Genomic DNA, 144,179 nt, shown 5'->3' with positions numbered 1-144,179 from the left:
TGGACAAGGTCATAGTCAAAGTGGAAGTTCTCTCCTCCCTTCAGAGAAAGGTACCTCCTTCTTTGATGGCCCCGTTCTTTCCACTGGGATCTCACTTGCAGAGATCTTTCATTTAGGTCTTTTTTTTTTTCCCCAGAGTGTCTTGGCTTTCCATGCCTAAAATATTCTCATGGGCTCTTCAGCCAGATCCGAATGCCTTAAGGGCTGATTCTGAGGCCAGAGTGTTGTTTAGGACATCTGCCATTCCATGAGGCTGCTATGTGTCCCGCTTCCCATGTTGGATCGTTTTTTCCCTTTATGATTCTATCAGTTAGTATTAGCAGACACTTGTCTTGTTTGTGTGATCCCTTTGACTCTTAGACCTATCAGTGTGAACTGAAACTTATCACTTTGACTAGTGTGATGGCATTGGTACATGCCACCTGGATGGGATTGAATTGGAATCCCGGGCATTCTTAATTTTCATCTTACTGTAACTCTCAATAATATAAGACACTTTTCAATTCTTGCTTTTTCTTAATACTTTTTAATTATTTATTTGAGAGGTAGAGTTACAGACAGTGAGAGGGAGAGACAGAGAGAAAGGTCTTCTATCTGCTTTTCACTCCCCAGATGACCACAAAGGCCATAACTGTGATGATCTGAAGACAGGAACCAAGAGCTTCTTCTGGGTCTCCCATATGTGTGAAGGGGTCCAAGGACTTGTGCCATCTTCCACTGCTTTCCCAGGCCATAGCAGAGAGCTGGATGGGAAGAGGAGCAGCCAAGACTAGAACCAATGCCCAAGTGGGATGCTGGTGCCACAGGTGGAGGATTAACCTACTGTGCCACAGTGCCAGTCCCTCAATACTTGCTTTTTTATGAGGGATTTTTTTCCCTTAGCTTCAGGTATCCAAATTTTATCTTTGGTTATTCCTTCTGGATCTCTTGTTCAAGATGATATTCTTCCTGCAAAACATTAACTATGTGATTTCCTTAGTGCTAATTCTTTTAAATTCCCTTTCATTGCTCCTATGGCTTCAACTCTCTACATCAAAGATTTCCAAATTTGTATATTCAATCCTGCTGTCTATTCAGGTACTTCATTTCAATTTGATGCATGAGTACTTTTCAGGCAGGAGTTCTGAAGAAATTAAGCTAGAATTTCAAATTTTTCACACAAAAATAATTTTTTAAATTTTATTTTTGATGAACTTGTATTTAAGGTATCTGAAACTTGAAATGTGTGAACTTTACTCAAAATATTTTATCCATGCTCACTAATGAGTTCTCATTGACTTGCTTCCAAAGGGAGAACCCTTAAATTTACACTTAGGACCTATCTCTCCATAAAAATTTCATACCTAAAGCAACAACATCCCATTTGTTTTATCTGTTAAGTGTCTGGAAATTTGTCCTGAGATTTGGGTTATATTGTGATGCTTTCTAATCACCTCTAGTTTTCTTCATTTCAAATAAATTATCCATTAGTGTCTCCAAAGGCAGTGTTCTTCCTTTATTTGTAGTCTTCACTAATCCTCCCCTCTCTGTATAAAATATGTCCTTCCCTTTGTTGTAATAAACTTGTTCTGCTTAGTAGAATTTCATTACTTAGAAAAATATATTTCCTGATCCATCACCTTGCTGAAATTTCCTTTTATTAGATGTTCCTATAAAAACCTACAACTTTCCATCAGAGAACATTTTATAACATATTGAACAGTGAATTCATAACTGTCATCATTATGATAGTGTTAACTCTAAGGATTACTTAGAATCATCCTTTTTAAGCATTTAAGATGACATATACTTTCATTACCATAGAATATAATACGTATATAGTGTTTAGCAAGTGAATACTCAATTAACTAAGTTACCAATTTTACTTTGTTTATAAATAAATCATGTTAGTGGCAGTAATTCGGATTACAATGTAAATCCAAACCAAAAGATTCATTCTTGAGAATTTGATGGTGTTATCTGTATATAATTGCTTTTGAAGTACTACTGTGAATCTATTCATATAGTCCAAATGTCAGCTGGGATGAATTTTTGCCATACCAGTTCATTTGTACTTTGTGTATACTTGTTGTTACACTGACAAAACAGAGTTGATAAGTTGTAACAGAAGTCTCATGACCCACAAAACTGATAATATTTGACTTCTTATTAAAAAAAATTGCCTACTCCTGCTTTAGTTCATGAATACATTAAAATGTGAACGGGTACAAGTGAATCTATTATGTTGTAATCCACAGTAACCATTAATATAGTGAAAACTCTCATTACTAATTTTGTGAGCTGCTGAATTGGACATAGGAAAAGCAGAAGCCATCCTAGTGTGCAAGCATAGCACCAAACATACCCATTTTGCCCCTATTATGTAGCAATACCTATCATAATATCAGAGGTTGGAAATATATGGCCAATGGGCCCTATAAGGCCCATGAAACTGTTTGATTTGCCCTACCAAGACAAGCACAGACAAGACTGAAAATGCAATAAATCTATAGCAGGATTATTGTTAGAGATTTTTTTTATTTATTTAAAATTCGGAGATAGAGATGGAGATAGAGTTAGAGATAGGAATAACTTTCATGCACTGGTACCCTCCTCAGATGGCTGCAATGGCCAAGGTTTGGCCTGGTCAAAGCCAGGAGCCAGGAGCTTATTCCAGGCCTTCCATGTGGATAGCAGGGGCCTAAGTACTTGGGCCATCTTCTGTTGCTTTTCCTAGACCATTAGTGGGGAGCTGTATAAGAAGTGGAGCATCCAGGACATGAACCAGCACCCTTATGAGATGCTGTCATTACAGGCAGAGGTTTTACCACTGTGCCACAATACTGGCCCCAGCAAGCTAATTTTTAAGTTGATAAATTACTATGGTTTGTAATGATGTTATAAATATACAAAAGATCCTTGACAGGAAAAATTTTCTCAACCATTAGTTGCCTAAATTCATTGAATGTTGAGAGGATAGTCTTTTTTACTTGCCACTATGTCTTTTGAGACAACATGGAGCTCAAAGACACTTGGCAACAGCCATACATTGAACTTCATTAGACTCTTAAATTCTTGCATATATAAGAATCCCTGCTTTATGACTGATAGCATCTAGACTGCTGAACTGAAATTCTGGAGATGTTGATAACAAAAATGTCAAGTAGGAGTGATGACATGCAGAAGTACTCCATCCATTCTTATTCTTGGATTGGACCCATACCTTCCATATAGTAAGTTGTCAGTACCATCTAAGGCCATTAATTTCATATACATAGAGTAAACTACACAATGATGCCATCTCTCAGTCTCACAGCATCATATCATCTGAATTTATTTTACTGCCTTATCAGGATGACAAATTCTAGGTGGTATTTTGTATGATAGAAATAGTGGATGTCATTATTTAGACATCTGCCTCATTTAATTTGCAGTAAAATGAGTTTCTTATTTTTAGGAAATTATATATACAATGTCATGTCTGGAAATCAATACTGTAATTGGTCAAAAAGTAGACTGAGAACCTGCAGATATGAGACAAACATATTCAGAATGTATATAGATTCCAATCTGATTAGTCAATTTTATATCAGGTGTCTTGATGGTCACCTCAGAGAGTCAGTGTTCAAAGAGAAGTGGCATCACCTAGATCAGCTTTATTAAGTGGTAGCCCATGCTAATGGATCTATGTTTAATGAGCCTATGATCACTTTCCATTCCTGCCACCATGGTTACTGTATTTGTGTATTTGCTGTGTACTGAATGAGACTGGGCAGTGACAGAGACCTGTTGAAGTCAATTGCCCAAGTAATTCTACCTACTTGATTGCTTACTGCCTCTGCCTGCATAGTTTCTATCTGGTCACTGTTAGTAAGCAATAAAAAGATCACATCATAGCCACTCCAATAGACATATTTCGTGTCTCTACTAAAAACTCCATGTTAAAAATCTTCCACTTTCAGTCTTCTGATCAACCAGGGAAAATATTACACCCTGCCTGTGAAACTATAATGATCTGTTTTTGGTCATTTTCTTTCTGCATGAAGTAGATTGCATGTAATACCCAGAGTTTTGCTCTTACTACAACCTTACATGTCCCTTAATGGAATATTAGTATATTATGGCCCGAGAAGGCAGTGGAGGATGGCCCAAGTCCTTGGGCCCAGCACCCACATGGGATTCCAGGAGAAGCACCTGGCTCCTGGCTTCGGATCAGCACGATGCGCCGGCCGCAGTGGCCATTGGAGGGTGAACCAATGGCAAAAAGGAAGACCTTTCTCTCTGTCTCTCTCTCACTATCCACTCTGCCTGTCAAAAAAAATTAAAAAAAAATAGAATATTAGTATTACCCACCTACTTTCAAGTCATATTAATGTACTTAGACAACCATCTATGAACAAGACTCAATTGTTTTTCTTTCTCTGAAAGTCTATGGTAGGCTCCATGTAACCACTGATTACTAAGATGGAGATGAGGCCCACTGTTTGGTAGTGTACTTGTGCCTTCTAATCCTGCTGAGCTTTGATATACCTTTCCATTTATTATTATTTATTCCATCTATTATTCTGATAGAGCTGCTCTTCTTTAGAACTTTGTAGATTTAACAGAATGCATTCTTGATCTCATAGTCACTTGATACAGCAAAGTCAAACACTCGGTCCTTACTAGAACCCAGTAGGACACTAACAGTTTTCAAATGGTATATATTTAATTGCTGTAGATAATATGTTCTTTCCTGAGAACACCTAGGGCTTCTGTGTTATAATCCCATCACAAATAGCCATCAAGTCCAAGATTGTCTTCCTCACCAGAAATATTTCACTAACAGAATATCTTCCTGGTTTTATAACCTAAGAATCAGGATTGCTGAAAAAATTCTTTCCCTGTTTGAGACCATTTTAAAACTGGTAGATCTTCTTGCATGTAAAATAGGTTTTAGGAGTGCAAAATATGCTGCATTTTGAATTTGGCCATGCTTTGCAAAAATAAGCCTTCTTTCTTGGTAGCAACTGGGGTACAGTTCAATAAAGTCTTTTATTATAAGAATCTGTGGGCCGGCGCCTCGGCTCACTAGGCTAATCCTCCGCCTAGCGGCGCCGGCACACCGGGTTCTAGTCCCGGTTGGGGCACCAATCCTGTCCCGGTTGCCCCTCTTCCAGGCCAGCTCTCTGCTGTGGCCAGGGAGTGCAGTGGAGGATGGCCTAAGTGCTTGGGCCCTTCACCCCATGGGAGACCAGGAGAAGCAGCTGGCTCCTGCCATCGGATCAGCGCGGTGCGCCGGCCGCAGCGCGCTACCGCGGCGGCCATTGGAGGGTGAACCAACGGCAAAAGGAAGACCTTTCTCTCTGTCTCTCACTGTCCACTCTGCCTGTCGAAAATAAAAAAAAAATTAAAAAAAAAAAAAAAGAATATGTGGGGCCTGTGCTCTGGTGCAGTGGGGTAAAGCCCCAGGCTGCAGCGCCAACATCTCATATGGGTGCCAGTTCAAGTCCGGGCTGTCTACTTCTGATCCAGCTCCCTGCTAATGTGCCTGGGAAAGGAGCAGAGGATGGCCCAAGTCTTTGAGCCCATACACTCACATGGGAAATGTGGAAGAAGCTCCTGGCTCCTGGCATCAGATCAGCTCAGCCCCAGCCATTGTAGCCATTTGGGGAATGAACCAACAGATGGAAGACTTCTCTCTTTCTGTTTCTACCTCTCTCTATAACTCTGTCTTTCAAATAAACAAAATAAATATTTTAAAAAATAAGTGAATAAATTAAAACAGAATCTGTATCAACACACCTCAGCTCATGGAATCCCAACATATTGATTAATATGAAAGTATTGAACCTTGATGGTTTACCTATAAAATTCTTAGATAAGTTTTAATAAGGTTTGCAATATTATTTAGGTCTTGCGCATCTGGTGTAACTCACATGGTGGCATCAATTGAGGGGAATGATATGTTTGGTATAAAAACTGGAAATAATGGTTAGGGTATCCTGATTAGATAAAAGAAAATGACCAGCAGAAGTGGCTGCTGAGACAAAAGGAATATGGACTGGGCAGTGAAAAAAGATAGTTACAAATATTATTGCAACTCTGATTATTATGATTACACCTTCATTATTTTATTATGAACATGTTTATACATATTTTGTGCTTCAAATACTATTTTCTTTTGCCATCTTATCACATAAAATAGTTTGCATCATAGTATTTAAGTATTTTTATTTTAAATCCTAAAATTTGTAGTAAAGGTGTATCAAGAAGAGTGACTATAACATGAGGAGTGTGCATTCTCCTCTAGGGAATTTGTGCATTTTTGCTTCTAAAGATAGTTGTATCATTTTATATGGAAGTAGGACTCTTATTTATTTGGAGACGCTGTTTAGTTTAAGGAAATGTTATGGATTTAGTACTGATAAGGAGCCTATTGTAATTATTAACTCAAGCTGTCAATTTAGTTTAGCTATTGTAATGAGTTGTTTGGCCAAACACTGTTATTGATGTTGCTCTGTAGATATTTTGTAGATATGAATAAAATCTACCATCAACTAAGTAAAGGAAATTATACATGTGAATGCAAATTCCTCTCTAAAGAACCCAGACTAATACAATAAACAAATACAGGCAAGAAAACATAAAATTAATTTTTTTTATTTTTTTCAACTTTTATTTAATAAATATAAATTTCCAAAGTACAACTTTTGGATTACAGTGGATTTTCCCCCCATAATCTCCCTCCCACCTGCAACCATCCCATCTCCCACTCCCTCTCCCATCCCATTCTTCATCAAGATTCATTTTCAATTATCTTTATATACAGAAGATCAACTCAGTATATACTAAGAAAAGATTTCAACTGACTGCACCCACACAGACACACAAAGTATAGAGTACTGTTTTAGTAATAGTTTTACCATTAATTTACATAGTACAAAACATCAAAGACAGAGGTCCTACATGGGGAGTAGGTGCACAGTGACTCCAGTTGTTAATTTAGCAATTGACACTCTTATTTATGATTTCAGTAATCACCCAAGGTTCTTGTCATGAGCTGCCAAGGCCATGGAAGCCTCTTGAGTTCACAAACTCCGATATTATTTAGATAAGGCCATAGTCAAAGTGGAAGTTCTCTCCTACATTCTAAATGTACCTCCTTCTTTGATGGCCCATTCTTTCCGCTGGGATCTGACACACAGAGATCTTTCATTTAGGTCATTTTTCTTGCCACAGTGTCTTGGCTTTCCATGCCTGAGAAACTCTCATGGGCTTTTTAGCCAGATCCGAATGTCTTAAAGGCTGTGAATCTTCAATTCTCAGAGAAGTAGTTCTTGATATTGGTTCTAAGAAGTGAGACAATATTTTTTCAACTAGGTTTTGTGGAATATTGATAATTTATTTTCTTCTTTTAATGTAAGTTGAATGGCCTAGTGTTGTACAATTTCCTTTTCCCTGTTTGTCACAATAGTATTCCTATCAAATTATTCATTTTTTCTCATAGGAAACATAATGTATTTTATTGCAATTTATTTCATTACATATGTACCCTTTTAATTTACATTTTTCCTTTTAATTAATACTGTCACCTGTTTATATGTCTAATATTCTAATTTATGCTAATCTTCTCACTAGGAATCTGTGATCATTTTGCTTGGGTTTTTCATTGTGAAATCATCATTTACCTCAAAACTGCAAGTTTTCCTGGAGATATTCATTTGCACAATTCTTCCAGCCATTTTAGGTACCACCAATAATTCACCCTTTCTAGATAACAATTTTTAAAAACTTTCCTCCGTTATTGTGGGACTCTGAATTTTCCTGTGATTTTTAAAATACTCAATGAATTAGTTCTACATAATATTAGTTCTACATATTATATTATTTTATTTTAAATAAAATATTTATTTTAAAGACAAGGTTAGAGAGAGAGAGAGAGAGAGAGAGAGATCTTCAAGATCTTCCTTCTTTTCACTCCCCAAGTGACTGCATTGGTTATGGGCTAGGCCAAAATCAGGAGCTTCATCAGGTGCAGTGAAACAAGGATATGGAGCAAATGGGACTCAAATCAGAGCCCACATGGGATGCCGGTGCTGCAGGCAGAGATCCAATCTGCTGTACCATAGTACCATTCTCCCCTTTTTAAAGATTATTTACTTATTTGAAAGGCAGATATCACAGATGAGCCAATGACTATGAGGCAACTGAAGGGCAGAGCAATGGGCACTGAAAGAATTAAAGGAAATGCAAAGTAAAGAGATGAAAAGCAGAGATCAGCGTACTCTCACATGATAGCACAAGAATGCCACTTCTCCCTTGCTCCTCACTTTATTGAGATGTGCAGGGTTAATCAATAATTGTCATTGTGTTTGGGGTTACAATACAGTAAAAATACAGATAGTGAATATATTCTATTAATCTACACAAATATGTCAGTACAGAATGTATGCTCAAAAACAAAGTAATTAACAAGGAACATAATTAACAAGCTTGTAACCCATCATCTGAATACCCAGGTGCCAGACAGTCTGGTAAAAGTCATCAGACAGCTTTAAATCCATATATCACTTGCATGGAACAAAGATCTCAGACATTGTTTGGCCAGACATCCTGTGTGACTATGGTATGCCTACAAGTCACAGGCTTTATTTCAAAAGGCATATTTATGAAGAAAATCCCTAGAGTATGCTAAAGTATTCCCAGATACCAGTACAAGCAATCAGTGACAAGTATAGTTTATAAGAACAAGCATGGTTCAGCACAAGGAAAGGTAAATTTAACAAGACTTCAGCAAAAGTTCAACAAAGATAAAATGAAAGAGAATAAAAAACTCCCCACAGGAAGGGCTAGAGAGAGAGAGAGAGAGAGAAAGAGAGAGACTTCCCATATGGCCACAACAGCCACAGCTGAACCAGGTAGAAGTCAGAAGGCAATTGAGTCTGCCACATAAGTGGCAGTCACCCAAACACTTGGAGCCATACCCCACTGATTTTCCCAGGACATTTATAGGGAGTTGGATTGAGAGTAAAACAACTAAGACTTCAACTGGTGCCCAAATGTGATTCTAGCATCACAGGTGGCATCTTGACCCATTAAACCACGATGCTGGCCCCAATTGTTGCTTTTTTTAAAAATCACTTATTTTTCTCACAATAATCACAATTTGCATTTCATAAAATTTGCATCCCTTATCATTTTGGGTTTCTGCCTTTGACATTGTAACTACCACCTTTTTGTGCTATTAGTATCTAATGTAAGCTAATCCTGGTACTTTGAAGCCACAGCTGTTCATGTGATTTCCATTGTGATTCCATCAACTCCCTGAAATTGTAACTCTCCCTCGCAACCTTTATGTACACAAGTTTTCAGAGAAAATTAAGGCATGACTTGACTATTGATCCTTTCTAAGTAACATTTTGCATATTTTGTGGATGTTTATGAAAATCTAAATTTACTTTTTATTTTTGAAGGTGTGTGGCATACATCTAGATAGTCAAATCCTTATTCAAAAAATCATTTTAAAGGCAGAGTGGAAATGATAGATGGTGGGGATCCCATCTATTTGTTCACCCTCCAAATTGCTACAGCACCTGGGCCTGAGCCAGTCCTAAACCATGAGCCAGAAACTCCATCTGGATAGCAGGAAACTATGTAGGCCATCATCTGCTGCCTCAAAGATGCATTAGCATGAAGCTAGATTAGTAGTACAGAATAGGTGGTACTCTAATCCAACACTTCATATGGGATAGGGATGTGCCCAGTGGTTGCTTAATCAAATACACCACAACACCTTCCCCCTAGCATTGACATGTTTATTTTAACTTTGTAATAATATGGTCTTTATTATAGCTTTGTTGAAAAAATTAATATTTATTTTTAATTCAGTTGTAATGATATGTGCTTCAATCACTTTGTATATATTCATTCATCTTTCCATTATCTCCCCTACAAAGTTATTCATTTTTTTCTTACACTGATTATAATGTTTTTCACAATTACATGGCTTTTTAAATGTTTTTTTTTAAATTATAGCTATTATCAGTGCATATTTTGAATATTTTAGTCTGAGCTAGCCCTAATACTATAAGCTTGTGGCAAGCTTGGTTAGCATTTTGTGAAGTCATCAACTCATCCAAATTTCTATAAGTTTCCTGACAATGGTCATACACACAGTTTCTCAAAAACATGCTAGGCCATATGTTTTTTATTCTTTCTGCATGTTTATGAAACTCTAAATTTGCCTTTGATTTTTGAAACTTCTATGTAGTTCTATATATGTGAATCCATTATTTCATGTATTATAGAACATAATATGATTGTGTGTTCTGTATTTCTGGGATTTTTTTCATATTTTCCAATATTGATATATTTGCAATGAATTGCTTATCAGAAAATTTTATATGTCTGCATTTTATACCGTTATTACACCTTTCAAATTACACTTTTCTTCTCACAGTAATCACACATTTTATAACATGTGCAACCATTTTTATTTTTGTTTTTTCAGTAATCACAACATGTTTTTATAACATCACCATTCCTCTTTTTTTTTTTTTGGTCTGTTAATCTATTACTATGACTTTTGTGTATCTCTAACATTCTACTAAGCTAGTGGTGATAAGATGAACTTGTGCCAATCTTGGTTTGAGTTTTCATTGTGAGATCATTAGCTTGCTCAAAGGTCTGTAAAATCTCTTGGCAAATTTCATGTATATAGTTCAGAGTTTTAGGCCAGTTGTCTTTATTCTCCCTTTTCAGGTAACATATTTTACCTTTTCTGGATTTTTACCAGTGGTATATGAAATTTTCCATCATGTATTTCTAGACCTTGCTATATTTGTGTGAAGTGCAAAGATCTCTTCAAAATTTAAGCTATTCAATTAAAAAAGTGATTTTAAACTTTGTTTTAATGGACTCTTTTTTATCAAATATCTCTGGATACTAGGATGATTTCTTTAAGTTTATTTTCTCAAGCAACTTGGTCATTCCTAGATTCATGGTATTGGGAGATTCTTTAGTTTTTTAATGTAGTGGAATGTTTCTCTGTAGGCAGCCTTTGGACAAGTTAAGGCCAATCTTGGCTTGTGGAATTCCTGGGATAAGAAAGTCACATACTCCCATCCTGAAGGAGGATGACATCCTGAAGGAGGATGACAATCAAGAATGCTCTGTTAAAATTATCTGTGCCACTAGAGGCCCCGATAAGTTGGTTACGTATGTTGTTATCTTTTGTGCTTCTTTGTTCTGCAGCTGGTTATGTATAAATACCACTGGGACTTTAGAATAAACAAGGCTTGATCAGCCTTGTTGTCTTAGCTCCATTCTCTGCGCCCTTGTCCCTCTTTTCATTCCCACTCCCTCCTTCAGGTTCCGTTTGACTGGTGCGACAGGCCCACACATTTCTCCACCAAGTACTCTTTTATCTGCTTCTCACTATGTTATTGCTCATATCACATTACTCAGTTTTGCTCCAATAATCTACTTTCTGTGTATTAGATAAAACATCTATATCATCCATTTTATTTTGGGGATTTTTTCTTTAGATCTGGAAAGAGACTACCAGTCAATTTATTCTAATTGATTTCACTCTTTTTTGGAAATGCAACATTTTATAAAAATTTATTAATGGTATATAAATTGCATGTATTTCTTATATACAGATTCAGGAACATAGTGATATTTTTCACCTACTGTCCCTCCTGCCCATGCTTCCACCCCTCTTCCTCTTCCCTCTCCTATTCCTATTCTTAAATTTTTTCAAAAAAAATTATTTGAGAGATACTTACACACACACACACACACATAGAAAGAGGAAGAGAAGTCTTCTATCCATGGATTCACTCCCCAAATGGCTGCAATGGCTGGATTGGGCCAATCTGAAACCAAGAGCCAAGAGCTTGTTCCAGATCTCCCACATGGGTGCAGGGACCCTAGCACTTGGGCCATTTTCTACTGCTTCCCCAGGTCATAGCAGAGAACTGGATCAGAAGAAGAACAATCAGTACATAAACCGCTGACCATATCGGGTGCTAGCACCTCAAGCAGAGGCTTAGCCTACTACACTACAGTGCCAGACCCTCCAATTATTAATTTTTACACAGACTTATTTTCAGTTAACTTTATACACATAAGATTAACCCTACACTAAGAGCTCAGCAAATAATATGAAGAAAAAGCATTGCTCCTCAACAGTTGAGACTAGGGCTGTAAACCATCATTAAAATTCAGAATGTCAATTTCACTCTTATAGGTTACATTTTAGATACTCTATTAGTTATTACAGATCAGAGAAAGCATAGTATTTGGCAAATTTCACTATGTATAATGGTTTCCAGTTTATTTCATTTTGTTGAAAATGACAGCTTTTTTTTTAACCACTGTGTAATTTTCCATAGTGTATTTATACAATAATTTCTTTATCCAGACTTCAGGTGATAAATATTTAGGTTTATTCAATATTTTACTTATTGTGAATTGAGCTGAAATAGACATGAGGGTACAAATCATTCTTTCATATGCTGATTTCATTTTGTTTGGTTAAAAATCCAGGAGTGAGATGGTTGAGTCACATGGTAAGTCTATATTCATATTTCTGAGGTACCTCCGTATTGTGTTCCACTGTGGCTGTTCCAGTTTACATTCCCAACAAACATGGAGTGGGTACCATTTTCTCCACATCCTCACCGGTATTTGTTGTTTTTTGGTTTCTAACTGGTTCAAGAAGAAACCTCATGGTGATTTTGATTTGCACGTCCCTGATGAGTAGTGATTCTAAGCATTGTTTTCATGTGTCCGTTAGCCTTTCGAATTTCCTCTTTTGAAAAAATGTCTAAGTCCTTTGCCCATTTCTTAACTAGATTATTTATTTTTGTGTTACTGAGTTTCTTGAGCTCTTTATAAATTCTGGACATTAATCCTTTATCAGTCATATAGTTTGCAAATATCTTCTCCCATTCAGTTGGTAGTCTCTTACTTTGCTGAGTGTTTATTTTGTAGAGAACCTTCTCAGCTTGATGTAATCCCATTTGTCAAATTTGGTTTGGTTACCTGTGCTTCTGAGGCCTTTTCCAAGAAATCTTTGAGGCCAGCACAGTGGTGTAGTAGGCTAAGCCTCTGCCTGTTATGCCAGCAACCCATTTGGGTGCCAGTTCATTTCCTGGCTGCTGCCCTTCTGATTCAGCTTTCTACAAATGAATGTCCATTGTCACTCTGGAGTGACTGTGGGAGTCCAAAACATGGCATAATGTTCTTAAGCAAGGCTATGGATACCCCCTATACCTTTTCTGTTCTAGTTAGAAAGGCTTCTATCCATACTTTGAAAGTATTTATTACCTGGGTAAGATCTACTATAGCTTAACCTACCTTTCTAATCCCTTCCTTCATGTAGCTACTTTCATCAATAAACCACTGACATCTGGAATATCATTAAGAGCCCAGAGGCCTTTAACCATTTTGTATCCTCTATTTGACTGTTTTTTTTTTTCTTTTCTTTTCTTTTTGACAGGCAGAGTAGATAGTGAAAGAGAGAGACAGAGAGAAAGTCTTCCTTGCCATTGGTTCACCCTCCAATGGCCACTGCGGCCGGCGCATAGCGCTGATCCGAAGCCAGGAGCCAGGTGCTTCTCCTGGTCTCCCATGCGGGTGCAGGGCCCAAGCATTTGGGCCATCCTCCACTGCACTCCCGGGCCATAGCAGAGAGCTGGCCTGGAAGAGGGGCAACCGGGACAGAATCCGGCGCCCCAACCGGGACTAGAACCCGGTGTGCCGGCGCCCCAAGGCGCAGGATTAGCCTGTTAAGCCATGGCGCCATCCCCTCTATTTGACTTGAAAACATACAAGATAGGTGTATTACATAGAGACATGGATACAAGAGACCATGTTTGAGAAACTTAATTAACTTTAATGAAGCACCTAAAGATTATAACAATCTCTTACAAACAAAAGGACTGGGCACTTCAACATAATTAAATCTTATGAGACATAAGCATACCCTCTACTTAACACACTAAGACAAAGTAAATCTTTTAGGGCATATTTACCGTTAACTCTAATAATATAATTCTTTGAGGATAGAGATCCTTCATGGGAAGTTAGTACACAATGGCTCCTGTTAATTTAACAATTAACACTCTAATGTATGACATCAGTGATCACCCAAAGCTCTTGACATGAAATCCTTAGGGTGGAAGCCTCTTGAATCCATGAACCCCATCAGGTTTTAGACAAGGCAGTCCAGAGACCAGAGGCTGCAAGTTAGAGCATGCTCGGGAGAGAGCACAGGTGAGAGGACAGGCAAGAGAGAGAGATGGGCCCACCACTCTCTAGACTACTTACTAACTTCCAAAAGGCAAGTGGTTAAATAGCCTGATTAACAAGTGGATGGATACAGGCGAGATTACATGGAGACAAAGAGGTTATGGCCTCCAGCTCATGAAACTAGTCTATCTCATTGACCAGTCCCATATCACCATATGGGCTCCAATTTGTGTCCTGGCTGCTCCTCTTCCCATTCAGCTCTCTGCTGGTGGCCTGGGGAAGCAGTGGAGGATGGTCCAAGCTCTTGGGCCCCTGTACCCATGTAGGAAACCCAGAAGAATCTCCCAGCTACTGGCTTCAGATCAGCACAGCTTTGGCCATTGTGGCCACTTGGGGAGTGGACCAGCAGGTAGAAGACCTCTCTTTTTTTAAAGATTTATTTATTTATTTATTTGAAAGTCAGAGTTACACAGAGAGAGAAGAGGCAGAGAGAGAGAGAGAGAGAGGTCTTCCATCCGATGGTTCACTCCCCAATTGACCACAATGGCTGGAGCTGTGCCAATCTGAAGACAGGAGCCAGGAGCTTTTTCTGGGTCTCTCATGTGGATGCAGGGGCCCAAGGACTTGGGCCATCTTGAACTGCTTTCCCAGGCCATAGCAGAGAGCTGGATTGGAAGTAGAGCAGTTGGGTCTTGAGCTGGCACCCATATGGGATGCTGGCACTTCAGGCCAAGGCAGTAACCTGCTGCACCACAGTGCTGGCCCCTGGAAGACCTCTCTCTCTGTCTTTGCATTTCTCTGCCTATAACTCTGCTCCTCAAATAAATAAATTAATCTTTAAAAATGCAGGATAAAGCATTATAAGTATATTATGATTGTGCTTGTATAAATAATATCTGGATAGGAAAATGGTTCAAACTATAATATGATTTTATCAAGCTACAAAATCTTTTTTGGAAAGAGAAGAAATTCTGTAAGCAATTAGTTTAAAAACCCTGTAATTCCATCATCCAGGAAACCCACTGTCCACTCTGAAGTAGGTTCTGCTTTGTGACTGGTCTTTCTCCACTTAGCTTATTCTTTAGGCAACTTTTAACAGTCATATAGTATTGATATACCACAATCTATATGCATATAGTCATATTTGATATTATAAATTGTTTGCAATATTTCATTGGAAAAAACAGTGTAGAGTCAGGTCATTACTCTAAACTACTGAAATAGCTCTTATGGAAATGACCATCAGAGTTTAAAGGAAACTGGTTAGAAACAGGGCTGGGAGTAGGGGGTGGGACTAGAGATCAGGTGGGGGTGCCTGCAGTGGAAAATGCAAGGAATGCAGTCAATACCTGTGTGGTTATCTAGGGGAATCTGCTCTGCAGGGGTTTACAGATGTAAAATATCAATGTTTTGAACTTAAACATGGTGAAATCTACATCTGAAATAGACTGTAGAATCCCTGAGCTCTAAGCTCTGTCCTAAGCAAATGAAATTTGTCTCAAGTCTTTGTCTTGCACAAGAGACTTCACCTTGAGCCAGAGGCATGGCAAGGCCTGGAAGGGCATCCTCCCTTATATCACTCTTGCAATCTGAGCTGTGGGTTGAAGCTGACCATGCAAAGTAATAGGGTAGGAAGCAGAGAATTGCTGGGTGGATATTTAGAAAGGCATGGGTGGTTGGGGCCAGTGCTGTGGCACAGTGGGTTAAAGCCCCAGCCTGCAGTGCCGGCAGCCCAAATGGGCAACAGTTCATATCCCGGCTTCTCCTCTGTTGATCCAGCCCTCTGCTATGGACTGGGAAAGCAGTAGATGGCCCAAGTGCTAGGGCCCCTTCACCCATGTGGGAGACCCAGAAGAAGCTGCTGGCTCCTGGTTATTGCAGTCATTTGGAGAGTGAATCAGTGGAATGGAAGACCTCTCTCTGGCTCTACCTCTCTCTGTAACTCTGTCTTTCAAATAAATAAAATAATTCTTTAAAAAAAAGAAAGGCACGGGTGGGTCCAAGAAATCTGCAGATGGCAAAGAGGAAAAACAGTGACAGCCAGGAGCAGGGATGAGGCAGGGTTTCTGAGTGCAGAGGGGGCAATAAGGGATCCCAAGTGTGCCTGGGTTGCAAACGATACATGATGGGTGGCTGGCTGGTGCATCAGGGGTAGAGCTAAGGTCAGGAAAGTGGAGTGTGGGTTGTTGGGAGAACAGCAAGATCTTATACCTCTGGATGGCACTTCATTCTATGCTTCCATTCAGATGCCCCCAAATTACGTGTTAGTCTGTGGCTGCTAGGCTAGGGTTCTGTGTTAGTAAGATGGCAGTCTTATCTATGGAGTAATCTATATCCCAGACACCATCCTAGGCTCTAGCCCCCACTGCCATGGCTGGAAGCCAGGTGACCACATGGCCCAGTCACCAGTGTCAGCTCCAACCCCACCCTAATGGGATTCGCTGCTCCTACTTCCCTGACCACCCTGGCAAAGTATTAAGAGGACCTGCTCCTGAACACGTGGCTCTGTCTCTCAACCTCTCTTACTCTCTGTCTCTTGATCTCCCTCACTCTCTCTCTCTTGATCTTATTCTTACACTCTCCTTCTCCTTCTTTTCCTTTTTTGTCCCTTCCCTCCCATCTGTCGGGTTTCCCCCAATAAGCCCTTTACCTTACTTTGGTATTTGATGTGTTTTGTGGTAGCCTTACATTCTGGGATGTGGGGGTAAACAGGCAAGAGAAGAGGGGGCTGATGGCTTGAATCAAACTGGAGGCAGGTCCCACCATCACAATCTACCCTGGCTGGGGTAAAATTATAACAGGATCAGTAACTGACAACATGAAAGTCTGGAGGCCCAGATACTTAAGTGTGTAGGTGCCCTTCTCATGGGCCTGGTAGGGATGACCCTGTCAGATCCATCCACGCTGTTTGCCATGGGAATGCTGGCTGCCAACTGGCAGTGAGGAACATGAGGCTAGGCTACCTCAGGCCTAGTTTGCCAGGGCCCTGCAGTGGAGATAGGAAGGGGGCACTGTAGCCACTTCTGGGTGGCCACCACCTGTCGGAGATGGAGGTTGGAGCCTACTTGCTGCCAGGATGAGGGGTCTGTCATTCTCTCTGGTCTTTACCTCTCCTCAATGTGATAGGCTGCTTCTTTATGCTGTCCTCATCTCCACAGACCCTCTCCTTTTCGATCATGATCACAGTCCCCATGATTCTTGAGGCCCCACTTGCTCTGCATTGCCCACCCTTAACCTCCTTTCAGCAGACCCCACACCTGGTTCCTGGCTCTATTCTCTGCACAGGCTCAACCTTTCCCTGTCCCAGCCTTCCCTCTGTCCTTACCCTCTTCTTTTGTCTTGCTGTCCCTCTGATTCATTGGCTCTTGTATCTGGAAGCCACATCAATGCTACTATCTCTGAGAATGACCAACTCTTAGCCAACATCGCCCCAGAGGTGATATCTGGCCAGCCACTTGTCCATCCTTGACCATGCCAAGGGCTGTGACTTCCTAAGGCTCTTGTGCTTGTTGCTCATCCGGGGGGCACTGGGTCAGCCTGCCCATGTGAGTATTGACTTCATGGGTAGTGTGAGAAGTTATACCAGAATATAATGATGGAGTGAGGAAAGAGGCAAAGCTGTTGAAAATGTGGATACTGAAGGGGAGATCTAACTGGGGGCAGCCTAAGATAAAACCCAGAATGCACACCAGTATCCCTAGCTCACACTTTCTAACCTTTCTTGGCACCTTCTGAAATATTTCTTTAAGAACAATCTGTGGCCAGTGCCATGGCTCACTTGGCTAATCCTCCACCGGTACCTCAGGTTCTAGTCCCGGTTGGGGCGTCAGATTCTGTCCCGGTTACTCCTCTTCCAGTCCAGCTCTCTGCTGTGGCCCAGGAAGGCAGTGGAGGATGGCCCAAGTCCTTGGGCCCTGCAATCGCATGAGTGACCTGGAGGAAGCACCTGGTTCCTGGCTTTGGATTGGCTCAGTGCGCCAGCCGTAGCAGCCATTTGGGGGGTGAACCAATGGAAAAGGAAGACCTTTCTCTCTCTCTCTCTCTCTCTCTCTCTCTCTCTCTCTCTCTCACTGTCTAACTCTGCCTGTCAAAAAAAAAGAACAATCTATGGGAGCTAGAGGTATAATAGATACATGGGGGACTGCTTAGGAGGGGCCAGGTGGATGTGGGGAGGTTCAGGACTCAGGACTTCTCACATCCTCCCAGAAAGCCAAGAAGTGCTCTAAAAGTTATTCCACAAGCCAGCCTCATGCCACCTGTTTGAATAAGAAGCATTCCCCACACTGGATTTGTTCTCATTCCTTTCTCAAGCTTTGGCACCTATGGTGTGAATTACAGTACACTGACCCTGAGCCTTACCTTTGAGCCAGATCCTATGCTGACTGCTTGACACTGTATTATATCATTTAACCCCCAAGATTTAGAAGCCAGATACTTTTATTCAGACCAGGTCCCAGTCTGACTTCAGGATTTGGTTGAGTCTTTTGGAGAAGATGAGCCATGGGTGAGCATAGTGGCAGCACCCTACAGGAGAAACCTGAGGTGCTTTCTCTTCCCCACTGCAGATAGCATAGATCTACCATCATAAGCTTCCCCTGGCTCATGCTGAAGGAAGACAGCAGCGTTCCCTCCCATAATGGATGTGGCATACAACTACGGTAACGTTAAAAATAATTCAAGGATTTGAACAAAATCATTAAGAATTTAACACTTTGTGATTGATATAAATACTGATCTATGGTATTCAGTTCAGTATAATATTTCTGATTTCTGTCAGTGTCAGCATACTCTTTAATTAAATATTATCTTTAGTTACAAAAGGATGCAAAAATGAAATTTTGATATAATCATTTTATAGCATTGTTCCATGCATTCATAAAATTTTTGATTATAAGTGGATCAAATTCAAGCATTTGAGAAGAACTATTAATGATTCTATGATCCCTACTGCTATTCAATATAGTTCTGGAAGTTTTAGCCAGAGCCATTAGACAAGAAAAGAAATTGAAGGGATACAAATGGGGAAGGAAGAAGTCAAACTATCCCTCTTTGCAGATGATATGTTTATTTAAGGGATCAAGAGAACTCTACTCAGAGACTATTGGAACTCATAGAAGACTTTGGCAAAGTAGCAGGATATAAAATCAATGCACAAAAATCAACAGCCTTTGCATACATAGGCAATGTCATGGCTGAGAAAGAACTTCTAAGATCAATCCCATTCACAATAGCTACAAAAACAATCAAATACCTTGGAATAAACTTAATCAATGATGTTAAAGATCTCTACAATGAGAATTACAAAATCTTCAAGAATAAATAGAAGAGGATACCAAAAAATGGGAAAATCTTCCATGCTCATGGATTGGGAGAATCAATATCATCAAAATGTCCATTCTCCCAAAAGCAATTTATACATTCAATGCAATACCAATGAAAATACCAAAGACATCCTTCTCAGATCTGGAAAAAATGATGCTGATATTCATATGGAGACACAGGAGACCTTGAATAGCTACAGCAATCTTATACAACAGAAATAAAGCCAGAGGCATCACAATACCAAAATTCAGGACAAACTACAGTGAAGTTGTAATCAAAACAGCATGGTACTGGTACAAAAACAGATGGATAGACCAAAGGAACAGAATAGAAACACCAGAAATCAATCCAAACATCTACAGCCAACTTATATTTGATCAAGGATCTAAAACCAATTCCTGAAGTAAAGACAGTCTATTTAATAAATGGTGCTGGGAAAACTGGATTTCGATGTGCAGAAGCATGAGCAAGACTCCTACCTTACACCTTACATAAAAATCCACTCAACATGGATTAAAGACCTAAATCTATGACCCGACACCATCAAATTATTAGAGAACATTGGAGAAACCCTGCAAGATATTGGCACAGGCAAATATTCTTGGAAAAGACCCCAGAAATACAGGCAGTCAAAGCCAAAATTAACATTTGGGATTGCATCAAATTGAGAAGTTTCTGTACTGCAAAAGAAACAGTCAGGAAAGTGAAGAGGCAAATGACAAAATGGGAAAAATATTTGTGAATTATGCAACAGATAAAGGGTTAATAACCAGAATCTACAAAGAGATCAAATAACTCCAAAACAACAAACCAACCCACTTAATAGATGGGCCAACGACCTCAATAGACATTTTTCCAAAGAGAAAATCCAAATGGCCAACAGACACATGAAAAAATGTTCAAGATCACTAGCAATCAGAGAAATGCAAATGAAAAACTCAATGAGGTTTCACCTCACCCCGGTGAGAATGGCTCACATACAGAAATCTACCAACAACAGATGCTGGCAAGGATGTGGGGAAAAAGGGACACTAACCCACTGTTGGTGGGAATGCAAACTGGTTAAGCCACTATGGAAGTCAGTCTGGAGATTCCTCAGAAACCTGAATATAACCCTACCATTCAACCCAGCCATCCCACTCCTTGGAATTTACCCAAAGAAATTAAATTGGCAAACAAAAAATCTGTCTGCACCTTAATATTTATTGCAGCTCAATTCACAAATGCTAAGACCTGGAATCAACCTAAATGCCCATCAACAGAAGACTGGATAAAGAAATTATGGGACATGTAATCTATAGAACACTATACAGCAGTAAAAAACAATGAAACCCGGTCATTTGCAACAAGATGGAGGAATCTGGAAAACATCATGCTGAATGAAATAAGCCAGTCCCAAAGGGACAAATATCATATGTTCTCCCTGATTGGTGACAACTAACTGAGCACCAAAAAGGAAACCTGTTAAAGTGAAATGGACACTACGAGAAATGGTGACTTGATCAGTCCTTGCGCTGACTGTTGATGAACAATTTAATACTTTATCCCTTTTATTATTTTTTTTCCTTCTACTTAATACTATTGGTTCAACTCTGTAATTAACACACAATTATTCTTGGGTGTTGAAATTTAACTGAAAAGTGACCCCTGTTAAATATAAGAGTGGGAATAAGAGAGGGAGGAGATGTACAACTGGGGACATACCCAATCAGACTTGCCGCAAATGGTGGAGTTAGAAATGTGCCAGGGGATTCCAATACAATCCCATCAAGGTGCCATGTACCAATGCCATCTCACTAGTCCAAGTGATCAGTTTCAGTTCACAGTTGATCACACTGATAGGTCTAAGAATCAAAGGGATCACACAAGCAAGACTAGTGTCTGCTAATACTAACTGATAGAATCAAAAAGGGAGAGAAGGATCCAACGTGGGAAGTAGGATACATAGCAGCCTCATGGAATGGCAGATGTCCTAAACATCACTCTGGCTTCAGAATCAGCCCTTAAGGCATTCGGATCTGGCTAAAAAGCCCATGAGAGTTCTCAGGCATGGAAAGCCAAGAAACTCTGGGAAAAAAAAAAAAAGAAGACCTAAATGAAAGATCTCTGCGAGTGAGATCCCAGTGGAAAGAATGGGGCCATCAATGAAGGAGGTACCTTTCTCTGAAGGGAGGAGAGAACTTCCACTTTGACTATGACCTTGTCTAAATAAGATTGGAGTTAGTGAACTCAAAAGGCTTCCATAGCCTTGGCAACTCATGACAAGAGCCTGGAGTGATTACTGACTCGATAAACGAGAGTGTCAATGTGTTAAGTCAACAACAGGAGTCACTGTTCACTTACTCCTCATTTAGGATCTTTGTCCTTAATGTGTTGTACAATGTGAATTAATGCTAAAACTGGTACTCAAACAGTATTTTACATTTTTTTGTTTCTGTGTGGGTGCAAACTGCTGAAATCTTTACTTAATATATGCTAAATTGATCTTCTGTATATAAAGAGAATTGAAAACGAATCTTGATGTGAATGAGATGGGAGAGGGAGCGGGAGATGGGAGAGTTGGGGGTGGAAGGGAAGTTATGGGGGGGAAAAACCATTGTAATCCATAAGCTGTACTTTGGAAATTTATATTTGTTAAGTAAAAGTTAAAAATAAATAAATAAACAAATAAATAAAGGATCTGTGATCCCAGAAGTAAAAATCAGCAACTGAAATTATTATAGCTTAACTGTGAATTTTCTCACATGATATCTCAATGTATTAGAGGTTAACATCAGAAAACTTCTTGCCATGATGTTCCTATGCAAGGAACTCTAATTCATGTTAGAACCTTAAAAATAAAGCACAAATTACATTACTTAGTATAAAATGTTTATTCTTTCTTTTTAAAAAATATTTATTTATTTATTTGAGAGACAGAGTTACAGAAAGAGAAGGAGAAAGAGAGAGATCTTCCAGGTGCATTAACAGGGAGTTAGATCAGAAGTGAAGCAGCTGGGACTTGAACCAACACACATATGGGACACCTAGAAATTGCTTTTTCAAGTTGCCCATCTTACAAATAAGGCATTCAGTATCAAAGTCAACATTACCTAACCAAATGTAAGGCATGTCACCTGATTCTTTCCTCAGCCCAAATTAGGCACACTATTTTTTGCAAAAGGAAAGTTACTTGTGTGGCCAGCATAGGAGGTAAGGGTTACTGCTGCAAATTACCACTCTCCCTGTACCTCAGAGAAGGGCTTACCATAGGCACAGAAACAGAAGCTCAGAGACATTCAAAAGAGGGCTTGGGCTTTGGGGAATGGCCTTGGTGCATCTTTGTTCTTGCTGTGCACCTGTGTTTCCCAGGTCTTGTGATGATCAATATCATGTATCTTTCTATTGTGAGACTTGTATGCATCTGTCCTGAGGAGTTATTTTTTGAAAGAAACAGCAACTTTCCTCCCAAAAAACAATTTTCACGTAGTTGATGATTTTAAAAGAGTTGAAGAAATCGGTTTCCTTTTGCTGGCAGAACAAGGGAAAGGGCCCTTAAGGAAGGAACTGAGACTTTTGTATTTCTAGGGCCCCGCTAGCATATTACTTTAAATATTATTTACTTTTAAAATTTTTTAAAAATATTTTATTTATCTATTTAAAAGTCAGAGAGTTACACAGAGAGGCAAAGAAAGAGAGAGGTCTTCCATCTGATGGTCCACTCCCCAATTGGCTGCAATGGCCGGAGCTGCGCCAATCGGAAGCCAGCAGCCAGGAGATTCTTCCGGGTCTCCCACGTAGATGAAGGGGCCCAAGGATTTAGGCCATCTTCCACTGCTTTCTCAGGCCATAGGAGAGAGATGGATCAGAAGAGGAGCAGCTGGGACAAGAACCAGCGCCCATATGGGATGCCGTCACTTCAGGCCAGGGCGTTAACTCACTACACCACTGCACCGGCCTCTAAATATTATTTATTTGTTAGTTCATTGATTCAGTACATCTCTACATAGTACTTTTCCTGTGCCAGACCTTTTGAGGCCTGTGGAGCTAAACCAGAAAAAGATAGACCTTTAATCAATCTGTGAGAGGCATCTGTACAAATAGGTAATTAAAGAGGAAAGTATTGCTGGTGCCCTGGCTCACTAGTTAATCCTCCACCTGTGGCACCAGCACCCCGGGTTCTAGTCCCAGTTGGGGCACCGGATTCTGTCGCGGTTACTCCTCTTCCAGTCCAGCTCTCTACTGTGGCCCAGGAAGGCAGTGGAGGATGGCCCGAGTTCTTGGGCCCTGCACTCGAATGGGAGACCAGGAGGAAGCACCTGGCTCCTGGCTTCAGATCGGTGCAGAGCCCCGGCTATAGCAACCATCTGGGGAGTGAACCAATGGAAGGAAGACCTTTCTCTCTCTCTCTCTCTCTCTCTCTCTCTCACTGTCTAACTCTGCCTCTCAAAAAAAAAAAAAATAAGCACTGCAGATTATTGAATGAGGGCAAAAGTAACAGAGTAGGGGGCTGGCACTGCGGTGCAGTAGGTTAATCCTCCACCTGTGGCACCGGCATCCCATATGGGGGCCAGTTCCAGTCCTGGATGCTCCTCTTCTGAACTATCTATCTGCTATGTCCTGAAAAAACAGTTAAAGATGGCCCAAGTGCTGGGGTCCCCACACCCACGTGGGAGACCCAGAAGAAGCTCCTGGCTTCAGAGAGGCTCAGTTCCAGCTGTTGCAGCTATCTGGGGAGTGAACCAGCAGTTGGAAGACCTCTTATCTCTCTGTCTCCCCCCTTACAGTCTGTAACTCTACCTCTACTCTCAAATAAATAAATAAAATCTTTAAAAAAAGTAATGGAGTAACCGGATGGCTATTTTATATTAACACAGTGGGAAAACACTGGCTAAGGAAGTGACTTTTAGCAGCCACTTCTGTAAACTGAACTGAAATGTTGCCATTTATGCAGATGGGTAGATATGTAAGCTATAGAGTGCCAGAAAGCACTGAATATGGGGAAGTTCTTCCCACCACATAGGCCTTTTACAGTGTAAGTTCGATTGTAATGTACTGCTCAAATATTGAGTCCCATTTCTGGCCATCATTTCCGGTCCTTTGATGAACCTTGCAGAGAGGCTATGCTACAGAGAAAGATCATCTTCTAGGTCAATGGGAAGTATCCAAAGGCCTTCAACTGCGGAAGGATGCAGCCCAGTATACTCTCTCCAGCATGACACTAACCCTTTCTAGAATTCTTTCTCAGAGATACTTCTTAATATCTCAAGGGTGACATCTTAAAATATTTACTTTTTTATTTGCTAGGCAGAGTAAGAGAGGGAAAGAGAGGAGAGAAATCTCTATCTGCTGATACACTCCCTAAGTGGCCAAAACCTCAGTGTCTGGGCCATGCAGAAGCCAGGAACCTGTAACTTCATCTGGTTCTAACACATGCATGGCAGAGACACAGTCATCTGAGGTATTTTCCACTGCTTCCTAGCCACATTGACTGGGACCTGTATTGTATCCAGGACTTGATTGACACTGCAATATGAAATGCATGTGTCTCAAGTAGCACTTTAGTCTGCTGCATCATGATGATTGCCCTCTGGGGCAAATTTTTAAAAATTTATTTACTTATTTGAGAGGCAGAGTTGCAGAGAGGGAGAGAAAGAGAGAGAGAGAGTCTTCTACCCACTGGTTCACTCCCCAGATGGCCAAAACAACTGAAGCTGTGCTGATCTGAAACCAGGAGCCAGGAGTTTCTTCTGGGTCTCCCACACAGGTGCAGAGACATAAGGCCTTGGGGTCATCTTCTACTGCTTTCCCAGGCCATAGCAGAGAGCTGGTTCAGAAATGGAGCAGCTGGGTCTCAAGCCAGTGCCCATATGGGATGCTGGCACTGTAAGTGATGGCGTTAACTGCTACACCACAGTGCTGGCCCCAGGAGCAACTTTTAATAGGTACCCAGATATGGAAATGTTTTTCCAAAATAAAAGTATAATTCTTGTTGGTCATCCCAGGCACTGAAATTTAAAATTAAGACTCTTGAGTGTTTGTATTTGGCTCTGTTTCCATGAACTCTCAAAGATTAAAATAAGCAGTCAGCTCTGGCATGGAACAACTCAGGTCAACAGTTTCCCTGTGATTTTGCCTTAATGAAGAGAGAAGGCAGGACATTGCTAATTCCTCATAGGGTTTAGGAGAAGTTTTTTTTTTTTTTCTGAATCCACATTGCAGAAACACAACAAACCAGATACACAAAATGCAATTAATACATTGAGCAATTACAGTCAGAGAAAAGGGGTTGAGGGCAAAGGTTTAGAGCCAGATTATAAGAAAATGAAAGTTTATCATGGCCATCAGCTTGTACTGGCAAAGAAACACTGGGAAAGTATTTGACCTTTCCTTAGCGCTAGCCTTATCAAATGAAAAAGGAGAAGAAAAAAGTTCCAGGCATCCCTGACAATTTCCTAAATCACAGATGGTTATAAGAATTGCAGTGCCTTTGGAGAGATTCAAACCCTTGCATTGTTATGGGCATAATCTACCAAGAGGACTCTAACCTGTTTGTGTAGCCCACATCAGATTGGCTAGTCAAACCTTCTGCTAGAGCATTGCTTTATCTAGTTGGTGGGGGTCTTCAGAAGATAGCATTACATTTACATCTCTAGACCACTGTGAGATATAACTAATAGCCATATAATAAGGGTCAGTGGCACTTACCTCTGCTGAGATTTCTTGGAAACAAAAATTATCAATGTAGTCCCTGGGTATCTTGAGGGACAGGGATGGTTGACCAGTGGCAACAGCACCAAGGCAAGAGCCTTATCAGTGAGGTCTGAACTCCAACTCTCACTAGAATGAATGAGATAAGCTAGGCTCTCTAACATTGTCCTCTGTTCTGATCATGAGAAATTAAGGAGTTAGAAGACAAGGACCTCTGATGGGTGAGTTCCATCTAGCCCACCAAATACTACTCAGTGAAAATGTTGTTGCCAATTTGCAATGTAATCTAAGGACTGCACCAAAAGTTATGATGCAAAATAATGTGTTGTGGGTTTTTCAAATGAAGAGAGGAAACACAGGAACCTCCATCAGAAGGGCATGGCTCCAGATAGCTCTTGACCAGCACTTTTTATTAGAGGGTACAAGAAATTCCACAAACAAGCAAGCATGTAGGCACAGCAATACATTAACCAAAGCCCACCATATGAACAGAAAAAACCAAACCCTATGTTCCAGGATGAGGGACAGCAAGCTGATCCCTACCATGTAGTGTGAGGATCCAGAATCTTATTCACATTCTTGAGCTCCCAAAGCCAGTATTCACCATTAGTTACCAATTACCCATCATGCTGCCTTCTGCTGCTGCATTCCATTGGGAGGGTGTGCCCTCAGCCAGACTTCATAGATAGAGACAGAATTGCAACCATGCACACTCCCCAGAGAACATTTAATAAAACAACCATGGTAAATAATTTCTGAAGCCATTATTCAAAGTGCAGGATATATTAAAATGTTTTAGGTCGAAATGAATATGTAAGAATGGACATTGTAGTCATCACAGTTACGAGTGTGTGCAAGTTCAGTTCAGCAATATGACCCAGCATAGACTGCATGTTAGAACAGAAAAGCAGAAGCTCTTCCTGGAATCTCAGTTTTAACCTGAAATAAAATGACCTTTGAATACTTTTTGACCCATCTGCTCAGAATTTTCTTTTTCAGTAGGATCTGAACCATTGCAAGGTAGATGCTGATTTCATGTCTTCCTGCAACATGACTGAAAAGCTGAAGACAAGTTAGAAAATGGTTGCCTTTAAGGTCTAAATATTGAAAGGAGTCAAAGAAAAACTTTTGATCTGCCCAGGGCAGTAGCTAATGAAAGTGGTGCCCTGATGCCATCTGCCTTTCAAGCTTGCAGGGGAACCTAAAATCTCAGAATTAGTGAAAAGTTTATTCAGGATAGAGTCTGAACTTGACCCAAGGTATTGCAAGGTAAAATCTCGAAGATGTTCAGTAGATGGATTCTGATGCTGGTGGAAATAAATATAAATAAGCGAATATCTAATTAAGAATGCTGTACTTTTAGCTGGACCTGGTCAAATGGTGAGGCTCTAGAGGTTTCTGGCAGAAGGAGGAAGCAGGAAATGGCCCCTCTGGAAGATTTTTGCCCTGCTGGCTGGTGCTATGGAGCAGGAGACAGTAAATCCCATAATGGAAGTACCAAGTGATTATGAGAGTTCAGGTGGGCATGAGTTACATGCAATAACTATGTGTGCAACTGTAGTCTCATGACCCATTAAAGCTTACTTGGTCACTGTAAGAGAAATAATATGCTGTTTTAATATTATAGATACTTTATTCCCAAACTGGAAGAACTTACTTCATCAAATTTCTAATTTACCAACCAGACACACCCATTATGGCAAAGAAATTAGCAGTTTGAAAAAGTAGAGATGACTGTACAGCACAGGAAGGAGGAAGAAGCAGAAAAAATATGGCATGGGCAACTCCCAAATGGTATTCCCTTTCACCCATAGTTTCCTCCTTCAGGACTTCTCCTTATCCATATCCTGCCTTCCAAGGCCTTAGAAGTCCTGATTCCAGTGCCCCAGTAGTAAACCACTTCTTTTATGGAGAATAGGAAAGAGAAGAAGGGGAAAAATAAAGTGGTTGTGGTGTCCACTATAGGTAAAATAAGCTACTTTTTTATGGGTCTACTGATGTGGAACTGATCCTTTTATGTCATCTGAACTCTCCCTGGTATATATTTTCTGTTTCCTATTTTGTTTTAATTTTTAAAAATTGAGACAGAGAGAGAGAAGTCTTCCATCCACTGGTTCACTTCCTAGATGGCTGTAATGACCAGAACTGGGCTGATCTGATACCAGGAGCCAGGAGCCAATTTTGGGTCTCCTACAGGGTTTCAGGGGCCAAGGTGCTTGGACTATTCCAGGAACATCAGAGAGCTGGATGGGAAGTGGAGCAGAAAGATCATGAACTTGCTCCCGTATGAGATGTTGATTCCACATGTGGCAGCTTTACCAGCTACACCACTTTCTAAAGACAGACCTCAGAAAGATCAACCACTAGAAATGATCCCAAGGTCTGACATTGAGCCTCAATGGGGTGGGACATAGCCCGCAGTGCCAGCATTTCATATGGGTACTAGTTTATGTCCTAATTACTCTGCTTCTTTTTTTAAGATTTCTTTATTTATTTATTTCAAAGTCAGTGTTATACTGAGAGAGGAGAGGCAGAGAGAGAGAGAGAGAGAGAGAGAGAGAGAGAGAATCTTCCATTCAACGGTTCACCCCCAATTGGCCACAACGGCTGGAGCTGCACCAATCTGGAGCCAGGAGCCAGGAGCTTCTTCCAGGTCTTCCATGTGGGTGCAGGGGCCCAAGGACTTGGGCCATCTTGTACTGTTTTCCCAGGCCATAGCAGAGATCTGGATCAGAAGTGGAGCAGCTAGGTCTTGAACCAGCACCCATATGGGATGCCAGCGCTTCAGGCCAGGCCATTAACCTGCTGTGCCACAGTGCCGGCCCCACCCTACTTCTGATCTAGCTCCCTAATAATGTACTTAGGAAGGCAATGGAAGATGGCCCAAATATTTGAGCTCCTGCCATCCATGTGGGAAACCTGGATGGAGTGACTAGCTCTTCACTTTGACATGGCCCAATCCCAGCTATTGGTCTTTTGGGGAGTGAACCAGTGGGTGAAAGATTCTCTCTCTCTCTCTCTTTCTCTTTCTCTTCCTCCTTCCCTCTCTCATTTTTCTCTCTATAACTGTCTTTTCAACAAATAAGTACAAATAAAAAAGAAAGCTTTAAAAAATATGGGCCCATTTGTCTTGAAAAGGTTCCTATTCCTCCTTGTCTCCTAAGTGCCCAATGCAGAGGTTCTCTTCTTCCCCTTCTGCTTACTATAGAAGCAGCTCCCACAGCAAAATGTTTTTGAAGCCCAATGGTGTAGCCCTACAAGACAGTCATAGTTCTAAAGCCAGGAACAACCAAGACACCCAGAATATAATAACTGCTGTAGGTGCCCTCAAAGCAAACACCAAGCACTTCAGGATCATAATGTACATGCCTCTATGCTGCTACTCCACACTTCTAGGAGAACAACTGTATGAGATAAAAAGGTCTTTGAGCACAGTTAGTTATAAAAGACAATAAGCAAGCCAAGAATTTTTCTTTTCCAACAACCAAAAATGTGCTTAGTTAGGTTATCTAATGTTGCTTTCAAGAAATTATCCCGGGGCCGGTGCTGTGGCACAGTAGGTTAATCCTCTGCCTCCCATATGGGTGCTGGTTCTAGTCCTAGTTGCTCCACTTCACATCCAGCTCTCTGCTGTGGCCTGGGAGAGCATTAGAAGATGGCCCAAGTCCTTGGGCCCCTGTACCCACATGGGAGACCAGGAAGAAGTGCTTGGCTCCTGGCTCCAGATCAGCACAATTCCGGTCATTGCAGCCATATGGAGAGTGAACCAACAGAAGGAAGACCTCTCTCTCTGTCTCTCCTTCTGTCTGTAACTCTACTTCTCAAATAAAATAAATAAAATCTTAAAAAAAGAAATTATCCCAACTCTGGCTTTAAAAAATCATTAGATCATTAGTTGTTATTGTTCACAGATCCTGTGAGTTGGGAATGTGGAAAATGATTGAGTAGCTGTGCAGTGCAAGGTCTTTCCTGAGGCTGAAGTTAGACAGCTACTGGAGCTGCAGTCATCTGAGTGCTTGACTGAGGCTGATGGACTCACTTAAAGCTCATTCACATGATTAACAAGCCATCATTGGATTTTGGCTATACCCCATTTCTACATACATGGGCCTCTCCATAAGGTTTCCTGGGTATCCTAGCAGTATGAGAATTTCCCTCAGAGGAAATGATCCAAGGCAGATTGGAATGGTCTTTATAACAGCCTCAAAAGTCACATGTCATCTCGTCCATGACATACAACCATTTCTACAGGGCTGTCTCAGATTCAGTGAGTGTGCAAAGGGTGTGAATACTGATAAAGATCATTGGGGCTTATCTTGGAGAATGACTGCAATAGCACTTAAAAGAATAAGAAGTATATCAGAAAGTAGATAGGAGGGAAAGAGAGAGAGGATGGAAGAGAAGAATATGTTTCAATTCATAAAAGCAGAGAAAAAAATGTACCAGTTCTTCCTTGAGACCTCTGAGGCCCACTGTGATGTCTATTTACCCTAGAATACTGGAAGCAGGTCTAGCTTCTAAAGTAGACTCCAGATAAGTCACAAAAAGCCAGGATGCTATGAGAAAGCTCCTCTGAGTCTCAGGAATTACAACTGCCCTACCCCCAGCCCCTTTTTGCCTACCTCAACTTTATAGAAGCTATGATGTGACAGCTGCCTGAGGATGAATTTGTGGCTTGATACACATGCATGGTCTCAAAATCTAAAAAGTGGTATTGCCTCTGAGGAGGGGATGATGCTATTGTCACCATGGATGCATCAATGCAATGGCCATCAGCATTCTAGTGAATATGGAGCACAAATCTAGAAGAGAACAGGGAGAAAATAAATGGAAACTTAGCACTTTCCTTGCTCTTGAAAGTAAATACAAGGAAATAGAGTTGCTATATTCTGTAAATATGGTAGAATTTAAAACAGAGATGCATCTAAAACTTAAGGAAGGAAAGTAAAGATAAAAAAGCCTTGCTATCCCCCCAGTACTGTGTCTGTCATGGCCGTGTCCTAACTAGTCTTCAGTAATGCCCTTGCAACACTTCCATCTGCCATATCTCTGCCCACCTCTTCTAAATGAGAGTACTTATTACTGAAAGTTCAAAACCTTCATTCCAGTACCTGATGCATTAGTACAGCTCTGAGTCTCCCAAATCATTTTCAAAACAGCATGCAACACTGGCCTTCACTTGTAGATGGAGTGCTAAAGCTCAAAAGAGAGAAGGTTGAAAAATCTGTGAACACTATTTGAGTGGCAATTGTTCACATTAAAGCTCAGGGGAACAGACCAAGGCTTTCTACTCAGCCTTATTACTAATCATTTGCCCCTGGTTTTCCTGTCTCAGTTTCCACATCTCTGCACAGCCTCTTCCCTTCTCCCAGTGTGAAAACAATGTCCACCACAGGGGAGGTTTTTTTTTTTTTTTTCAGGACATTCTGGCAGTTTCCCAACCCCCTACACCAGGAGGTGGCACCCTGGGGGACGGAATAAGGCCTGGAGAGCACAGGTGACTACAGCCTTAGGCTTTTTCATTTGCTGCCTTCAGTCAGACTCACTCTCCCCAGAGGCCCTGAATGACCACAGGACTTTTTTAACTATGGAAAGAAAGAAAACACAAATGCAGTAGTAATGGGAACATTGCTAAAAGTCTCAAAAATTTTTCTAAACATGTGTAAAAACTATTTTCTCTTGACATTTTTTCTTTAAAATTTGCAAGATGTCTGATCTTCAGAAGCCTAACTAAATATAAAAATCAAAGCTTAAAGTTTACTTACAGGGGCCAGCGCTGTGGTGCAGCAGGTTAATGCCCTGGCCTGAAAAGCCTTTATCCCATAGAGGCACCAGTTCGAATCCCAGCTGCTCCACTTCTGATCCAGCTCTCTGCTATGGCCTGGGAAAGCAGTAGAAGATAGCCCAAGTCCTTGGTCCCCTGCACCCACATGGGAGACCTGGAAGAAGCTGTTGGCTCCTGGCTTTGGATCAGTGCAGTGTTCATGAAGTGACATTAATGTGAATGCTGCTGGTGGTACCAAGACACAGCATGGTTCTGGACAGTCTGTGCAAACTGGGCAGTCAGGTGCAGATGCCCTGAATCCACGTCCCTAGGCTTCCCTAGGCCAGGTGAGAGCAAAGCTTTCAGCACCACTTACTGGCATGGGAAATGCCAAGATGGATTCAAGAGGATGAAGCTTAACGAAAATGGTCTCCCAGTCACAGCATGGTAGCCAGTCGTGTCTCCTGGAAGAGTTCTAACCACAACAGCCCTCTCCACTGTAAGCTCTGGTGTTCAAAGAGTCCTGCTCGGCCAGCGCCGTGGCTTAACAGGCTAATCCTCCGCCTTGCGGCGCCAGCACACCGGGTTCTAGTCCCGGTTGGGGTGCTGGATTCTATCCCGGTTGCCCCTCTTCCAGGCCAGCTCTCTGCTATGGCCCGGGAGTGCAGTGGAGGATGGCCCAAATGCTTGGGCCCTGCACCCGCATGGGAGATCAGGAGAAGCACCTGGCTCCTGGCTTCGGATCAGCGAGATGCGCCGGCCGCAACGGCCATTGGAGGGTGAACCAACGGCAAAAAGGAAGACCTTTCTCTCTGTCTCTCTCTCTCACTATCCACTCTGCCTGTCAAAAAAAAAAAAAAAAAGTCCTGCTCAATTTGGCCCCAGTGCAGAAAAGAAGCAGGATACCAAGCAGCCAAGATTGTAGCAGAGAGGCTAGTCCATCAAGGCTCTCAGTTGCCCAGATTAGTCATATTCCTCGACCAAGTGTGAGTCAGGAATGCAGCTGGAAAGCAAGTTGGGAGAGCAGCTGGACACAAGTCCTGTTCACTCTTTTCAACCCCTGGGTCCGGGTATGGGATCAGCCAATCAATCTGACTGTCACCTTCTGTTAGTGCCATGTGAGTTCTGAACACAGGTTTCAGCATGAAAGAGGCAGTAGCAGATGCCCTGAAAAAATCTGCTCAAAGATGTGAATCATATGGAATGTATTCAGATGATGATGCCAACAGCGATATGTCTAGTGCTTGTTCAGAAGGCTCATATAGTAATCGAAATGATAGTATTCCTACATATATGAGGCAAACGGAAGATGTTGCAAAAGTCCTTATTAGATGTGCTAGTTCCAATTGGTCAGAAAGGAAGGAAGGACTCCTGGGTCTGCAAAACTTATTAAAAAATCAGAGAATCTTAAGCCTAGTTGAACTGAAAAGATTATGTGAGATTTCCACAAGAATATTTGCTGATACTCATGGCAGGCTGTTCAATATGTTTTTGGAGAGTCTAGTGGATTTGATACAGGTCCATAAGGGTGATCCTCAAGATTGGTTATTTGTGCTGCTGACACAACTACTGAAAAAAAAATGGGTGCTGACTAGCTTGGATATGTTCAGGCAAAAGTTCAGAAAGCCCCTGATGTCACCAGAGAATCTTTTCCAAATGATCTTCAGTTTAATATTCTAATGAGATTTACAGTTGATTAGACCCAAACACTAAGCTTAAAGGTGAAGGTTGTTATCCTTAAATGCATAGAAACTGTAGCCAAACAGATGGACCTGGATTTTATAAATTCCAGTGAAACTTGACTGGCAATGTCTCAAGTCATCACTTGGACAACAGAACCCAAAAGTTCTGATGTTCAGAAGGCAGTGCAATCAGTGCCCATCTCTTTATTTGAACTCAATACTTATTAAGGGCTTTACAAAATCTTTTCAGGATGGTTCTACCAAGCTTCTTCATATTCACCTTCGAAGCAGCAGCAGCAGAATGCAGAATTCCATGGGAGTCCTTTGATGAGACCAACACCACACTCACCAGCGAACTAGTTCAGTCCTCTTCTCCTACCAATATGTCACAGAATACTTCATCTCCAAGAACATTTGATTATGACACGGAAAATGTGTCATAAGGCATTTATAGCTCTCTTTGAGGTGTCACTGAAGCAATACAGAATTTCAGCTTCCATGGTCAAGAAGATATGAATGAGCCATTGAAAAGGGATTCTAAGAAAGATGATAGTGATTCAGTGTGTGATGGTCTTGCTGACCCAAGAGCAGGAGGTGATGCAACTGACTCAAGCCAAACTGCTTTTGATAATAAAACTTCATTGCTCCATTTGACTCCTGCTCACTACTAGCCACGGTCTCAAGACTAATCCATACAATTATTCAGATAGCATCAGTCCCTTCAACAAGTCTGCCCTCAAGGAACACAGGTTTGATGATGATGCTGGCCATTTCCTGATAATATTTCCCTAGACCATTCTGACCTAGTTGCAGAACTATTGAAGGAGCTGTCTAATCACAAGGTATGGAAGAAAGAAAAATCACCCTCTGTGAACTCACAAAAGTGACACAGGAAGAATCTTTCAGTATTTGGGATGAACACTTCAAAACAATATTGCTTTTGCCTAGCACCGCAGCTCACTTGGCTAATCCTCTGCCTGCAGCGCCAGCACCCCAGATTCTAGTCCCAGCTGGAGCACCGGATTCTGTCCCGGTTGCTCCTCTTCCAGTCCAGCTCTCTGCTGTGGCCCGGGAAGGCAGTGGAGGATGGCCCAAATGCTTGAGCCCTGCACCCGCATGGGAGACCAGGAGAAGCACCTGGCTCCTGGCTTCAGATTGGCGCAGCACGCCAGCAGCAATGCGCCGGCCGTAATGGTCATTTGGAAGGTGAACCAATGGAAAAAAGGAAAAAAGAAAGACCTTTCTCTCTGTCTCTGTCTCTCTCACTGTCTAACTATGCCTCTCAAAAAAAAAATATTACTTTTACTGCTTGAAACCCTTGGGAATAAAGAGCCAAAAATCAGGGCTTTGGCATTAAAGGTTGCGAGAGAACCTAAGGCATCAACCAGCAAGATTTTTTTTTGGTCAGGCAGAGTGGACAGTGAGAGAGAGAGAGAGAGAGAGAGAGAGAGAGAGAAAGGTCTTCCTTTGCCGTTGGTTCACTCTCCAATGGCCACCGCGGCCAGCGCGTTGCGCTGATCCGAAGCCAGGAGCTAGGTGCTTCTCCTGGTCTCCCATGGGGTGCAGGGCCCAAGGACTTGGGCCATCCTCTACCGCACTCCCGGTCCATCGCAGAGAGCTGGCCTGGAAGAGGGCAACCGGGACAGAATCCGGCGCCCCGACCAGGACTAGAACCCGGTGTGCTGGCGCCGCAGGTGGAGGATTAGCCTAGTGAGCCGCAGCACCGGCCAACCAGCAAGATTTAAAAACAATGCAGAACTGACTATAAGGAAAACATAGGAAGCACATAAAGATCCTCATAAGTAGGTGGTGAGATCTGCTGAGGAAGTTGCATCAATATTAGCAACTTCCATTAGTCCAGAGCAATGCATCAAAGTGCTTTGTCCTATCATCCAAACTGCTGATTACCCAATTAACCTGTCTGCAATCAAAATGCAAACAAAAATGATACAGTCCAAGGAAACCCTTAACCTACTTTTGCCAGAAATTATGCCAGGCCTAATGTAGGGTTACGATAACTCAGAGAGCTGTGTTCAGGAAGCTGATGTCTTCTGTCTGGTGGCTGTTCATGCAGTGATTGGTGATTAACTAAAACCACATTTTAGTCAACTCACCAGCAATTAAATGAAGCTACTAAATGTTTACATCAAAAATTCACATCAGGTTCTGGAGGAATTGATCCCACTACTGATATTCCTGGACAAAGTTAGTGAAGCTCATCAAAGTGATCCAGGTCTCTCCCAAAAAGGACAGACTACCCTCATTAGTGAAAAGGAATTCTCAAATACATCTTTTGGAACTTAACCATTGTTCCCTAGTTTCAGTTTTTTTGTTTGTTTCATTTTGTACTTTCTGTAACAGAGGACTGTCCTCAGTGTGCATGTAACTTTTACAATAGTTATTCCAGATTTTTGAAGAAGCAATATTAACATCAATTGATCAGTACAAAGTAATTTTTAACCTAATTCATAATTTCACATGTTTGTACTTATTTGTCTTCCCATTAACCTTTGCCAATGTTACGGCTATATAATTTTTTAAAATGATGGTTAAACAGGAATGCTTAAAACTTTAAAAGTTAATACTCTTCGCGCCTACCGCGGCGGCCATTGGAGGGTGAACCAACGGCAAGGGGGAAGACCTTTCTCTCTGTCTCTCTCTCTCACTATCCACTCTGCCTGTCAAAAAATAAAAAAATAAAAAATAAAATAAAAAGTTAATACTCTTAAACATTTTTTGCCTTTATTCCACAGCAGAATAATATTTTTATGACTACTTTGAGTTTTGTTCTGTATCATGTGCTATGCTAGAAATACTTAAATGTGTGAAACAATGCAGGACTAAGCTGGACTTCAGCTGACCTCTGTCAGTGTGATGGTGATAAATGTCATTAGCTGGCACCTCTTAGGGGGTGATCTGTAGTTTGAAAACTAAGATCTCAAAGAGAAATGTTACAGAACCATCCAGTTCAGTAAAACTGATATTGTTTTTTGGTTATTGATCTTGCCATTTTTATTTAAAACCATATCCTTCTATGGTCCCTTAAGAAAGCTGCACCAAATTATCTCCCTGTTGTTTTCTTTTTTTTTTAAGATTTACTTATTTATTTGAAAGTTATAGTTACACAGAGAGAGGAGAGGCAGAGAGAGAGAGAGGTCTTCCGTCCAATAGTTCACTCCTCAGATGGTCACAACGGCTGGAGCTGTGTCAATCCAAAGCCAGGAATCAGGAGCTTCTTCCAGGTCTCCCATGTGGGTGCAGGGGCCCAAGGACTTGGGCCATCCTCCACTGCCTTCCCAGGCCATAGCAGAGAGCTGGATTGGAAGAAGAGCGGCTGGGACTCGAACCGGTGCCCATATGGGATGCCAGCACTTCAGGCCAGGGCGTTAACCCACTGCACCACAGTGCTGGCCCCTGTTTTCTTAATACTTATGAAATTAGAAGGTTTTATTGCAGGGGTTTTGTGTCGGGGCTAGTGGCCCTGGCCCGACATGAGATGCAGCAGGCTGAGGCTGTCCCTTATCTAATCCTGTCTCCTGTGCTTATTGTTCTGAAGGCACAAGACTCATTCCTGCAGGCAGGATGTGACTTCTGATAAAGGTTTATGATGTTCTTTGCTCTATCAGCAAAGCTTGTACCATGATCTTTGCTACCTTGTAAACTTGCTTTGTTCCTGTGCTATGCATAATTGCACACAATGAATGTTATCTGTATGGGGCCTGGGGTATATATCCTTGTTCTTCTTGGTGCTCGCGGCTGGAGGCTGAAGAGTTTCCCCAGGGAGACGGCCTCCAGTCCCTCATCGCTGGGCCCCCTACTTTGGCCTGGAACGCGAGGAGGCAATAAACGTGGTGATGAATTGACTGAGTGCTACGTCTCCATGTGGTTTGTCGGGTGGCCTCCGACAGTTTTGGTTTGTATCTTTGTTGTGAATGATGCTTTTTTGTATTTATTAATATCAAATTCACTTACGAATAAACTTGATAATGAAAACAGACGAAAATGAATCAAAGTGCATATGTGTCCTTGACCATATTGTGTTTCTTATGTAATAGACTAATTATTGAGACATTGGAGTCAATCAGCACCTTTTCGTTTGATTATGGAACCTGGTTTCCTGTTACCATAAAATCGTCTTACTTGAAAATGTTGATCTTAATCAGAGAGAAGATGATGCCAAGATTGTCTTCAGATAATGCTCTCAAATTCTCTACCTCTTCAGAGCTGATATATATATATATATATATATATATATATATATATATATATATATAATTTATTTGACAGGTAGAGTTATAGACAGTGAGAGAGAGAGAGACAGAGAGAAAGGCCTTCCTTCTGTTGGTTCACTCCCCAAATGACAACTATGGCCGGTGCTGCGCCGATCCAAAGCCAGGAGCCAGGTGCTTCCTCCTGGTCTCCCATGTGGGTTCAGGGGCTCAAGCACTTGAGCCATACTCCACTGCCCTCCCAGGCCACAGCAGAGAGCTGAACTGGAAGAGAGCAACCAGGACTAGAACCCGGCACCCACATGGGACGCTGGCACCGCAGGCAGAAGATTAATCAAGTGAGCCATGGCGCCGACCCCAGGGCTGATATTTCTAACTGAACTGCTGCCTACGGTGTCTTTTGGAAAGCTATTTCAAGGGTGATTTTCTGTTAATTTTTAAGAACATTTAAAATCATGATGTGCTACATCTGTTCTTTTCATGTGCAGCAAAACTTCAATAATTACCAGTTTTGGTGAAATAGATCATTTGGAACCAGGATGCTAATGGTTTCTCATCTTGACTTTTATTATTATTTTTTTAAATTTATTTGACAGAGTTATAAACAGTGAGAGAGAGAGACAGAGAGAAAGGCCTTCCTTCCATTGATTCACCCCCAAATGGCCGCCACGGCCGGCGCTGCACCAATCCAAAGCCAGGAGCCAGGTGCTTATTCCTGGTCTCCCATGTGGGCGCAGGGACCCAAGCACCTGGGCCATCCTCCACTGACTTCCCGGGCCACAGCAGAGAGCTGCACTGGAAGAGGAGTAGCTGGAACTAGAACCCAGCACCCATATGGAATGCCGGTGCCTCAGGTGGAGGATTAACCAAGTGAGTCACAGAGCTGGCCCCTATTTTTTTAATCCTAACATAATGTGAATTTGACTAGAAAGGCAAATAGCTATTATGGAAGCAATTTGTTATTGTTACTGAATTATCTGCACTTTCTTTGTTTAATTGAAAAAATTTAGAAATATATGTAAAGAATTTAAGACAAGCATACTGAATGGATGACTCATCCTAGGCTTTTCTCTCCCTCTGTTTCTCTTTTAGCAGCAGGAAAATAGTTTCTCTACGCCCTCTCTGTGTTACTTGTAACAGTTTTATTTTCTAATGTTAATGACATTGTATATTTATAGTTCTAAGCTTACTGTTGCACATATGTTGGCAATAAAATTGTACATAACATTACTTGGAAAAATTAATAATGTGTATCAACTGCTTTTCTGTCTTACTGTGTAATATTTTTAGAAGAAGGTCTTGTAGCAGTGGTGTTCCCATAAATTTTGTAGGTGCATCTGGAGAGAAAAGATTCACCAGGAGCACAATTACAATCCAGTATATATAGATGGTCATATACATATGTAATATTACACCTTATCTTTAAGAAGAAAAGGCATTTTAAACATTGAAACATTATAAACATTTAAATGCAAAATTGCTTTATGTACCATGATCTTTGGTGTGTTTTACATTCATTTTAAATCAAAATATTGGTTTAATTTTAACCTCTGTTTTAGGATTCTGCTTTAACTACTGTTGACAGTTCTCAGTAGAATGACTTAAGCTGAATGATAATTCTGCCACTGGATCAAGCACCTGGCATTGAAAAGCAAGCACTCAAGAAGTGGGTGAACTACGTAATAGAAAAGTATGGTTTAAAGTGTCTAAGTGGGGGCCAGTGCTGTGGCATAGTGGGTAAAACTGCTGCCTGCGGTGCTGGCATCCCATATGGGTGCCGGTTTGAGTCCCAGCTGCTCCACTTCTGATTCATCTCTCTGCTATGGCCTGAGAAAGCAGGACAAGATGGCCCAAGTCCTTGGACCCCTGCACCCACATGGGAGAACCAGAAGAAGCTCCTGGCTCCTGGCTTCAGATTGGTACAGCTCCGGCCATTGAGGCCATCTGAGGAGTGAACCATCGGAAGGAAGATTTGCAGCCAATTGGGGAGTGAACCAACAGACGGAAGACCTCTCTCTCTCTCTGTGACTCTCCTTCTCTCTGTGTAACTCTGACTTTCAAATAAGTAAATAAATATTTAAAAAAAGAAGAAACCTTGCAAATCATTTAAAAAATAAAGTATCTAAGTTAAAGGTAATTTATATAAGCAATAAAAATAATGTTTAAAGTTCTCTATTTTCAGCTGATAAGACTATAATGAAGTTATTGCTTTTTCAATTCATCATAGGCAATATCCCCTTACCTTTTTTATTCTAGAAACATACTTCAATGTCAACTATAAAAAAAATTATAGCAAAAAACTGTTCTTTAAACTTTTTCCTCTCACTTTTCTCTGCCGAACTAATTCATTGTCAGTCATTTACTGCATTGCTCAAAATTAATTAAAAGCATGTCATTCCAGGTTATAAAAAAGAAAGAAAGAAAGAAATAGCCTCATTGCAACAATCCCAAAGGCTTATCTCTAAATGGAAGCAAGTGGGCATCTGGCTGCTTCCACCCGGAGTAGAGGGAACAGTATCCAGTTAAGTCCATAGCATGTTCATAGGCAAATAGCTCACTACTACCTGCAGGGAATACACAATGCCAAGTATCATTTCTCTCCCCAGCTCTCTCCTGCCACACTGGACTAGCCACACCCACTTGCGTATTGACTATGTGTTTCGTGCTAATGTTTCCTCTAGTGAAAGCTCATGGGGATTCAGTGGTGCTAAGGCCAAAAATTATGTTAAATTATTCCTAGGTCCTACCAAGCACAGCATTTGTTTTCTCCATTGCTTTACAGTCTCTCCAAAAGTTCAGTCAAAAAGCCCTCTGGCTGGGAAGACAAAGGCTGCCTTGTATTTCACTATGGAATCTCTAGGAGAGGCAAATGGCCAACATCCCTTTGAAAGACAGAATGCAGTATAACTCTGTACATCACCCTCTCCTGAAAGTTGGCTGATATGGGAGACACCGGGATTCTTAGAATTCTCATCCAAGGTGGGGTAAGAAGTCCCTTGGCCCTCAAATTCTTCTCTAGCTCCATCAATTTAGGTCATGTATAATGACTTTTGAAAGTCTTAACCTTCTCCATTGTGCAGAGAGAATACAGAGTATGTACAATCAGCCAGACTCTGACACATACAACTAAAACTAAGCATCATCATTAAGAAATCCTTCCAGGTTTGAATGTTGGCTTTGCCACTTCTTTTTTTTTTTAACTTTTATTTTATTTTTAAAAATTTTTTTATTTCATGAATCTGAATTTACAAAGTGCAACTTTTTTTTAACTTTTATTTAATGAATATAAATTTCCAAAGTACAGCTTATGGATTACAATGGCTTCCCCCCCATAACCTCCCTCCCACCCGCAACCCTCCCCTTTCCCACTACCTCTCCGCTTCCATTCACATCAAGATTCATTTTCAATTCTCTTTATATACAGAAGATCAATTTAGTATATACTAAGATTTCAACAGTTTGCACCCACATAGAAACACAAAGTGAAACATACTGTTTGAGTACTAGTTATAGCATTAAATCACAATGTATAGCACATTAAGGACAGAGGTCCCACATGAGGAGCAAGTGCACAGTGACTCCTGTTGTTGACCCAACAAATTGACACTCCAGTATATGGCACCAGTAACCACACTAGGCTCCCGTCATGAGTTGCCAAGGCTATGGAAGCCTTTTGAGTTCGCCGACTCTGATCATATTTAGACAAGGTCATAGTCAAAGTTGAAGTTCTCTCCTCCCTTCAGAGAAAGGCACCTCCCTCTTTTTTTTTTTAAGGGAAAGGGTTTATTGGGGAACACCCAACAGACCAGAAAGCTGATTCCAGCCAAGACTGGGAGAAAAGTCACTCATCTTTTATAGGTAAAGGGGTTTATCTGTAGAGAAATTCTGAACAATTATATAGCATTAAGTGGGGAAGAGGACCATCAGTACACACAGGTTGGAAGTAGAGCCATTGGTGGTAGAGTAGAGGTTATGATTACAAAGAAATGAGGCCCAAGTGCGCTAGATAGGGTCTAGAACAAAGGACAGAGTCATTATTAGAGGAGCTAAGAAAGTTGCTGTCTAAGCTACAAGTAATTTTTCTGATTGAGAGGCAAATAGAACCTGATAGAAGGGGCTTGATAATAATCTGGTGGGCTTTAGGCCTTGTAAGTTAAGAGGCCCAGACCTATCTATCTCTTCACGTGGGGTACATCCTAAGGGAGGTGTGAACCTTCTAGGGGAAGGCACTCTGTTGACTTTCATTACTTAGCTGGCCTGGGAGGAGAGCTGGCCAGGTAAAGGCAGGTGGCATCTCTAACAAGAAATTTATAGTTCTGCCTGCAATGATGCTGACCCTACTTGGCCGTCCCCTCAGCTGCAGTGGTCACTTTGGAGGCTGGGCTGAGTGAAGGGCTTTTCAGCTTAGAGCCAATAAGATCTGTGGCTCTGACCTGGGCATCCTTGGACTCCAGGGCAGGTCCATTTCCAGTGATCCAACTCTTGGCAGAGCTGCCAGGGCTCTTCCCAAGCTGACTTCTGCTGAAGCCCAGGCTTACCACATTGAAAGCCACTGCAGTGGACTGGCCTGTTGGGTCTCCTTGAGGGCAGATCACTGTACAGATCAGCCATTAATAGGCCTGCCACCCATTGCTTCTGATGCCTAGCTTTCTTTTCCTCCTGGTTTGTGTTAAAGCAGACCAGAGGATGCAAGTCAAGGGAGTGTCCAAGTCCCATCTCTAATCTTCGGTGGCCTGAACTACAAGTCTATAGTCACAGGCATGTTCTGTAGTAGTTTTTCTAAGGTAGACAATGCCCATGAGGAAAATTATATTCTCACTTTAAAACTTTCTTTCCCTTTGGTCTGAAAGGGAGGTTTTTTGCTACTTACTGTTTACTTTGCTGATGGCGAAGTGAATCTAGCTATGAGATTATAGTTTAAGCTCTTATTTTGGCTATGCTATTACAGAAAAATGTTAGCCATTTCTTTCATAAGGTCTAAAGATTAAATTGTGCATCCTACAGATTCCTTCATAATAGAATTAGTTACCTACCTTGAAGAGAATAGAGAAATGAAAGAACAAATTGGGCTTAGAATAGAGAAATGAGGGAGCAATTCCTAGATCGCTTGCTGACAATAGCAATATTACATGAATACTTAGCAAACCGTTTCAACCATTAGAAAACAACTTAAGGAAACATTTACCAGAAGGTCCAATGCCTACTACAAATTTTAAGAATCATGTATTTGGAAACACCTCTTAAATATGTAACATGGTGTAGTTTGTTTGGCCAGTAAACTTAAGCACAACCATATAAAATGTTTTTAGTTTCTTTCTACCAAAAAGTTTAAAACATATGATGCAGAGATTCAGGTCACACGAATTAAAACATATCTTTGATTAATTTTAGCAGCTTAAATTTATGGACAATCTTATCTATAAGCCAATTAAAATAAAATTCTTAATAAAATTTTCCCATGTGGACATACAATATGTACACACATATAACATAACATAATAGACCAATACAGCAATTTTAATAATAGCTTTTAAAGTCTTTAAACTCTTTTTATAAATTGCCAATTGATTTGAATTGCTTTTTGTTTTTAGTAACCTCAGTTAACCATACTTTCTCTCAGTTGGTACTGTTCATACATTATTGGCTTCATCTGTTTACAGAGCCATCCCAAAGTACTGAATACAATAGAAGTGGCTGGAAAAAGTCCATAGGAACCTATAGGAGGACAAAACACAGAACCAACAACGCTTTAGTTTTATGAGCAGCAAATCATATATAACTGTGGATGACAAAAGACTTTAAGTCGCCATGTTTAAAATTATAAACTCATCAACCAACAAGAGGCACTTGCTTACTTCACAGTATTTTTGAAAGCACCTGTAGGATTTTACAAGCATTTAACCCTTTAGGCCTCTGGGGCTTTCTCATTAAGATAACTATCATGTCTAGTAACACAATTGGGATAACATTTTAAATAAGGTAACACAAATTTTAGCCTGAGCTTTTTCATTTCTGTTGGCATGGTATATCTTTTTCCAGCCTTTCACTTTCAGTCTGTATGCATCTTTGTTGGAAAGATGTGTTTCTTGTAAACAGCAAATAGATGGGTTTTGTTCCTTAACTCAATCAGCCAATCTGTATATTTTAACTGGACAGTTCAGGCCATTAATGTTCAGTGTGGCTATTGATAAGTAGTAACTTTGCCCTGCCATTTGACAAAGATATTTTCTAATATATACTTTGAGCTTCCTGTGATCTTTTGTTGTGAGGTTTCCTTCCTTTACCTTCTTTCATATTGATGACCGTGTTTCTGTGTTTCTGTGTGTAGCATATCTTTAAGCATCTTTTGCAGGGCTGGATGTGTGCTGACAAATTCTTCCAATTTCTGTTTGCTATGAAAGGTCTTTATTTCACCTTCATTCACAAATAAGAGCTTTGAAGGATATAATATTCTGGGCTGGCAGTTTTTCTCTCTTAGTACCTGGGCTATGTCTCGCCATTCCCTTCTAGCTTGTAGAGTTTCTGATGAGAAGTCAGCTGTGAGTCTAATTGGAAATCCTCTGAGAGTAATCTGACGTTTCTCTCTTGAACATTTTAGGATCTTTTCTTTATGTTTCACTGTGGTGAGTTTGATTACTACGTGTCATGGTGAGGATCTCTTTTGGTCATGTTTACTAGGGGCTCTATGAGCTTCCTGTACTAGGATGTCTCTGTCCTTCTCCAAACCCGGAAAGTTCTCTGCAAGTATCTCACTAAAAAGGCCTTCTAACCCTTTCTCTCTCTCCATGCCTTCAGGAACTCCTAGAACCCAGATGTTGGGTTTTTTAATAGTATCCTGTAGATTCCTGACAGTATTTTTTAGATTTCTAATTTCCTCTTCTTTTCTTTGGTTTGACTGTTTCCTTTCCTGTTCTCTGTCTTCTAAGTCTGATATTCTCTCTTCTGTTTCACTTACTGTTTTTAAGGCTCTCTAATGTGTTTGTCATTTGAGCTATTGAGTTCTTCATTTCATTTTGATTTCTCTTCACTATCACACTTTCCTGTTCTACTACTTTCTGTATTTCATTTTGATTCCTCCTTAAGATTTGATTTTCTTGAAGGAGATTTTCTATCCTGTCCAGTAAGGAATTCTGTAGCTCAAGCATTTGTTTTTGAACACTTCTAATTGTTCTTATCATAATTTTTTTGAAATCCGTATCTTGCATTTCTTCCATCTAATCATCTTCATAATCTTGGCTTGGGGTGTCTTGTTCATTTGGGGGTGTCATAATGTCATCCTTGTTCTTGTTTTCTTGGTTTTTACATTTGTTGCTTGGCATTGTAGAGATATTCTTTGGATTTTCTTCCCTCACTGTGGTGTTTTTTCTTGTTATACTATGACTGTATTAAGTGGACTGTCTGCTTTCGATGGAGCCTTAAAGGCTTGAGATGGGTGTGGCCTGAGAGTTCTGTTTGGTTCTTGAAGGTTAAGGGTGTGCCAAAGGTGACACTCCCAGGTTAGGCATGGTAAATATCTCTCTCTTTCTTTTTTTGATTCAAAAGGGAAGTAATTCTGCACAGCTGAGCAGAATTGGAGGTCGTTAGCAGGCAAATGATATACCCACAGGAGCCAGAGATCAGAAGCTCTTTCCCAAGGACCACACAGGGAATCTGTGCTGCCCTCAGTGTGGGCTCAAATTCTCCCACTGGGTTGCCAAGGTTACCAAATTGTAGCATCTCTGGAGAGTACTCATATGAATTCCGTGAGTTCTCTCCCCCACCGTCTCTTTTTTCACAGTCTCAGTTCATTAGCACCACACATTCACTAGGTCCTAATCTCCTGTTATTTCACCCCCCCCCCGAGTCAGGTTTTTCTGCTTGGCTGAGGGCCGATGCAGTCCTGACTGAGGTCACCCCTCTTATGACATATGTCCAAAATGGTGCCTGCTCTTTGTCTTGCTCGCCTTTGAGAGGTTAGCCGAGAGAAAGAAACTTGTGTCCGTATCAGTCACCTTTTTTTTTTTATTCTCTCTTCTAGTTAGCCAGGTGAACTTTTCCCCATGGGGTTTCAAGCCTCGTTCCCTCTATTCTCCTCTTTGCTCTTGCCTGCTGGTGTCTCGGGCTATTGAGGTTCGGCTCACCTCGCGTTCTAGTGCTGGTGTGTTGATTCTGCCACTGGTGTCCTGAACTGTTGGCTCCCACGCTCACCACGCAGGTCCACTGTGAATCACTAGTTCTGGAAGAGTTTCCTCTGCTGTTTCTTCCCCTACTCTTCCTTGAACCTGCAGTATCTCCACTTTTATTAAATTGTCTCTTCCTGGACTATCAGTGAGCTCCCTTCCTAATCCGCCATCTTGCTGCTCTCCTATTTTTTTTTTAAAGATTTATTTATTTATTTGAAAGAGTTACACAGAGAGAGGAGAGGCAGAGAGAGAGAGAGGTCTCTCACCTCCAATTGGCTGCAAAAGCTGGAGCTGTGCTGATCAGAAGCCAGGAGCCAGGAGCTTCTTCTAGGTCTCCCATGAGGGTGCAGGGGCCCAAGGGCTTGGACCATCTTGTACTGCTTTCCCTGGCCATAGCAGAGAGCTGGATGGGAAGTGGAAACAACAGGGACTCGAACCAGTGCCCATATGGGATGCCGGCACTTCAGGCCAGTGCATTAACCTACTGCACCACAGGGCCAGCCCAGCTTTGGCACTTCTTAACAATAGCATCTTGTGCAATCTCTGTTCTTCACCTGTGAAATTATGACAATAATGATGCCTACAGCTTAAGCAAGAATGGAATGGGGCAATACATTTAAAATGCTAAGAGCCATATCTGGCATGTAATTACTCAGTACTAGCTTGCCATTATTACTACTGTTGTCCCATCAAGCTAAGTCCAATGGGTTACACTTGAGTTCCCATACTCTGAGCCCATAAGCCCAATCAACACATGATACAGCCTCAGACATAATAATGTCTCCTGTATCCCAAGTGATCTAGACCTCACATAGTGTAAACTATACCCAAAAGAATTTTTTAAAGTTCATAGGAGAAATGGAGTGAAAAAGTAAGATAATGTTGGTACAATATTTAAAAATCAGTATCTAGTTTTTCCCTGATACACATTTTTAATTGAATTCTTGAAGACTCCTCTTGCACCCTAGTCTCTAATATGGACAACATATTGATGGCCAGAGTCCTCTTGCTTGTACATTATCCTTTCTCATCTGATTTCACTCACATAGCAAAGCTGTAGGAAATCATGGGAGTAGCCATTAGGAGGTCAGGCCTCCCAATATCAACATTCCCTGGATTCCACACTCCTCTTACTTCTCACAACTAAATTCTGCTATGTAAAGGAAAAAAGGGTAGTTCTTTGTCTTCTCTTCCTGAAAACTTCACTCTTAAAACATTAAATGAAGTCCTCTTTAGAAATTTCAAATTGGAGAAAGAACACTTAGCAAAGGTCTATGACCTAGATAGCTGATTATTTTCAGCATCTTTGAGTAGGAATTGTTAATGAGCTTTTAATCTGAAGAGCTTAAATCACCAAAGTGTTAAAAGCTTTAGTGAAACACCCAGAATTCATAAAGGACACCTCATCAATCTCTCCCCAGCAACTCCCTTCCTGACACCCACCTCCCAATAAAAGTAGCCAAGAGGGTTTCTAAGATCACAACACTCCAAGTCCTTGTTTATAAATTGGCTTTTAAATTGTAGGAGATTGAGGTAGTATACTTAAATCTCCAAACACAAGTCCACAAAACAAGAGATGCTGTGTGTTAGAAAGAGGAGAAAACATAAAGCCACAGTCAGATCAGTTTTATTTGGAAGAATAAAACCTGGGAGGAGCTCTCTACCAGGTAAACACATGGGAGAGAGTTGCCAGTGAACACATAGCAGAGAGAGAACACCCTCCCTTACAGACTAGTGGTTTATATAATACAAAGGGGCTAGAAGGGACTTGGAGGTTTGAGCTAAAGCTGGGCTGCTGAGACAGAGGGAGGGTTTGGGCTAGTTTTAAAGGTCCTTTGAGATAACAGTGTGAGATATGAGGGGTTTAGACTGAGGCTGGACTGTGAAGCTGAGCTTCTGAGAAGGGGGAGACAGCTTGAGAGGAGTTGGAGAGCTCTCAGACTGATATAGTCTTCAGATAGTGCTGTGTCCAATAGTCCAGGTAGGGCAGGGCTAGTCAATGTAGGGTGGAGATATATTAGCAAGGTAGAGAAACAAGGGACTATTTGTTATGTGAGAGGTTAACATGGATTTAAGGCTTTTTGTCCTTACTCCATCACTGTGCATGAAAAAGAATAAAGCAGACTTTGATGAAGGCAATTTCTGGTAGAAACTTTATAGTGAAAATTTAGCCAGTCACAATCTATTGCAGTTCAGCTAGATTTCAGTATTTAGCTAAAGAGATTCATGTTTGCTGCTTTTCAGCTGGGAATCTGAGGAAATGACTAGCAAAGGTAAATGCAATAAGAGTGGTCAAAGACTCTAATAAAGACAGTTTTGTGCACCACTAGAGGCAAAATTCAGCCCAAATGATGAAACTATAAATCCCCAATGAGGATCCACACATATAACATCTTTCAAGTCTGCAAGGAGTACTTATACTTTGAAAGAACTCTCAGTAAAACCTCACACTATGTGCATGCCTATTTTGTTTTAAGGAAATATTGTTTGCTGGACCTTTTGCAGGAAAGACAGCAGAATGTTAGCCACATTTAGTCCTTCATTCACAACTTCAAACATTACTACTACTACCAATTCAGACTTAAGAAGTCAGCTGCTAACCTTGGGTGTGCATCTTGGGGAAGGGGCAAATGGGATGTACTAACTGCTACCTCTTTGCTCTGTGTCTAGTCTGCAAACCTCTCCACCCTTCTCTAGTAGTCCTAAGTAAGAAGTCAGCCTGTTCACTCACTCACCAGTCTGTCTTGCAAACCCCATGCCCTATTCTGTCTGTGTCAGACCCTCACTCAGATCATGCATGTGGGTGAGCACATTGGTCAACACCCAATGTTGCACATACTCTTTGCACTGTGACTCACAACCTGCATACATTAACCAGAATCTCATCTGGTGGCCTCTCAGCATTACCCACCAAGTTGTTGGGCTCAACCCAGGCTAAGCTAAGTTTAGAGGAGCATAAGAAGAAGGACATAGGATCAGAAGACCAGCCCACCTTCCCAGGGCTGCCCCTGCCACATCACCCCCTGAAAATGCTGTTGCTATGGCAACTCTCCAACCTTGTTGTGGCAGTGCTTCAGACTTCTCTGACTTTAGGTCTCCATGTATTTGATGGCCTCAGCAGGCACTCCAGGTGCAGGCTTGGTCCATGTATACTGTGGTGCTGGCCAGACAGAGGCAGGGATAGCTTAAACTGCTGCCTACCACTCATTCCTAGTGTATCAGCAGCTGCAGTCAGCATCGCAAGGCCACAATCCACACCTTCATGCCTTCTGAGCTCTGCCTCCCCATGGGCAAATGTGTGATGAGGCCAGCCTCTGAGGCTTCTGCTGGATCCTTTGACCAATGGATTCTAGTGGGTTTAGCTCTGAAAGGTATTTTTTTCTTTCTTTCTTTCTTTTTTGTTCTTTTTTAAGGTGGACTGTAAGGTTGAGCATGACCAAAATCCCCTCAGTTTCATCATCTTGAAGTATACCATAAGGTGAGTTTTGACTCATAAAATGAGTCTTCTATTTAGATTATACCTCAGTATTCTGTTCACTCAAGTCATTATCATCTGCCCTCTGATGTGGACCTGTGGAGATCTGGTGGTAGGAGAGGTTTATGCTAAGAAGAAAATGCTAGAAAAGAGCCTTCTTACTAAAGAGAAAACCTCAGGGTAAAAAGATTCTTGCCTCAAATATAGGGAGCTCCCACAGTCCCTCTAGTCAGCCAAAGACAGACATGAGTTTCTCTTTCTTGGTAATGCCTCTCTTCTCTGCAAAGACATGGGCACCAGGATAGAAACTTGGAGAGCTCAGACTTGTCCAGGTTAATGATAGGTTTGACAGCCTCCCAGTTAGGATCCATGTTCTGGCCCAGCTTAAGTTACCAAGCCTCTAGCTACCATATGTCTATCTTCATTTCAGATAATGGTATCATTTCTGGGCTCTGCCACCTCTGAAATCTGACCTTAACCCAATGTTTCCTGCCTGTCATGAGGATAGCATCCACAAATGATGTGATTCTATTGTGTACCTATAGCTTTTTTCACATTCTTTTGTAATTGTTTATGTCCTTGTCATCTGTCCCCCAGGAGTGTAGTTGCCTTTATATTAAGCATTATATACACATCATTCATGTCGTATCAATTATACTCAGGGAAGTACCAAACATAATGCAGAAAAGTCACCCCTGTCTTCCTCCTGTCTTACCTCCACAGAGGTAGGGGCTCTTGCTCATTTTCTCCTCCACCATCCCTTCCTCTGCACAACTAGCACTACCATGAGACACCTACACACCATGTTCCTGGCCCCATGTGCTCTCCTGCTCCAATGGCTCCAAACAGAATGATAGAATGACATAGCAAGTGAGTGAGGCTTACTTGTATCCATGAAGCCAAGTGACTGTGTTCCATTAACATTAAGTGAATTTTGGATGCTGGCCTTGAATGCTCTGATTGTGCTCAGTTCTTATGGTTCCATGACAAGTGAAAGCATGGCAGTCTCCTAGAAATTAAAAAAAAAAAGATTGCCTGCATATTACATTAGTTAAGGCCCATGGAGCTCTGCAGCACTGTTGTTGGAGTCCTTTTCACTTACTGTTCACAGCTGTTGCTGTGAACATCCACTCCCACCAGAGTAGCCAAGACACAGTGAATTTACTTAGGAGTCATGATGTTGACCCAGTGGCATGACACCTCACTTGGACTTTATAATGCATATTTTGGCTATTCTGGGAAAATTTTTACTTATTTTCTGCTTCATTGACATTGAGTACCTGAGTTTGGTGGATACATGAACTGTGAATTAGTGAGGTATGCCAAATTCAGCTTTGAGTGATTATAATTTTGTGGGTTTTTTAATTTAACTTTTTTATTTAGATTGTTCTTATAGATTCTAAGTAACTGCATCATAATAAGGACTATTGCATATGGTAGCAGTTAAAAATGATTGGTTTGATGATTGACATTGCATCAACCTATGGGATTGTGGCCTGGTTTTATGGGAACTCTATAATTTGATTGGAGGTAGATATTTATTATTGATGAACATTATGCACTGAGAGCTCCTTGTACTTTAAATAATAAATTCTAATTTAAGATTTACACAGGAGTTTCCTTCTGCCATCATCTACCATATTCGAGCATTGAAATACTGTTGATTCTACCTTTTAGATCTCACTGTAATGTGTTGCCTCTTCTTCATTCACACTTGGTGCAGGTCCTACTAAATTACCCGTTGATAGCTTTGGGATCTGCAGGAGAAAAGGTTCACACTTCTGGGAATGGAGAGTCCCTACCCACACTTCTGGCAACAAAAAGTCCTTGTCAAGGTCCCTGTGGGTGCCTAAAGGTCAACCAATGAGGATCAGACCTGCCTAAACCTTTAACCCCCACACCCTGTATCTACAAAAGGAGCCCTCCCAACTTCTGACAAGTGACTCCCCCCCCCCCCCCCCGCTCTGTTGGGACTGGTGAACCTTGCCTGCGAGTGGAATTCCAATAAAAGCTTGTAAATTAATTGATTCATCTGGCTGGGAAGCTTTGTTATGCACCAGACAACTTGCACCTGTAATAGACTCTTTTTTTTTTTTGACAGGTAGTTATAGACAGTGATAGAGAGAGTGAGAGAAAGGTCTTCCTTCCATTGGTTCACTCCCCAAATGGCTGCTACAGCCAGTGCTGCTCTGATCCGAAGCCAGGAGCTTGGTGCTTCTTCCTTGTCTCCCACGTGGGTGCAGGGGCCCAAGCACTTGGACCATCCTCCACTGCCCTCCCAGGCCAAAGCAGAGAGCTGGACTGGAAGAGGTGTAAATGGGACTAGAATCAGGTGCCCACATGGGATGCCAGTGCCGCAGGTGGAGGATTAACCAAGTGAGCCTTGGGCTCTGGCCCCTGTAATAGACTCTTTAATTGACTTCCTTGCCTTTTGTCTTTTTACTTTTGTGTTCAAAACCTTTTGTGATTCAGCCCACTCTTTCTGCCTATATCTGGTTGCTCAGTGTTTCTTACTCTAATTTCTAAGGAAATCAGGTGTCTGGTAGTTCTATCAACACACCACACAAAAGATTGCTCAATAAAGGCTTATTAAATAAATAAATAGAAAGCCTTACATAGCTAGGATGAACATTTATCCTGTGTGGCCCTGGATGGTCTCTGTTTATACACTTCGACCCTGTGTAGTGATTTATATGCTCCTTTTATGATCAAATTTGTATCAAAACAACAAATTTTATATCCACCTAATTCTGGCAGTCATCAAATAGAATTTTAGTTTCTTGAATCCTCTACTAGACAATTCTTGGAGGTCAGAAATCTCATTTGTTTATTTTTTATATTTTCAACTATTCATGCAGCTAAGAGACTGTCAAGATGCTGAGTTACAATATCAGTGCAAGCATGTTTCTTGTCCTCAAGAAATTTTCAATTTGGCAAGAAAGAGGAATCTACTGAAAGAATATTGCCTGATGTAATAAATACTAGTGTGAAGTAAATGGATAAAAATTTAAGCATTCCTAATCTAGCAACAACCTAACCCCATGAACTATAATTGACAAAAGTAATCATAAACATAGAACTCAATGTCATCCAGTTATCCACTTATATTTTTACTTAAAAACTAAAAAAAGCACACATATACTTAAGAATACTTAATATTTACATGCTTTCTTGATATTAAACCTAAAAAACCATGGAATAATAGCAAATTTGAATCTCCTTCCTTTTTTAGACAAATTATAAGTTATAATTGTTGGTGGTTCTCCACAGTGTAGATTATTTTTGTAGGTACTTTTCCTCTTTCTCAGTGTTTTTCCAGATGAGAAATCTAGGGTTTTAGAAACTGAGCCCCAAGACAAAAGAAAGATTTCCTAAACCAGTATTAGATTTTGGTTGACCTTTAACCCAGACCTTTTAGTGACATCACTTTGCACCTCAATTTCTTCTTTGTAAACTCCTGATGTTACTGTCTCCAGAATTAATCTAAGGTATAAATGATATGATGTAAGGTATTTAGTTCCTTAACCTGGCTCCTATAAGACACTCAACAATGTTAGTTCTGCATCCAGTTCTGCTGGTTGTTTCTGTGCTTGGTGAATTAAAAGATGGTGAAAAATAATTTGAAAAGAACTATAGAGGCTGGCACTGTGGCATAGCAGGTAAAACCACTGTCTGCAGTGCCAGCACCCCATATGGGCACTGGTTTGAGTCCGGGCTGCTCCAGTTCCTATCAATTTCTCTGCTATGGCCTGGCAAAGCAGAGGAAGATGGCCTAATACTTGGGCCCCTGCACCCATGTGGGAGACCTGGAAGATACTCCTGCTTCAGATAGGCTCAGCTCCAGCCACTGCAGCCATTTGGGGAGTGAATAAGTGGAAGGAAGACCCGTCTTTCCGGCTCTGCCTCTCAATAACTCTGCCTTTCAAACAAATAAGTAAAAATCTTTAAAAAAGAAATATAAACATCAATAAAACACAAATAAAAATTGTATTTTCAAATTTGGATGCTAAACTATGCCTTCTACACCTCTGCTAAAAGTTGTATTGTATTCATTGTTATTTATTACCTGAGAGAAATTTCCAGGGACAAAGCAGCAAATAAGACTTTCTCAGAAGAATAGAGTTTATAAAGGAGCAAAAGTTTGGGTATCAGTTAGCAGCAGCGGGTATCACTCTTTAAGATTTTTGTTCAGGAAAGGAAGAACACCAACTGATCCTTGAGATTTTGAGGTGAGAAGAAAGAGGAGGAATGTAAACAAAAGCAAAATCCTTCTGAAGCTTTTGGGGAGAGCCGGATGCCCCATGCTGGACTCCATTTCCCAGAGTCCTCAGGTGTCCTGACGTATTGCGTATCTGAGCCTGCCAATAAGAAAGAATCTGCGCGTGCGCATTTCTGTCCATGAGCCTCTGAGGAACAGAGGAAGCTCATTCACTGACCAGAGTGAGTACCAAGAGGCTGCTCTGATCTTTTCCACTTTGCCTCTCGGTCCGCACTGCAGTCCCAGGCAGTTTGCGAGCACACACCCAGAGCCTGCCGCACGCTGTGGCTGTGCCTCTTCATTTGCCGTCTGTGGGTTCCACGTGCTGAGGACTTTTTCTGCCCCACACTCTTAATTTTCCCCTCGTGTGCCCTGAAGAAAAAGGACGTGCTCCCAGGACTTTCTATGGCAAGTATAGAGAATAGGAAGGTACTCGATGCGTGTGTGGGGGAGGGGGTGGGTGCTAGGGCGGCTGGCGGCTCCCAGATGTGGCTCACTTGCTTCTCTAATCTGGCAGCTTTCCCCTGGGAAGTCAGGGCTGGAATCCGGGCTGTAGGGCCTCCCACTGCCGCTTGCAGCCTCCCAGCGCACGAACAGTGGCATGCTACCTCGCCCAAACTTTCCTTAATGTGCTTTATTTAGTGGTTACAAGAGAAAGATTATCGGATGGGGGGACTGCACAAGCGGGACAGGTAAGAGCACAACGAAGAAGACAGCGAGACTCCTGTTCTCTATATTTACCTAAGGCCGGTTCTTACTTTGAGTAGATCAGAGAATGCCTTATGGTCGAGCCTCCCGTCGTATCCAGAGGCCATTCCAGCAGGGCGGGGCTTGATGGCCTTCAGCAGGGAGCTGAGGGGGCAGGAGGTTGGAGAAGGAGAATCAGACTAGAATCTGCTCCCCCATCCTGCACCTCCTCGGCCCTATGAGGACCCTAAATGTTCAGCTGACTTTTTCCAAGCGGGAGCAACATGAAGGATGTGCTGTAGCTTTGTGGATTTTTCAATCTGGAATTTGAAGCCATGGAATCATAGCTGTTGATTTATTTTGCTGTTTTTTGATGTCTGTATTCAGCCCTTCTTCTCCTGTTAGCAAGGATGTCAACTATTACTGTTAGGAAAAGAGTTGCAGATTGGTGCCTTCTCACACTGGGCACCAAAATGTCAGGAAAAGAGGTGCAGAATAGAGAGGAGGCAGTATATGAATTTACAGCCAGACTGAACTTATTCAGAGGAAATAAATTCATAGAGGTGGGTGAACCTGTGGCAGAAGGCCTCGACCCCCACGGGCTGGGCCTTTGATAATTTAGGAGGGATGGGGGTGGGGATGGGGGCAGCAGCTAGAGGGGAATTCCAGGAACTGGGCGGGGTCTTGGGAACCTGGAAAAGAATGCAGGATCCGGGTATGAAGGCAATGGGGTGTGAGACTCAATTGAAATTCAAGAGCAAGGAATAATGTTTAGCAAGGATGGCTAAAGCTTATATCCTTGTTCCATCAATTACTTGCCACTGATCCCTTTGCAAAGTTAGCTGAAGTTAACACAGTCTACTCTGTGGGTCAACTGGAGCTATTTTTTTTTTTTTTATAAAGTAGAATTTTTTTATTTTTATTTTTTATTTATTTGACAGAGTTAGTGAGAGAGACAGAGAGAAAGGTCTTCCTTCCATTGGTTCACCTCCCAAGTGACCACCACGGCCGGAGCTACACCGATCTGAAGCCAGGAGCCAGGTGCTTCTTCCTGGTCTCTGATGTGGGTGCAGGTGCCCAAGCACTTGGGCCATCCTCCACTGCCTTTCCGGGCCCCAGCAGAGAGCTGGACTGGAAGAGAAGCAACCAGGACAAGAACCGGTGCCCATATGGGATGCCGGTGCTGCAGGTGGAGGATTAACCAAGTGAGTCATGGCACCAACCCCTACTGGAGCTATTTTTATCTGGATTTGCATAAGTTGGAGGACTATAAAAACATAAATACAGAAAAGTAACACTTATTCTCTGTCTAGTTCTTTAGTCACCCAATGATCCACCAAGCTGATTATCTTAACAGTCTTTATGGTTTTAATTAAGAGGGCCCATTATTTGTCTTATTTTGGGTTCTGTGTTTAAGCCTATGACATTTTTGACATGGGAGGATATTATATATTTTCATAATGACTATGTTCTGTGGAGGCATCTATACAAGTTGTTAATGTGAGGAAGGGTAAGGAAAAGAGAGAAGACAAAAAAGTGCCTCTCTCCCCACACAGAGGTGCCCACCTAGTGGAGTAAAAGAGGTGGCCTTGAAAACTATTTCTGAGTTTTAGTATAATTAAGTTTTCGCATGCATAACTGTGTTTCAGTGATTCATGTGCTGTGGTTTTATCACAGATTACTAATTGTTGAGCATAATGAGACCATCTAGGAAGTAAAAATAGAAAGTGAATCCTGGATAGTGTCCTTTGATAGCTCAGTTGGAAAGTGAATCCTGGACAGAGCCTGGAACTCCTTTTGGGACTCCCATATGGGTGGCAGGGACCCAAGTTGTTAGGTTTGGAATAGCTCAGGATTCTAGCCTTTTGTATCCTCTGGAGATGGGAAAAGGAGACAGATAAAACTCAACAGAGAAGGTTGCTTTATTGGAGACAAAGAGGGCTGCAGGCAGGTGAGTCAGGACTCAAAGTTTTTAATCCAGTTAGGAAGGGTGCATTGCAAGGAGAAAGAAGGGTCACTCTGGCACCTAGGATATCCACAAAAGTGAGGAAGTGGGGCATGGGGGGAGGAAGAAAAGGAGGAAGGGAAGGGTGGGACAAGTCCTTTATAAGTGTTGAACCATCTTCTGCTGCTTTTCCCAGGCCTATTAGTACAGAACTAGATTGTAAGTAGAGCAGCTGAGACTTGAACTGGTGCACATATAGAATATTGGCATTGCAGGAGGTACCTTAAACCTGTGTGCCACAAAACTAGGCCATCGATAGACAACTTGAAGTAGAATTAGTGGCTATGAAAATGTACTCTAAAGTTACAAGGGAAATGGGAAAAAGTTTCTTCTAACTCCAGTAGGTTCTAAGGGCCTTTATTGGACATCGGCTCTGACTTGGCCAATAAGCAAAGTGAAAGAAGTCAGAACTTTAGTTAACATTTTACTCCAAATCAGAGGTGGGGAACAGCCAATTTGTGGGCCATGTAGGGTCCATGAAATCATCTGTTCTGGCCCTGCCAAGGCAACTGCATGTGGTACTGGATAATCAATCTATAGCATATTAATTTTTAATTTGATAATTTTGTGTGATCCATGAATGATGTTATAAATATCCAAATGACCTTGGCAGGAAAAAAAATACATTCCCACCCCTGTCAAATGTTAATGGCAAATCCAAGGCCATTCACAAATCTGCCTAAGAGTGAATGAATGGCTGCAATTACCAATCCTGTGGAAGACAGACAGTTCTAGACAACATATTCCAAAGACATCAATTAAGTTTCTACATACTGTCAAAGGATGTCAATCATGTGGTTGAAATGGTTCTGTTACTTCTCAGAAAGAGAAATACGAATCCTGTGTGATGAGAGAGGTGTGTGCATCAAAAATAATGTTGCTACTGGTGGCTCACAGAGAACCTATTTCTGTGAACAGTCTTAAATGGCATGTGGAGATGCATGTTTATGGCTAGTGTTCATGAGATATCCATGTGCACAATTTGTACCAACTCATGTACAGATGTTCTTTTCTAGATGTGCATGATGTAGAGACTCTTCAGTGTCTGGTCTTTCTTGGGAGAGATAAAGAGAGGATGCATATGTGGGGGAATTGTAAAACTCAAAACTGATCTCTGAATATCAGGCCTACCATGAATGGCACTTCTTTAAAATATAGATTCCCCCATCTACTCTATTGGGTGACTTGGCTTTGCAAAATTCATTTCCCATGGAATATTGTATTCAAAGGTTTTTTAAGTCTTTTTCTTTACTTGATTCAGGTGCATTTATTTCACCTGGAATGTGTACAGGCCAAAATCAGCTATGTATAGACAACAGGAAACCATTGATTTTTCTGAGTGACCATGATGTGCCGCTGCCTCCCAGTGGCTTCTAAAGCCTGTGGTGGCTCTTGGCTGAGCATCTGTAAGCCAGGAAGATGGAGTCTACAAATTGAGGTTTCCATTTTTCTCTTCCCTAACTTTCTTCTCCACTTTTTCTCTTTCCTTTTTCTGCTGGTCTGCTAAGGGGATGATTGCCCAGCAATACTCACTGCCTTGATCCAAGATGCCACTTGGCCTCTGTCCCTGGGAAGACTGCTTCTTGTGTGACACTGGCCATTGAGAAACTCTGATGGACTGACATTGGGCACCTTCAAGTAGACAATTTGTCCTACCTTCCAACGTTTTGGCAGTGGAATGAATGCCACTACATTAGCAAGTATAGTTTCCTATGGAATTTGATGGAGGAAAAGGGCTGAGGAAACTCATCCATCCCTCATTTTGTTGCTTTTCTCATTATGCTTCTCTGGTCTTGACATTATTTTTGAGCTTTTCCACTAATTCACATCTAGCAGACTGCATGTAATTCTGTTTTCATAACTGTCAGCCCTTGTCCACATCAGGCTATTTTTCAGAGAAGGACAAATATGTTTTTAGTCAGCATAAAATATTTCAAGTAACTGTGTTTTCCTTGTAACTGCAAAACTAAAAAGCTGACTTCTCTTCGGACCTAGCAGGTTTGCTGAGTGATTATTCTGAGGCTCACATTGAGCACTAGACATAGATGTTCTGTGTGATTGGTTTATATTTCATGTTTCATCTTCTGGAAAAGCCTTGCTCATATTCTCTGAGTGCCTGGTTGGGTTATACCTGCCCATAGTGGGAACTAAGCCATTGTTTGGCTCACATGGGCAGTTTTCCTGGATCCTGGTGAGAACTGATGAATTGATAATTTTTTTCAACCCACATTCTGTTCTGAAATTTACTTCATTTTATTTTCTTAAGAAAACTATATCTGAACTTTGCTTCTACCTCTTCTGAAATTGGTGTGCTTCCATCCTCTTTATAAGCACAGACATGCATACCTTTTTTCCTTCTGTTTATGATGTTGAGAAGAGTAATGGAGACATTTCAGCTCTCTCTACTATCAGTACATCTTCTTCAGGTTGTTTCCTTGAATTAGGCACTGAGTTTAACTTGGTTGCACTAAAAGGGATCTGCCTATTGTTAGTGTAACTTTACAATAAAAGTCATCATAAAATCAACCTGCCTTGAAAACCTCTCCTCTGTTATTTTGAAGTATGTTGTAAGTGTGTCTTTTATGTCGATGTCTGTAAGCTGGAGACTTCCAACTTAAGGCAGAAGGCTGCCGAGGAATAGCACAACTGTAGCTTTGCTCTATTGTTTATATGTGGCTCCTCTTTTATCTTTTTCCTTTTTTTTTGTAAGAATTAAGCATTTTATTTTAAAGGCAGGTTTACAGAGGAAGAGGGAGACACAGAAGGATGAGGATCTTCAATTTGCTGGTTCATTGCCACAATGAACAGGATTGAGCCAGTTGAAAGCCTGGAGCCTGGAACTCCATCCAAGTCTCCCATGTGGGAGCAGGGGCCCAAATACTTGGATCACCTTCTGCTTCTTCTCCAAGTGCATTAACAGACAGATCAGAAGTGGAGCAGATGTTACTTAAACTGGAACTCACAGGGCCAGCATTTTGGCACCATGGGCTAAAACCACTGCCCGCAATTCTGGCATCCTTAATAGGTTATGGTTCATATCCCAGTTGCTTCACTTATGATCCAGCTCCCTGATAATGGTCTGGGAAAATAGTGGAGGATGGTTCAAGTGTTTGGGTTCCTGCTACCCATGTGGGACATCCAGATGAAGCTCCTGGCTCCTGATTTCCACCTGACTCAGCCCTGGCTGTTGTGCCCATCTGGGGAGAAAACTAGCAGATGGAAGGTCTCTCTTTCTCTCTCTTTCTTTTAGGATATATTTATTTGTTTGAAAGGCAGAGTTACAGAGAGAAACAGAGAGAGAGGGATCTTCCCTCTACTGGGTCACTCCCCAGATGGTTTTAGTAGTGGGGGCTGGACCAGGCCCTGGCTAGGCCCACACCAGGAGCCAGGAGCTTCATCCATGTCTCCCACATGGATGGCAAGAGCCCAAGTACTTGGACCATCTTCTGCTGTCTCCAGCCCATTTGCAGGTAGCTGGATCAGAAGTGGAGCAGCTGGGACATGAACTGGTGCTGATATGGGATGCCAGCATTGCAGGTGGTGGCTTTACATGCTACACCACATTGACATCCTCTCTCTGTGTGTGTGTGTGTGTATAACTTCAACTTTCAAATAAGTAAATAAATGGCATTCACGTGAGATGCCATCATTTGAGGCTATGGTGGCTTAACCCACCAATTCCCCCCATTCACCCCACCATTTCCCTTCTGTTTACTTGTGTGTCAAGATCTTGGAGAAGCCTGTTGAACAGGTGTCAGCATTGTGTCAGTCTGTTCTTTTAGTTCTTTAGGCTAGTTGTTATGTGATCAGTGGCTAAAAATGCTATGTGTTAGGATGGAACTGGCTCAATCTTTTTATTTCCTCAAATATAAGTAGAAAATGAAATCCTCTCAAAGCTAATATGCTACAAAGTAACTACTAGAGACCAGTATTCCTTTCTTCTCACCTAAGAGATGCAGCTGGTTTTTGTGTTTCTATCTTTTTAGTTCAAATCTGTATCAGACTCCTAGAGCAGAGGGAAACTTTTTAGTTCAGTCAGAACTCATAGATGTTATCCATTCCTCTCAGAGCATCAAAGCCATAGCTCTGCTATTAGCCTGGCTTGCATTGTGTGGTGGTGCCATGCCCACATGGAGATGGTTTCTTCATACAGGAATACACCTGAGTAGAGAAAAATTCAGGTAGTCTGTTTCTTGAACTGGAATGGAATTTTGATCAGGGCATTCTTGAGATTGTGGTCAGCAGGGTAGAAAAATTTTCTTTAACATGTTTCTGCCTTGTGGAGTGCTCTGTGTTCTCCTTCCACTGTACACACAGAGAGCCTATGGCAATGTCTGTGATTGATTGAAAGTGTTTGTGCAGTTCTGCAGTATCTGAAGTTACCTTTGTGACCGTCTCTAATTAGAAACCAAGGTGCAAAGTAAGGAGGATGCTGTCACCCTGAAACCATCCTGGATTTGTGCCCCTTGATCCTTTTCTTTTCCTTCAATACTGAAGCAACCTTAAACAGAGTTATACTGGATAGCATTGGTACTTTTGGTATTTGAGTGCTTGGAAAGCAAGATAAATGATTTTTCTGTAGGAAAGCATTAGGAGGCACTAGACAAAGTAAGCAGTAGCTTTCTTGGATCCATCATATGTCAACTTGAGTCATAATATTTATGACTAGTTGTTTTCTTATTTTATAAATCTTTTTTTTAAATCAGAAAGGCAGAATGACAGGAATTTTTTTGTGTTTGTTTATTTTTCTTTTTCTCTAGGAGAGAGATTTCTATCTTCTGGTTCACTCCCCAAATAGTCATAACAGCGTGGGCTGGGCTAGGCTAAGCCTGGAACCAAAAGCCAGATCCCTGATGTGGTTGCAGGGGCCCAAGAAGTTGGGCCATCCTCTGCTGCTTTCCTAGACCATTAGCAGGGAGCTGGATGGGAATTGGAGCCACCAGGAAATGAACTGGTACCTTAAGGGATGGTGGCTTTGCAGGTTATGGTTTTAACTAGCTGGACCACAGTGTGGACCCTTTTTTGAAACACTTTAAAAAAAAAAAAAAAATATATATATATATATATATATATATATATATATATATATATATATTTGAAAGGCAGAGTTAGAAAGAGGGAAAGACATCCACACCCCCATCACACACAAGAGATAGAGAGAGAGAGAGAGAGAGAAAGAGAGAGAGAGAGAGAGATGAATCTTCCGTCTACTGATTCATTCCCTCGGTGGTCACAACAGCCAAGGCTGGGCTGGGTCAAAGCAGGAGCCAAAAGATTCATCCAAGTCTCCTATGAAAGAGCAGGGACACAAACACTTGGGCTATCCTCTGCTACATTACCTGGAAGCTGGATTAGAAGGGTAGCTGGGATGTGAACCACAGCCCATGTGGGATGCCAGTGTCATATGTAGTGGCTTTACTTAATATGCCACATTGCTGGCCCCACATATGCTGGAAATATAGTTAAGGGATATTAGAAGGTCTGCTTATTGCTATTAGATGCCATTCAGGCATGCACTAGAGAATCATTTTGAAGTAATATTTCTCCCATGATTGAATTGCAGTCTACAAGACTGTTCCAAAGGGAGAGAGTTTCAGGAACATGTGGGACAGTGATGCAGAAAGGGGGTGAGGGATGAGTGAGGAGAGGAAAGCCAGGGGAGAGGTCAGGAAGTATTCAAAAGTACAAATAGAACACAGGTTATTTGTGTAGATTACCAAAATTAACCTTTTATCTTTTAGAGTTTTTTTTAATATTTATTTGTTTTTTTTTGTTTTTTTTTTTGTTGTTTTTTTTTTTTTTTTGAAAGAGTTACACAGAGAAGGAGAGGCAGAGAGAGAGGTCTTCCTTCCACTAGTTCAATCCCAGATGGCCGCAAAGCTGGAGTTGTGCCAATCCGAAGCCAGGAGCCAGAAGCTTCCTCTGGGTCTCCCACATGGGTACAGGGGCCCAAGGACTTAGGCCATCTTCCACTGCTTTCCCAGGCCATAGCAGAGAACTAGATTGGAAGTAGAGCAGCCAGGACTTGAACCAGTGCCCATATGGGATGCCGGCACTGCAAGTGGTGTCTTTACCCACTCCTCCACAGCACTGGCTCCAGGGTTTTTTATTTTTTTAATTTAGAATTAATTTTTAAAAATTTTTTTGGTATAGTTGACTCATTTTTTAGTTTTTTATGTAGATATTTTTATAATTAGTATAGAACTGCTGTAATTAAATGCAAAATGACACTCCTAAATAAGCAGTTCACAAGAGAGTTTTCATAGAGGGGTGAATATGGCTGTGTGTGTGTGTGTGTGTATGTGTCCCTTGCTAAAAGCAGAAGTTTTATGACTGAATTTGAGGTCATTAAAATCAGTTTTATAATGGAAATGCTGACCACTTCTACTGCTGTGGTTACTTTCAGCCCACACTCTTTTTTCCTATGCAGATAGACCACATGTGAGTAGAAGGAAAAGGGGTGCAGACCTGGAATAATGCACATGTGCCCTTTGCTTAAACCAGGGGACTGGAGTTCTTTGTTTCAGGTTGCATTTTTCTGTAGAATGAAATAGTTGTTGGGCTATATGGAAAAAAAGAAGCCTCTTTAGGGATGAATTATTTTCCCTGAAAAAATAATACAAATAATAACAATAAAATGATGAAAATCATGAGTTATTGATTCCAAGACAGTAATCCTATCCAGTATAGAATATAGAAAAAAAGATTCTATTGTTTTTAAATGAAAAATAAGAGAAGTGGTTGTAAGAAGAGCTTCATGTAGGATGCAAAATTCCCTAGGAAGGGGTCTGAAGTAATTCCCTTTAGTTGTTCCTCCCTGAGGTAGTTCCTGATGCTCATTGTTCAAGGAAATAATAATAATAATATAATGATAATAATAATAATAATAGACCAATTGCAAATGGCCCATGTGTGTCTTACATATCAATTGTCTACAGATATGTTCCCCAAGGCCTTTAAAAAAACTTTACAACAGAAAAGAAGGTTGGCACTGTCTGCTGTCTTGAGCTAGAATCTGTGCATTTATTACCCACTTACCACCCTCGATCCTGTTGTACATCCCTTGATGGTTCTTTTTAGGTCACTCTTGTATCCAGATTCCTGAATAGGTGACACTTTTTTTTTTTAAGATTTATTTATTTGACAGGTAGAGACAGAGAGGCATCTTCAATCTGCTGGTTCAATCCCAAATGGCTGCAATAGCTAGAGCTGGGCTGATCTGAAGCCAGGAATCAGGAGTCTCCTCCAGGCCTCCAATACATGTGCAGGGGCCCAAGGACTTGGGCTGTCTTCTGCTTTCTCAGGCCATAACAGAGTTGGATCAGAAGTAGAGTAGCCAGGGCTTGAACTTGTGCCATATGGGATACCGGTATGGCAGGTGGTGGTTTTAACCACTTCACCATAGTGCCAGCCCCTTCACACAATCTTTGATCAGCCTGCTTGTCTGTTCACTCATCCTAAATTGGAGTTGGCTAGTTTTTGCACCCATTCCAGGGTTAAGGGGGCCCAGAACTGCCCATGACTGGCTCTTCCTCTGCTCACAGGTCCCAAGTAGCTTTGCTTGGTCCTCTTTCCTTGATTTCCCTAGTGACCAGGTTGATTCTCAGGTAGGCAAGGAAACCTGTTAGCTCACGGCAGCCTCTGGATTAATGTTTTGCTCTCATCTGTGATGCAGTTAAAGTTTTCTCTTAGATCCCGAAAACCTTCAGTAGGGGGTGTTATTTTATACTGAGGGTCTCTTTATAAAGGCAGATATCACTGATCAGCTGATCTCACCCAGGCCTGGACGGATTTACAGCATCCTGGCTTCAGCCTGGCATATTCCTAGCTGTGTTTTTGGGCATTTGGGGAGGTACCAGCAAATGGAAGAGATCTCTGTTCTCCCTCTTCCCCTGCCTTTTAAAGGAAATGAAAAAATAGTTAAAAAATTGGAAAAAAAATATTTTGCCTTATGTCCTAAGGAAAAGAAAATTACTGTTGCTGTATATAGTACTCATTTGTACACTTTGCAAATACTCATAAATCTCAACTTAAAGGCTGATTGATCATTGTTCTCTGGGCTGCCTACTTGAGCTCTCATTCTGTGATCCATCCCTTTCCATCATCTGCAGTTCACTGTGAGTGCTCATAAATCACCAAACTGCCTCCCAACTTTATATCCTTGTGTTCTTTATACATAGCTTGGCCATAATCTCACTTTCTTTAGTGGCCTGCTTATTTCTCAGATGCTTCATAGGCAAAGAGATAGTGAAGTGACTGATTTTCTCTGAGCCTTCCCCCTAAGTGGTTTATTTTATGAAGCTGATTCTGGGTGATTGGTCAGAAGTTGGGGTTCAGAGGTTGCTGTTAGAGGAATAGGGCTGTCACTGCCCATTCCACTCTGCCTCAACCCTGCAACCCATGCTTGCCTTTGGATTCTGTTTTTAGAGGCAGTAGTGATTCAATAAAAGAAAAACAAAGCTTTTAATTTTTAAACATATTTATATTTATTAATATAAAGAGAACAGATTTCATGTATTTAATGGATATAATTCTAAAAACATAACCATACTTCTTTGCCTATATCCTCTTCCTTTCTTCATTTCTGTTTTTAAGGATTTAAAAAGTAGGCTTTATTTCTTAACCTTATTTTTATTCCCTCTTTTCCTGTCTTCCTGTACAATCTGGTACTTTTAGGTTTTTATTTTTTCCCATTCTTTCTTCTACTTTTTTGCCATTCCCCACCCCAGTTCCAAAGAAGGAATAATGAATAAAAATCATGAGCTATTGATTCAAAGACAGGAATTCTATCTAGTATGGAATATTAGAAAAAAAAGATTCCATTGTTTTTAAAGTTACATATTTTTTTTTCTTTTTATAAGGTTTATTTACTTGAAAGGCAAGAGTTACAGAGAGGGAGAGACAAAGGCAGAGAGAGAGAGAGGGAGAGAGAGAGAGATCTTCTATCTGCTAGTTCATTCCCCCAATGACAATGGCCAAAGTGGGGCTAGACTGAAGCCAGGAGCCAGGAGCTTCATTTAGGTCTCCCAGGAGGGAGCAGGGGCCCGAGCACCTGGGTCATCATCTACTTTCTCAGGCTCATTAGCAGGAAGCTGGATCAGAAATGGAACAGCCCGGACTCAAATTGGCACCCTTATAGGATGCCAGCAGTACAAGCAGGAGCTTTACTATGGCTATGCCACAGCACCAGCCCCAGATTCCATTTTAACAAAAGACAATACAGAATCCTTCTAGATGCCTTTTTCCTGTGGCTACACCAATAGGAATTTTTATTTCTTCTTAAAATGTGACCCAGATTATTTCTATGTTTCCTGATTAACATTCTCTATTGGTTCAGGAGGCTGGCAGGTTCACAGAGCATCTGTTTTCTGTTTAGTTGTGCTGAGCTCCTTGGAAGCTATCCAAGAAATTTGTGAGCAGGAAAAATGAGGTTGGAAGCATGAGAGGAGGCAATGAAGAGGGTATGCATAGAGAAATAAGTGCAAGATCATATTCACAGAGAAGTTTGGTACAAAATCTAAGTGTTATCAGAGAGCTAAATAGAAGAAAAGAAAGCCTGAAGATAGAGATCAAAAGAGATGGTAAATTGGAAGCATCTGAGGGAATTCTGACTGATCACGCATACATTTATTGAAGTTGTGAGAAAACAGGTTCTTGAACTCATATTGGTGTGAGTGTAATGCAGTAGAGTCTCTTTGGAGGAAAAATATGACAGATCTCTATAAAATACTTTAAATGCAAGTGTTTTCTGGTATGATTCAACTGCAGGAATTTATCTTACATATATTCAAATACATAAAGCCGTGTAAGTTCTTGGTAATATTGTTCATGATAGGAATAAAACAGAAACAACCTAAATGTATATTGATAGAGAATTGATAAAATACATTATGGTATATCTGTACAATGAAATACTAAATATATAATGAACTGAAAAATGATTTAGGGACAGAGTGCTTGTAAGTAAAACAAGGTACAGGAAAAAAATGCCGCTTTGCATAGAAAAAAAAGGCACATATTATATGTCTTTTAAAAATTTTATTTACTTATTTTAATTTTATTCATAAGATAGAGAGACAGGAAGGGAGGGATTTTTCATCTGCTGAATCACTCCCCAAATGGGTACAATGGCTGGAGCTGGGCCAGGCTGAAGCAAGGAGTTCCAACTGGGTCTTCCACGTGAGTGCCAAAAGCCAAGGACTTTGGCCATCCTTTGCTGCTGTCCCAGACACATTCACAGAGAGTTCAATCAAAAGTGGAGCAGCCAGGACACAAACTAGTGCCCATAAGGGATGCCAGCCATTACACCACAATGCTAGCTCCATGCATATATGTCTTTATGAAGGCACTTCAAAAGGTTAATGAAGTTAAAAGCTGACATTATTTTAGTGCAAAAATTGAAATTCATTCATTTTTTTTTCATAATACACCCAAATGGTTTTGAAACCTTCTTATATGCATGGGCTTACAAATTTATTACAGTAAAATAGACAATAATTTAATTCCATTTCTTTTGTGATGCTTTAAAGTACCCTTCCATATATGCATATGGAAGTCTCAGAAGGAAATGTAAGAATCCTTTAAGAGTAGTTTGTTCTGGGAAGTATTATTAGTACTCCCTAGAAGGAAGGGAATAATGCTTATATTTTATGTTCTTCTGCAGTATTTAATAGCTAATATGCACATTATTGTTAAAGATGTATTTTTTTAAAGGTAGAGACTGAGAAAATGAGAGGGAGAGAGAGAGAGATCTTCCATTACTGGTTCACTCCCCAAATGGCTACAATAACTAGGGTAGGTCAAGATTAAGTCAAGAACCAGGAACCCCATCTGGGTCTCCCACATAGTTAATACAAGCACTTGGACCATCTTTCTCTGCCTTCCCAAGTGCATTACCAGGAAGCTGGATTACCGGAAAGCTGGAACAGAAGAGCAGCCAGGACTCATATCAGGCTTGCTATTATAGGATGCTGGCATTCCAAGCAGCAACAGCTTAACCTGCAGAATCACAATACTGCCCCATATATTATTTTTATAATTAAAAGATCCAGATTGTGATTTTCAAATAATACTTTGGAGTTACGGGAACAGAAAAAGGATATTATATAATATGTAAGGAAATGAAAATATAGACTTTAGTTAATGATATGTCAATATTAGGTTCAGTGTTGTGGCACAGTGGGTTAGGCCATCAACTACAGTGCAAGCAGTCACACCTCAGTGTTTGTTGAAGTGCCAGCTGTTCCACTTCCAATTCATCTAACGGCTAATGCACCTGGGAAAGTAACAGAATATAGCCCAAGTGCTTGGGGCCCCTACTACACATGTGGGAATGCAGATGGAGTTCTGGGCTCTTTTTGGCTTTGGCTGATGATGGAAAAAGGACATACGCCTTAGTCATTTTAAGTTCTTTTTACCCCTGCCTTCTTTAAAGAGGCAGTCTCACATCCTGTATTGTTTCTCACCCCAACCTTACATTCTTCTTCAGGTTTAAAAGCTCATAGAAAACTTGAAAAACCTGTATGGAGAAGCTCACCTCTACCTACTGTCCCCTACCCCACCCCAGCCCACTTAAGATATAAAAAAAGTTCCAGACTGCTGGAGTCTGGGCCCTCTGCCACATGATCAGTCAGTGTGCACACTGGCAGTTGGTCAATCTGAATAAAGAAAGCAGAAATATTTGGAAATAGTCTTAATCTCCAACTTTGAGGTATTAATTACAGCACCCGTTTTTAATAGTTCTTTGCTTAATTCATGACTGTCAATTTTCTAACCAGCTTCAATAAGCTCTCTCTTCAATAAGCTTCTCTTTTCTTTCCCATTTCTGACTCTTAAAATTATTCCAAGTTAGGAGATAATTCCATGTGCTAATTATGACAGATCAAAGAGACATCAATTTTGTATCATTGCAGTAATCTTTCTCTGTCTCCTTAAGTTCTGATTATTTAAAAACAATTGCTTTTTTTTAATTAAAAAACTTACGACTTGTTTGAATATATACTCATTCTAAAGCATTTGAGTGATCACTTTATAACAGTGATCAAGTCTCGTCTACATTATATCATTATGTTGAGGGCTCCTATTTCTTTCAGATATCTTAAGCCTTCTTGGCATTTTTGACAGGCAAAGTTCCAAATTCTTTGGACTTTGATATTTCCAGGAGTGAGCTAGGCAGCAGGAGCAATGTAAGGATAGGTGGCAGGCCAATTAACAGCTGCTTTATATGGTGGTTTGCCATCAGGAAGACCCAACAAGGCTGGTCCATTCCCAATTGGCACTGGGCAAGCAGCTATTGTCACAGAAACTGGCTCCTGAAGAGCCCTGCCTGTTCTGCTAAGAGCAAGGCCGCTGAAAATAACTGCTCTGGGGGTTGAAGGACTCCTGGGTCAGAGCTCCAGGCCCTATTTGCCCTCCCTAAACCAAAAAAGCCCTCTGCCTAGCTTCCAAACTAACCACCACTGTTGGGGTGATGACCTAGGGTAACATTTCAGGCTCTAATTTCCTTTTAGAGATACCACCAATTCAAAACAAACATATTCAGTCCAACTCTTCTCCTAAGGCAGCTAGGTTGTGGAAGTCAACAGGGTGTCTTCCCTAAAGAGATTCACATCTCCCTTATGATGTCTCTCTTTTTTAAAGATTTATTTATTTATTTATTTGAAAGTCAGAATTACACACAGAGAGAAGGAGAGGCAGAGAGAGAAAGAGAGGTCTTCCATCCACTGGTTCACTCCCCAATTGGCCACAACGGCCAGAGCTGTGCCGATACAAGGCCAGGAGCCAAAAGCTTCTTCTGAGTCTCCCACATGGGTGCAAGGGCCCAAGGACTTGGGCCATGCTCCACTGCTTTCCCAGGCCATAGCAGAGAGCTTGATGAGAGGTGGAGCAGCTGGGACTCAAACCAGCACCAATATGGGATGCTGGCACTGGAAGCAGCAGCCTTGACTGCTACACCACAGTGCTGGCCCCCTTTTAATGTCTCTTCTAGTACCCCATATGAAGAGGTCTGGGTCTCATATACCTGGCTAGGCCTTAATGTCCACTTGGTTATTATCAAGCCCCTCTTGTCAGATTTTGCTTGCTTCTCAGTAGGAAAACTCCCTCCTGGTTTGGATAGCAGAAGACTAAAGACTCTGTCCTTAGTTTTAGACCCTATGCATCTAATCTGCATGTTAGATTTGTTTCCTCCAGACATGAAGCAATGAAATTCTAGATGGCCATGCACATGAAACCTCAAATGGAGACAGTTTATGTGAGCTGATGTTGCAGCCCCTTGAGAAGCCACCTTCTGCCAAAACCCTGTCTTAACCACAAGTCTCTATATCAATCTGATTCAGCTTTAAGAAGTAAGAGCTGTGCTCACCTTAACCTCTGACAGCATCCAGGGTTTCCATAAGCAGAGGGAGGAAATGCAGGAGTCCAGGACTAGAAGCAGACCAGACTAACTCCATCCTACAGCTCCTTGCCAGAACATACACACTAAATAAAACAAGAGTGTTCAGACATATACCTATGGACAGGGCTCTTGTTTTCCTATATCCCCCTTTGTCCTCATCATTTTGGCCATATTTTCCATCATGGTCAATGTTTCTAATTTCTCCTTTTAGACTCATAGTCATAGGGCTCCTATTTCTACCATGTATAATTTACATGCTTCAAAGATCATTACAGGAGTGTATTACTGATATATTCCAAGCCATCATTCAGGAACAACACAAGACTGGCACCCCATCTCCTTATCTCTACTCAGAGTCAGGACATATGCCTCAGTCATTTTAGGTTCTTGCTACCCCTGCCTTCTTTCAAGAGACCAGTTCAGTCTCACATCTCGTATTGTTTCCCACCCCAACCCCTGCATTTTTCTTCAGGTTTGAAAGCCTACAAATGAACTTGAAAAACCTTTGTGGAAAAACTCACCTCCACCTACTGTTCTCCACCCCCACCCATAGCCCACCTAATTTATAAAAAGGCCCAGCTTCCTGGGGTCTTTGCTCTCTGCCATGTGTTCAGTCTGTATGCACACTGGTAATTGATCAACCTCTGCAACTTTATTTTCTTTGAATAAATGTGGTCTAGTTGTCTCCTCTCTGTTTCTGCCCCATTTTCCTTACAGCTTGTCCCAACCCCAGTCATTGTGGCAACTTGGGGAGTGAAATAATGGATGGGAGACCTCTCCCTCTCTCTGTCTGTAAATCTGCCTTTCAAATGATAATAAATATTTAAAAAATAAGATAGTATATAAGTAGTACCACATTGGTTGTGGTAAGTGTACCATGTTAAAATGAGAACTGTGGGAACTGAGGTGTGGGATATCTGTAAACACTTTTGTCTTTGCAATTTTTTCTGTAAATCTGAAAAATATTTTTAAATAACATTTATTTTGAAAAAATAACTTTGAAATCTATATGGGAAAGGACCATAACTTGGCATTTAAAAGTTGAAAATTGAAGTGATGAATTAATACAGAAAAATTCCTCTGGATCTAGAAGAAATTAATTGATTATGCTTCCTCTGAATGATGAAGTGAATGGGAGTATAGTCATAGTTGTTGGAAAAATATTTGATTTTGTTTACAAAATTAATTTGATGAATAAGGTTTTTAAAAATTAAGTGATGGTTATTTAAATCTCATAATCCAAAAATCACAGACTCATTGCAAGCTACATGGTGAAGAGAGTTTAAAAATGAAAGCCTTGGGGTGGGTGTTATGTTTCATTGAGTTAAGCTGCCACTTGGGATGTCTTCAACCTATTATAGAGTATATGGAATCTTGTCTTGTCACCACTCCAGTCTAGCTTCTTGTTAATGCTGAAGAATGTGAAGCAACATATGATGGTCTAAGTACTTAGCTTCTGTCTAGCAATATGAGAGAACCTGTCTTCATTCCACCTGCCACTTTCCTTGTCCCACCTTCCTTATATCTGCTGTCTCCTACACAAATAGTGTTGAAATAATTATTTAACATGGCTCCCATTCTTGCTGTCAACTTCAATCTATTCCCCAATAAAAAAGTAAAATGCAATAGATGTCACCTTATTTTACTTTCATACCTCAGCTAAGCCACATAATTCTTCCTCATCTCACTTCTGCCTATATCTCTATCTTCATCTTTGTTGGTGGCTGCTGACCCCAACTCTGCTTTTAATCACTTGTAACTGCACAGTTTCTGGCCTATGTTCATGAACACTGCAGACTGCATAAATGAATGAATATTTTGCAGGTCATGATTCTGTGAAAGAATTTTGTCGGAGGCCACCCGACAAACCACATGGAGACACGCAGCACTCAGTCAATTCATCACCACGTTTATTGCCTCATCGCGTTCCAAGCCAAAGTAGGGGGCCCCGCGATGAGGGACTGGAGGCAGTCTCCCTAGGGAAACCCTTCAGTCTCCAGCCACGAGCACCAAGAAACACAAGGATATATACCCCAGGCCCCATACAGATAACATTCATTGTGTGTAATCATGCATAGCACAAGAACGAAACAAGGTAGCAAAGATCAGGGTACAAGCTCTGCTGATAGAGCAAAGAACATCATACACCTTCATCAGAAGTCACATCCTGCCTGCAGGAGTGTGGGATGAAAAATCTTGTGCCTTCAGCCTTCAGGACAATAAGCACAGGAAACAGGATTAGATAAGGGACAGCCTCAGCCTGCTGCATCTCATGTCGGGCCAGGGCCACTGGCCCCGACAGAATTTAATAAAAGACAAGAAATAAAAAAGGAAAAAAGTATCCTCAGTATATAAAGGCATTCTACTTTTGCAAGCCACAGAGAAGAGATTAAATAGGAGTTTAGCAGAAGTAAGTACTGACATTGAAAAGTTCGTGACAAGGCTAATAGGCATTGGTCAAGATTCTAACAAATTCTTTAGGAAAAGAATAAGATTTTCTTTGCTTCTATACAGACTCTGCTCTTCAAAGGTGAACAGGGTCCTCTAAACCCATTTTCTGCACAGACAAAAATGCAAGCATTGCATTCTCTCACAGGTGTTGGAGCCTGATATTATGTTTTGATTTACATTTACCTAATGGCTAGGGACACTGAACGTATTCATATGTTTTGATCATTTGTGTTTCTTCTGAGGAACATCTATTCAGATCCTTGCCTTTCTTAACTGCATTTTTTTGTTAATTGTTTTGGAATTTTTCCAGTTCTGTATATGTTCAGGGTATCAGTCTTTTGTCACATTCAGAGTTTTCAATGTCTTCTGCCATTCTTTTCTTTATATATTCACTCTGATGATTACTTTGTTGTGAAGAAGTATCTTAGTTTGATATAATCAAATTTGTCTATTTTTATTTTTGGAATCTTACCCAAAATCTATTGTCTATTTTTAGTTTTTTACTATGTTTACTTAGTTTTTTGTCTTTAGATTTTTTTTTTTTTAACAGGAAGAGTTAGACAGTGAGAGAGAGAGACAGAGAGAAAGGTCTTTCTTCTGTTGGTTCACCCCCCAAATGACCTCTACGGCCGGCGCGCTGCGCCAATCCGAAGCCTGGAGCCAGTTGCTCAAGCACTTGGGCCATCCTCCACTGCCTTCCCAGGCCACAGCAGAAAGCTGGACTGGAAGAGGAGCAACCGTGACAGAATCCAGCGCCCCAACTTGGACTAGAACCTGGAGTATCGGCGCCGCAGGCAGAGGATTAGCCTAGTGAGCCACAGCACCACCCTAGATTTTTTAAAAAATATTTTATTTGAGAGAGAATTACAGACAGATAGAAAAATCTTCTATCTGCTGGTTCACTCCCCAAATGGCTGCAACAGTTAGAGCTGTGGAGATCCAAAGCCAGGTGCCAGGAGCTTCTTCTAGGTCTCCCACGTGGGTGCAGGGGTCCAAGTATCTGGGCCATCTTCTGCTTTCCCAGGCCACAGCAGAGAGCTGCATCAGGAGAGTTGCAGGACTAGAACCGGTGTCCATGTGGGATGCCGGCACTGCAGGTGGAGGATTAACTTACTGTGCCACAGTGTCAGCCCCTGGTCTTTAGATTTTTAATTCACTGTGAGTTTATTTTTGTATAGTTTAAGAGATATATTTTCAGTCTTCTACATATGGATGATCAGTTTCCTCTGGGCCATTTGCTAATGAGATTCCTCTTACTCCAGTGCATTTTGGATTCTTTGTTAAGGATGAGTTGCCTGTGGAAATGTAGGTTTATTTTCGGGCTGTCTATTCTGTCCTGCTGAATTATGTATCTGTTTTTATGCCAGTTCTTATACTGCTTCTGTAATATGTCTTTTTTTTTAGAGAGAAATTTATTTATTTATTTGAAAGAGTTACACAGAGAGAAGGAGAGGCAGAGAGAGAGAGAAAGAGAGAGTCTTCCATCCACTGGTTCACTCCCCAATTGGCTGCAATGGCTGGAGCTGTGTTGATCCAAAGTCAGGAGCCAGAAGCTTCCTCCAGGTTTCCCATGTGGGTGTGGGGGCCCAAGGACTTGACTTGGGCCATCTTCTGCTGTCCTCTCAGGCCATAGCAGAGAGCTGGATTGGAAGCAGAGCAGCCGGGACTAGAAATGGTGTCCATATGGAATGCTGGCACTGCATGCAGCAGCTTTACCCTCTATGCCACAGCACCGGCCCCCTGTAATATGTCTTGAATTCAGATACTGTGATTCAGATTTATTATGTTCAAGATTGCTTTGACTATTTCATGGTTTTCTGTTTTCAAATCAATTTTAGGTTTGTTTTTTCTAGTTCTGTGAGGAAATTTTCTTTATGAAAGATTTATTTATTTGAAAGACATAGAGAGAGAAAGAGAGAGAGAGAGTTCTTCCATCTTCTTGTTCACTTCCTAAATGGCAACAATGGCTGGGGCTGAGACAGGTCAAATCCAGAGTCTGGAAGTCCATCTAGATCTCCCACATTGGTAGCAGGGACCTAGAAACTGGGTCATCTGCAGCTTTCCCAAGCACATTAGCAGGGCTTTATATCAAAATTAGAGCTGTCAGGACTAGAACAATTCTTCTGATATGGGATGCTGGCTTTGCAGGTGACAACATAACCCAGCATATCCCATTGTACCACAGTGCTATCCCCACTGAAGAATTTCATTGGTGTTTTGATGCAAACTGCATCAAATGTGCACATTACCTTGGACAGCATTAAAATTTAATTGATAAAAATTGTTTCAATCTAGGAACATAAGACACCTTTTCAATTTTTATATATCTAATATTTTCATCAGCATCAGGTTTTTTATATACCAGGTTAAAGTTATTGCAAGGTATTTTTTTTGTCATAATTGTAAATATTTCTTATATTTTTCTCAATGAGTTCATTATTATGTATAAAAGTGCTACTGATTTTGTTTATATATTGTATTGTCAATATTACTGAATTCATTGATCAATTCCAGAATATTCTTGATGATATTCTTAGATTTCTGTCCATATAGAACCATGCTATCTACAAATGGAAATATAAATTTGAATTATCACTTTCTTCTTTGAATGGATATTGTTTCTTCTCTTTTTTTTTTTTGACAGGCAGAGTGGACAGTGAGAGAGACACAGAGAGAAAGGTCTTCCTTTTGCCGTTGGTTCACCCTTGTTGGTTCACCCTCCAATGGCCGCCGTGGTAGGCGCGCTGTGGCCGGCGCACCGCGCTGATCTGAGCCAGGTGCTTCTCCTGGTCTCCCATAGGGTGCAGGGCCCAAGGACTTGGGCCATCCTCCACTGCACTCCTGGGCCACAGCAGAGAGCTGGCCTGGAAGAGGGGCAACCAGGACAGGACCGGTGCCCCGACCGGGACTAGATCCTGGTGTGCCGGCGCCACAAGGTGGAGGATTAGCCTAGTGAGCCGCGGCGCCAGCTTCTTCTCTTTTTTTAAATTTCATTCACTTGAATTATTTCCTGTTTTTCTTAGTTTAGCTAGAGAACCAGCTCTTCATTTTATTAATTTTAATATTGCTTAAGTTTCTTCCTTCTTTCTTTTTTTAAAGATTTCTTTTGGGGCCGGTGCTGTGGTATAGTGGGTAAAGCTGCTGCCTGCAGTGCTGGCATCCCATATGGGCCCCAGTTTGAGTCCCAGTTGCTTCACTAATCCAGCTCTCTGCTATAGCCTGGGAAAGTAGTAGAAGATGGCCCAAGTCCTTGAGCACCTGCACCCACATGGGAGACCTGGAGGAAGCTTCTGGCTCCTGGCTTTGGATTGATGCAGCTCTGGCCATTGCAGACAACTGGGAAGTGAACCAGTTGATGGAAGACCTTTCTCTCTGCTCTCTCCTTCTCTCTGTAACTCTTTCAAATAAATAAAATAAATCTTTTTTTAAAAGGTTTATTTTATTTTATTTATTTTTTTTAACTTTTATTTAATGAATATAAATTTCCAGTGTACAGCTTATGGATTACAATGGCTTCCCCCTCCCATAACTTCCCTCCCACCCACAACCCTTCCCTCTCCCGCTCCCTCTCCCCTTCCATTCACATCAAGATTCATTTTCAATTCTCTTTATATACAGAAGATCAATTTAGTATAAAGATTTCAACAGTTTGCACCCACATAGAAACACAAAGTGAAACATACTGTTTGAGTACTAGTTATAGCATTAAATCACAATGTACAGCACATTAAGGACAGAGATCCCACATGAGGAGCAAGTGCACAGTGGCTCTTGTTGTTGACCCAACAAATTGACACTCTAGCTTATGGCACCAGTAACCACCCTAGGCTGTCGTCATGAGTTGCCAAGGCTATGGAAGCCTTCCAAGTTTGCCGACTCTGATCATATTTAGACAAGGTCATAAAAGACAGAGTGAGGATAGTAACCAATGATCCTAAGAGTGGCATTTACAAGGTTTGAACAATTCTACAGCATTAAGTGAGGAAGAGGACCATCAGTACACACAGGTTGGGAGTAGAGCCATTGGTGGTAGAGTAGAGGTTATGATTACAAAGGAATGAGGCCCAAGTGCACTAGACAGGGCCTAGAACAAAGGACAGAGTCATTATTAGAGGAGCTAAGAAAGGTGCTGTCTAAGCTACAAGTAATTTTTCTGATTGAGAGGCAAATAGAACCTGATAGAAGGGGCTTGATAATAATCTGTTGGGCTTTAGGCCTTGTAAGTTAAGAGGCCCAGACCTATCTATCTCATCACATGGGTTATATCCTAAGGGAGGTGTGAACCTCCTAGGGGAAGGCACTCTGTTGACTTTCATTACTTGGCTGGCCTGGGAGGAGAGCTGGCCAGGTCAAGGCAGGGGGCATCTCTAACAAGAAATTCACAGTTCTGCCTGCAATGTTGCTGACCCTACTTGACCATCCCCTCAGCTGCAGTGGTCACTTTGGAGGCTGGGCTGAGTGAAGGGCTTTTCAGCTTAGAGCCAATAAGATCTGTGGCTCTGACCTGGGCATCCTTGGACTCCAGGGCAGGTCCATTTCCAGTGATCCAACTCTTGGCAGAGCTGCCAGGGCTCTTCCCAAGCTGACTTCTGCTGAAGCCCAGGCTTACCACATTGAAAGCCACTGCAGTGGACTGGCCTGTTGGGTCTCCTTGAGGGCAGATCACTGTACAGATCAGCCATTAATAGGCCTGCCACCCATTGCTTCTGATGCCTAGCTTTCTTTTCCTCCTGGTTTGTGTTAAAGCAGACCAGAGGATGCAAGTCAAGGGAGTGTCCAAGTCCCATCTCTAATCTTCGGTGGCCTGAACTACAAGTCTATAGTCACAGGCATGTTCTGTAGTAGTTTTTCTAAGGTAGACAATGCCCATGAGGAAAATTATATTCTCACTTTAAAACTTTCTTTCCCTTTGGTCTGAAAGGGAGGTTTTTTCTACTTACTGTATACTTCGCTGATGGCGAAGTGAATCTAGCTATGAGATTATAGTTTAAGCTCTTATTTTGGCTATGCTATTACAGAAAAATGTTAGCCATCTCTTTCATAAGGTCTAAAGATTAAATTGTGCATCCTACAGATTCCTTCATAATAGAATTAGTTTCCTACCTTGAAGAGAATAGAGAAATGAAAGAATAAGTTGGGCTTAGAATAGAGAAATGAGGGAGCAAGTCCTAGATCGCTTGCTGACAATAGCAATATTACATGAGTACTTAGCAAACCATTTCAACCATTAGATAACAACTTAAGAAAACATTTACCAGAAGGTCCAATGCCTTCTATAAATTTTAAGAATCATGTATTTGAAAACACCTCTTAAATATGTAACATGGTGTAGTTTGTTTGGCCAGTAAACTTAAGCACAACCATATAAAATGTTTTTAGTTTCTTTCTACTAACACGTTTAAAACATATGATACACAGATTCAGGTCACACAAATTAAAATGTATCTTTGATTGATTTTAGCAGCTTAAATTTATGGACAATCTTATCTATAAGCCATTTAAAATAAAACTCAATAAAATTTCCTATGTGGACATACAATATGTACACACATATAACATAGCATAATAGACCAATATAGCAATTTTAATAATAGCTTTTAAAATCTTTAACTCTTTTTGTAGATTGCCAATTGATTTGAATTGCTTTTTGTTTTTAGATTACTTTAACACATTGCTTTAACAGAGCATCAGAGTTTAATTCTATGTCAAAGAGAAATTGAGCTTCCTATGATCTTTTGCTGTGAGGTTTCCTTCCTTTACCTTCTTTCATATTGGTGACCATGTTTCTGTGTTTCTGTGTGTAACACATCTTTAAGCATCTTTTGCAGGGCAGGATGAGTGGCAACAAATTCTTTCAGTTTCTGTTTGCTATGAAAAGTCTTAATTTCACCTTCATTCACAAATGAGAGCTTTGCAGGATATAATATTCTGGGCTGGCAGTTTTTCTCTCTTAGTACCTGGGCTATATCTCGCCATTCCCTTCTAGCTTGTAGGGTTTCTGATGAGAAGTCTGCTGTGAGTCTAATTGGAGATCCTCTGAGAGTAATCTGACGTTTCTCTCTTGCACCTTTTAGAATCTTTTCTTTATGTTTCACTGTGGTGAGTTTGATTACAATGTGTCGTGGTGAGGATCTCTTTTGGTCATGTTTATTAGGGGTTCTATAAGCTTCCTGTACTAAGATGCCTCTGTCCTTCTCCAAACCTGGGAAATTTTCTGCTAGTATGTCACTGAAAATGCCTTCTAATCCTTTCTCCCTCTCCATGCCTTCAGGAACTCCTAGAACCCGAATGTTGGGTTTTTTTAATAGTATCCTGTAGATTCCCAACAATATTTTTTATATTTCTAATTTCTTCTTCTTTTCTTTGGTTTGCCTGTTTCCTTTCCTGTTCTCTGTCTTCTAAGTCTGATATTCTCTCTTCTGCTTTGCCCATTCTGTTTTTAAGGCTCTCTAATGTGTTTGTCATTTGATCTATTGAGTTCTTCATTTCATTGTGGTTTTTTGTCACTATCACAGTTTCATGTTCCACTAGTTGTTTCATTTCATTTTGATTCCTCCTTAATATTTCATTTTCACGAGAGAGATTTTCTATCTTGTCCATGAAGGAATTCTGTAGTTCAAGAATTTGTTTTTGAGAACTTCTTAATGTTCTTATCAATTTTTTGAGATCCGCTTCTTGCATTTCTTCGATCTCATCATCTTCATAATCTTGAATTGGGGTGTCTTTTTCATTTGGGGGCGTCATAGTGTCTTCCTTGTTCTTGTTAGCTTGGTTTTTGCATTTGTTGTTTGGCATGTTGGAGATATTTGGTTTCTTCACTGTGGTGTTTTTTCTTGTTACACTATGGCTCTATATTAAGTGGACTATCTGCTTTCAGTGGAGCCTTAGAGGCTTGAGATGAGTGTGGCCTGAGAGCTGTGTTTGGTTCCTCAGGGTTGAGGGTGTGTCAAAGATGACACTCCCAGGTTAGGTATGGTAAATCTCTCTTTCTTTTTTCTTTCTTTTTTTTTTTTTTTTTTGATTCAAAAGGAAAGTAATTCCGCACAGCTGAACGTAATTGGAGGTAGTTAGCAGGCAAATGATATACCCACAGGAGCCAGAGATCGGAAGCTCTTTCCCAAGGACCACACAGGGAATCTCTGCTGCCCTTGGTGTGGGCTCCAATTCTCCTGCAGTCTCCCACTGGGTTGCCAAGTTAGATGCTAATCTCCTGTTATTTCACCCCTCCCCCCAGAGTCAGGTTTTTCTGCTAGGCTCAGGGCCGGTGCAGACCTGAGGTCGCCCTGCTTATGACGTATGTCCAAAATGACGCCTGCTCTTTGTCTTGCTCGCCTTTGAGGGGTGAGCGGAGAGAGAGAAACTCGTGTCCGTATCGGTCACTTTTTTTTTTTCCCTCTCTCTCTTCTAGTTAGCCTGGTGAGCTTTTCCCCACGTAGTTTCAAGCCTCGTTCCCTCTAATCTCCTCTTTCTGCTTGCCCGCTGGTGTCTCGGGCTATTGAGGTTCGGCTCACCTCGCGTTCCAGCGCTGGTGCATTGATTCTGCCGCTGGTGTCCCGAACTTGGGCTTCCACGCTCTCCACGCAGGTCCACTGTGAATCACTAGTTCCGGAAGAGTTTCCTCTGCTGTTTCTTCCCCTACTCTTCCTTGACCCTGCAGTATCTCCACTTTTATTAACCTGTGTGTCTTGCTGAACTATCAATATGCTCCCTTCCTATTCCACCATCTTGCCACTCCCTAAAAGGTTTATTTTATTTGAAAAGCAAAGTTACCGAAAGAGTTAGAGACAGAGAGAGATCTTCCACTCTTTCCCAAGTGGCCACAATGGCCAGAACTGAGCTGATATGTACCTAGGAGACAAGCTTTTTTTAGGTTTTCCAGCTCTCTCACATGGATGCAAGGACATATAATCATAAAGATAGATAGATAGATAGACAGATATTATTGATATTATTCAATATTTATTTATAGTTGCTAAAAGATAAATACTGATGTGTCAGAAATAAAGGCTAAACCTTATCTTATAATATAACAGACTAGTCTACATGAAGGATGTCTTCCCAAAACCTTTCACTGGGATGATGCTGTGGCATAGTAGGTTAAGTCTCTACCTGTAGCACCAGAATCCCATATGGGCACTGATTTGAGTCCCTGATTTTGAAGTTCCAATTCAGTGTTTTGCTAATGGCCTTTGAAGGCAGTGGAATATTGCCTACATGCTTAGGCCCCTATACCCATGTGAGAGACCTGGAGGGAGCTCCTGGTTCCTGGTTCCTGGCTTTGGATTGGCCCAGCTTCAGCCATTGTGGTCATCTGGGGAGTAAATCAGTGGACAGAAGACGTCCCTCCCTGTCACACCCTCTTTGTGTCTGCAACTCTGCCTCTCAAATAATCTTAAAAAACAGAAAGAAAAAAATCTTTCACATTTTTAAATTTATATTACTCAAAACTAACACAGGATTACATTACACATAGGAAAGATACATTTTGAAAATAAAAAACTTGTGCATTTTAGCAGAAATTTTAACAAATATTTTTTATTTTCTCAGCATTAGATACTAAATTAGTGACATAACAAGTCACTGTGGGTTTTTCAGTTCTTTGACAGCCACTTATAGTACTTAACAGCTTTTCCAGATTTATCACTTTTTGTGTTTTTTCAACACATAAACCGGATTTTAATAATTTAATGAACATGAAGTTGCCTATTACAGGATTTTTTAAAAATTGTATTTTAATGGCAGATGTAATCAATATCTGCAAAGCTCTAATACATATAAATAATTACATGGATCATTTATGAGACTGACATTTGACTGAGTTTCTTTTAGCTAATTTGGCATTAGTATGTGGCAGTTACAACCATAATTAATAATTACCTACTACTAATAATAATTAACTAAGCCAATTTAACTGGGGTATGGTGAAGCCTCATTGTAGTTTCTGTTTGTATATCTGTGATTGCTAGTGATCAAGAATATTTTTTTAGTGCGTCTGATAGCTATTTGAATTTCATCTTTGAAAAAAATGTTTATATCCTCTGCTCATTTCTTGATTGGATTGTTCGTTTTGTTGTTCAGTTTCTTGAGCTCTTTATAGATTCTGGATATTAATCCTTTTTCAATTGTTTAGTTTGCAAATATTTTCTTCCATTCTGTCTGTTGCTTCATGTTGTTGAGTGTCTGCTTTGCAGCTCAGAAGCTCCTTAGCTTGATATAATCTCATTTGACTATTTTTCTCTATTATTTCCTGTGCTTCTTGGAATATTTTCTAAGAAGTCTTAGCCTTTGCCAAAGTCTTGCAGTTTCCCTGATGTTTTCTTCTTGTAATTTGATGTTAACACATCATAGATTAAGGTCATTGATTCATTTATACTTGATTTTTGTACAAGTTGTAAGGTAAGGCTCCTATTCATATTTCTGCACAAGAAGTTCAAATTTTCTCAGCACCATTTGTGATGAGACTGTCTTTTCTCCAAGGACTGCTTTTAGCTCATTTATCACAAATCTGTTGATTGTAGATGTGTGGATTAGTTTCTGGGGATTCTATTCTGTTTCCTTGGTCTACATGTCTTTTTGGTACTAATACCAGGCTGGTCTGATTATAATTGCCCTGTAGTATGTCTTGAATTCTGGTATAATGATGCCTCCAGCTTTGGTTTTGTTGTTTAAGATTGCTTTAGCTATTTGGGATCTCTAACATTTTCATATGAATTTTTGCATCATTTTTTTCTAGATCTGAGAAGAATGTTGTTGGTATTTTGATTGTGGTTGCATTGAATCTGTAATTGCTTTGGGGGTGCTGGTTCTGTGGTATACTAGGTGTAGCCTCTGCCTGTGTCACTGGCATCTCATATGGGCATTGTTTCAGGTCCTGGCTGATCTTGTGATCTGGCTCTCTACTAATTGCCTGGGAATGCAGTGGAAGATTTTTTTTTTTTTTTTGACAGGCAGAGTGGACAGTGAGAGAGAGAGACAGAGAGAAAGGTCTTCCTTTACCATTGGTTCACCCTTCAATGTCTGCCACAGCTGGTGCGCTGCGGCTGGCGCACTATGCTGATCCGAAGCCAGGAGCTAGGTGCTTCTCCTGGTCTCCCATGCAGGTGCAGGGCCCAAGGACTTGGGCCATCCTCCACTGCACTCCGGGGCCATAGCAGAGAGCTGGCCTGGAAGATGGTTTAAGTGCTTGGGCCTCTACATCCATGTAGAACACCTGAGAGAAGCTCCTTGCTCCTGGCTTCATATCAACCCAGCTACAGCCATTGCAGTCATTTGGGGAATAAACCAGTGGTTGGAAGACCTCTCTTCATCTCTCCCTCTCTCTGTAACCCTGCCTCTCAAATAAATAAGCAAATCTTTATATATAAAATAGAACAGGCTGGCGCCGCAGCTCACTAGGCTAATCCTCCGCCTAGCGGCGCCGGCACACCGGGTTCTAGTCCCGGTCCGGGCGCCGGATTCTGTCCCGGTTGCCCCTCTTCCAGGCCAGCTCTCTGCTGTGGCCCAGGAGTTCAGTGGAGGATGGCCCAAGTCCTTGGGCCCTGCACCCCATGGGAGACCAGGAGAAGCACCTGGCTCCTGACTTCAGGTGCGCTGGCTGCAGGGCGCCGGCCTCGGCGGCCATTGGAGGGTGAACCAACGGCAAAGGAAGACTTTTCTCTCTGTCTCTCTCTCTCTCACTGTCCACTCTGCCTATCAAAAAAAAAAAAAAAAATAGAACAGTTGCCAGCACTTTGACATAGCAGGTATAGTTGCTGCCTGTGGCATTGGCATCCCCTGTGGACATCAGTTCAAATCCTGATTAATCCACTTGTTTTTTTGGGGTGGCCATAACTCCTTATTTTCTTTTTCTTTTATTTATGTTTTTTTTTTTTTATTTTGGCAGTGTCTCTTTTACATTTTAAAAATTTTATATGTTATACAGGTTTCATGTACTTCATATATACAGCTTTAGGAACATAGTGATACTTCCAAGCCTACTCTCCTGCCTGCCCACACTCCAGCCCTTCCTCCTCCTGCTCACATTCACATTTTATAAAGATCTATTTTCAGCTTACTTAATGATCATAAAGTTAACCCTATACTATGTAAGAGTTCAACAAACAGTATGAAGAAAAAAACATTGTTCCTTAACAGAAGAAATAGAAGAGACAATGGCTTAAACAATCATCAAATCTCAGAATGTTCATTTCATGCCAATATATTATAATGTAGATACTCTATTAGTTACCTTGGAAGAGGGAAAACATATGATATCTGTGTTTTTGGGACTGCTTATTTCACTAAGTACAATGGTTTTCATTTGCATCCATTATATTGCAAAAGACAAGGTTTCTTTTCTTTTTTTTTGTATTTTTAAAGCTGAGTAGCACTCCATAGTGTATATATACCATAATTCATCCAGTCACCAGCTGATGGACATCTGGGTTGATTCCATATCTTAAGTATTGTGAAATGAGCTGTAATGAACATGGGAGTTCAGATAACTCTTTCATATGATGATTTCTTTTGGTTTGGGTAAATTCTTAGGAGTAGGATGGACTGACTGCTCCACTTGTGATCCAGCTCCCTGCTATGTGCCTAGGAGGGCAGTGGAAGATGGCCCAGGTTTCTTATCCCATGCACCCTTGTGGGAGACCCAGAGGAAGCTCTGGGCTCCTGGCTTTGAATCAGCCTAGCCTTGGCTGTTGCAACCATTTAAGACATGAGCCAGTGGAGGCAGGACCTCTGTCTGTCTCTCTGCCTCTGCCTCTGCCTCTCTGTGAATCTGCCTTTCAAATAAATGAACAGATCCTTAAAAATAAAGCAAAATAATCAACTTCAGTTCACAATTGACCACACTGATAGGTCTAAGAGTCAAAGGGATCACACAAACAAGACTAGTGTCTGCTAATGCTAATTACTAATAGATAGAATCAAAAAGGGAGAGAATGATCCAACTTGGGATGTGGGATACAGCAGACTCATAGAATGGCAGATGTCCTAAATAGCACTCTGGCCTCAGAATCAGCCCTTAAGGCATTCAGATCTGGCTGAAGAGCCCATGAGAATATTTTAGGCATGGAAAGCCAAGACACTCTGGGAAAAAAAAAAAAAAGAAGACCTAAATGAAAAATCTCTGCATGTGAGATCCCAGTGGAAAGAACGGGGCCATTAACGAAGGAAGTACCTTTCTTTCTTTCTTTTTTTCTTTTTTTTTTTTTTTATCCTTTTTTGACAGGCAGAGTGGACAGTGAGAGAGACACAGAGAGAAAGGTCTTCACTTTGCCATTGGTTCACCCTCCAATGGCCGCCGCAGCTGGTGTGCTGTGGCCGGCGCACCGCGCTGATCCGATGGCAGGAGCCAGGTGCTTCTCCTGGTCTCCCATGGGGTGCAGGGCCCAAGGACTTGGGCCATCCTCCACTGCACTCCCTGGCCAAGCAGAGAGCTGGCCTGGAAGAGGGGCAACCGGGACAGGATCGGTGCCCCGACCGGGACTAGAACCCGGTGTGCCAGCGCCGCAAAGCGGAGGATTAGCCTAGTGAGCCGCGGCGCCGACCAGTGATAACTTTTTAAATGAGGCATGCATGCCAAAAAAGCCAAGAAGGACTATAAGATATTAGCTTTGTATATTCTTCACAATGTGTCAAATAGTTTTATTTTTTATTTTATTTTTTGTTTTGTTTTGTTTTTGACAGGCAGAGTGGACAGAGAGAGAGAGACAGAGAGAAAGGTCTTCCTTTGCCGTTGGTTCACCCTCCAATGGCCGCCACGGCTGGTGCACCGTGGCTGGCACATCGAGCTGATCCGAAGCCAGGAGCCAGGTGCTTATCGTGGTCTCCCATGGGGTGCAGGGCCCAAGCACTTGGGCCATCCTCCACTGCACTCCCTGGCCACAGCAGAGAGCTGGGCTGGAAGAGGGGCAACCGGGACAGAATCCGGTGCCCCGACCGGGACTACAAGCTGGTTATTAGCCTGTTGAGCCGTGGCACCGACCGCAATGTGTCAAATAGTGTTATTCAGGGAAGATGTCATCAATGTGATGCATGCTTGTATTTCCATTGGAAAAGTTGTGTTTGCTGGCAAAATCAATGAGGTGCCCATGCATATCCTAGAAGAAGAGTCCTTCCAAAGTGAAGGCAAACAGAGGGGTTTTTAGAAAAGCTTTGAACAAAATATAGTTTCCATACTTGTAATAGTTGAGACACATCATTCATCTCCTGAGAGGCATCAGCTATGTTAATATTAATATAAGGTGCAGTGGACGTAATGGGTGGGATATAACATTAAGATTTTAGTAATCTAACATGAGATATTATTTATTTTTTCAGATTTAATAGATAAAATTGAGCTGCCAATTGGGAATAGTTGAAATAATCACCTTTTTGATAGTTAAATCTAAGGTAATAAGTTTTAATGCATGAAGACCTTTAGTTTTTTATAGGGCAATCTTAATTATTTTAGTTTGGCATATATGAATTCTTATTTTCTCTAGCCAAGTAAGTTGAAAACTTTATTACTCAAAATGTTAGACCATCTCTGCCACCTCTGGGATTTTTTTTTAGTACAACTGATTATTGAAAATTTAGGTAATACTATAGGTAAAGTGAAATGCACCAAGTAAATTATTTTTTTTTCTTCTGATACATGTTTTTAAGCTTTTTTGAAAAAAATCTCTATTGAGTATCCTGCTTAAATTTAGGGGGATCCCTGGATAGGACTGTTATTTGAGCCTCACTACACTTGGCACCTATGAAACTTAAGGAATAAGTGCATATAAAACCTGTTAAAGTTAATATTTATCAATAAATCTTTAAAAATATTTATTAATTTGACAGGCATAGTTACACAGAGATCTTCCATTCATTGGTTCATTGGCCAAAATGATTGCTATGGCTAGGAGTGGGCCAGGCTGAAGCCAAGAGGTTCATCTGGGTCTCCCATGTGGGTGGCAGAGGCCCATACACTTGGGCCATCTTTTTCTGCTTTCCCAGGTCCAATAGCAGGTAGCTGGATCAGAAGTAGAGTGACTGGAACACAAACTGGCACAAGTATGATATGCCAGCATTGTAGACAGCAGTTCAATCCACTGTGCTACAGTGCTAGTCTCATCTAGATTTTTGTTTTTATCTTTCCTTTAATCTTTTGCCTTTTTTATCTTTCTTTGGTTTAGGTCTTTAGATATTAAAGTCATAGTTTATTTTTTTTTTAAAGATTTATTTTTTGAAAGGCAGAGTTACACAGAGAGAGGGAGAGGCAGATAGACAAAAATGTCTTTCATCTCTTGGTTTACTTCCCAGAGGGCTATGAATGCCAGGGCTGGGCTAGTATAAAGCCAGGAATCAGGACCTTCATTTGGATCTCCCTCATAGATTCAGGGCCTCAAGCTACACTCCACTGCTTCCCCAGGTTCACCAGCAGGGATCAGAAATGGAGCAGTCAGGACTCGAACCCATATGGGATGCCACTCCGATAGGCAATGGCTTAACTGGCTGCACCACAATGCTAGCCCCATCAATTTGTAATTTTTATATTTCTCTGAAAACCTGTATGGATCATGTGTGTGGCAGCAGATAATGCAGGCAGAGGTGAACATTCTTTAGTTTACTAAGGTCACAATAACAAATTACTGAACATTGGATTGTTTAAACAAAGACATTTATTTTCACATAGTTCTGTAAGTTGGAAGTCCAAGATCAAAGTGTCAATAAGTTTGCTTTCTCCTAACAACTCTCTCTGGTTTCCAGTTAGACATCATCTTTCTGCATCATCTCATATTTCATTTATTCATGTCCATCTCTTATTTCTCTTCTTATAAGGTCACCAGTCTGGGTTAGGGTCTCATACATTTGATTTTTTTACTTTAATTGTGCCATTAAAAGCACCATCTCCAGATAGAGTCACATTGCATGTGAGAGACTGAAGATAGGAACTTTGGAGAGACACAATTCAGTGCATCACAATGGAAAGCACCTAGATTTCTGCCTCATGGGCAGCTAACTCTAAGTAGGACTTACTGTATGAAGTGAGTCTTAGGATTCCTTTTGTTACTATTTTAATACTATCTGACTAACCTGGGTGCATGCATGTACCCAACAAATTATCTGTGTACATCTACACAAACTAGAATATAAGTTACTGATAGTAGTGTACATGTAAAATCTATAGAGCAGTCCAGAAGATAGAATATTTGAAACTAAAACTGATGAATAGAAAAATGATAACAAAATCTGAGTTCCATTACGATATATGTGATATCCACTATTCATATTTTTAAGTAAATCACTATAAAGAAAATGACAAAAAATATTCACACCTTACAGATCTGTCTACATGCAAGTTAATCAGATAGTATTGAAATACTAACAAAAGGAATCTTAAGACTCAATTTACACAGTATGTGTAATATTCAAATTAATTTCCACATACAATGTGACTTCTTTTCTGCATGATATGTTCTATACTTATTTGTGAATATGGCTATTAATTCAGAAGGAAATGTGTGAGTATGTCCACTGACCTAATATGGTTAATTCAGGGAACAGACCTTTTGTGCATGTGGAGAAAGGTGCCATTCAATCTTATCTCTCTGTTTTTACAAAATATGTTAATAAAATTATTAGAAAACAAAGTATGATCAGACAATGCTGGTTGATGCATTACTGTGTATTTTCATTAGTGATGAGTAGCTCAAGATTGGCCTCAAATTTTAGGCCTTGAAGGATCCTGAATTAGCTTCTCTGTGGTCACCACTCTCTTTATATCACAGGGACTATATTTTTCATTCTTCAATAAGTACTAATCAAGTATTAGAGCTCTTCTCTCTGATTCAGTGCTTGAAATTATAAATGCCAGTCATTACTCAGAAGGTATAACTAAGACCCAGGGAGAGAAAGTGAGTTGTAAAAGACCAATCAACAACAACCTAGAGTAGCCTTCCCACTTTCTCTCTTCTCAGGAATCCCCACAGAATCTTCATCTCCAATTCCAAAATGAGCAACTCCTGCTGGCAGAGGTATGTGGCTACCACTATAGGGATGAATAATTCTTGGAAAGGACAAGGGAATCCACTATACCACTGTAGTTCTTTTATGCTTGCAACTTGCTTTTCTGTTTAAATTGTATGAAGCTGGGAACTAATAAATAATTTCTTCTAGGTCTGAGGTGAAATTACTTAGGATGGAAGCTCAAGACTGAGGTTGTGGCGCTGGCACTGTGTAATAATAGATTAAGCATCTGCCTGCAGTGCCAGCATCCCATATGGACATCAGTTCATGTCCTGGCTGCTCCTCTTCTGGTCTAGCTCTCTAGTATGGCCTGGGAAAGCAGTAGAAAATGGTCCAAGTGCTTGAGCCTGTTCACTAGTATCGGAGACCTGGAGGAAACTCCTGGTTCCTGGCATCAGATCAGCCAAGCTTCTGCCATTGTGGCCATTTGGGGAGTGAAGCAGTGGTTGGAAGACCTCTCTCTGTCTCTGCCTCTCTCTTTCTGTAACTCTGCCTCTTAAGTAAATAAATAAATCTTTAAAAAATTCTGTAATTATTAATAAAAAAGACTGACCTCCCTTATAAAATAAAGTCACTGAAAGGCAATTGCCAGATTAGAGATGATATAGGAATTTGAACAGCACAATTAATACATTATACATAGAAAAATGACCAATAGCTGTGGGCCAAGAGTCAATGGCCTATGATACTACCACTCAAATCCTCAAGAAGTTGATCATAATTTCATGCCCATCCTCATTTAGACAGGAAAAGGGGTAAAAGCAGGAGCTCCATGACATCCTCCTGTTTGTCTCTTTGCCTAGTTTGTGGGAGAAACCACAAATTAAGTGCAGTTCTCAAAAAAATTAAAGTTTTGTTAAATATATACAGATAGCTGGATGGAGTGATGAATAGATGAATTACAGTAACTTTTGGGTATAGAATTACCAGGTAGTGCAATTTTAAATTTTAACAAACATTTCAGAAGGCACTCTCTCTCTTTTCCAGCTGCATTAATCTACTTAATGTATCTGAATAATTTTCCTTACTGTGAAATACGATCCACTGATGGCCCACAATTATTTTAGTAGGTAATATCAAGCATATTTTTAAAGGATTAAAAATGAGTTTTTCAAGTTTTTTCTGTGAATGTATTATGTTAAAAAGAGTCCTTTGAGGTTTTTTTTTTTTTTCTAAATATCTGCAAGAAAGGCTCTGGAACCACAATTTAATTATCAGAATTATAAAATAATAAATTTCATGACAATTTCCAAAAATTATTTCCAAATTTGAATTTATCCAATTATAGCATGTTTCCTTCAAATGTAAATCTGTCAAACCAAGAATTAATGAGGAATTGGAGTATTATGTGGGTATCTTATGTGGTTAGACAAGTTCTGATGTATACCCTCTGTGTCCCAGGAGGCTGATTATCCAGTACATATATGGATCATCCTCATTGCTTCCTAATGGAGGTATGCATTGTTTTATGGGAAACATATCCTCATATGCCGATGATGTTAGGAGGACAGAACCATGGAAAGTTTCCTCTGGCTACCTTCTCAACATGTGTCATTCCAAACACTACCACCATTCTTGATGCTGGGGCTTTCCTCATTTTACTCAAGAACTGTGTGAGTGGTTTGTATGTCTGTGAATGCTAGTGTTGGGGTAGAAGAAACCTTGAAGAGCAGTACAGGTGCCTGTCTTTTGCTGGCATAAGTGACAGTCATGGATCTGAGGTGTTGGAATCTGTCATTCAGATGCACCCTAAAGATTTTGGCTGCTCCAGGAAGAGACAGCAGTGGTAGATCCTCAGTTCTAGAGCTCAAGAAAGGGTGAATAAGGTTGGGCTTTCAAGGATTTTTTTGTCCAATGATGCACTGACAGAAGACCAGTGTGACTCCAGGTGTACACAAGGTAGTTACAAAAGTCCTGTAGACAATCTGTCTCATCCAAGATGGCCATAGGATGGAGATGGGTTTTTAGACCATTTCAGCTGAAATGTATATGGGGTGAATGTAGGTTGCACCTTTGTCACTCTTTACCCATCTGTAAGATGAGTATATTAGTAGTAGTAGTGAAATGTCCCATTTCCTGAGAAATCATTGTGAGATATGTGCAGGCTGACTTACACTGTGTGACAGTTGCATTTGTGGGGATTCATGGTATATCTTCTCCAAATGAACTTTCTGGTTTCCTGCACTGTATAGACTGACCAGCACTACTCATTTGAGGTTATAGAAGTATATACAACACCTAGTTTCCAGGAACATGGAAATTTGAGTACTGGGTGTTAGTCCCATTTCCTTTAGAAGTGAGTAGGTTTTGTGATACTTGGAGAAGGGAGCTCTAGGAATCAGAATAATTTCTGACAGAATTCTACGTGATGCTCTGAGACAGTACCTTACCTCTTCAGAGCAGAGAAAAAAGTCACTGAAATGCAAAGATCCTAGATTTGCATGGTCCAAGCAGTTATTGATCATACTGACCAGAATGAACAAGATTTAGTTGATATTAACTTACCTCATCCATAAGTTATGAAAGACCAGGTGATATTGGAAGTTCTGGACCAGCCTTCAAAAAAAGTTGTGAATGGTTTAGAAAGGCAAGGGCTTGCAAATGTTATTTATTTAAGTGGTCTTGAGGGTGTGGCCTGGGGTGGAGAGATAACCTCTCATGTCTGAGAGTCACTATCTACATTGCTTCCTACCACATGTCCATTACTTCATTCCGCTCTTATGACTTCCAGAAATGGAGGGTTGTGAAACCTAGTCTGCCATACACTTGGTATCTAGAGATACGCTGGCTGCCCCCTGTACCCTAGTAATTCTTTTTGGTAGCTCATGGAATATCTTTTAGGGTCTCTGCATGTAAAATAAATGAAATAAATTCTATTTCAGGAGATAAGTGGTTTGAATAGTGTCACATGATTTGTAGATGCATAGCATCCTAACTTTTGGATGGTGATTTCTGTTTTGCCACACTTAATTAAAAACACATTTATTTTTCAGATTAATTTCAGAAACTGTCAGCAGTTTCAGATAAGTATTGCTTTAGAAGATTGCCCTGAGCATGGCTTTCCTTTTGTTCCTGGTGTTATTTATGTATTGTGTGACTTCAAAAAGCATATCATAAAATGTTCCCACTCACTGTCAGTATTTCTTCTTGAATCTCTTGAACAATATTTAGTATACATACAGTTTCAGAAAATTACTGTGAGCTTTTTCCTATTTTCTGAATAGTAAAATTACACTAAATCAGATTTCATGTGCTAATATGTTTCTTAAAATATAAACAAAAAGAATATGACCACACATAGGCAGAAATGTGAAGCATAACCTTATGATCGCCAATGAATTTACTTGTGTGATTCCTAGGACTAATTTTTTTAGTATCAGAAGCTTTGCTAAGATCCAATTGATAGGCATAGATCATGTTTATAGGAGCTTTCTTCTAAGATTTTTAAAAATTATTTGCAAGTATTATATATGGAGAGAGGAAGACACGCAGATCTTCCATTTGCTGAGTCACTCCCCCAGACTGCTGCAATGGGCAGGGCTCAGACAGGCTGAGGCCAAGAGCTTCTTCTGGGTCTCCTATATTAGTAGCATTTATCCAGATACTTGGGCCTTCTTCCACTGTTTTTCTCAGGCCACTAGAAAAGAACTGGATTAAAAGCAAAATGGCCAGAATACAAATCATATAGGGTTTCTTTCATTGCAGGTGGCAACTTTACTTGCTATGTGCTAGTGCAGGTCCCATGTTTATGGAAACTTTTACATGAGATTGTGAAGTTCTATTAATTTTATTTGCATGTAATGGAACTTTCTTCTCTTTCACCAGGGTGTAGGAGAAATGAGAAAATACAATGGCTTAATAAATAGGCATTTGATTTATAATTCTAATTCAATATTTTGGGATGAGCTCAGCTGGGCAGTTCTTATGATAGCCTGGGATCAGAAATGAGGGTTTAGTCATCTGAGGAACTGATTGACAGTCATGCCTTAGAGATGGCTTCCTTTAAATGTCTGGTGGTTTGTGATGAGTCTTGGTAAGATCCTATCTCTTCAATGGGCAGGCCCCAGGGCTTTCCAGAAGATAAGAAAAATCTGAGAAGGCAAATGCTTTACAAACTATCTGTTTCTATTGCATTTACTGATATTCCAGGGGGTTAAGCAAATGAAAAATGAAATCCAGAGTCTTGTGAAGGGATGGATACAGGAAATGGTTTCATTTGGTTCCATCACTTACTACTGCTTCTCCAGCACTAGCTGGGAGCTAGAAACTGGCACTGGCACTGGCACTGGAAATTGAACCTAGGCACTTGAAGTAGAAGTAAGGTATCTTAGCTGGCATTATAAACACCAAGATAAATGCCTGTTCTCTTTTTTAAAATATTTTTCTCTGCCATATTTGAAATGACTTTCTATGGTGTTTTTCTTGAAATTCTTCTCTGTTCATTCCCAACATAGCTGCACTGATGGTTTCTTGTCTTCTCACCTGAATATTGCACATTCTTCACCTTAACATAGCTCATTGCCTGCTGTGCAATTCCCCTTGACAGATGTGGCCCTCTGTGACCTGAAACTCCTATTTTCTTCCAGTTAGGGCATTTTTCACAGCCTTTAAACCATAGGTTTGACTCCCTGCTGAATGAATCTGTGTGGCTGTCCAAATGCTCAACAAGTCAAAAATGAAAGCACATACTTCCTTCTTCATTCATACCTATGTATAAAGATAAAAAATGTCAGTGTTTGTTTTGTGACAAAGTTGATATGTTGACCAGAAGTGTTCTATTACAGGTGATGATAGCATTTGAAGACCTGGCTGTTTACTTTACCTTGGAGGAATGGCAGAACATGAACAAAGCTCAGAAAATCCTGTACAGGGATGTGATGCTAGAGACCTACAGCAGCCTGCTCTTCTTGGGTGAGTGTCACCCACCACATGCCCAATGATAACATTTTCTTACTATTTGAAAAATAAGCGGGGCCAGCACTGTGATGCAGCAGGTTAACGTCCTGGCCTGAAGAGCTGGCATCCCATATGGGCACCAGTTTGAGACCTTGCTGCTCCATTTCCAATCCAGCTCTCTGCAATGGCCTGGGAAAGCATCACAAGATGGCCCAAGCGCTTGGGCCCCTGCACCCACATGGGAGACCTGGAAGAAGCTCCTGGCTCCTGGCTTAAGATTGGTGCCGCTCTGGCCATTACAGCTGATTGGGGAGTGAACCAGGGGCTGGAAGACCTCTCTCTCTCTCTCTCTCTCTCTTTCTCTCTCTGCTCTGCCTCTCCTGTCTCTATGTAACTCTGACTTGCAAACAAATAAATCAAAAAGAAAAAGAAGCGAACACTTTATTAAGTTGAATGTTGGACAGCTATAGAATTTGAGTCCATGAATAATCTGAATACCTACCATCTAGAAAAGGATTCAAATTGGAACTTTTGTTGCATAGCTCCTGGAATAAGCTGTAGTCCTTTAAATAACCCAAGATAGTGATTTCACAAAATCTTACATATTTCTATTAATAGGGCACTGCATTACCAAACCTGATTTGATCTTTAAGTTGGAACAAGGAGCAGAGCCATGGATGGTGAATGAATGTCTAAATCAGAGAGTTCCAGGTCAGTACACACATAATGATGAAGATGGGCAAGCAAGAAAGAGTACAGCGAATGTTGATTTATGCTCTTTCCATGAATTTTTCCCAGTGTTACTCCTGAGGACACCTGGTTTGTGCATCAGAAGGGATTCTAGAGCATCTAGGGATGCCATTATATCTCTAACTCTTTTGTTCTTGATGAAGATGTTCTTTGATTTAAAAAAAAAGTTCCAATTATTTTTCTGATGTTACCAAGGCTTTTTTCGAGGCTAGATACATTCCCAAAGTTTAACTTGTCCTTCTCTATATTTAATGCCTTTTCCTTCATGCATTTATTTTTTTCTTCAGTTCCTGCTAGTTGGGTCAGTTACAGAAACTTGTTTCAGGTTGAGCCCCCACACATTGTTTTGGCCAGGTACAGAACTTGCTATTTTAAGCATCTCACAACTGAACCAATAAATGTAAACTCTCTCTCTCTTTTCTCTTTCTCTGTCCCTTTCAAATAAAATATGAAAAAAATAGGTTGTTAGAAACATTTGAGGAGAGAGCCTGTGGCTGGCAACCCTCTGTTTCATTCTCTCTTTGTGTCTTATTCTCTATCTCTCTGATTCTCAAGTTTGTAAATAAATAAATGAATGCTAAGAGATGGTCAGAAGTAAGCCTCTGTGCAGTGACATCAGAAATCCTGAAGCTAAGCATGAACTTATATAGAAACATGAAAATAAGTGATCCTAAACTAACCAAGAAAGTCTTGAGATTCTGAATCCCAAGGTCAAGTAAACCTCATAGTTTCACGTTGAATGTCTCAGATTTGTTTAGGAGTAGAGTTCAAAGTATGAATTCTCTCAAACAAACAAAAAAGATAAGAAAGGCATAGGAAATGAAGATTTCTTTGAAAATAAGAGAGAGCTTATCAAAATTTTCCAGAAACTCAAATTATCACATATGAATATTTATAGAAAAAGCTGAGGGGAGATAACCAGGGCCGGTGGTTTCAGGATGAGCTAGAAAACACTTTTCAAAGAAAGTAAACACACTCTGGGTTGCAGAAACAAATTCTTTAAACTGTTAGGGAGTGTATATCCAAGGTGGTATATTGTGATGTTTCTGTACCAGTTTTAGTTCTGAGAAGCTGAAGATGTTAGATTTCCTTCAGAGTATGGGGAAGCACGCTGTCATAGAGTGCAGATAAAAGCAAAGTTTTTCATTTGCAAAATCCCACAAATGCTATTTTCCTAGGAAGACTGAACATGAGATGACCATAGATTCAAATCTTTTTCTTTAAATGTGATCCGGTTTAGAGTACAGACACATTTCATTCTTCATCTGCAAGTAAAATACCAGTAAAATATTCCAATATTTAGGGTTGAAATATCAGAGAAGCACAAAACATAAAATTTTTAATAAAAATTATCTGAAGAAAAAGGACAGAGTAAAAACTGGTTGCTAAATATTTTTCCATTCTTTAAAATCTTATAGTTTTCTCATCATTGTTAAAGTCAGAGTGACAATGAGAGGAGAAAGAGATAGTTTATTAGCTCACTCCCCCAATGCCTGCAACAGTTATGTCTAATCTGAAGCCAAAAGGATGAGATTTCATCTAGTCTTCTCTGATGTATCACAGGATCCCAAGCACATGAACCATTATTTGCTGCCTTTTAGTTTACATAAGGTAGAGCTTTGTTGGAATCAGAGTACCCAGGGCTCAAACTGACACTATTTTGGGATGCAGGCACCTGAAGCAGTGAATTAACACATCTAAGCAGGAAAGCCCTTCTGCCATACTTGAATATAATTCAAGTAGTAAACAAGATCATGATTGAACATTGGGGAATCTATTGGTACAACCTAATATATCAATGTCTTAAAGGAAAAAAAAAAACATAATGGGCATAAATGTCTTTTACTGATTATGTTAAAATCTCATGCCACTTAGATAACAAGCAGCTTCATTCCCTTTACATCAGTATTTCAGGAGAAAGCACTTATATGTGATTCAGTGATTTTTTTTTCTCATTTCAGTTGCCATGAAAAGTGATGACATAATTAGGACCAACCAGGAAATTCAAGAAAAAAATTCGAATCAGGATGCTATGACAAGTATCAATACATCAACTCCCAAGACAGTTGAATTAAGAAAAAGACTTAATTTAAGTTCAAGTCATGTTTCAAAACTGATTATCAGAAAGGGAAATTATTCAGCAATGAAACCTGAGGAGCGCAATGTGTGTCACAATGTGTATCCCCATGGTGGCCCTGATGAGCTGCAAGCTGGAGAGAAACTTGAAGCCGCTAAGGTACCTGGGAACTCTGTCCAGTGCTATGAGCCTCTTAGTGAGTATCACAAGATTCAGAATATGAAGCATTCATTTGAACATAGTGGACAAGGGAATGACTTCAAAACAAAGATATTTGACATGGTCCATATGGGAGACACCTGTAATAAGTCAACTGTCACTGTTGGAAGGACAACTGTAATAAAGAAAACTCTTCATAAAGATACTAATCTCAGTAAGCATCAACAAATCAACAGAGGAGAGAAACTATATGAAGATATAGGATATGTGGAACCTCTCATTTACAAATCCGATCTTGCAATAAATCAGAGACAACATATATGGAAAAAACCCTACACATGTAAGCCTTGTGGAAAATCATTCAATTGTAAGTCCTGCCATACCATCATTCACAGTACTCACATAAAGGAAAACTCCCCTGTGTGTAATGAATGTGGAGAAACCACATACCAAAAGTTAGATCTCTTTAGGCATCAGAAAATTGACACAAAGAAGAAACCTCATGAATACAATGAGTGCAGAAAAGCCATTTTCCAGAAATCATACCTCATAACACATCAGAGAAATCACACAGAGGACAAACCTCATGAATGTAAGGATTGTGGGAAAGCCTTTGGCCAAAAGTCACATCTTGTTATGCATCAGAGAATTCATACAGGAGAGAAATCTTATGAATGCAATGGCTGTGGAGAAGTCTTCCTGTGCAAGTCACAGCTCATCAAACATGAGGGAATTCATGTAAGTGAGAAACCTCATGAATGTAATGGCTGTGGAAAAGCCTTTGGACAGAAGTCACATCTCATAGTGCATCAGAAAATTCACAGAGAGAAACCTTATGAATGTAATGACTGTGGAAAAGCCTTCAGCTATAAGTCACAGCTCATAATCCATCAGAGAATTCACACAGGGGAGAAACCTTATGAATGTAATGACTGTGGAAAAGCCTACAGCTATAAGTCACAACTCTTAATCCATCAGCGAATTCACACAGAGGAGAAAGCTTATGAATGTAATGACTGTGGAAAAGCCTTTAGCAAGAAGTCACAACTTGTAATGCATCAGAGAATTCACACAGGGGAGAAACCTTATGAATGTAATGACTGTAGAAAAGCCTTCAACTACAAGTCACAACTCATAGCCCATCAGAGAATTCACACAGGGGAGAAACCTTATGAGTGCAATGGATGTGGAAAAGCCTTTGGCCAGAAATCATATCTCATAATGCATCAGAGAATTCACACAGGGGAGAAACCTTATGAATGTAATGACTGTGGAAAAGCCTTCAGCTATAAGTCACAGCTCATAATCCATCAGAGAATTCACACAGGGGAGAAACCTTATGAATGTAATGACTGTGGAAAAGCCTTTGGCCAGAAGTCGCATCTCATAATCCATCAGAGAATCCATACAGGGGAGAAAGCTTATGAATGTAATGGCTGTGGAAAAGCCTTTGGCAAGAAGTCACATCTTGTAATGCATCAGAGAATTCACACAAGAGAGAAACCTTATGAATGCAATGGCTGTGGAAAGGCCTTCATCTATAACTCACAACTCATAATCCATCAGAGAATTCACACAGGGGAGAAACCTTATAAATGTAATGACTGTGGAAAAGCCTTTGGCCAGAAGTCGTATCTCATAATCCATCAAAGAATTCACACAGGGGAGAAACCTTATGAATGTAATGACTGTGGAAAAGCCTTTGGCCAAAAGTCAGGCCTCATCAAACACCAGAGAATTCACACAGGGGAGAAACCTTATAAATGTAATGAGTGCAGTAAAACCTTTGGCCAGAAGTCATATCTCATAATCCATCAGAGAATTCACACAGGGGAGAAACCTCATGAATGTAATTACTGTGGAAAAGCCTTTGGCCAAAAGTCAGGCCTCTTCAAACATCAGAGAATCCACACAGGGGAGAAACCTTATGAATGCAATGACTGCAGGAAAACCTTTGCTCAGAAATCACAACTCATAATCCATCAGAGAATTCACACAGGGGAATAACCTCATGAATGTAATGATTACAGAAAAGTTTTTTGCTGTAAATTACAACTCATAACATGAGCATCATTTGTAAGGCTGGGTGAGTGGTGACAAATTCAGTTTCTTTTTTTATGACATGTCTTCACGTTCATTCATAAATGAAAACTTTGCATGGTATAGTATTCTCAGTTGACCGATTTTTTTCTCTTAAGACTCACACAATATCTCTCCATTCTCTCATAGACCATACAGATTCTAATGAGAAGTCACCTGTAAATCTATTTGGAAATTCTTTGTAATTTATCTGAAATTTCTATCGTGCACATTTTGGAATTTTCTTTACATTTTACTACTGAAAGATTGACTGCAATATCTCACGACCAGATCTTTCTGGTCAGTGCTATTAGGAGTTCTATGTATTTACTATATTTGGACATCCCTTTATAGCTAAAACTTAGAAAGTTTTTTGGTAATATTTTACCAAAGATGCCTAGTAAACCATTCTCTCTTTCCACACCTGGAATTGTATTTTGCATCATTTCATTGTATCGCATAAATTACCAACACTTTTAAAAAATTTTATTACCTAAAATTTCATTTGTTTTTCAAGTTTTATATAAAGTTATTTATATATAAATATATATGTTAATACCCACTCCCTCCTCCCAAAAAGTTCCAGTCCCTCTCCCTCCATCTCCCTTATTCCCACTCTTAATTTTTATAGAGTTTTTTTTAATTTACTTTATACAGATAAGTTTAACCTCACAGTATATGAAAAGTTCAACAAATAGTATGAAGAATTAAAATAATATTACTCAACAGAAGAGACACTTCAATGTATTATATTGTAGGTACCCTATTAGTTAACCACAGATCAGCAAAAACATATGATATATGTCTTTTAGGGAGTAGCTGATTTTACTAATGTAGTGTTAGCCAGTTGTATGCATTTTGTTGCAAAAGAGGGACTTTTTTTTTTTTTTCTTACAGCTGAAAAGAATTTTTTCATCCAGTCTTCAGCTGATGGACATCTGGGTTGATTTTGTATTTTAGCTATTGTCAATTGTGTAGCAGTGACCAGTTATCAGTGATACATATAACTCTTTTAGATGCTGATTTCTTTTGATTCAGGTAAATTCCCAGGAATGGAATGGCTGGATCATATGCTAGGTTTATATTCACATTTCTGAGGTATATCCAATACTGTCTTCCATAGTGGCTGGAGCACTTTACATTCCCATAAACAGTGCATTAGGGTACCTTTTTCTCCACATCCTTGCCAGCATTTGTTATTTGTTGATTTCTGTATGTGAGCCATTCTAAATGCAATAAGATGAAATTTCATTATAGTTTTGATCTTTATTTCCCTAATGGCTAGTGTTACTGAGCATTATTTCAACTGTCTGTTGGCCATTGTATCTTCTGAAAAATGTTTGTTCAAGTCCTTTGCCCATGTCATAACTGGAGTGTTTGTTATGTTGTATTTGAATTTCTTGAGTTCTTTGTAGATTCTGTAGATTAATCCTTTGTCATCTGAGTATTTTTCAAATACTTTTCCCATTCTGTTGGTTGACTCTTCACCTTCCTGAGTGTTTCTTTTGGAATTCAGAAGCTTCTCAGCTTTCAGTAATCCCATTTGTCAATTTTGACTTTGATTAACTGTGCTTCTATGGTCTTTTCCAAGAAGTCTTTACCTATGCCAATGTCTTGTAGAGTTTTCCCAATGTTTTCTAATAATTTGATGGTATTGAGTTGTAGAAATAGATCTTTGATCCATTTTGAGTGGATTTTTGTGTAAGGGGTAAGATAGGCATCCTGTTTCATGTTTCTGAATGTGGAGATCCAGTTATTCCAGCATCATTTGTTGAAGAGACTGTCCTTGCTCTAGAGATAGATTTTAGCTCCTTTGTCAAAGATAAATTGGTTGTAAGCTGGTGCCGCAGCTCACTAGGCAAATCCTCTGCCTGTGGCGCCAGCACCCCAGGTTGTAGTCTTGGTTGGGGTGCCGGATTCTGTCCTGGTTGCTTCTCTTCCAGTCCAGCTCTCTGCTGTGGCCCAGGAAGGCAGTGGAGCATGGCCCAAGTGCTTGGTTGGCCATGCACCCACATGGGAGACTAGGAGGAAGCACCTGGCTCCTGGCTTTGGATTGGCGCAGCGTGCCGGCCATAGAGGCCATTTGTAGGGGGTGAACCAACGGAAGGAAGACCTTTCTCTCTGTCTCTCTCACTGTTTAACTCTGCCTATCAAAAAAAAAATAACTAAATAAATTGGTTGTAGATGTGTGGATTGTGTTCTGGATCTTCTTTTTTTTCCCTCTGGCTATCCATCTGTTTTTGTGCCAGTACCAGGCTGTTTTGATTATAACTGCCCTGTAGTATGCCTTGAAATCAGGTATTATGATGCCTCTGACTTTGCTTGTGTTATATTATATAAGTTTGATTTAGGTATTTGGGGTCTCAGAATTATTTTTTATAGATCTGAGAAGAATGTTGTTGATATTTTGATTGGTATCCCATTGAATCTATGAATTTCTCTTGGTATTATGGGCATTTTGATGATATTGATTCTTCCAATCCCTGAACATGGGTGATTTTTTCATTTTTGTTCTGTTATTTCTTTGCTTTATGTTTGGTAATTTTCATTGTAGAGATCTTTGACATTCTTGTTTAAATTTATTCCAAGATATTTAATTTTTATAACTATTTTGAATGGAATAATCTTAAAAGTTCTTAGCCTTCCCAATGTCTGTGAATGCAAATGCTCCTAATTTTTATGCATTAATTTTATATCCTGCAACTTTACAAAACTATTTTATGAGTTCCAGAAGTTTCTCAGTGTAGTCTTTTGGATCCCATTTATACAATCTACTCTTTTGCATATAGGGGTAGATTTACTTCCTCTTTTCCAATTTTCATCCCTTTTATTTCCTTTTCTTGCCTTGTGGCTCTGGATAAAACTTCCAGGACTATTTTGAATAGCAGTTGTGAGAATGGGCATCCTTCCTTGTTCTGGATCTTAGTGGGAATGCTCCCAGCTTACCCCCATTCAGTAAGATGTTGGCCATGAGTTTATCGTAAATTGCCTTGATTGTATGAGAAATGCTCCTTCTATAGCCAGTTTGTTTAATGTTTAATGCCATGAAAGGGTGTAGTATTTTTTTAAATGCTTTCTGTGAATCAATTGAAATAATCATATGGTTTTTGTTCCTCAGTTTGTAATGGGGTGAATCACATTTATTTATTTGCAAATGTGGAACCATCCCTGCATATGGTGTAAATACCACTTGGTCCAGGTGAATGATCTTTCTGATGTGTTGTTGGATTCAATTCGCTAGTATTTTGTTGAAGATATCTGCATCTGTGTTCATAAGATATATTAGTCTATGCTCTCTTTTTCTGTTGTATCTTTTTCTGGTTCAGTAATTACAGCTATGCTGGCTTTATAGAAGGAGTTTGGGAGTACTCTTTCCATAAGGAAAAGCGAGAAGAAACAGAGAGGAGGCTGGATACAAACTTACAGCCAGTCTGAATTTATTCAGAGAAAAGTAACTCATAGTGGTTGATCAATTGCTAGTGTGAATACAGAATGAACACATGGCTGAGGGTCAAGATTCCATGGCCTGAGCATTTTGGTATCTTAGGTGGGTTATGGGTGGGTTAGGTGGGTTGCCAAACATGTGAATGAATGCAGAGGGTGGTATGGAGAATAATAGGGTGTGAGACTGGATTGGGATTCAGTACAAGGAATGTCTTCGTGACTCAATTTTTGTAGATTGTGTCCAGGAATCTACCCAATTCTTCTATGTTTCCTAATCTATTGACAGAACTTTGTTGTAATTCCTGATTATTGTCTTCATATCTGTGGTATCTATTGTTATATTTTGTTTTTCATCTCTGATTTTATTGATTTGGGTGTTCTCCCTTTTTTCTATTGATTAGTTGTGCCAATAGTGAATCTATTTTGTTTGTTCGAAAAATCAACTGTTAATTTTACTGATCTTTTGTGATTTTTTTGTTTCAATTTTGTTTATTCTCTAATTTTTAATTGTTTCTTTCCTCCTAGTAATTTGCAGTTTGTGTTGTTGTTTTTCTAGGTCTTTGAGATTCACTGATAGTTCATTTGTTTAATATCTTTCTAATTTTTTCAGTAGGCACCATTTGCTCTAAACTTCCCTCTTAACACTGCTTTTGTATCATCCCATAACTTTTGATATGACTTATTGTCATCTTCATTTACTTCCAGAAATTTTTTGATTTCTTCTATGACCCACTGTCCATTTAGGAGCGTGTTGTTCAGTCTCCATGTGTTTGTATATGATCTAGAGATTCTTGAGTTGTTAATTTTCAGCTTCATTCCATTGTGATTAGAGGAGATGCACAATTTGATTTTTTTTTTTTAATTTGCTGAGACTTGCTTTATGTTGGAGCATATAGTCTATTCTCAAGAAGGTTCCATGCATTGATAAAAAGAATATGTATTCTTTAACTGTGGGTTGAAAAGTCCTGTAGATAGCAGTTGTGTCTAATTGGTCCATAGTGTGAATTAGTTTTGTTCTTGTTGGTTTGTTTTTCCTAGTTGATCTGTTCATTGATGAAGTGGATTGTTGAATTGCCCCATTACTATTGTATTGAAGTCTATTTCTCTCTTTATATCCATTAACATTTCTTTTAAATAGCCAGATCCCTAAGAATTCTCTGCATTTACATTTATTTATAGTCACATCTTTCTGTTGAATTGATCCCTTAATTATTATATAGTGCCATTCTTTGTCTCTTTTAATAGTTTTTGTTTAACGTCTTTTTCCTTTGATATTAGCATTGCTACAACTGCTCTTTTTAGCATTCCATTAGCATGGAATATCTTTTCTAATCTTTTCACTTTCAGTCTACATGTATCTTTGTTGGTGAGATGTGTTTCTTGCAGGCAGCAACCAGATGGGTTTTAAATCATTCAGTCAGTCTATACCTTTTAACTGAAGTTGAGGCCATTTACATTCAAAGTAACTATTGATAAGTAATTACTTTGCCCTGCCATTGTTTCATAAATATTCCTATTGTTTACCTTGGATTTCTTTTGCACTTTTGCTGGAGTATTTTCTGCCTTCATATTTTTTAAAGATTATTTATTTGAAAGGCAGAGATACTGCGAGGCAGAGGCAGAGGTCAGAGAGAGAGAGAAGTCTTCAATTCACTGCTATACTCCCTAAATGGCTTCAATGGCTGCAGCTGGGCCAATCCAAAATGAGGAGCCTGGATCTTATTTCAGGTCTCCCATATGGTTGTAGGGGCCCAAGGATTGGGCCATTTTAGCTGCTTTACCAGGCACATTAACAGGGAGCAGGATCAGAAGTTCAGTAGTTGGGGGACTTGAACTAATTCCTATATGGGGTGTTGGTGCTGCAGGCAGTAGCTTTAGCTGCTGCAATAGAGTGCCAACCCCTCACTCTCTTTTATCATGCTGGCTATCTTTCTGTTTCTTAGTGTAGCACAACATTTGAAAAATCTTTTGTAATGCCAGAAGAGTGATCAAAAATTCTTCCTACTTATATTATAAATGGTCTTTATTTCAATGTCATTCATAAATGAGAGCTTTGCAGGGTACAGTTTTCTGAGTTGACAGGTTTTCTCTTAAGACTTGAACTATGTCTTGCCATTCTCTCCTAGCCTGTAGGATTTCTTATAAGAAGTCCATGGTGAGTCTAATTGGAGAAGCCTCTGATTCTTTCATGCACATTTTAGAATCTTCTCTATGTTTTTCTATGGAAAGTTCGACTACAATGGTCATATCTATTTGGAATTCTATGTGCTTCCTGCAAATGGACATCCCTTTCTTTCTTCAAAATGGGGAAGTCTTCTGTGTGTATTTCAGTAAATAGACACTTTTTTTTTTTAACTTTTGTAAATATAAATTTCCAAAGTATAGTTTATGGATTACAGTGGCTTCCCCCCCCCATAATTTCCCTCCAACTTGCACCCCTCCCAACTCCCGCTCCCTATCCCATTCCATTGACATCAAGATTCATTTGCAATTATCTTTATATACAGAAGATCAATTTAGTATATATTAAGTAAAGATTTCATCAGTTTGGACCCACACAGAAACACAAAGTGTAAACTACTGTTTGAGTACTAGTTATAGCATTACTTCACATTGGAAAACACATTAAGGACAGATCCCACATGAGGAGTAAGTACACAGTGACTCCTGTTGTTGACTTAACAATTTGACACTCCTGTTATGGCATCAGTAATCTCCCTAGGCTCTAGTCATGAGTTGCCAAGGCTATGGAAGCCTTTTGAGTTCGCCAATTTTGATTCAGACAGGGTCATAGTGGAGGATCTCTTTTGGTCATGTTTACTAGGGATTCTATGAGCTTCCTGTACTACGATGTCTCTGTCCTTCTCCAAACCCGGGAAGTTCGCTGCAGGTATCTCACTAAAAAGGCCTTCTAACCTTTTCTCTCTCTCCATCCCTTCAGGAACTCCTAGCACCTGGATGTTGGGTTTTTTAATAGTATCCTGTAGATTCCCAACAATATTTTTTAGATTTCTAATTTCCTCTTCTTTTCTATGGTTTGACTGTATACTTTCCTGCTCTCTGTCTTCTAAGTCCGATATTCTCTCTTCTGTTTCACTGACTCTTTTTTTTTATTTATTAAACTTTTATTTAATGAATATAAATTTCCAAAGTACAGCTTATGGGTTACAATGGCTTCCCCCCTCCCATAACTTCCCTCCCACCCGCAACCCTCCCCTTTCCCACTCCCTCTCCCCTTCCATTCACATCAAGATTCATTTTCAATTCTCTGTATATACAGAAGATCAGTTTAGTATATATTAGGTAAAGATTTCAACAGTTTGCCCATATAGCAACACAAAGTGAAAAAACTACCTTTGGAGTACTAGTTATAGCATTAAATAAGAGTGTACAGCACATTAAAGACAGAGATCCTACATATTTTTTTTAAATTAATTAATTTTCTATGCCATTTCCAATTTAACACCAGGTTTTTTTTTTTCCATTTCCAATTATCTTTATATACAGAAGATCAATTCAGTATATAATTAGTAAAGACCTCATCAGTTTGAAACCACACAGAAACAAAAAGTGTAAAATTACTGTTTCAGTACTACTTATAGCATCACTTCACATTAGACAACACATTAAGGACAGATCCCACATGGGATGTAAGTACACAGTGACTCCTGATGTTGACTTAACAATTTGACACTCCTGTTCATGGCGTCAGTAATCTCCCTAGGCTCTAGTCATGAGTTGCCAGGGCTATGGAAGCCTTTAGAGTTCGCTGACTTTGATCTTATTCCGAAAGGGTCATAGTCAAAGTGGAAGCTCTCTCCTCCCTTCAGAGAAAGGTACCTCCTTCCTTGAAGGCCCCATTCTTTCCACTGGGATCTCACTCACAGAGATCTTTCATTTAGGTTTTTTTTTTTTTTAAGGTATCTTGGCTTTCCATGGCTACAATACTCTCATGGGCTCTTCAGCCAGATCCGTATGCCTTAAGGGCTGATTCTGAGGCCAGAGTGTTGTTTAGGATATCTGCCATTCTATGAGTCAACTGTGTATCCTGCTTCCCACGTTGGATCCTTCTCTCCCTTTTTGATTCTATCAGTTAGTATTAGCAGACACTAGTCTTGTTTGTGTGATCCCTTTGACTCTTAGACCTATCAGAGCCATCAATTGTGAACTGAAATTGATCACTTGGACTAATGAGATGGCACTGGTACATGCCACTTTGATGGGATTGTATTGGAATTCCCTGGCACATTTCTAACTCCACCATTTGTGGCAAGTCCGACTGAGCATGTCCCAAATTGTACATCTCCTCCCTCTCTTTTTCCACTCTTAAATTTAACAGGGATCACTTTTCAGTTAAAATTTAAACACTTAAGAATAATTGTGTATTAATTACAGAGTTCAACCACTAGTACTAGAACAACAACATCAACAACAAATACTAAAAAGGATAAAGTATTACATTGTACATCTAGAGTCAGGACAAGAGTTGATCAGGTCATTGTTTCTTATAGTGTCCATTTCGCTTAACAGGTTTCCCCTTTGGTGCTCAGTTGTCACCGATCAGGGAAAACAAATGATATTTGTCTCTTTGGGACTGGCTTAATTCACTCAGTAGGATGTTTTCCAGATTCCTCCATCTTGTTGCAAATGACCAGGTTTCATTGTTTCTTACTGCTGTATAGTATTCTATGGAGTACATGTCCCATAATTTCTTTATCCAGTCTACTGTTGATGGGCATTTGGGTTGGTTCCAGGTCTTAGCTATTGTGAATTGAGCTGCAAGAAACATTAATGTGCAAATGGCTTTTTTATTTGCCAAATTAATTTCCTTTGGGTAAATTCCAAGGAGTGGGATAGCTGGGTTGTATGGTAGGGTTATGTTCAGGTTTCTGAGGAATCTCCAGACAGACTTCCATAGTGGCTTAACCAGTTTGCATTCCCACCAACCGTGGGTTAGTGTCCCTTTTTCCCCACATCCTCTCCAGCATCTGTTGTTGGTAGATTTCTGAATGTGAGCCATTCTCACCGGGGTGAGATTGAACCTCATTGTGGTTTTGATTTGCATTTCTCTGATTGCTAGTGATCTTGAACATTTTTTCATGTGTCTGTTGGCCATTTGGATTTCCTCTTTTGAAAAATGCCTATTGAGGCCCTTGGCTCATCTCTTAAGTGGGTTGTTTGTTTTGATGTTGTGGAGTTTCTTGATTTCTTTGTAGATTCTGGTTATCAACCCTTTATCTGTAGTATAGTTTGCAAAATTTTTTCCCATTCTGTCGGTTGCCTCTTCACTTTCCTGACTGTTTCTTTTGAAGTACAGAAACTTCTCAATTTGATGCAATCCCAAATGTTAATTTTGGTTTTGACTGCCTGTGCTGCTGGAGTCTTTTCCAAGAAGTCTTTGCCAGTACCTATATCTTGCAGGGTTTCTCCAATGCTCTCTAATAATTTGATGGTTTCAGGTCGTAGATTTAAGTCTTTAATCCACGTTGAGTGAATTTTTGTGTAAGGTGAAAGGCAGGGGTCTTACTTCAAGCTTCTGCATGTGGAAATCCAATTTTCCCAGCACCATTTATTGAATAGACTGTCCTTATTCCAGGATTGGATTTGGATCTTTGGTCGAATATAAGTTGGCTGTAGATGTTTGGATTGCTTTCTGGTGTTTCTATTCTGTTCCATTGGTCTATTCATCTGTTTCTGTACCAGTACCATGCTGTTTTGACAACAACTGCCCTGTAGTATGTCCTGAAATCTGGTATTGTGATGCCTCCGGCTTTGTTTTTGTTGTACAAGATTGCTTTGGCTATTCGAGGTCTCCTGTGTCTCCATATGAATTTCAGCATCATTTTTTCCAGGTCTGAGAAGAATGTCTTTGGTATCTTGATTTGTATTGCATTGAATGTATAAATTGCTTTTGGGAGAATAGACATTTTGATGATATTGATTCTTCCAATCCATGAGCATGGAAGATTTCTCCATTTTTTGGTATCCTCTTCTATTTCTTTCTTTAAGGTTTTGTAATTTTCATCGTAGAGATCTTTAACGTCTTCGGTTAAATTTATTCCAAGGTATTTGATTGTTTTTGTAGCTATTGTGAATGGGATTGATCTTAGCAGTGGTAAATCTCTCTCTCTCTCTCTCTGTTTTTTTTTTTTTTTTTTTTTGATTCAGAATGGAAGTAATTCCTCATAGCTGAGCCCAATTGAAGATAGTTAGCAGGCGAATGATATACCAACAGGAGTCAGAGATCGGAAGCTCTTTCCCAAGGACCTCACAAGAAATCTGTTCTGCCCTTAGTGTGGGCTCAAATTCTCCTGCAATCTCCCACTGGGTTGCCAGGGTTACCGAATTGTAGTATTCTTGGAGAGTACTCATGTGAATTCCATGAGTTCTCTCACCCACCATCTCTTTTTTACAGTCTCAGTTCATTAGCAGAACAAATTCACTAGGTCCTAATCTCCTGTTATTTCACACACACACACACACACACACACACACCCCAGAGTCAAGTATTATTGCTTGGCTGATGTCGGAAATCAGTGGGTCCCCGACAAGACCGAGATCCGTATAGTAAGCAGAATCCACCATGTTACATGCGCTTTTCAGCTTTTCTTTATTGCTTCTCTCCTTCCTCTTCTCCTTCCTCTTCTCTCGTTCTCCCCAGTCATCCCTCTTATATAGTCCACAGCCCGATTACTAAAAATGGGCATGAAATACAGGATGTGTTTCCTGCATTAAAAACATGCTGTGCTTCCTCAAACTATTGTTTCAGTTTGAGTCCTGCATGAAAAACAGGATGTACTTCATTCTGTTGTTTTTAAGTGAGCCAGGCTACGTGCCCTCAAGCCACAAGGAATGGTTGTCACGAGCGGCCGGCCTGTGGTTCCCCACTGGCTGAGGGTGGGTGCAGCCCTGAGGTTGCTCCGCTCTTTGTCTTGCTTGCCTTTGTGAGGTGAGCGGAGAGAGAGAAACTTGTGTCCATACCAGTCACTTTTTTTTTTTTTTTTGCCTCTCTCTTCTAGTTAGCCTGGTGAACTTTTCCCCATGGGGTTTCAAGCCTCGTTCCCTGTAGTCTTCTCTTTCCACTTTCCCGCCGGTATCTTGGGCTATTGAGGTTTGGCTCACCTCGTGTTCCAGTGCATCGATTCTGCCGCTGGTGTCCTGAGCCGTGGGCTCCCACGCCCTCCATGCAGGTCCACCGTGAATCACTAGTTCTGGAAGAGTTTCCTCTGCTGTTTCTTCCCCTACTCTTCCTTAAACCTGCAGTATCTTCACTTTTATTAAACTGTCTCTTCCCGGACTATCAGTGTGCTTCTTTCCTATTCCGCCATCTTCAGTAAATAGACTTTCTAATCCATTCTGTATTTCCATGCCTTGAGGAACTGCTAAGTCTTGTATGTTGGGTACATTGATAGTATCCCATAAATCTGCAAAATTGTTTTTAGGAAACCATGGACTCAGTGTAAATAAAAGGGATGTGTTTATCTCACTTCAATTTCCCCACAACATTACCCACTCCCTGGCTGAGAAAGTATGGTTGCAATTTGGGGTTTAGGTGGTAGCTGCTGGAGCCTTTGTGTTTATGCACAGCAACTGGCCAAGACAGAATGCCATCTTATTAGTAGTACTGGCAGCAGTGGCAGGGAAAGAGCAGCATTTGGCCCATGGCTCTAGAGTATGTGTGTAATCCAGAGATTCTAATGGAGAGAAATAGCCACAATCTCCACTTTGAGCTTGACTGGAAGGATTGACAGGTGGTAAGGCACCCATGAAGAACTGTAATTCGAACCCAGTAAGGCATCAAACAGGTTCTGGAGCTCAAGCTGCCTCAGTGGGAGCCTTGCATTGTGTGCTGAGACTATGGGGACTCCATGGTTACATGAGAGTTTGCAAGGTGTGGCTGAGTCTCTGGTTCCATCACTGGTTGTTAGGAATTCAATCCTGGTTTCCCACATGGGTAGCAGGAATTCAATTACTTAGCCAACCCTGTGGACCTGCAGAGCTGTGTTATCAGGTCCATGGAGTCACCAAGTACTATGATGAGGGGATGAGTGTCTTTACCTGCATCATTATCACCAGGTCAAATGTCCAGCCCAGATGTATTTCAAATGAACATATTAGGATTGTTAATTTTTTATCAACATTAAAGATTTTAGTGTTCATATGTTCTTTCTTATTATTTGGAAAGCAAATTGAGGGAGGGAGAGGGGAGGGGGGAGGGAGAGGGGAGAGGAGAGAGGGAGAAGGAGAGACCATCTTTCAACTGGTTCACTCCCTAAATGGCTATGATGGCTGGGACTTGCCAGACTGAAGCCAGGAGCCAGGAGTTTCTTCCAGGTAGCCTTTTTGGGTGACAGGGGACCAAGCATTTGAGACATCCTCTACAACTTTCCCAGACCATTAGCAGGGAGCTGGATCAGAAACAGAGCTACTGGGATCTGAACCTGCACCATATTGGATGTTGGCGTAGCAGGTTGTGGCTTTACCTGCTTCAATACAATGCCAGCCCAAAATATTTTCTTGATTTTTAAAATATTTATTTGCTTGAAAGTCAAAGTTACAGAGGGAGAAGGAGAGACAGAGAAGTCCTCCATTCACTAGATCCCTCTCCAAATGGTAACAATTGCCAGTGCTGGGCAAGGTTTCCCGTGTAAATGCAGGAGCCCAAACATTTCATCATCTTCTGCTTTCCTAGGTACACTAGCAGGGAGCTGCATTGGAAGTGGAACAAACGCATTGTGAACCAGCACCTATATGAGATGCTGGCATTGCAGGTTGTGGCTTAACCTATTACAACACAACACTGGCTCCTTTCTGAGTTTTAATCTATCAGTATTTATAAGATAGGATAAAAGTTGATGACTCGGTAAATCTAAGCTGAACACATTATAGAATAACCTGATATTCTCCAAAATGACAAAGTATTATTGAGTAGCATAAAAATTATTAACTGGCCAGTACCACAGCTCACTTGGCTAATCCTCCACCTGCGGTGTTGGCACCCCAGTTTCTAGTCCCGGTTAGGGCACTAGATTCTGTCTCGGTTGCTCCTCTTCTAGTCCAGCTCTCTGCTGTGGCCCAGGAAGGCAGTGGAGAATAGCCCAAGTGCTTGGGCCCTGCACCCACATGGGAGACCAGGAGGAAGCACCTGGCTCCTGGCTTCGGATCAGCGCAGTGCACTGGCCGCAGCACACTGGCTGTAGCGGCCATTTGGGGGGTGAAACAATGGAAGGAAAACCTTTCTCTCTGTCTCTCTCACTTTCACTGTCTAACTCTGCTTGTCAAAAAAAAAAAAAACATTAACTGTAAATGTAATTTACATTTTGTGCCATTCTTTTCTGTATAAATTTTAGACATAAATGAATTTTTCTTCTTATGTCCAGTCAATATATTTTTTAGCTGTCAATTTATCAAAATCCCAACTATAGGTAGAGGATAGAATATCCACCAGTGTAGGTTTTTACACTTCATATTTTCAGTGCACTTTCATCAATGTGATCTCATCAAACTCTGTTCTAGAGGGTAATAGAATATTTGGCTTGGAACAGTGTTCACCTGCAGTATTACACAGGTTTTATCATAAAGTGTAGTTTGATGTTAGGATCCTTTTAAGGGATATAGGAACTACACAGAGCATTGAATTTGGAAAATAAATGGCTTTTATTCATATCATGGCTAGTCCAGGACTTCAGCACTTCATAATTTAATGTTCTTAGGAAACCAACTACTTAGTTTCTTTAGGTTTCAGTTTCATTTTCTTTAAAGGTAGATAATAGAAGTGATCCCCTGTCCCAGTTGTTGCAGCCATTTGGGAAGTGAACCAGTGGATGGAAGACCTCTCTCTATATCTCTGTTTCTCTAACTCTGCTTTTCAACTAAATTTAAAAAACTAAAATAAAATAATTTCCTGCTTTGGTACATCTTACTAAGAACAAAGAGTGTACTTTTTTAACTGTGTCAGGTGTTTTAAATTCATCACATATTCCTTCCCTGTACTAAACTCACAAATGAGTATGAATGTTTTGAAATTATTTCAAGGTAGATTATGATAAATTAAGATGCTAATCATAGCCTACAAATCAGCGACCAGAAAATAATAAGAGTTATTCAAATCACCCACAGAAATAGAAATAAAATCATAAATATCAACAGGAAAGAATGCAGCTAAAATTGTCTATTATAAATGCAAAAGAAATAATAAAATGTAAGACTGAAATTCAACCCCATAAGTAATTTGCTTAAGTTTAAGTGGTATGATAACCCACATAAATGTCAGTTTTAACAGAATAAATATAAACAAAACACAAATATATACCACTCAGAATAAATACATGTTAAATATAAAGACATGAGTGTGTTAAAAGTAAAGGTCCAACTGTTAACAATAGCCAAAAGTGGTCCCATTTTTTTCAACTTTTACTTAATATAAATTTCCAAAGTACAGCTTAAGGATTACAGTGGCTTTTTCCACCCTATAACTACCCTCCCACCCGCAACCCTCCCATCTGCCACTCCCTCTCCCATCCCATTCACATCAAGATTCATTTGCAATTATCTTTATATACAGAAGATCAATTTAGTATATATTAAGATTTCAACAGTTTACACCCACACAGAAACACAAAGTGTAAAGTACTGCTTGAGTACTAGTTATAGCATTAATTCACATTGTACAGCACATAAAGGACAGAGATCCTACATGAAGTGTTAAGTGCACAGTGACTCCTGTTGACTTAATGAATAAACACTCTTGTTTTGTTATGGCATCAGTAATCCCCCTAGGCCCTTGTCATGAGTTGCCAAAGCTATGGAAGCCTTTTGAGTTTGCCAACACTGATCTTATTTAGAAAAGGTCATAGTCAAAATGGAAGTTTTCTCCTCCCTTAAGAGGAGGTACCTCCTTCTTTGATGGCCTGTTCTTAACACTCACTCCCAGAGATCTTTCATTTAGGGTTTTTTTTTTTTTTTTTTTTTGCCAGAATATCTTGGCTTTCCATGCCTGAAATACTCTCATGGGCTCTTCAGCCAGATCCGAATGCCTTAAGGGCTGATTCTGAGGCCAGAGTGCTATGTAGGACGTCTGACGTTCTATGAGTCTGCTGTGTATCCCGCTTCCCATGTTGGATCCTTCTCTCCTTTTTAATTCTATCAGTTAGTATTAACAGACACTAGTCTTGTTTATGTGATCCCTTTGATTCTTAATCCTATAATTATGATCAATTGTGAACTGAAATTGATCACCTGGACTAGTGAGATGGCATTGGTACATGCCACCTTGATGGGATTGTATTGGAATCCCCTGGTATGTTTCTAACTCCACTATTTGGGGCAAGTCCGATTGAGCATGTCCCAAATTGTACATCTCTTCCCTCTTTTATTCCCACTCATATTTAACAGGGATCACTTTTCAGTTAAAATTTTAACACCTAAGAATAATTGTGTTTTAATTAAAGAGTTCAAGCAATAGTATTAAGTAGAACAAAAAAAAAATACTAAAAGGGATAAAGTATTAAGTTGTTCATCGACATTCAGGACAAGAACTGACCAAGGCACTGTTTCTCCTAGTGTCCATTTCACTTCAATTGGTTTCCTTTTTTGTGGTTGGTTAGTTGTCACTGATCAAGGAGAACATATGATATTTGTCCCTTTGGGTCTGGCTTAATTTACTCAGCCTGATGTTTTCCAGATTCCTCCATTTTGTTGCAAATGACCATATTTCATTTTTTTTTGATTGCTGTATAATATTCTATAGAGTACATGTCCCATAATTTCTTTATCCAGTCCACTTTTGATGGCATTTAGGTTGATTCCAAGTCTTAGCTATTGTGAATTGAGCTGCAATAAACATTAAGGTGAGGACAGCTTTTCTGTTTCCCAATTTAATTTCCTTTGGGTAAATTCCAAGGAGTGGGATAGCTGAGTTGTATGGTAGGGTTATATTCAGGTTTCTGAGGAATCTCCAGACTAACTTCCACAGTAGCTTTACCAGTTTGCATTCCCACCAACAGTGGGTTAGTGTCCCTTTTCCCCACATCCTCACTAGCATCTGTTGTTGGTAGATTTCTGTATGTGAGCCATTCTCACCGGGGTGAGGTGAAAACTCATTGTGGTTTTGATTTGCATTTCCCTGATTGCTAGTATTCTGGAACATTTTTTCATGTGCCTGTTGGCCATTTGGGGTCTTTTCTAAGAAGTCTTTGCTGGTGCCAATATCTTGCAGGGTTTCTCCAATCTTCTCTAATAATTTGATGCTGTCAGGTCATAGATTCAGGTCTTTAATCCATGTTGAGTGAATTTTTTCGTAAGGTGTAAGGTAGGGGTCTAGCTTCATGCTTCTGCATGTGGAGATCCAGTTTTCCCAGCACCATTTATTGAGTAGACTGTCCTTACTTTAGGAATTGGTTTTAGATCCTTGATGAAATACAAGTTGGCTGTAGATGTTTGGATTGTTTTCTGTTGTTTCTATTCTGTTCCATTAGTCTATCCATCTGTTTCTATACCAGTACCATGCTAGTTTGATCATAACTTCCCTGTAGTATGTCTTGAAATCTGGTATTGTGATGCCTCTGGTTCTCTTTTTATTGTACAAGATTGCTTTTTGAGGTCTCCTGTGCCTCCATGCTCATGGTTTGGAAAATTTTGCATGCTCATGGAAGATGTCCCATATTTACATATGGCAATGTCAATTACTTTTATTTTTGTTATTATTGTTGGAAAGCTTATATTTAATAATATAAGTTTCGTAAGTACAGCTTTTGGAATATAACAGTTCTTCTCCCCCACATCTACCCTCCCACCCCCACTCATGTCCCTCCTCCTACTCCCTCTCCCATCCCATTGTTCATTAAAATTCTTCATATATAGAAGATCAACTCTATACTAAGTATACACTTCAACAGTTTGCACCCACATAGACAAAAAAAGTATAAGTACTGTTTGAAAATGATTTATCATTAATTCTCATAGTACAACTTATTAAGGACAGAGGTCCTACATGGGAAGCAAGTGCACAATGACTCCTATTTTTGATTTAACAATTGAGACTCTCATGGTAGCTGTGATGACCGAAGACTCTTGTCATGAGCTTCCAAGGCTATGGAAGCCTTTTGAGTCCACAAATTCCATCATTGTTTACAGAGAGCCTTAAGCAAAGTAGAATTTCTCTCCTCCCTTTAGAGCAAAATACATCCTTCTTTGCTGGTCCATTCTTTCCGCTGGGATCTCACAGTGATCCTTCATGTAGGCTATTTTTGGCCAATGTGTCTTGGATTTCCATGCATGGAATACTCTCATGGGATTTTTTTAGCCAGATCTGAATGCATTAAGGACTTATTCTGAGGCCAGAATGCTGTTTATGGTGTTTGTCATTCTTTGACTCTGCTGTGTGGCCTATTTGCCATGTTGAATCATTCTCTACTTTTTTTTTTTTTTTTTTTTTGATAGGCAGAGTGGACAGTGAGAGAGAGACAGAGAGAAAGGTCCTCCTTTTGCCATTGGTTCACCCTCCAATGGCCGCCGTGGCTGGTGCGCTGCGGCCGGCGCACCGCGCTGATCCGAAGGCAGGAGCCAAGTGTTTATCCTGGTCTCCCATGGGGTGCAGGGCCCAAGCACTTGGGCCATCCTCCACTGCACTCCCTGGCCACAGCAGAGAGCTGGCCTGGAAGAGGGGCAACTATGATAGAATCGGGCGCCCTGACCAGGACTAGAATCCGGTGTGCCGGCACCACAAAGTGGAGGATTAGCCTAGTGAGCCACGGCGCCGGCCCATTCTCTACTTTTTAATTCTCTTTTTCTTATTAGCAGACACTTGGTCATATTTATGTAATCCCTTTGATATTTATTCCTATATTTATGTTCAGTTGTGTACTTAAAATGATCACTTTTACTAGAAAGATGCCATTAGTACCTGCCAACTGAATGGGTTTTGGAGTCCCATGACAAGTTTTAGGTTTACCCTTAGGTGTAAGTTCATGAGAATGTGTGACAAACTGTACATATCCTCCCTCTCTTATTCCCATTCTTATTCTTTGCAGGGATCAATTTTCAATTGGATTTAAACACCTAAGAATAATTCTTTGTTAAATAAAGAATTCAACCAATGGTATTAAATAGAAAAAGAATAGCAAAAGGAAAATAATTATCTGTTCCTTGACAGTCAGGAAAAGGGCTGATCAAATTATTGCTTCTCAGTGTCAATTTCACTTCTAGAGGTTTCCTATTAGGTGCTCAATTATTTGTCACAGATCAGGGAAAACAAATGATATTTGTCCCCTTTGTACTGGCTTGTTTCATTCAGTATGATGTTTTCCAGATTCCTCCATTTTGTTGCAAATGGCCGGATTTCATTTTATTTTTTTTTAGCATTGTGTAGTATTCCATAGAGTATATATCCCATAATTTCTTTATCCATTCTTCTGTTGATAGGCATTTAGGTTGATTCCATGTCTTATGCATTATGAATTGAGTTGCAATAAACATGGTGGTACAGGTAGTTATTTTATTTTTTGATTTCTTTTCCCTTGGTTAAATTCTGAGTGGGTGGATGGCTGGGTCATATGGTTGGACTATATTCAGATTTCTGAGTTACCTCCAAACTGTCTTCCATGATGATTTTACCAGTTTTGATTCCCACCAAAAGTGGGTTAGGGTACCTTTTTTCCCACATCCTTGTCAGCATTTGTTGTTTGTTGATTTCTGGTTGAAAGCCAATCTAACCAGATTGATGTGAAATTATTGTGGTTCTGATATGCATTTCTTTGATGGCTAGTGATCCTGAAAATTTCTTCATGTGTCTTGGCCATTTGGATTTCCTCTTTTAAAAAATGTCTTTTTAGGTCCTTTGCCTATCTCGTAAGTGGGTTGTTTTGTTGTTATGGAGTTTCTTGATCTCTTTGTAGATGCTGGTTGTTAATCCTTTATCAATTGCATAGTTTGTAAAGAATTTCTCCCATTCTGTCAGCTGCCTCTACACATTTCTTACTGTTTCTTTTCCTTACAAAAACTTCTCAACTTGATGTAATCCCAGTTGTTAATTTTGGCTTTGGCTGCCTGTGCCTATGGGGTCTTTTCCAAGAAGCCTTAGCCTGTGCCAATATCTTGCATGGTTTCTTCAATGTCCTCTAATAATTTGGTGTCAGGTTATAGATTTAGACCTTTAATCCATGTTGAGTGGATTTTTTGCTTCATTCTTCTGCATGTGCCATTAGTTGAATCAACTGTCTTTGGTCCAGTAGATGGTTTTAGCTCCTTCATCAAATATAAGTTGGTTGTAGGTGTTTGGATTGATTTTTGGTGTTTCTGATTTGTTAATTGGTCTATCCATGTGTTTCTGTACTAGTATCAGGCCATTTGATTATAACTGTCCTGTAGTATGTCTTGAAATCTGGAATTGCATTGCCCTGGCTTTGTTTTCATTGTATGAGATTACTTTAGCTATTTGAGGTCTCCTGAAACTTCATATGAATTTCAGCATCACTTTTTATGGATCTGAGAAGAATGTTTTTGGTATTTTCATTGGTATCACATGGAATGTGTAAATTGCTTTTGGAAGAGTAAACATTTTGTTGACATTGATTCTTCCAATCTATGAACATGGAAGATTTTTTCCATTTTTCTGTATCTTCTTCTATTTCTTTGACATCCTTGGTTAAGTTTATTCCAAGGTATTTGATTTTTTTGTGTGTAAATATTGTGAATGGGATTCATCTTAGCAGTTCTTTCTTAGTGTGGCATTTTCTGTGTATACAAAGGCTATTAACTTTTTTTTGGACAGGCAGAGTTAGACAGTGAGAGAGAGAGAAACAGAGAGAAAGGTCTTCCTTTTCCATTGGTTCACCCCCCAAATGGCCGCTACAGCTGGCATGCTGCGCTAATCCGAAGCCAGGAGCCAGGTGCTTCCTCCTGGTCTCCCATGTAGGTGCAGGGCCCAAGCACTTGGACCATCCTCCACTGCATTCCAGGCCACAGCAGAGAGCAGGACTGGAAGAAGAGCAACTGGGACAGAATCCAGTGCCCCAACCGGGACTAGAACCCGGGGTGCCAGCGCTGCAGGCAGAGGGTTAGCCAAGCGAGTGGCGGTGCTGGCCTAAGGCTGTTGATTTTTGTGTATTGATTTTATTCCTGCTTTTACCAAACCCTTCTATGAGTTTCAATAGTCTCTCAGTTGAGTCTTGTGGATTTCCTATATAAAGAATCATGTTATCTGCAAATAAGGATAGTTTGACATTTTCCTTCCCATTTTGTATCCCTCAATGTGTCTTTCTTGCCTAATTGTTCTGGCTAAAACTACTAGTAAAATATTGAATAGCAATGATGAAAGTGGGCATCCTTTTCTGGTACTGGCTCTCAGTGGAAATGTTTCCAACTTTTGCCCATTCAATAGGATGCTGGCTGTGGGTTTGTCATTAATTGCCTTTATTGTGTTGAGGAATGCTCCTTCTATACCCAATTTGCTTAGATTTTTCATCATGGAATGGTGTTGTATTTTATCAAATGTTTTCTCTGCATCTATTGAGATAACCATAGTTTTTCTTTAGCAGCTTGTTGATGTGGTGTAACACATTGATTGATTTGTGACTGTTGAACCATTCATGCATAAGGGATAAATCCCACTTGGTCCGGGTGGATCATCTTTCTAATGTGTTGTTGGATTCAGTTGTCTATAATTTTGTTGAACATTTTTGTATCTATGTTCATCAGGGAAATTGGTCTGTAATTCTCTTTCTCTGCTGCATCTTTTTTAGGTTTAGGAATTAAGGTGATGCTGTCTTTTTAGAAAGAATTTGGGAGGATTCCCTCTCTTTCAATTGCTTTGAATAACTTCAGAGTTATTTGAGTTAGTTCTTCTTTAAATGTCTGGTAGAATTCAGCAGTGAATCCTTCCTGTCCTGGGCTGCTCTTTGTTGGGAAGGCCTTTATTACTGATTCAATTTCCCTCTTGGTTATGGTTCTGTTTAGGTTTTCTATGTCTCCGTGGTTCAATTTAGGTAGGTTGTATGAGTCTAGGAATTTATCTATTTCTGCTAGGTTTCCCAGTTGGGCATACAACTCTTTGTGGTGATTCTGATGATTCTTTTTATTTCCGTTCAGCATTTGTGGAAATACCTGTTGATTTTTTTATAATTTATTTATTTATTTGTTTTTTGTGGTAGTAGCTTTTATTATTATACTACAACTCTATAGATAAGTGGAATGTCTGCTTTCACTGAATCTCTGGAGGTTTGTAGTGGGTGTGGCTAGAGAGCTCTGTTTAGTTCTTCAGGGTTAAGGGCATACCTAACATGACATAGTCAGGTTTGGTGTGGTAAATCTTCTAGCTCGCTCTCTTTTTTTTTAATCAGAAGGGAACTTTGTTCTGCTCAGCTGAGGTCCTCTCCTCAATAGAGACCAGTTCCTGAGCACTAGCCCCAGTGGTTATAAGGGTATAATATCCATCTGCTCTGTCCCAAAGACCAAACAATGGGTCTGTGCAGTCTTCAGTGTAAGATCAGATTTCCCAGCAATGTCTCTCACCAGGTAACCAGGAACCTCCATGCTTGTAGAGCTATCACTGAGACTGCTCAAAGTCCCAGCCACACTGTGAGTCCTCCCTCAAACTCTCATTTTTTCCCACATTCTTCCTTGAGAAGCTTCACACAGCACAAGCTCCTAGTCCCCTGTTAGTTCTCCCCATCAGAGTCAGGAGTTTTCACTCAGTTGGTTGCTGGGCACAAACATGGGCTGGCACAGCTGCTACATATGTCCAAAATGGCACCTGCTCTACTGGCTTCTTACAATACCTGTAACAGTCTTGTAAAATGATGAGGGAAGAGAGAAACATGCCCATCCCATTCTTTTTTTCTCTCCTCTAGTTTGGCTGGTACACTTTCCCCCATGGGGCTCAAAGTCTGGTTCCCTCTAGGCTCTTCCTAACACTTTTTTGCCAGTGGCTTTGGCTGTTGTGATCTGGTCTCACCTCACTTTCCAGCACTGGTGTGTAGGCTCTAGGCTTTTGTAGTCCTGAGCAGTGGGTGCCCATGCATTCCACGTAGGTTCATCGTATCCCTCAAATTTTGGTAGAGTTTTCTCTGCCCTTTTTTCCCTAACTTCCCAGAGACTACAATATCTTCCCTTTTTTAAACTATCTTCTCCTAGGCTAGAGCAGTAAGCTCCCTTCCCAGTCCGCCATCTTGGAAACTCCAATGTCAATTTCAAAACAAAGAATGTAATTCTCATTAAATGAATTAATCTGACAGTTATAATGGGGAGAATCTTTTTTAAAAAGATTGTTTTTATTTGATAGGCCATATGACTAGAGGGAAAAGCAGAAATAGGTTTTCTATTCACTGGTTTACACCCTAAATGGCCTTGATGGGCCAATCTAGGTCAGGTCAAAGCCCAGAACTCCACCTGGGTGTCCTCCAGGAGTGGCAGGGCCCAAGTACTTGGACCATCATCTGCTTCCTTCCCATGTACATTAACAGGGAACTGGATCAGTAACAGAGTACCGGGTACTAGGATTGGTACTTGCATATGGGATGCTGATGTTTTAGGTGGTGCCTTAATCCACTGTGTCCCAACACTGGCTCAATGTCAATGCTCCTAATAGCAAAACTTCAAAATACGTGAAGAAAATATTGATAGAACTGCCAGAAAATAGCCATTCAACAAAATTGATATTAAACAGATGTTCCAATGCCATATTGAAGGCATATAAAATTTATCAAAAGTGTTATATCCCAGATTATGAAACTCTCTGAATATATTTATAAGGATATAATTTATTATATAAAGGTAAGGGTTATCTACTCTACTTCAGTATTGTTCCAGGCCTTTCAATCTGTTAAGATAAGATGATTTGAACTCATTTTCCCAAGAAACCTTTATAAATTTCATCAACTTTTCTTTGTGAACTTTGATCTTCTTGATACATTCAATCCTGTCCCAAGCAGCTGTGTTTCTGGGATTGACATGACTCCACCTTCATTTTCCAAGAACTTTAATCCAATGCTGTTGGCAAATTGGACATTAGGAAATGCTTATCCAAACATTTTGCAAAGAAAAATGATATTTTCTTCCTTTTGGATAATCACAGTAGCAAACCTCTTGTTCTTATAATTGGAATGTCTGACAAAAATAGTTATCCTTTCTCAGCTTTAGGACAAAACTATCACTGACACGTATAGAGGTAGAATAGAATGCCATCTCAATTTTGAGTTGGTATATTAACCAAATTCTATGTTACAAGACACAATAAGATGTGTTCTGTGATATTTTTATAAAATCAGCATTCTTCAATAACTAATTGTAGAATTATTGTTTGTAATTTGTTCCACTTTAAAGATTATGATATAATTATTAAATATATCTGCAACTGCTATTTTTTATAACACTAATATTTGTAATTTAATGGCTGTATATAGCTAAAGAGGGTGCAACAAATGGAATTCTTACTAATTTAATTAGTTTGAAGTGTGTAGCTACCATTTTTTTGCACTTTTGTTCTGAAAGATTTACAAATCATTATATTCAGGCATTTTATCATCCTTTTAACTTTCATTCACATGTATTTTCTTGTGTAGATTTGAAAATTGTATGCCAATTTTTCTGAATACTGTAGGATTAACTGTACTTTTTAAGAAAAAAAGTAAAGATGATAAAATATATATTGTAAAGAAGAGATGCCAAGAAATTTGGATAACACCTTGAATAAGATGGCTTACATTTTCTGGAAAATGTCCTTATGTTATGAGGCTATAATGTGTGTTTTAGTAATTAGAAGTTAGTGAATTTACTGAATGTGTTTCACAAATGTACAGATGATGTCCTAATTATTGATAGATAATTTAGGGGAATAGAGAAGTAGATACATGGTATATCATTACTAGAATATTCATTTATGTTTATAGTGTTTCTGTGCTGTTATATAGTGGCTGATATATACTGTGGTAAAACAAATATAAATTGCTTAAACTTTGCAGTGAAAAAGTCACTATATCTTCCCATTTAACAATTTTCTGTATATCAGGTATAGGCATCTGGATCAATATTGGAATTTTGAAAAACAAAAGAATATGTCTTAATAAATAAATTCTTGCAAATTAAAAATAAACGAACTAAACTTATTGCCATTTTGTTTGGCATACATTTAAGAAGTTAATGTTTAAGATTCATATAGTAAATGTACAATATATTAAAAAGCACGCCCTCGGGTTGAATGGAACATCAGTTACATTGCGTGGAAAACTTGCATCTTGGGATCAATTCTTACTTCCTCTTCTTATTCCAGCCTCTAACTAAGGAACACTCTGGATGGTAGTGGTGACGGTTCAAGTAGTTGGTTTCTGTTGCCCTTGTGAGTGATTCAGATTCAGTTCTGCCTTCTGGTTTCAGTGTGGCTTAGTCTCAATTTTTGTGGCATTTGGAGCATGAAAAAGTGACTGGAAGCTCTCTCTCTGTCTCTCTCTCTGTATTGTCTCAACCTCCATCTTTCTTTTAAAAAATAGTAACAACAATAAAATATTTTGGGGGGACTGGTGCTGTGGTACAGTGGGTGAAAGCTGTGGCCTGCAGTGTTGGCATCCCATATGGGTGCTGGTTTATGTCCTGGCTGCCTCATTTCTGATCCGTCTCTCTGTTAATGCACCTGGGAAATCAGCGGAGGATGGCTCAGGTGCTTGGATCCCTGCACCCACATGGGAGACCTGGAAGAAGCCCCTGGATTCAGATCAGCCCTTCTCCAACCATTGAGGCCATCTGAAGAATGAACTTGCAAATGGAAGACCTCTCCCTCTGTCTCTCTCTGGCTCTATCTCTTTCTGTGACTCCATCTTTCAAATAAATAAAGTAAATCTTTTAAAAAGGTATTTATTCTATTTTTATAACCCTAAAATTTAAATTTTCATTTTAAGTAAAAATTAAGTGCTGCATACACTAATGAGCTACTAACCATTGTGTTGGGCCATATATTCATTATCATGTGATGTATATTATAAAAGTCAACCATAGTTGCTTTTTTATATATATTATAAGTTACAGTGAATGTTTTTGTGAGATAAACATAGAGAAATAATCCTGTTGCCTTTTTTTTACTCAGACCATGGGTTACACTACCTACTATGAATGAATTGAGAAGCATAACTCTCAGTGTTGAGAAAAATTCTCTATAATACTATTTTGTCAACAATTATAATTAATATTGTCATTTATAAGCAGAAAGCTACCTAGTTTTCTTCCTTTTAAAATCACTTGTCAACCCAAATATAAGGATCTCCAAGAGAAAATGGGCTGTCAGTGTTTGTCTTCAAGAATAACTAGTTCACATATGCTATTGTTAGTATTAAAGAAATGACAATAAAGTTTTTGGTTTTTAAAAAGTGGTTGGAAAATAATGTTATCCATCCATTCTTTCACCAAACAAAAGTTTACTGAGTTATTGCTATGGGCTTTTCACTGTTGTGGTCTCAGTGTTTAATATTATTATTTGTTTTATTTCCAAGAGTTACAGAGAGAGGTAAAGACAAAGAGAGGTCTTCCGTCCATGGACTTGGGCCATCTTCCACTGCTTTCCCAGGCAGTTGCAAAGAGCTGGATCAGAGAGGAGCAGCCAGGACTAGAACTGGTGCCCATATAGGATGCAGGCGCTTCAGGCCAGGGCTTTAACCTCTGTGCCACAGCGTCAGACCTGAGTGCTTAATATTATTAATACACAATTACACCCACCTCATAGCCATTCTTTTTTTTTTTTTTTGAAGATTTTATTTATTTATATGACAGGTAGAGTTACAGACAGTGGGGGAGACAGATAGAAAGAAAGGTCTTCCTTATGTTGGTTCACTCCCCAAATGGCCGCAAAGGCCAGAGCCACGCCAATCCAAAGCCAGGAGTCAGGTGCCTTTTCCTAGTCTCCCATGTGGGTGCAGGGGCCCAAGGACTTGGGCCATCCTCCACTGCTATCCCTGGCCATAGCAGAGAGCTGGACTAGAAGAGGAGCAACCAGGACTAGAACCAGTGCCCATATTGGATGCTGGCACCACAGGCGGAAGATTAACCCAGTGCACCAAAGCACTGGCCCCTCTTAGCCATTCTTTAACATTATCAGGCAGTAGATTGAACAAATTTCCATAATTTACAATAATCAGAACAAAACACAGGCATGGATGAACGAATGAATGAATTTTAGTCATTCTGTTGTAATGTGAGCAGTAAAAATCATTTTTGAGCACTACGTGTTTTACAAGTACTTTTTTCAGAAACATGCTCACATAGCTTCATTTCAAACCAGCAATAACTTTTTAAGGTAAGTACCCTTATCCTTGGTTGGTAAGGGGAGTTATTTAAAGGCAAAAACTATGTACATGGCCACAGTCATGCACAGAATAGCACTCAAGGCTCTCTGATGCCTGCACATTTCCTACACTATTATCCAAAGGCTCAAGGCATATATGATGAAATGGCAAACAGTATGAAGCACAGCACAATTTTTGCTCTAATTTCCATAAGTCTATACTTGAGTTAATTGCTAATAGTTAGAAGGAGGCAGGGAGAGAAGAAGTACAGAGGTTTAATTTGATTTGTGAAGGATAATCAGGGCAAGTGAATGTGACAGAAGTACTAAGAGCCTCCTTGGAAAAACCAAAGATTTATGCAACCGGAGGTCAGAATGCCTCCCAGGAAGGCCAATGATATCCCCAAGAATCAAGGGGCAGGTTGTGTACCTCTGGTTGATGAAGAATAGCAACGGGTTCACAGATGGGGTAACCTAATCCTATTTGTGATTCTGAGTAATTTTCCTAACAACGATGTGAAATGAGAATGATCCTAGACAGAATATGGAAAATATTCTACCTAAAATTGGGAAGTAAGATGAATGACTAAGAGGAGTGGTAGGCAGATATGAATGAAAGATTAACACAGTTCCATTAATACATGGAGATATAGATGAGAACTCAGCTTTATTAGTGAATAAGGTAACATTCATAATCAGATGCAATATTTGATTGTACTTTTTGCCCTGTGTCTCATCTCATGAAGGATCATAAAAACTGTTCTCCATTGCTGCCAAAAATCCCTGATTAAGAAGTGATTGACTAAATCTTGCTTCCTTGTCCTCTGAATTTGTTCCCTTGTTACTCCATTATACTACTTTCTGAATGAAACTAACCAGAAGCAAATAGCAAGAGTAACTGTTGTGGTGTGGTGATTCTTCTGGAATAGAGTGAACAGCCAGTTCAGATTCTGTGGAGCGTAAACGTATGAGCAGCAAACCACACTTGCTACACTATAGCAAGCTGGCTGCTGACCATATATTGATGATGAGGTTTGAAATTTAAAGTGCAGCAAAGAATGATTATATAGAATTTTAGAATATGTGTGTGAGAGAATAGTGCCAGCTAACTAAGCCCTCAGTAGAAGGTAAAAAAAAAAAAAAACAAAAAAAACAAAAAAAAACAATCTCTTCCTGTGCCTCTGGGCCTCAACCCCTTTCAGGATCAACTTGTTGCTCTAAGCATGTAGGTATATTCACTGTATCCTGGGACCCTCAAAGATGGACAGCCCAGTTCACTGGACACCCAGGGTGCCTTACAGTCACATATAGAGTTTCCAGTTGGGATCAACATCAGCAAGTATACTCACAGTTAAGATTCCGATGACATTACAGACTTGACTTTAGAGTCAAGATGCAGAGGGGAGCATTTCTCCAGTATTTACAGTGTGGTGGTATAGACATCAGAATCCAGACACTAGTTCAAACCAAGTACTGACATTAAGGCTGGTAATCAGGAAGCTGGGGCTGTGGCAAAACAGGTAAAGCTGCTGCCTGCAGTACCAACATCCCATTTGGGTCCCGGTTTGAGTCCCAACTGCTCTACTTCTAAACCAGCTCCCTGCTAATGCACTGGGGAAACAAACCTGGGCTATCCTAAGTTCTTGGGCCCCTTCACCCACATGGAAGACCCAAAACAATTTCTTGACTCCTGGCTTTATATTGGCCCAATATGAATGCCATTGCAGCCATTTGGGAAATGACCCAGTGAATTGAAGATCTTGCTATCTCTTCCTCTCTCTCTCTTTCTGTAACTGTCTCTCAAAAAAAAAAAAAAAAAAAAAGACTGATGATCAGGAATATGGAATGTGATGACCTTAGAGAAGTTGCTGAATGGTCCAAATGATATTTTCTCATGTCTTACAAGCATCAGGACCTAAGGGATGACAGGTAAAACTTACATATAAAAATAAGAGGAAAATGTACTCCTTTTCTGTAGGAACTTGCCATTCAATTCATACTTCATTTAGAAAGTTTGTAGCTCTCCTCATCAGTTATAGTTATAAGGAGGAAATCTGCATTCCCTGTACAACACAATCTTCATATCAAAAAATGTGTAGCTTAGAGAATAACTGGCACAGAAAGAATGAACATAGGGACTCGAGGACAACATGAAATGAATAGAGGCTTTGTGGACAAGAAACTCAGTTACATGCAAGAAGACATGTGTGGGTTAAGCCCTACAGACTATAATACCACAGAATCTAAAGCTGAAGTCCTTAGGGTAAAAATTTCAGCATCATTTTTTCTATATCTGAGAGGAATGTCATTGGAATTTGATTGATATCACATTGAATTTGTAAATTGCTTTTGGAAGAATGGACATTTTGATGATATTGATTCTTGCAATTCATGAACATGGAAGATTTTTCTGTGTCTTATATTTCTTTCTTTGTAATTCTCATCATAGAGATCTTTAACGTCCTTGGTTAAATTTATTCCAAGGTATTTGAATTGTTGTAGTCATTGTGAGTGGGATTCATCTTAGAAGTTCCTTCTCAGCATGCTGTTGTCTGTGTATACATAGGCTGTTGTTTTCTGTCTATTGACTTTATATCTTGCTACACGTTCTAGGTGGATGATCTTTCTGATGTGTTGTTAGATTCTATTGGCTAGAATTTTATTGAGAATTTTTACATATATGTTCAGTGAAATTGGTTTGTAATTCTCTTTCTCTGTTGCATCTTTTTCAGGTTTGGGAATTAAGGTGATGCTGTCTTTTTAGAAAGAATTTGGGAGGATTCCCTCTCTTTCAATTGCTTTGAATAACTTCAGAGTTATTTGAGTTAGTTCTTTTTTAAATGTCTGGTAGAATTCAGCAGTGAATCCTTCCTGTCCTGGGCTGCTCATTGTTGTCAGGGCCTTTATTACTGATTCAATTTCCTTCTTGGTTATGATTCTGTTTAGGTTTTCTATGTCTCCATGGTTCAATTTAGGTAGGTTGTATGAGTCCAAAAATCTATCCATTTTTGCTTTGTTTTCTAGTGTTGTTACATTTCCTTTTTCATCTCTAAATTTTATTTATTTGGGTCTTCTCTCTCCTTTTTTTGGTTAGTTTGGCCAATGGTCTGTCAATTTTCTTTCTCTTTTTTTTTTTTTAAACAGCTCTTCCTTTTGCAGATCTTTTGTAATATTTTTTGTTTCAATTTTGCTGATTTCTTCTCTAATTTTAATTATCTATTTTATGCTATTATTTTTGGTTTTGGTTTGATGTTTTTTTTCTAGATCCTTGAGATGCATTGATAGCTCGATTATTTGGTGTTTTTCATATTTCTTAGGTTGCCAACTTTTGCTATAAACTTCCTCTATTTTTTAAATTTTATTTAATAAATATAAATTTCCAATGTACAACTTTTGGATTATAGCAGCTTTTTCCCCCATAACCTCCCTCCCACCCGCAACCATCCCATCTCCCACTCCCTCTCACATCCCATTCTTCATCAAGATTCATTTTCAATTATCTTTATATACAGAAGATCTACTTAGTATTTGCTAAGTAAAGATTTCAACAGACTGCACCCACACAGACACACAAAGCATAGAGTACTGTTTTAGTAGTAGTTTTACCATTGGTTGTAGATGTTTTGATTGATTTCTAGTGTTTCTATTCTGTTCCATTGGTCTTCCATTTGTTTCTGTACTAGTACCATGTTGTCCTAACTATCCTGTAGTATGTCCTGAAATCTGGTATTGTGATGCCTCCAATTTTGTTTTTGTTATACAAGATTGCTTTAGCTATTTGAGGTCTCCTGTGCCTCCATATGAATTTCAGCATTATTTTTTCCAGATCTGAGAAGAACGCCTTTGATGTTTTGATTGGTATCACAATGAATCTATAAATTACTGTTGGGAGAATGGACATTTTGATGATATTTATTCTTCCAATCCATGAGCATGGAAGATTTTTCCATTTTTTTTGTATCCTCTTCAATGTTTTTCTTTAGGATTTTGTAATTCTCATTGTGGAGATCTTTGATGTCCTTGGTTATGTTTATTCCAAGGTATTTGATTGTTTTTGTAGCTATTGTGCATGTGATTAATCTTAGCATTTCTTTCTCAGCTGTGGCATTGCCAGTGTATACAAAGGCTGTTGATTTTTGTGCATTGATTTTATATCCTGCTACTTTGCCAAACTCCTATGAGATCCAATAGTCTCTTAATAGAGTCTTGAATCCCCTACATAAAGAATCATATAATCTGCAAAGAGGGTTAGTATGACTTCTTCCTTCCCAATTTGTATCCCTTTGATTTATTTTTCTTGCCTAATAGCTCTGACTAAAACTTCTAGTAGTATACTGAATAGTAATTGTGAGAGTGGGCATCCCTGTCTGGTACCAGATCTCAGTGGAAATGCTTCCAACTTTTCCCCATTCAATAGGATGCTGGCTGTGGGTTTTTCGTAAATTGCTTTGATTGTATTGAGGAATGTTCTTTCTATACCCAGTTTGCTTAGATTTTTCATCATGAAAGGGTGTTGTATTTTATCAAATGCATTCTCTGCATCTGTTGATTTTCGGTCTGCAGTTTGTTAATGTGGTGTATCACATTGATTGATTTGTGAACGTTGAACCATCCCTGCATTCCAGTGATAAATCTCATTTGGTCTGGGTGGATGATTTTTCTGATCTGTTGTTGCATTCTATTGGCCAGAATTTTACTGAGGATTTTTGCAACTGTTCATGAGGGAAATTGATCTGTAGTTCTTTCTCTGCTACATCTTTTTCAGGTTTAGGAATTAAGGTGATGCTGGCTTCACAGAATAAACTTTCTTCTTAATACTGCTTTTGCTTCATCCCATAAGTTTTGATATGTTGTGTTGTCACCTTCAATTGTTTCCAGAAATTTTGTGATATCTCTTGATTTCTTCTATGACCCACTGTTCATTCAAGAGCATGTTGTTCAGTCTCCATGAATCTAGAGATTCTTGAGTTGTCGATTTCCAGCTTCATTCCATTATGATCTGAGAAGATGCATGGTATGATTTTGATTTTTTTTTTAATTTGCTGAGACTTGCTTTATGGCCTAGCATGTGGTCAATCCTAGAGAAAGTTCCAGCCACTGCTGAGACAAATTTGTATTATGCAAATGTAGGATTGAAAGTTCTGTAGATATCTGTTAGGCCCTTTGGTCTATAGTGTTTATTAAATCTGCTTTTTCCTTGTTGATTTTATGTCTGATTGATCTATCCATTGCTGAATGTGGAGTATTGAAGTCCTGCAAAACTATTGTATTGATGTCTAAATCTCCCTTTAAATCCCTTAACATTTCTTTAAATTGCCAGTGCCCTGTAATGAGGTGCACATACATTTATAATAGTTACATCTTCCTGTCGAATTGATAGATCCCTTAATCATTATATTGTCCCCTTCTTTGTCTGTTTTACCATTTTTTGTGTTAAAGTCTATTTTTTTCTGATATTAAATTGGCTATACCTGCTCTTTTTTAATTTCTGTTGACATAAAATATATTTTTCCATCATTTTACTTTCAGCATGTTTGTATCTTTGTTGGTAAGATGTGTTTCTTGCAAAAATTAGATGGGTTATGTTTTTTAACCCATTCTGTCACTTTGTGTCTTTTAACTGGAGCAGTAAGACCATTTACTTTCAAGGTGACTATTGATAAGTAATGACTTTTCTCTTTCATTTTTCCAACAATATTCCTAATTTGTACTTTCAACTTCCTTTGATCTTTTATAGAGAGATTTTTTTCCTTTATCTTTTGCAGTGAGGACCATGTTTCTGTATTTCTGTGTGCAACATATTTTTAATCATCTTTTGCAGGGCTGGACATGTGATGACAAATCCTTTCAATTTCTGTTTTTTTTTTTTTTTCACCTTTCGTAAATGCAAGCTTTGCAGGGTATAACATTCTGGGCTGACAGTTTATTTATCTTAAGACTTATACTATGTCTCGCCATTCTCTTCTAGCCTATTTGGTTTCTGATGAGAAGTCTCTTGTGAGTCTAATTGGAGATCCTCTGAAAGCAATCTGGTGTTTCTCTCATGCACATTTTAGAATCTTCTCTTTATGTTTCAGTGTGGTGAGTTTGATTGCAATGTGTTGTGGCAAGGATCTTTTCTAGTGTTGTCTATTGGTAGTTCTGTCTGCTTCCTGTACTTGGATGTCGCTTTCTTTCTCCATGCCTTTGAAATTTTCAGCTATTATTTCACTAAAAAGGTCTTCTAATCCTTTCTCTCCATGCCTTCAGGAACTCCTAGAACCTGTATGTTGTTGCTGTTGTTGTTGTTGTATTAGTATCCTGTAGATTCCCAACAGTGTTTTTTAGTTTTCTAATTTCTGCTTCTTCTCTTTGATTTGACTGTATGCTTTCCTGTGCTTTGACTTCTAAGTCCGATATTCTCTTCTGCTTTACCAATTCTGTTTTTAAGGCTCTCCATTGCATTTTTATTTGTTCTATTTAATTATTCATTTCATTTTGATTCCTCTTGAAGATCTCAATTTCATGGGAGAAATTTTTTTTTCATGTTCTTGATGGATTTCACTAGTTCATGCATTTGCTTTGAATTACTTCTATGTTACATTATGAGCAATTTTTTGAGTTCCTTTTCTTGCATTTCTTCTATGCTGTTTTGAGTATGCTTTTTGTTTTAACACTAAACTAGACCTGAATAGACAACTTTTACCAAGAACATTGAAAATTTGTGTTACCAATAATTCCCTCATCCTTGTTATATGAGGACCTTCATTACTACAATTGATTTGTAAGTCTTAGCCATATCTTTAAGAAGACCCCCACCATACATGAGATTTCCACTTGATGGGACTGCTGTTGTGTCACAGTAGTTTAAGTAGCTGCCTATTACATCAGAATCACTTATTGGAGTACTAATTTGGGTCCTGCCTGCTTGGCTTCTGGTTGATTTTCCTGCTAATGTGGCTGGGAAAGCAGTGGAACATGATGCAGATGCTTGTGCCCCTGCCATCTGAGTGGAGTTTCACTTTTCTAGCTTTGCCTTGGCTCAGGACCAGCCTTGTAGTCATTTGAGGAGTAAATCAGTGGATGGGAGATTTCTTTCTCTGTCACTCTCTCTTTCAAACATTTTAGAGTGAATTTTAAAATAATTTTTAAGTTTCTAGTTCTCAATCTCTAATCTATTAGCATAATGTTTTATACTAGTATTTAAAAATTATTTAAAGAATAACTATCAAGAGATTTAAATACCAGGACCTGTGTTGTGGCACTGCATTAATTCACGACCTATGGTCTTTATTCCATGGGTGCTGGTTCAAGTCATGGCTGCTTCACTACTAATCCATCTCCCTAATGTTCCTGGGAAAGCAGCAGAAGATGGTCTAAGTATCTGGTCCCCCATCACAAAGATTTCCACTTCTTGCTAATCTTTATCATGGAAAGCATGAATCATTCAAGCACTTGGGTTCCTGACATCCACATGACACCGGGATGGAGTTTCTGGCTCCTGACATTAGCCTGACCCAGCATGGGCCATTGCAGGCATTAGGGAAGTGAATGAGCAGATGGAAGATATCTATCCAATAAAAAAATTAAGAAGCTGCAATAGATTGTGTAATTTTTTAAAAGAGGGCAGGGGGCAAACAAAGCAAGCAAGATAGAATAGGAAACCACAGACTTCATTCACCCACAGAAATAACTACTTAGTAGCAACATATGTTCTAAAAGACCTTCATGGGAACTTCAGAGACATAGTCATGTTGTTGCAGTGATCCAGCCAAGCTCAAAGCCAAGACAATCCATGACAACCACACTGTAATGACCAGGAAAATTTCATTTCAACTACATCAGCTTTTCCCCTTTGCAGCTCACTTAAAAACAGGAGGAAAACTCACGTCACAGCTTCTGTCTTGGAAGGTTTAGGGAATGGTGGAATATGTATCTGCTTTTCAGGTTTTGGAGCATGCTGCCTGACTTAGGGCGCTATGTGAACTGATTATCTTGGATGACTGGGGACCACAGACCACAAAAGAACTCAGTCAGTTGTGCTAATAGAGAATCTAGGCCGTTGCCGTGGCTCAGTATGCTAATCCTCCGCCTTGTGGCGCCGGCACACCAGGTTCTAGTCCTGGGGTGGGGGGAGGGCGCTGGATTCTGTCCAGGTTGCCCCTCTTCCAGGCCAGCTCTCTGCTGTGGCCCGGGAGTGCAGTGGAGGGTGGACCAAGTGCCTGGGCCCTGCACCCCATGGGAGACCAGGAGAAGCACTGGCTTCTGCCTTCGGATCAGCATGGTGCACCGGCCTTGGCGGCCATTAGAGGGTGAACCAATGGCAAAAGGAAGACCTTCCTCTCTGTCTCTTTCTCTCACTGTCCACTCTGTCAAAAAAAAAAAAAAAAAAGAGAGAGAGAGAGAGAGAGAATCTGGCAGTGCTAATGCCAGATACCAGAGGGAGAAACAGATACAAACTCCCAGAAAAGAACCAAGCAGTCCTCTGTAACTGGGAAAGTAGACGTACTAAATACAGATGATTCACCCACACAGAAGACTTAGAGTCCCCAAGATTTCTAACAGCTGATTGTAAAGATTTTTTTCCCTGTAGAAAGCCAAAGACTTCTCTAAAGACTGAGAGGTGGCTGTTTCATTATATGTACAAAACAGCAAGACAGATGAACAAAAATTGAAACATCTCTCAATCAAATTATCAAAAAGAAATACCAATATGAACCCTAAGGGAAAGGAGATCTGGGAGCCAGCATTGTGGCATAGCAGTTAAAGCCGCCACCTCAGTGCTAGCTCCCATATGGGCACCAGTTTGAGTCTCAGCTTCTCCTGTTTTGATCCAGCTCTCTGCTATGGCCTGGGAAATCAGTAGAAGATAGCCCAAATCAATTGGGAATCCAAGTGGAAGACCCAGAAGAAGCTCTTGGCTCCTGGAGAGGAAGAGGGGGAGGGGGAGGGATAGGAAGAGGGAAAGGGGGATTCAGATTGGCACAACTTCAGATTTTGTGGCCAACTGCGGAGTGAACCAGAGCATGGCAAATCTCTCTCTCTCTCTCTCTCGCTCTCTCTCTCTCTCTGTAACTCTCCTCTCGTAACTGTCTTTCAAGTAAAAAAATAAATCTAAAAAATAAATAAATAAATAAATGGAGATCTGTGAATTATCTGATAATTCAGACCATGAATCTTAAAAGAATTCAGTATGGCCCAAAAGAACAATTAAATGGAAGACAATGATGCAAGAACAAAATGAGAATATCAAGAAAGAGATAGAAGCTATAAAATGGAACAAAACAGATATCCTTGAACTATATAATGCAAGAACTGAATTGAAAAAATATGATTGTCAGAGAACTGAGGGGATGGGAGATGGGGGATGACTGATTGATGAGCACAGGATTAGAATATGATGAATGCTATACTAGTGGTATTTGATGGTGCAACATATGTATAACTCATCACTCTTAAGACCCTAATAAAAACAGGAAAGAAATACCTCAAATCATAGCATAATGCAAACCTTTGTACTTTTAAAGAGATAATACAGTCTTAAATTTGCCTTAGCCTCATTTAGAAAATTTCAGTCCTTTCAACATTATTTTTAGGGGACTTTTTAAAGTGAACCACTCAAACCATCATTCTATAAGTTAAATCATAGTAATATTACTTTGTTCCCTTTTGCAAATAAAAGTTTTTAACAGTAGCTGCAATTGTTTAACATTTCCAATCTCGCTGTTGACTTTCAATGTATTAGAAAATAAACCAAAGATGATAATAAATATTTTTAAAGATTTATTTATTTATTTGAAAGTCAGAGTTACACAGAGAGAGGAGAGGCAGAAAGAGAGAGAGAGAGTTCTTATATCCACTGGTTCACTCCCCAGATAGCTGCAACAGATGGAGCTGTGCCGATCTGAAGCCAGGAGCCAGGAGCTTCTTCCAGGTCTCAGGTGGGTGCAAGGGCCCAAGGACTTGGGCCATCTTCTACTGCTTTCCCTGGCCCTAGCAGAGAGCTGGATTGGAAGAGGAGCTGCCTGGGCTAGAATTGGAGCTAGTTTCCACAGCATCATCTCTAGGTTAAAAGGACAATAATCCTGACAGGAACGCAGAGTTCAATGTTAATCATGTAAACAAAAGCACACCTTATTCTCTGAAAGAGCCAATGCTATGCTTATGCATATATGCACAAAACAGAATATCTTTGCTGAAGTAAACACATAAGGACACACTGCTCTGTTTCATGGAATCAAGCCCTGAATGACTCTGCTGCACAAGTCTGCCAGAAGTTGATATGCCAATAGTGAAAAAACAAAATACCTGGAATTAGAAATCAATCATGACACTTAGCAGCTATTTCATTTATGGTGAGTACCATGAAGCTGTAAGTTGAAGCTGCTATAACATGCAACTCAATTTTTTTTTATAAGAAATTGAGGCAAAAATTACAACTTCACATTATTTTGATAACTTCAACCTTCTGAGTTATGATATATAGAAACATTAAGTGAAGGCAGAAATTGCTGACACTCTGTGCATAATAATGTTAAACTAAAAGCTACTTTGCTAATTGTGATGAATTGTTGGAGACATTGCTGGGTCTTAGTGCCATCAGATCATCACATCCTGACAAACACTGAATCTGACCAAAACTATTATAGGTTCAGTCTTGAGACTTTTACATAACCTTTTAAAGAATCTGGTGAAAAGGAAGTAGCAGAAATTATATCAGAGGATCTGAAACCATTCATTTCAAAGATTAAGACACTGTAAGTAGGTAGCTCCCAAATAAAATTTAGCAGAAAAATATGCATTTTTCAAGCAAAATCTTATCCAGGCTCTCAAATGCAACCAAGAATGTGTTGTTGCTCAAAGTTGACATGTTTAAAAGGGTTCTATTGTACATGCATCTCAACAGAACCAAGCAGCTTCTAGAAAATGTTAAAAACCTCTAAGTGAATGCATATCAAAGACTTTTGCAGTATAAAAGGTGAGCTATATTAGAAACCAAACAAAAATGCAGTCATTCCAATTTTAGACTAATTTTTCTACCTAAAAGGATAAACCTCAACAACCAAACATCACCAAATAAAAATAAATGATCCCAGTCACACAAGTGGCTCTCCAGTGTTTCTGAGTGTGAAATGACTAGTAGTTGTAAGAACCTGAGAGGTACTTGAGCTAAAATGAAATACATCAATGGAATGTACTGCTATCCCTGTGAAACCCTCTAATATGAAATGTAATTCTTTATGTGATGCATTTAACAAAACTGGTAAGAGACTCTGATCATACAGGCCCTATGAAATTCAGCACTTGATATGTAGTGTATACTCTGTTTTCAATTCTTTTTTTTTTAAATTTATTTATTTGACAGGTAGAGTTACAGACAGAGAAAGACAGAGAGAAAAGTCTTCATTCAGTTGCTTCATCCCCCAAATGACCACTACGGCTGGTGCTCCACTGATCCAAAGCCAGGAGCCAGGCTGTCTCCCATGCGGATGCAAGGGCCCAAGCACTTGGGCCATCCTCCACTGCCCTCCTGTGCCACAGCAGAGAACTGGACTGGAAGAGGAGCAACTGAGACTAGAACCCAGTGCCCATATGGGATGCTGGTGCTGCAGATGGAGGATTAACCAAGTGAGCCACAGCGCCGAGCCCAGTTTTCTATTCTTTTGGCAAGATGTTTTGCCTTAGCATTCAGTTGTGTTATGCTTTAATACTGAGAAATTTACAAGAGTAGCAAGTAGCATATATCCCTTTTTAAAAACTAAATAAGCATATTTGTATAGGAAAAACATTTTTTTAAAGATTTATTTATTTGAAAGTCAAGAGTTAAACACAGAGAGAAGGGGAGAGGTGTAGTCCATCTGCTGGTTCACTCCCAAATTGGCAGCAATGGCTGAAGCTGTGCTGATCCAACGCCAGGAGACAGAAGGTTCTTCCAGCTATCCCACATGGGTGCAGGGTCCCAAGGATTTCGGCTATCTTCCACTGCTTTCCCAGGCAATGGCAGAGAGCTGGATCGGATATGGAGCTGCTCGGACTCAAACTGGTGTCCATATGGATTGCTGAAACTTCAGGCAGCAGCTTTACCCATTACACCACAGCACTGGCCCTGAAAATCATTTTCTTAAGTTGATGGCCGAATGTTAAAATGTTTTCATATCATTTATAATATGTCACAATCCAATTAACAGTTTGTTTAGACTTTTAGTGACAATTAATTCCAAATATTATTCCCCCCAGATGGGGGTAAGAGTGGGAAATAAACGTACTATAATTAGTATCTATCATATAAAATTTCATGCAAATGAAGTTTGCCAGTGGTGTGATAATTTAAACATAGTTAAACAAAGAAGAAAGAATGCACAAACATTCTGCTGCTTAGGACACTGCAAATTGTAGGACACAGTTTGATTTACTGATTTAAAAACAGAACAGGATGAAATTTAAACAGTTGTATCTGACATGAATCCAATTTTTATTTTTAGATGTAGCCACCTGGTCCAGTGTCTTGAAGAATACAGGCACTTGACCCACGTTTTAGCTTTTTATGCACTTTTTTTTATTTTAAATTTTATTTAAGGCATTCAAACTTGATCATTTCAAATATACAAATTTAGGAGTTAGTGATCCTTCCCACACTATACTCCCTCTCTCCCTCAGTCCTAACCTTCCTCCTCCTCCCTCTCCTATTCTCATTCTTTGTTTTTAAAGATCCATTTTCAGTTAAGAATGTACTCATAAGATTCACTTTTATATAAATAATATGAAGAAAAAAAACAGTTCCTCAACAGTTGAGACAGTGGCTATTCAAAATCATCACATCTTAAAATGTCAGTTTCTCACCTATAGATTTTATTACCTTTTAGGTATGCTCTTTGTTACCACAGATCAGTATTTGTCTTTTGGGGGCTGTTTTATGTCACTAAGTATGATGGTGTCCAGTTGTCCAGTTACATTAATTTTATTAAAAATGGCATGATTTCATTTGTTTTTTACTGCTGTGTAATATTCTATATTTTTATATGTATATATATGTTTATATAGTTTTATATGTATATATATATATATATATATATATACATATATATACACACACACACTATAATTTCTTTATCCAGTCTTCAGTATTTGGATATTTGGGTTGATTCCAAATCTTAGCTATTGTGAATTGAGCTGCAGTGAACATGGGGTACAGATCATTCTTTCATATGTTGATTACTATTCATTTGGGTAAATTTTCAGGAATAGTACTTCTAGTTCATATGGTAGATCTGGTTCACATGGAAGGTAGCCCAAATCCTTGGGCCCCTGCAACCATGTGGGAGACCTCCTAGAGCTTTGTTTATTTCTGAGAGCTGAAGGAGGTGGGTACTTAAGGAGGCAGGTACCCGGGCTTTGATTACTAAGCTCCGTCCACTGGGGAGGCAGTCTCCCTGTTCCTTTGGTCAGCCTTTCCTGTCGCTGTGCCCCCTGCATGGCAAGGGGGGAGTCACTCTGAACTGTTGTGATCCTTGTTCCTATGTGGTATGGCCCCCACAACTGATGTTTGTGTGCAGGAAAGGAAAGCACAGCCTGCCCTCCTGCGCTGGAGAATGTAAATAAACAAGATGCCTGCTCTCTGCCCGTTGCAGCTCCAGTTGGGAGGGGAAGACACTGAGGGATCGTGGTGTGTTCAACCTCTCTGTTCACCCCCTGGAATCTCACCCTCTTCCCCCTTATAGCAAGAAGCACTGTTCACTTTGTTTCCCCCCTCATCCATGTCTGCATCTCCATGGGCTCACACCCTCTCACCTGGATCCCCCAGGGTGAGGCAGGGTGAACCCTCTCACTGGTTCTCCACTCCATTCTCTTTCTGTAGTTCTGGCACCTCTGTTTTCCCCAGAGTGGTCCCTGGCACTCTGTGGCGAACTGCTGTGCCACTCTGCACCAACTTTCCATGGTTCAGTCGCCTGATTGTATCCCCTCTATGAATTAACCATTCATCTTTCTCTGCATGACTCGGGACATCCTACTGCTATACCGCCATCTTCCTACTCTCAACCCAAAGCTTTAACATGGGACTCAGAGTCAAAGTGGCGATTGCCTGCTTCTCCTAGGCACTGGAAACCCCTTCATTGATTCACACCTCAAGATTTTGAGCAGCTCACAGCAGGTGTCAATTAAGCAAGAAGACATAACTCTCAAGAATATATCCCCACCCTAATATTTACAGCAAATACTATTGATGTAAAGGGAGAGACAGACTTCAATACAACAATAATGGTCACGTCAACACCACATTCTCATCAATGGACAGGGAATTCAGATAGAAGATCAATGCAGAAAGCTCAGAATTGAAACATACTATCGGCCGGTGCCGCAGCTCAATAGGCTAATCCTCCGCCTGCGGCGCCAGCATACCGGGTTCTATTCCCTGTCTGGGCACCGGATTCTGTCCCGGTTGCCCCTCTTCCAGGCCAGCTGTCTGCTGTGGCCCAGGAGTGCAGTGGAGGATGGCCCAAGTGCTTGGGCCCTGCACGAGCATGGGAGACCAGCAGAAGCACCTGGCTCCTGCCTTTGGATCAGCGCAGTGTGCCGGCTGCAGCGCTGCGGCCATTGGAGGGTGAACCAATGGTAAAGGAAGACGTTTCCCTCTGTCTCTCTCACTGTCCACTCTACCTGTCAAAAAAAAAGAAAAAAGAAAAAGAAAGAAAAAAGAAACATACTGTCAAATAAATGGATCTAACTTTATAGGACATTTCACTCGACAGTTACAGCACACACATTCTTCTCATCAGTACTTGGAACATTTTCTAGGATAAACCACATATTAGGCCAGAAATGAAGTCTCAATAAATTTAAAAAGACAAATCATATCAGGTGTCTTCTTTACCACAAATGAAAAAATAAAAAATCAACAATAATAATAAGATACATATAAAAATTTATAAATTAAACAGCATGCTTATAAACTTGAAATTTGAACTATAAAGTTGATATAAAAGTTTTTCTTGAATAAATGGAAATGAAAACACAAAATACTGAAACCTGTGGGATACAGCAAAAACAATAGGGGAAATTTATAGCATTAAATGCTTACATTCAAAATTATTTTTTCAAATTAAAGGTGTAATGATGCATCATAAAGACTTAAATGACAAGAATAAATGAATCCCTAAGTCAGCAGGAGGCAAGAAGTATTAGAGATTAAAGTAGAAATAAATTAAATTGAAATTTAAAAAATACAAAAGACCAAGCAAAAAGAGCTGGGTTTTTCAGAAGATAAAATATGTAAACCTGTAGCTAGATTAACAAAGAAATAAAGAAAAATCTCAAATAAATAAAATTTGATATGAAAAAACAGGCATTATAACAGACACCACTAAATATAAAGGATCATAGGAAACTACTCTGAAGAACTATAAGCTAATAAACTGGAAAATCCCAAAGAAAGAATACATGCTTATAAACATAAGGGCTGAACCAGGCCGAATCCCGGAGTCAGGAAGTCATCCAGGCCCTTGCTGCGAGTGGTTGGGACACAAATAGTTGATTCATCACCTGCTGCTTCCTAAAGTGCAGTTATCAGGAAGCAGGTAACAGGAACACAACGTGAATTCCAAGGTGTGACGAAAGCATCGCAAATGACATCCTACTTGCTCAACAAAATGTGTGCTCCAAAGTTTTCTCCTTCAAAAAACATAGTAGAGAATTAATGAACCCTTATCTAGACTAACAAAAAATGTAAAGATTCAAAAAGAAAATCACAACTGAGAAAAGAGGCATTACAACTGATGCCATAGGAATACAAAAAAGTCATAAAACCAAAAATGAGTATACACCAACAAATTTGATTATAGGAGAAAAGGATGAATCCCTAGAAATATGCACTCTAATAAAGCAGAATCAGGAAAAAAAACATAAAATATGAATAGAATATTAATCAGCCAAGAGATTAAACAAAATGCAAAATATGGTCAATTAAATAAATCCAGAACCTACACACTTATCCACCAGATTTTACCATACACTTAAATAATAACAATTCTAAAATTATTCCAAGTTCATTTATGAAGTATGTTATGAGACTCTCCTGAAACAAAAACCTAGCAAGAGGGCTGGTGTTGTGCTGCAGCCAGTTAAGCCACTACTTGTGATGCTGTCAATATAGGTGAGCAAAACCACAGGCCAGCATTCCCAATAGACACAGATGGAGCAGTTTGACAAACTAAAATCAGGCTAAATTCAACAGCAGAAAAAAAGATGCTCAAGTCAGATTCCTTAAAATGCAAGGGTATTTCATCATATGTAAATCAGTTAGAGGATAAATATTAATGTAATAAAGAACAAAACATGATTGTCTCAATAAATGCACAAAATATATTTGACAATTTTGTTTTCATTTTATGACCTTTAAGAAAACAACTACAGAAAGAATGTGACAGTTGCTACCTGCACCCTCTCCCCTTTCTCTGCACACCTGTCCCTACATATGTACCATTTCCCAGATTATGAGGTCTCTGCCTTTCATCCACAGAGTGACTGACAAAGAGCCACCTCGGACCACTCCCCCTTACGTGATCCTGAATATGCTGTAAATGAATCTTAAAAAAAATTTCAAAAATGTTAGCATCTAGTTAAAAATACTACTAGCAGGATGAGAAAAGAAATAGTGATTTCCATAATCTGATTAAGGTGTAAAGATCAACATCTAGGGAATAAAATTTCAAATAAATGCAGACTATACACAGAGATAATCCGTAATCTAAGACAGATACAATTTATGAATGAGTTTAACAAGATGACTGCTTACAAGATAACATAAAATAATTATGCGATTAGAAAATAATTATGGGATTAGAAATTAATATTAGAAGACCATAGCAGACAAGGAAACACATAGGTACAAGAGAAATGGGACAAAATATTGATTTTAAGTCAATATTAGAAAACAAAATGATCAAACAGAAAAAAATGAATCAAAAATATAAAGAAAAATAAAAGTCCATAAGTCAATAAATCTCCATTAAATTATAACTCACCATCAGCAGGTTATGGCAAGCTCCAGGCAACATCCCCACAGTAACCCAGATAAGGAAGAACTGGAGAGATCTCGGTAGGCAGCATGATCAGGGATGTTATAGCACTCCCAGCTGCATGGAAAGCAGCTCTCTGGAGGCCTGAACCAAAGCCTTTCCCCTCGCAACTCCTATTTAGGGAAACTTCAAGTGAGGCCTCCAAGCTAGGATGCATCTGATTGGCTGCATCATTGTGACATCATTGTGCATGCTCACTGCTGGGCAAACTGTCCAATCAGGTATCGTGACATCAAAAATATATAATCTCTTGGGATCTTGCGTCATAATTGTCTGAGTTATGCAGCAGACAGAGCACCAGGGAGACTGCTCCTCTGCTGGGGGACTCAAGGAACATCACCTCCACTGCTGTTTGACCTGTCACCACAGGACACCAGACACCTTGAAGCCAGAAATGGTCAGTGTGTGGGATGGGGCGTCCAAGAGTGGGAAGAGGGAGCTGGTAGAACCTGTGGGAGAAGACTGTCAGGACACCAAGCCTCCGAAAGGCCACATTGGATTGCACTGCCTAGAGTCCCTGTTCCCAATTCTGGCTTCCTGATAATTTGTGCTTTGAAATTAATGGTAATGTCTCAAGTTGTTGTGTCCTGTCCACCCATGTAGAGGAGCTAGATTGAGTTCCTGTCTTTTGAGCTCAGCCTGGCCGAGCCCAGCCCCAACTTTTGCATTTATTTGCAGAGTTAACGAGTGGATAGGAGCATTCCTTCTGAGTGTGAGTGTGCATATTTGTGTATTTGTCTCTTTTTCTTTCAGATAAATTAAATTCAAAAAGCAAAAATGGGTTGAATAATTGGTATTAAATTAGAGTTATATTATAAAAGTATGTTGCTAGTGCTTAGCTTCATAATAGGATTGGTATTGTTTATAGTATTCTATTTTATAAGAAAACAGAAGAAAGGAGCTCAAAGGCTCCAATCATGAATTAATGTCAAATAAGGGAAAATGCTCCTTACCCGATATCAATACACATTTTATAAATATATTGGCATGTTACACTGTAGTACATAAGAATGTACAATTACGGTTCACAAAATTAAACTGAAAATCTCCAGAAAGTTATTCAACATATACGGTTAAGAGGTGGTAAAATGTTTAAATTAATACAGCACCTAATATTATGATCCTTGGGAATCATGGAATAGCTTAATATTAAGACAGTCCAGCTGTAAATAACTGAATTTGTCATTTTTGTCATGCTCTGTGGAGAGATTAGTAATCATTGCTTTATCTTAAATTGGTGTTTAACATATCATTTTGATTGTTTCATGTAGGAAAAATAGTTTTATTTTTAGTGTATTTAGAATAAGCTTGAATTAAGACAATGTAAAACAAAAAAACAGAATAATAAAGATAGGGTTTATTTTATTTTTTAATGAAAACTTTTATTTAACAAATATAAATTTCAAAAGTACAACTTTTGGATTATAGCAGTTCTTCCCCCTATGACGACCCTCCCACCCACAAACCATCCCATCTCCTACTCCATCTCCCATCCCATTTTTCATTAAGATTCGTTTTTAAATATCTTAATGTACAGAAGATCAAGTCTATACTGAGTAAAGATTTCAACAGTTTGCAGGTAGTGTTTATTTTGTTACATAAGCTTTTTGAAATGTATGAATAATTCTTAAGTGTTGCATATTAACATTTAAAAGGGCTTTGTACTCATGGTGTTAAATCTTTTTTATATCCAGGTAAGTATGTGTTAGTTTCAATTTTCACAAGATTATTGAAATCCCCCCCCCATTAATTTGTCTTCAGACTCCTCCTAAAAGCTAGAAATGAAGGAGTCAGTCAGTCTGCCCAGCCATGTTTGTCTGATGTTTTATGTGAATATTCCATACTTTGTAGTATTTGGGCAGTTACTTAGTCATAATCCCAGTCTAATAAAACATTTCCATAATCCCAAAACATTTCATGTTATTTACAGTAACTCCTCATTCACCCCACCCCCATTCAGACATTGAGCAAACTTGTCTTTTCTGGAAATGTCTTACGTTGGAATCATATAGAAATACATTATGTAATATTTTTATTTATTTCTCTTTGTTTCATTTTTTTATTAGTCTCATTCCATTTGTGGCCTGGAATTTTTGAATGCATTTTGGTTGCCAAATAGTATTTGATTATAAAAATATACCATGCATTGTTTATCTTACACATCAAAATGTGGGTCTTTTTCAAATTTGGCCTTCATGAATAATGCTGTAAAAAGCCTTTTGTGTCCATGTGGGTTTCATATCTTTTACTGGCATTTCTGGGGTTGGAATTGTTGGGTCATTGTGACAATTCTATGTAAAATATGTTTTTGAAACTGCCAGTTGTTTTCAAAGTGGCAGCACTATTTTATTACAAGTATATGAAGATTTTATATTTTTCACATTCCTGTCAACAATTATCTCTTATTAAATCAGAGTAATTTTATGAATGTGAATTGATTTTTCCTTGAGGCTCTGATTTGTTTTTACATATTTTACATACTAATGAAAATTTATATACCTTTATGAAACGGTAAAATGTCTTACAACGACTTTTCATTTACTCTGTATTTCTCAGTACACAATCATATTATTTTTCCTTAAATTTCTTATTGGTATTTATACTGTTTTTTAAGTCATTTACACTTTTTCAATTTTTATTAGTATCAGAATCATTTGTTAAACTATAACTGTAAGAAAAGTTTAGCTTCTGTCATCAAGTGATTGTATTATACTGGGTCATCATTTCCAAGAAAATGAACCTTTCCTGTTGTGTTCTAAAACTTCTATGTCTATGGGACTTAGAAAATATGTTACATTATTCATCACTGCAAGTCTTATTGAATACTTATATTTGTTTTCTTGATAGCTTTTTTAAGGTTAAAAGTATTAATTAAGCCTACATTTTGTAATTTTTTTCTGGTGTGTTTTTTAATCTTTCCCCCTTTCTTTGATCCCAATTTCATACATAAACATGTGCTTAGATACTGAATTTATTTAGATATTGAATGATTTAGTTAAAGGAACATTAATCATATTGATTATACTCTGAAGACTGACTTTAAAAAAATAAATAACTTGGGGGTGAGCACTGTGGCTTAGCAGGTAAAGCCACCATCTTCAGTGCTGGCATCTCATATGGGTGCCAGTTCATATTAC

The 144,179-nt window shown here is 39.9% G+C and overlaps 1 protein-coding gene and 1 pseudogene across 4 annotated transcripts; both read left to right on the top strand.

Moving 5' to 3' along the window:
- The first annotated feature begins 28,502 nt into the window (after positions 1–28,502).
- On the top strand, positions 28,503–35,982 carry LOC133768096 (CLIP-associating protein 2-like; annotated as a pseudogene).
- A 17,991-nt stretch (positions 35,983–53,973) lies between these two features.
- On the top strand, positions 53,974–135,718 carry LOC133768844 (zinc finger protein 271-like). 4 transcript variants are annotated; one of them, XR_009867079.1, is made up of 7 exons: positions 53,974–54,231; positions 88,277–88,333; positions 93,110–93,236; positions 93,840–93,932; positions 95,933–98,293; positions 133,846–133,911; positions 135,336–135,718. XR_009867079.1 is itself a non-coding variant. In XM_062203758.1 (5 exons), exons 1-5 carry the CDS (start codon positions 54,208–54,210, stop codon positions 98,212–98,214), a joined length of 2,583 nt encoding a protein of 860 aa, XP_062059742.1. In that variant the 5' UTR covers positions 53,974–54,207; the 3' UTR covers positions 98,215–98,661. The 4 variants fall into 4 exon arrangements, 1 of the variants encoding a protein (XP_062059742.1); XR_009867080.1 differs by lacking the exon at positions 133,846–133,911; XR_009867081.1 differs by lacking the exons at positions 133,846–133,911; positions 135,336–135,718 and adding an exon at positions 122,363–122,613.
- Positions 135,719–144,179: the final 8,461 nt, after the last annotated feature.

The sequence above is a fragment of the Lepus europaeus genome, chromosome 10, assembly GCF_033115175.1.
Source record: "Lepus europaeus isolate LE1 chromosome 10, mLepTim1.pri, whole genome shotgun sequence".
NCBI classification, from domain to species: Eukaryota; Metazoa; Chordata; class Mammalia; order Lagomorpha; family Leporidae; genus Lepus; species Lepus europaeus.
The sequence above is the reverse complement of the archived record's forward strand: the minus strand, read 5'-3'. Positions and strand labels throughout refer to the sequence as shown.

Bases quoted from the DNA above. Each gene is read 5' to 3' on its own strand.
- LOC133768844 (XM_062203758.1), top strand. From the start codon at position 54,208: ATGGCAAGTATAGAGAATAGGAAG. The intron at 88,334-93,109 runs GTATGTGGCTAC...GTTCTATTACAG, and splicing joins AGCAACTCCTGCTGGCAGAG to GTGATGATAGCATTTGAAGA. The intron at 93,237-93,839 runs GTGAGTGTCACC...TTCTATTAATAG, and splicing joins CAGCAGCCTGCTCTTCTTGG to GGCACTGCATTACCAAACCT.